General features: G+C 37.3%; 3 protein-coding genes across 6 annotated transcripts; 1 reads left to right on the top strand and 2 right to left on the bottom strand.

Moving 5' to 3' along the window:
* Nucleotides 1-47,501: 47,501 nt before the first annotated feature.
* LOC117325961 (KN motif and ankyrin repeat domain-containing protein 1-like) lies at nt 47,502-102,009 on the top strand. The gene is given in 14 exon segments (XM_033882497.1): nt 47,502-47,773; nt 51,625-51,746; nt 76,834-77,437; nt 86,779-87,767; nt 87,769-89,611; nt 89,614-90,073; nt 90,380-90,568; nt 90,983-91,070; nt 91,525-91,674; nt 91,987-92,199; nt 93,219-93,419; nt 96,179-96,283; nt 98,089-98,138; nt 98,498-102,009. Coding segments are annotated over 12 exon segments (4,854 nt in total). The 5' UTR covers nt 47,502-47,773; nt 51,625-51,746; nt 76,834-76,890; the 3' UTR covers nt 98,517-102,009.
* Nucleotides 102,010-103,652: 1,643 nt separating this feature from the next.
* Nucleotides 103,653-110,470, bottom strand: LOC117325960. Of its 2 annotated transcripts, none has more exons than XM_033882496.1 (5): nt 110,223-110,470; nt 105,603-105,637; nt 105,124-105,198; nt 104,633-104,825; nt 103,653-104,225 (listed from the first exon to the last, which is right to left on the bottom strand). In XM_033882496.1, the coding sequence occupies exons 1-5, from the start codon at nt 110,287-110,289 to the stop codon at nt 103,717-103,719; spliced, it is 879 nt and encodes a 292-aa protein (XP_033738387.1). In that variant the 5' UTR covers nt 110,290-110,470; the 3' UTR covers nt 103,653-103,716. The 2 variants fall into 2 exon arrangements, with proteins under 2 accessions (XP_033738387.1, XP_033738386.1); XM_033882495.1 differs by lacking the exon at nt 110,223-110,470 and adding an exon at nt 106,806-106,978.
* A 3,661-nt stretch (nt 110,471-114,131) lies between these two features.
* LOC117325958 (sodium-dependent glucose transporter 1A-like) lies at nt 114,132-120,524 on the bottom strand. 3 transcript variants are annotated; one of them, XM_033882494.1, is made up of 4 exons: nt 119,635-120,524; nt 118,526-118,754; nt 117,830-118,135; nt 114,132-116,226 (listed from the first exon to the last, which is right to left on the bottom strand). In XM_033882494.1, exons 3-4 carry the CDS (start codon nt 118,029-118,031, stop codon nt 115,190-115,192), a joined length of 1,239 nt encoding a protein of 412 aa, XP_033738385.1. In that variant the 5' UTR covers nt 118,032-118,135; nt 118,526-118,754; nt 119,635-120,524; the 3' UTR covers nt 114,132-115,189. The 3 variants fall into 3 exon arrangements, with proteins under 3 accessions (XP_033738385.1, XP_033738383.1, XP_033738384.1); XM_033882492.1 differs by having other exon boundaries at nt 117,830-118,115; nt 119,635-120,512; XM_033882493.1 differs by lacking the exon at nt 119,635-120,524 and having other exon boundaries at nt 117,830-118,115; nt 118,526-119,598.
* Nucleotides 120,525-144,179: the final 23,655 nt, after the last annotated feature.

The raw sequence follows: 144,179 nt of genomic DNA, 5'->3' as shown, positions 1-144,179 counted from the left end.
CAACAGGGTCTGACAGGCATTAATGGGGGACACTTATTGGAACAACAGGGTCTGACAGGCATTAATGGGGGATACTTATTGGAACAACAGGGTCTGACAGGCAATAATGGGGGACACTTATTGGAACAACAGGGTCTGACAGGCATTAATGGGGGACACCTAAGGGAACAACATGGCCTGAGAGGCAGTAATGGGGGACACTTATTGGAACAACAGTGTCTGACAGGCATTAATGGGGGACGCTTATTGGAACAACAGGGTCTGACAGGCATTAATAGGGGGACACTTAAGGGAACAACAGGGTCTGACAGGCATTAATGGGGGACACTTAAAAGGGAACAACAGGGTCTGACAGGCATTAATGGGGGACACTTATTGGAACAACAGGGTCTGACAGGCATTAATGGGGGACACTTACTGGAACAACAGGGTCTGACAGGCATTAATGGAGGACACTTAAAAGGGAACAACAGGGTCTGACAGGCATTAATGGGGGACACTTATTGGAACAACAGGGTCTGACAGGCATTAATGGAGGACACTTAAAAGGGAACAACAGGGTCTGACAGGCATTAATGGGGGACACTTATTGGAACAACAGGGTCTGACAGGCATAAATGGGGGACACTTATTGGAACAACAGGGTCTGACAGGCATTAATGGAGGACACTTAAAAGGGAACAACAGGGTCTGACAGGCATTAATGGTGGACACTTATTGGAACAACAGGGTCTGACAGGCATTAATGGGGGACACATATTGGAACAACAGGGTCTGACAGGCATTAATGAGGGACACTTATTGGAACAACAGGGTCTGACAGGTATTAATGGGAGACACTTATTGGAACAACAGGGTCTGACAGGCAATAATGGGGGACACTTATTGGAACAACAGGGTCTGACAGGCATTAATGGGGGACACTTATTGGAACAACAGGGTCTGACAGGCATTAATAGGGGGACACTTAAGGGAACAACAGGGTCTGACAGACATTAATGGGGGACACTTAAAAGGGAACAACAGAGTCTGACAGGCATTAATGGGGGACACTTATTGGAACAACAGGGTCTGACAGGCATTAATGGGGGACACTTACTGGAACAACAGGGTCTGACAGGTATTAATGGAGGACACTTAAAAGGGAACAACAGGGTCTGACAGGCATTAATGGGGGACACTTATTGGAACAACAGGGTCTGACAGGCATTAATGGGGGACACTTATTGGAACAACAGGGTCTGACAGGCATTAATGGAGGACACTTAAAGGGAACAACAGGGTCTGACAGGCATTAATGGGGGACACTTATTGGAACAACAGGGTCTGACAGGCATTAATGGAGGACACTTAAAAGGGAACAACAGGGTCTGACAGGCATTAATGGTGGACACTTATTGGAACAACAGGGTCTGACAGGCATTAATGGGGGACACTTATTGGAACAACAGGGTCTGACAGGCATTAATGAGGGACACTTATTGAAACAACAGGGTCTGACAGGTATTAATGGGGGACACTTATTGGAACAACAGGGTCTGACAGGCATTAAAGGGGGACACTTATTGGAACAACAGGGTCTGACAGGCATTAATGGGGGACACTTATTGGAACAACAGGGTCTGACAGGCATTAATGGGGGACACTTATTGGAACAACAGGGTCTGACAGGTATTAATGGGGGACACGTATTGGAACAACAGGGTCTGACAGGCATTAATGGGGGACACTTATTGGAACAACAGGGTCTGACAGGCATTAATGAGGGACACTTATTGGAACAACAGGGTCTGACAGGCATTAATGGGGGACACTTAAGGGAACAACATGGTCTGACAGGCATTAATGGGGGACACTTATTGGAACAACAGGGTCTGACAGGCATTAATGGGGGATACTTATTGGAACAACAGGGTCTGACAGGCATTAATGGGGGACACTTATTGGAACAACAGGGTCTGAGAGGCATTAATGGGGGACACTTATTGGAACAACAGGGTCTGAGAGGCATTAATGTGGGACACTTACTGGAACAACAGGGTCTGACAGGCATTAATGGGGGACACTTATTGGAACAACAGGGTCTGACAGGCATTAATGGGGGACACTTATTGGAACAACAGGGTCTGACAGGCATTAATGGGGGGCACTTAAGGGAACAACAGGGTCTGACAGGCATTAATGGGGGACACTTAAGGGAACAACAGGGTCTGACAGGCATTAATGGGGGACACTTATTGGAACAACAGGGTCTGACAGGCATTAATGGGGGACACTTAAGGGAACAACATGGTCTGACAGGCATTAATGGGGGACACTTATTGGAACCACAGGGTCTGACAGGCATTAATGGGGGATACTTATTGGAACAACAGGGTCTGACAGGCATTAATGGAGGACACTTAAAAGGGAACAACAGGGTCTGACAGGCATTAATGGGGGAATTATTGGAACAACAGGGTCTGACAGGCATTAATGGGGGACACTTATTGGAACAACAGGGTCTGACAGGCATTAATGGGGGACACTTATTGGAACAACAGGGTCTGACAGGTATTAATGGGGGACACGTATTGGAACAACAGGGTCTGACAGGCATTAATGGGGGACACTTAAGGGAACAACAGGGTCTGACAGGCATTAATGAGGGACACTTATTGGAACAACAGGGTCTGACAGGCATTAATGGGGGACACTTAAGGGAACAACATGGTCTGACAGGCATTAATGGGGGACACTTATTGGAACAACAGGGTCTGACAGGCATTAATGGGGGATACTTATTGGAACAACAGGGTCTGACAGGCATTAATGGGGGACACTTATTGGAACAACAGGGTCTGACAGGCATTAATGGGGGACACTTATTGGAACAACAGGGTCTGAGAGGCATTAATGTGGGACACTTACTGGAACAACAGGGTCTGACAGGCATTAATGGGGGACACTTATTGGAACAACAGGGTCTGACAGGCATTAATGGGGGACACTTATTGGAACAACAGGGTCTGACAGGCATTAATGGGGGGCACTTAAGGGAACAACAGGGTCTGACAGGCATTAATGGGGGACACTTAAGGGAACAACAGGGTCTGACAGGCATTAATGGGGGACACTTATTGGAACAACAGGGTCTGACAGGCATTAATGGGGGACACTTAAGGGAACAACATGGTCTGACAGGCATTAATGGGGGACACTTATTGGAACCACAGGGTCTGACAGGCATTAATGGGGGATACTTATTGGAACAACAGGGTCTGACAGGCATTAATGGAGGACACTTAAAAGGGAACAACAGGGTCTGACAGGCATTAATGGGGGAATTATTGGAACAACAGGGTCTGACAGGCATTAATGGGGGACACTTATTGGAACAACAGGGTCTGACAGGCATTAATGGGGGACACTTATTGGAACAACAGGGTCTGACAGGCATTAATGGGGGACACTTATTGGAACAACAGGGTCTGACAGCCATTAATGGGGGACACTTATTGGAACAACAGGGTCTGAGAGGCATTAATGGGGGACACTTATTGGAACAACAGGGTCTGAGAGGCATTAATGTGGGACACTTACTGGAACAACAGGGTCTGACAGGCATTAATGGGGGACACTTATTGGAACAACAGGGTCTGACAGGCATTAATGGGGGACACTTATTGGAACAACAGGGTCTGACAGGCATTAATGGGGGGCACTTAAGGGAACAACAGGGTCTGACAGAGGCTTGGACTTTTGGGATAACAAGGGACAGTATGGAACATTGAGGTTAACAGGAGGCAGCATGGTCAGTATGGGTCTTTGGGGATAACATGGGACAGTATGGGACTATATGAGTTAACAGGATATAAGGGGATAACGAGACATAGGGAATAACATGATTAGCATGGGCCATCAAAGGATAACAGGGGACAGGATCAGACATCGTGGATACCAGGGGACATCATGGGACATAAGGGGATACCAGGGGACAGCATGGGACATTAGAGGATACCAATGGACAGCATGGGACTTAAGAGGATACCAGGGGACAGCATGGGACATTAGAGGATACCAGGGGACAGCAGGGGACATTAGAGGATACCAGGGGACAGCAGGGGACATTCGTAGATGATACCAGGGGACATCATGGGACATTAGAGGTTATTAGGGGACAGCATGGGACATTAGAGGATACTATGGACAGCAGGGGACATTAGAGGATACCAGGGGACAGCAGGGGACATTAGAGGATACTATGGACAGCATTGGACATAAAATGATACCAGGGGACAGCATGGGACATTAGAGGATACCAGGGGACAGCAGGGGACATTAGAGGATACTATGGACAGCATGGGACATAAGAGGATACTATGGACAGCGTGGGACATAAAAGGATACCAGGGGACAGCATTGGACATTAGAGGATACCAGGGGACACCATAAGACATTAGAGGATAATAGGGGACAGCATGGGACATTAGAGGATACCAGGGGACAGCATGGGACATTAGAGGATACCAGGGGACAGCATGGGACATTAGAGGATACCAGGGGACAGCATGGGACATTAGAGGATACCAGGGGACAGCATGGGACATAAGAGGACAACAGGGGACATAAGATGATAACAGGGGACATCATGAGACATTAGAGGATAACAGGGGACAGCTTGGGACATTAGAGGATAACAGGGGACAGCATGGGACATTAGAGGATACCAGGGGACACCATAAGACATTAGAGGATAACAGGGGACAGCAAGGGACATTAGAGGATACCAGGGGACAGCATGGGACATAAGAGGATAACAGGGGACAGCATGGGACATAAGAGGATACCAGGGGACAGCATGGGACATAAGAGGATACCAGGGGACAGTATGGAAAATAAGAGAATACCAGGGGACAGCATGGGACATTAGAGGATACCAGGGGACAGCATGGGACATTAGAGGATACCAGGGGACAGCATGGGACATTAGAGGATACCAGGGGACATCATGGGACATAAGAGGATAACAGGGGACAGCATGGGACATTAGAGGATACCAGGGGACAGCAGGGGACATTAGAGGATACCAGGGGACAGCAGGGGACATTCGTAGATGATACCAGGGGACATCATGGGACATTAGAGGTTATTAGGGGACAGCATGGGACATTAGAGGATACTATGGACAGCAGGGGACATTAGAGGATACCAGGGGACAGCAGGGGACATTAGAGGATACTATGGACAGCATTGGACATAAAATGATACCAGGGGACAGCATGGGACATTAGAGGATACCAGGGGACAGCAGGGGACATTAGAGGATACTATGGACAGCATGGGACATAAGAGGATACTATGGACAGCATGGGACATAAAAGGATACCAGGGGACAGCATTGGACATTAGAGGATACCAGGGGACACCATAAGACATTAGAGGATAATAGGGGACAGCATGGGACATCAGAGGATACCAGGGGACAGCATGGGACATTAGAGGATACCAGGGGACAGCATGAGACATTAGAGGATACCAGGGGACAGCATGGGACATAAGAGGACAACAGGGGACATAAGATGATAACAGGGGACATCATGAGACATTAGAGGATAACAGGGGACAGCTTGGGACATTAGAGGATAACAGGGGACAGCATGGGACATTAGAGGATACCAGGGGACACCATAAGACATTAGAGGATAACAGGGGACAGCAAGGGACATTAGAGGATACCAGGGGACAGCATGGGACATAAGAGGATAACAGGGGACAGCATGGGACAGAGGATACCAGGGGACAGCATGGGACATTAGAGGATACCAGGGGACATCATTGGACATAAGAGGATAACAGGGGACAGCATGGGACATTAGAGGATACCAGGGGACAGCATGGGACATTAGAGGATAACAGGGGACAGCAGGGGACATAAGAGGATAACAGGGGACATCATGAGACATTAGAGGATACCAGGGGACAGCAGGGGACATTAGAGGATACCAGGGGACAGCATGGGACATTAGAGGATACCAGGGGACAGCATGAGACATTAGAGGATACCAGGGGACAGCATGGGACATTAGAGGATATCAGGGGACAGCTTGGTATATAAGGGAACAACATGGGACATTGGGGATAACATGGAACAGCTTGGAATATTTAAGGGTGACAAAATGGACAATAGGGTAGGAGAGAGACACTCGGGGACAATGGGTGAAGGGCCATCTGTCTGACAAGTGTAAGTGCCAGACATACAGGCTAGATTAGATGATTATCATATTGATCTTGGGAGATGATCCTGATGGGCTGGCATCCTCTTGTAATATCAACTAATGAAACTTTAACTTAGACATGGATAAGGGTGACTAAAATACAGGAACATATAATGGAAGGGAAAATAATGGTAGAGGTCTTGTTTTGGTGTCAGACAATGCCAGTAGCAAAACGGGTTATTGATTCAAGGTTTTGGTCATTAATTTATCATTCGCTATGGGAGTGTGAAATGAGAACATGAATCATGAATTAGATAAGCGTGTAAACAAAAAAAGTGTTTGTCATGGCTATTGGCTGTGTGTCTGCCTAAGCTAATGATGTGCTAGGACCAGCTAGCTAGCAGGAACAGGGTGTCAATTCGTGGTACAAGATGCATGCGTGCACGTTATCCTAGATCCCAGGCTGTCATCCATGTTTAATGATGTTCAAAGACAATGATGACTCCGTCAGGCTTTAGGTGGGGACGTTGGCAGCCTGATTTATACATCATCGGTACAACTGGCTAATTGACTGTATAGTGTTTTAAGGTAGGTTTGTAGCTCCTTATCTCCGATCATGGATTACGCTATTTGCAATGTTAGAGAAGCTAGGGATGCAGAAACTGGCTGCTCCCTGTGATGTTGAGTGGTCCCTTTAATAAAATGTAACCTGATAAATGACACAGTAGGTGTTCCTGAGAGATAAAGCTGTAGGATGGGTAATAAAGGGCTTGCTGGTAGCGTTTAAAATGGTAGCACGGACATTTTAATATCACCTATGAAATGTTAGGCAACATTGGTAAAATGTAGGTGTAATTCACCTACTTGTATTCCACTCATTGTAAAATAGACATTAAATTCAAACTGACACAATGCATTTATTTTGTCTTTTTTTGTCCTGCATACAAAAAATGGGGCATATTGGTTAAACCAGTTTTGATGAGACAGTTGAACTACATGTCCAAGTACAACATTTATATGGAATCGGTGGAATATCATCAAGCTTCACTAAGTAGTGAATTGCATGGGTTTTTATATCTCAATTTCTCACTAACCAAGGGATGTTGCTCTTAAAGGACTTCCACTTTTCCTCCATGATCATAATTCTATTATACTATTGCAAAAACTTTTTTCGTGTAAAGAGGGGGTGTATTTTTCATTTTCATCTCTTTCTTGTGTTATTTGACACACTGGCTGGGAGTTCATTATCCATCTGTCACTTTTTCTTTCAATCTCTACTCCTAGTAATACTACAATTAAATTATGTCTGAAGCTTAAATGCATAAAAAAAATGTGTGTAAGGATGGGGTTGGGGTCCTCATGATAAATCATTTAAAAGAACATTGCAATGCATCACTGATAAGATTCTATCTTATTCACGTGTAGATAGCAGGATGACATTTATCAGAATATATTAAAACAAACAATTGTATTTGCATACTGCTGTATTTGTTGCTATGCAAATTATGGAGTTAATGTTTCCACATGGAATGTTTGTTATGATAATTGCACTGTAAATCCATAATGCAATTGACCCCTCGTTTGTGACTTTATACCAAACTATTTCAATTTCTGACCATGTATCGCCAAGTTCCGTATGTGTATCAACCTTGTATTGTATGGTGGCAGTGTAGTCCTGTAGTTTATGACTTCGAAGGTTTATATCAGGATTTTCTCCATGTATTATCAGATACTTACACTTTCTTTATTTGTTGAACCTCAAAGTTTTATTGACAGTTGAAAAAACCTTGCAGCAAATCCCTGCAGATATCCGCTGGGGAGGTTCAACAAATAACATTGATGTAAATATCTGATAATAAATGTTGGAAATCATGATATGAACCTTCAAGGTCTTATACAATTTGACCAGGTGGCAGTAATAGTACTGCAGTGTCAGGCTGTTGACCTTAAACAAAACAAACCATACCAGGCATAACTGTTTACATGTATTGGATGTACACCGAATGAAGTCTAGATTTCTCCAGTTTCATGTTTTGAAATCAATGTATATATTGTTAGGTTGATGTTATGTTTACACATATGTTGGTTTTGTATTTACAAATATCTTAAAATCTCAAGTATATTGTATTTCATTTGCATAAATATTTTTGCTAGTAAATAAGTAGTCTTTATGGAATGGAATGCTCTAATGGTATCTTGAGTCTATGTATAATATACGTAAGGTTGCATTTCATAGGCAGAGAAGAAAAAAGAGATCAACATTGACTTCATTACTTTAAACTCATGCAAAGGAATATTTGTTTAGTGAAGACGTCCTGTGGAAATTCTGTATATATTACATAGAACAGTGCACAGGTACACTTATATCACTGTTAATTCTCCGGCTGCAGTTAAGTGTGACTAGTGTCTACAAGTGTCGGTACAGGTAAACATCGGTCGGGCGGTAGTGAAGGTGCCAAGAAATCAACATCATCACTCGTAGGTGGCTGATCTGCCAGAAAATCTTATTACCGGTGTCATATAAGATAAGTATCCCCCATAGGATTTGTATCCGGATACTAAAACTGGCCATAGGATTTGTATCCCCCCCATAGGAAAAGTATCCCCCCTATTCATACGAAACCTTATCTGTATACGGGTGTTCAATACAATGAATTTATATACTAGAAAGTATTAATGAACTCTTTTTTTGATAATTGGAGGATTAAAGGAGTTTTTAAGATATTGGGAGAATGGACTGCAGGGGTGTATGTTTTATATACAGACTTATCTATTTAATCATGACATGTCAATTTAAGTGACAGCAAATATGATATAAACAATTTGCAGTGGTTCCCTGTTCACTTTTATATATGTGTTCATCTCTGCATAACTGGTGACTCTTAACCTAGGTGTATATAATGGTTGTCATCAAAGACAATTAGGGAGGGGGTGGTGAGCAGTCATGCATGGGGTCAGGGTGTGATGTACACACAATCAGCAGGAAGGCCATGGACTTGACAGGTGTGAATTTATTGTGGATGATGTGTGTTATGACAAGCATTTTTTTTTTTTAAGTCTTAAACTTATAAATATTAGGATTTGGTTTGGTTTAAAGAAAATAGCTCATAGAGATTTAGGTTTTTTTTTTTTATTTAAACATTTATTACTATTATTATATTGTCCATATTTCTTTAGTATTAATTATTATTATATATAATCTATAATTATAAGTTATTACCTAGTACTGTATGATATAAATGAATATTTAATAATGGCTTTGATTTATAAAAGGTATATATATATATACATACCATTTTTTCCAATTTCCAGAAAGACATGGATTTTTACATTAACAATTAAAAAAAAATTAAGTTTTTGCTGGTTCGTTTCAATATGGTTTTCTCCATTCACAACTTGACAAGATAAATTGGATGCATACAATATTAACAAAACAAATATAATCTATCTTTTAACATCCTTTCTTTAACATAAATATGCTGATTTCTATAGCCATAGCATTTGTATCCCCTCATTTCTTAATTAATTAAGTTAATTTCTATAACAGTAGGATTTGTAGCTCCCCTACTTTATGTCATTTAATCTGATTTCTATAGCCATAGGAATTGTATCCCCCCTACTTTATGTCATTTAATCTGATTTCTATAGCCATAGGATTTGTATCCCCCCTACTTAATGTCATTTAATCTGATTTCTATAGCCATAGGAATTGTACCCCCCTACTTTATGTCATTAAAGCTGATTTCTATAGCCATAGGATTTGTATCTCCCCTACTTTATGTCATTTAATCTGTTTTCTATAGTCGTAGGAATTGTATCCCCCCCTAATTTATGTCATATTAGTTGATTTCTATACCATAGGATTTGTATCCCCCCTACTTTATGTCATTTTATCTGATTTCTATAGCCGTAGGAATTGTATCCCCCAACTTTATGTCATTAAGGCTTATTTCTATAGCCATAGGATTTGTATCCCCCCTACTTTATATCATATACCAGGGTAAGTTGATTTGTATAGCCATAGGAATTGTATCCCCCCAACTAATGTCATTTCAGTATGATTTCTATAGCCATAGGATTTGTATCCCCCCCCCTACTTTATGTCATATTAGTTGATTTCTATAGCCGTAGGAATTGTATCCCCCCTACTTTATGTCATTTAGGCTGATTTCTATAGCCGTAGGAATTGTATCCCCCCCCCCCCCCCTACTTTATGTCATTTAATCTGATTTCTATAGCCATAGGATTTGTATCCCCCCCAACTTTATGTCATTGAGGCTTATTTCTATAGCCATAGGATTTGTATCTCCCAACTTTATGTCATATACCAGGGTAAGTTGATTTCTATAGCCATAGGAATTGTATCCCCCCTACTTTATGTCAATAAGGCTTATTTCTATAGCCATAGGAATTGTATCCCCCCTACTTTATGTCATTAAGGCTTATTTCTATAGCCATAGGATTTGTATCTCCCATGTCATATACCAGGGTAAGTTGATTTCTATAGCCATAGGAATTGTATCCCCCCCAACTTATGTCATTTCAGTATGATTTCTATAGCCATAGCATTTGTATCCCCTCATTTGTTAATTAATTAAGTTAATTTCTATAACAGTAGGATTTGTAGCTCCCCTACTTTATGTCATTAAAGCTGATTTCTATAGCCATAGGATTTGTATCCCCCCCTACTTTATGTCAGTTAAGCTTATTTCTATAGCCGTAGGATTTGTATCCCCCCCTACTTTATGTCAGTTAAGCTTATTTCTATAGCCATAGGATTTGTATCCCCCCCTACTTTATGTCAGTTAAGCTTATTTCTATAGCCATAGGATTTGTATCCCCCCCTACTTTATGTCAGTTAAGCTTATTTCTATAGCCATAGGATTTGTATCCCCCTACTTTATGTCATTAAGGCTTATTTCTATAGCCATAGGATTTGTATCTCCCATGTCATATACCAGGGTAAGTTGATTTCTATAGCCATAAGAATTGTATCCCCCCAACTAATGTCATTTCAGTATGATTTCTATAGCCATAGGATTTGTATCCCCCCTACTTTATGTCATTTAATCTGTTTTCTATAGCCGTAGGAATTGTATCCCCCCTACTTTGTCATTTAGGCTGATTTCTATAGCCATAGGATTTGTATCCCCCCTACTTTATGTCATTAAGGCTTATTTCTATAGCCGTAGGAATTGTATCTCCCAACTTTATGTCATATACCAGGGTAAGTTGATTTCTATAGCCATAGGAATTGTATCCCCCCTACTTTATGTCATTTAATCTGATTTCTATAGCCATAGGATTTGTATCCCCCTCTACTTTATGTCATATTAGTTGATTTCTATAGCCGTAGGATTTGTATCCCCCTACATTATGGCATTTAAGCTGATTTCTATAGTCGTAGGAATTGTATCCCCCCAACTTAAGTATGTCATTAAAATTATGGTTCTTATTGGAAAACCTGTTTATAGTGACCGGTTGCCATAGCAACCATAATTTTGAGAAAAAGAAAGAGGCATGCACATCTACACATGGTCTATACGGGGTATACTCATATTCTATCGAAGTAACAAGATAGGTACAAACATGGTCTAACAGTAACTGGTGGGCATACTCATGTTCTATCAAAGTAACAAGATAGGTACAAACATGGTCTAACAGTAACGGGTGGGCATACTCATGTTCTATCAAAGTAACAAGATAGGTACAAACATGGTCTAACAGTAACGGGTGGGCATACTCATATTCTATCGAAGTAACAAGATAGGTACAAACATGGTCTAACAGTAACTGGTGGGCATACTCATGTTCTATCAAAGTAACAAGATAGGTACAAACATGGTCTAACAGTAACGGGTGGGCATACTCATGTTCTATCAAAGTAACAAGATAGGTACAAACATGGTCTAACAGTAACGGGTGGGCATACTCATGTTCTATCAAAGTAACAAGATAGGTACAAACATGGTCTAACAGTAACGGGTGGGCATACTCATGTTCTATCAAAGTAACAAGATAGGTACAAACATGGTCTAACAGTAACGGGTGGGCATACTCATGTTCTATCAAAGTAACAAGATAGGTACAAACATGGTCTAACAGTAACGGGTGGGCATACTCATGTTCTATCAAAGTAACAAGATAGGTACAAACATGGTCTAACAGTAACGGTTGGGCATACTCATGTTCTATCAAAGTAACAAGATAGGTACAAACAAGGTCTAACAGTAACGGGTGGGTAAACTCATATTCTATCGAAGTAACAAGATAGCTAGTTTACATGTTTTGATAGTATTAGTATAACAAAAGGCAATATAGATAATATTATAGATAAAGATAACAAAATGTTATTTTTTGCACAACAAAAGATGTGACCCTTACATGGTTTCAGTATAGAATTATACATGGAATATTGGCAATATGAGTACTGTAAATCACTTACATTTTGCGTGGGATTTATTTTCCTGTTAATTCGCGAGGAGAGTCAAACGCAAATTCAAATCCCTCACGAATATTTATATAAGAATGACAATAATAAGTGGTGTCCATTTTGAATCTATCGTAATCTTTATTTGGTGAACAGACATCGCCATTAAAGTATATATCTAGAGTGTATTTTTATATCACAAAACACCAACATTTCACACACAAAAAACCCGCTGAACACTAATATTGTAGTTGAACTCGGACTTATTAACAATACCTTCTAGACGACGATTTAGTTAATTTAAGCGCAGAAGGTCTGATCCCGAAGATCCTGGATAATCACCCGGAAGACGTCGTACTTGCTTACATACATGTATTTTGTACTTCACATCACTTGATTCTACATGTTTGTTCACTGTTTCTGTAATTGGGACTGGCAAATTATCTTTGGTTACTATTTTTAGCTCACCTGGCCCGAAGTGCCAGTGAGCTTATGGCATGGTGCGTCGTCTGTCCGTCAACTTTTCCTTTAAATCGCTACTAGTCCTAAACTACTCGGTGGATTTTGATCCATATTTGGTCTGAAGCATCTTTGGGTGAAGGGGAACCAATTTTGTATAAACTGTGGGTCTGGCCTCCCAGGGGCCTAAGGGGCGGGGCCCAATAGGGGAAATATAGCAAATTCTTTGAAATCCTTCTTCTTCTGTAGGAATAAAGGGATTTGATCCATATTTGGTCTGAAACATCCTTGGGTGAAGGGGAACCAATTTTGTATAAACGGTTGGTCTGGCCCCCCAGGGGCCCAATAGGGGAAATAGAGATTAGTCTTTAAATTGCTACTAGTCATAAAGTTTTTAATGGATTTTTACCAGATTCTGTCAGGAACATCCTTGTGGGAAGGGGAACAGAGTTTGTATCAATTTTTACTATGAACCCCCAGGGGCCTGAGGGGCGGGGCAAATAGGGAAAATAGGGTTAATCCTTTAAATCGCTACTAGTCATAAAGTTATAAATGAATTTGAACCAAATTTGGTCAGGAACATCCTTGGAAGAAGGGAAACAGAATTTGAACTAGAACTGTCGCCAGAATGGCTGATTAATACCCCCGCAATCTGCACAAGTCAATGGTGAATTGGAACTGTTAATTAGAGGCTTATTAAGATAACCCAGTAATATAGTGACCAGTTGCCATAGCAACCATAATTAAAAAAAAAAAAAAAAAGTGGCATGCACATCTACACAATTCATGGTCCTCTATATTTGTGTGAAGTTTCATTGAAATTGGCCATTTAGTTTAGGAGGAGTTGTCCGGACACACTTAAAGTTATGGTTCTTATCAGAAAACCTGTTTATAGTGACCAGTTGCCATAGCAACCGTAATTTTGAGAAAAATAAAGTGGCATGCACATCTATACATGGTCCTCTATATTTGTGTGAAGTTTCAATGAAATCGGCCCATCGGTTTAGGAGGAGTTGTCCAGACAAAATGCGTCTACAGACAACGGACGGACGGACATAAAGTTTGGGGGATACAAATCCTATGGCTATAGAAATCAGATTAAATGACATAAAGTAGTGGGGATACAAATCCTATGGCTATAGAAATCAGCCTACATGACATCAAGTAGGGGGATACAATTCCTACGGCTATAGAAATCAGATTAAATGACATAAAGTAGGGGGGATACAATTCCTACGGCTATAGAAATCAGCCTAAATGACATAAATGTGGGGGGATACAAATCCTATGGCTATAGAAATCAGCTTAAATGCCATAAAGTAGGGGAGATACAAATCCTACGGCTATAGAAATCAGCTTAAATGCCATAAAGTAGGGGGGATACAAATCCTACGGCTATAGAAATCAGCTTAACTGACATAAAGTAGGGGGGATACAAATCCTACGGCTATAGAAATCAGATTAAATGACATAATTGGGGATACAAATCCTATGGCTACAGAAATCAGCCTAAATGACATAAATGTGGGGGGATACAAATTCTATGTCTATAGAAATCAGCTTAAATGCCATAAAGTAGGGGGGATACAAATCCTACGGTATAGAAATCAACTAATATGACATAAAGTAGGGGGGGGGGATACAATTCCTACGGCTATAGAAATCAGATTAAATGACATAAAGTAGGGGGGATACAAATCCTATGGCTACAGAAATCAGCCTAAACGACATAAATGTGGGGGGATACAAATCCTACGGCTATAGAAATCAACTTAACTGACATAAAGTAGGGGGGATACAAATCCTACGGCTATAGAAATCAGCATAAATGACATCAAGTAGGGAGATACAATTCCTACAGCTATAGAAATCAGATTAAATGACATAAAGTAGGGGGGATACAATTCCTACAGCTATAGAAATCAGCCTAAATGACATAAATGTGGGGGGATACAAATCCTATGGCTATAGAAATCAGCTTAAATGCCATAAAGTAGGGGGGATACAAATCCTACGGCTATAGAAATCAGCTTAAATGCCATAAAGTAGGGGGGGATACAAATCCTATGGCTACAGAAATCAGCCTAAATGACATAAATGTGGGGGGATACAAATCCTACGGCTATAGAAATCAGCTTAAATGACATAAAGTAGGGGGGATACAAATCCTACGGCTATAGAAATCAGCTTAACTGACATAAAGTAGGGGGGATACAAATCCTGCGGCTATAGAAATCAGATTAAATGACATAAAGTAGGGGGGATACAAGTCCTACGGCTATAGAAAACAGATTAAATGACATAAAGTAGGGGGGATACAAATCCTACGGCTATAGAAATCAGCCTAAATGACATAAAGTTGGGGTGATACAAATCCTACGGCTATAGAAATCAGCCTAAATGACATAAAGTTGGGGTGATACAAATTCTAATAAAATATTGATTAGGTTGAATATTAACTGTATGTATTCAGACACACTTATTCATTCACATATATGTTGATAAAATCTTTGTTCTAACTGATGATTGTCTGATTGAAAACAATAAACTATTCCATTTGAAGAAGACAGAAATCAGCTGTTAATGCAATTTTTGATGATTTCTGTTCCTATCACCGACTTTTCATATATTTTTTTCTAGATAAATTCAACAGTCAGCACAATGAAACAAATAAAGTGTGCAATGTATGTTTAACTTTGATTCATTATTACATATATGATGAAATTGTTGAATACGATCCTAACGAACGAAGTAATACTTAAAGAAAAAGAAAAACTTGATAACATATATGTGTTATCACTATTTCATATTGCATCTATATGCAATTCTTCAGACTTTGAACATTTTTAACAATTTTGGATAGAACATATATTTGTGTCATTTGAAAATGTCCTAAATACATAATAACAAGTCAATTCTTTAATTCACTAGAAATGAAACTCAAAATTTAAAGTAATGATCACTTGAGTGATTTAAAAGCACACATCTTTATACAGCACATAGATCGTGATTTATTTCCTCTTTTCAGTGGGACCCAGAAGAAAATCTGTGATTTGGTTGATGAATTCAAATTCATGTTGGTTGTTTCAGATTCTTTTTAAGAATGACTTAATGATATATTCTTTTACCCCACTCCAACATCTACATAGGTGAACAGGTGATAGGTAATAATGATTAAAACAACACTCTGTCCACTATGACAGATATTCCCTGGGGCCATCTAACAGGTTTACCTTTCCCCAGGTGACACGTACAGGGCAGACTTTATATTCAGTATAAGTTTCAATTATTACTGCTTCAGTGACTATATCAGGGTTGATCAACAATTCAAATGATTTTTAACAGTTTTGAAATAATTCATCAATTTTATTGAATAGTGAAAGAGAAAAAAAAAATGAAATTATATGATAATACTTTATTGTCCAACCTTTTAAAGCAGTTTAACGGTAAAAAAAAACATTTCCAAAATTCTTACATTGTTACCTTATGATAAATTTTAGGGGGGGATACAATTCCTATGGGGGGGATACTTATCCTATGGCCATTTATTGTATCCGGATACTTATCCTATGGCCAAATATTGTACCCGGATACTAATCCTATGGCCTGTTTTGGTATCCGGGTACTTATCCTATGGGGGATACAAATCCCACATGACACCGGAGCTAAAGCCGAGTTAGAGCATCAAGGCTGTAGTAAAAGTTGATATAATTATAGTGTTAAAGAGGAGGTAAAGATTATCAGTTTTGTCACCTTTATCATGTGACTGAGACAAGTGGAGTGTAATATAGAGGAGATGAGGCTATAGGGTTAATATAAACCCAACCAAACCCTAACCTCTCATACAACCTCAGCATTTCAGCACTTCCTGTTGAATTAAATTTTATCTTTGTTATAGAAATATGGTGTAGAACCCTATCATACATCAAAACTATTACTTTAACAGTAGCAACTGACATGTCTTTAAAACTACATGTATCAAATCTCGTAAGTAGAGGATAAGAGATTTTAATTACTTCTATGTACCGTTATTTAAAACAATGAGAAGCCCCTGAGAGCAGACTTATTCCATGCTATTCCCTTCGATTCTGTGCCTTGATATTAGACTGGCCACTAGCCCCTAAGTTTTTTGTAAGAATTGCTCCGCTAAACTCTAATACTGGGTTATCTCCCCTAGTTTGAAACTAGAATCGGTCATATCCTGGAGATCAAAATCATAAACCTCAATTTAATTCATAATTTTAATATTCCAGAGATAGGTGGCCAGTCTACCTTGATATATGCATGAGGAGTATGTGCATACCTGTCAAGGATCAAATGTTGATAAACTCCTAGAGATCTCCAGTTTGAGGACTTTCCTCAAACTGGAGATTGCGCGCGGCAACATTTTTACTAAACATATTGCATTCATCAAAAAAAAAAACCACCACAAATTAATAGATTAATAGTATTGAATCTGATAACAAGTGAATAAGTTAATATAACTTGTACTGAATAGTGAATGAAACTACTGAACAGTAAATGAAAGTAGGATCAAAATCTCAGGAGTCAGTGACTCTCAGCGGTAAAATCCTGAGAGTCAAAATATAAAATGCACATAAACAAGACTGTCAACGTGTGATGGTGGTCGTACTCTACTTCCTGCTTACATTTTAGCAGTATATTATAGTCTTTAAAATTAAATATTTATTTTACAACAATTGTGAAACAATTTCTACCAGCTCTTATTAATCACTCTTGTTGGCCTGGATGGAAGTGCATAAGGTGTCTTCCTGTGGGAGGAGACCAGAGTACCAGGAGAAACCCATGGTGTTGGGCAAGTGATCCCTAACCTAATCGGGGAATCAAACCCAGGCTACCTAGGTGAAAGGCAAGTGTGATTAATCACTGTGTCACACGACTACCCATATTATAGTCATACATTTATATAACTTCTATTTTGTATGTACTAATTCTTCATTCTATTAATCTGTTGTAAATTTTAAAAAAATATTACAAATGAAATTCAGTACCAGTGAATTAGAATAGAATCTTTTACACTATACAAAGACATGTCATTTCAGGATTAAAAAACAAAGCTTCAGTTCAAAAGTTGACGATAACAACTTTCCACCAACAACTCCTGTATTTCAGGAACCTTCCCAATTTATATGGAAAGTTTTTTTTTTTTTTAATAACATTAACAAAAACCCTACTCTCTTTAATCAATTTAAAAAATGAACACAGTCGCCTCAATTTGAAACAGATACTGATGTCAGACTGACAAATACTGACATTTGTTGAGCCACTCCTACTAACATTACTGTTTATGGCATTTATGGCCTTATATTGCCGCTATCTATCTGATGGTCCACTGTCATCACTCTGGCATTATAAACTGATATTTTGTGTAATAAGACCAGTAAGAGCTGTTATATTACCATATTTGTAGCAGTCATCAGTAGTTTTGATGATTGCTTTTAAATTGTGACACATTTTATCCAGAAACATTGAGCTATATTATTTTGGTCTCTGGGATATGTCTGATTCTATGTTTCAAACTAAGGGGAGGTAATCTAGTATGATTCTAAGTTTCAAACTAAAGGGAGCTAACCTAGCCTGAGAATTCAGCTAGACAATTCTTTACAAAAAGGCTCACCTTTTAGTCCTAATTTTAAATAACTTCCCAATAAAATTGCAATCAGTCCACCAGAGAGAGCATCTTAAAAAATCTTCTATACGATTTCATGTTGTCAAAAAGGATTATGATATACCCGGGTATTTTATTCAGAGGTATGACGTTTTGAACACTTGCATTCTTCCCTATGGAAATTCCAAGAAATTGGCAAGTATGGATACCAGAGTGTGCACATTGTTGCTAAGAATGTTAACTGTATACACATGTACAATCAACTTGGCGAGGGGATTAACAATCCTAGATAGTAGTGAAATACAAGGATGTTTTAATCAGAAAAATATCCACGGTATCGTGTTAATTGTTGCTTGTGAAGAGAATAGTTCTTGCTTCAGAAGTCTCTCTAGGACTGGAGACTGTAGTTGTTTTCCAGTTAACTTTAATCATTGGTAGAGCAATGGAATGTGAGAATAAAACTTTGATAGCAATAACTGGTAAAAGTTGTCAGAGTAATTACTTGTTTTGCTGAGAGAATTACATTTCCTGTTATTACTCCATATTCGTTGTCACACCATCAATCCTGTTTTCTCTGACATCAGTGACTGCTGTTTTAATTGAAATTGTACTTCATTTGTTACTTGTTGAAGGTCACAGTGTACTGTTTCCATTTAGTTGTAGAATATTTTTTTAAAACAATTTACAACATTTCAAGGTAATGTTTAAACACCTCAATGGAAATCATAAAATATGAACAAAAAGCTATTGGCTGTGAATTCAATCCCTAAGTTCTGTCACAAAAACATTCCATATTGTAATTTGATTTCTAAGCACTCCACTGGATTTTTATTTTGTACATTATGAAAAAGGATAATAGTTCCTATGTAATGAAATGGCTTTCCAGAAGCATTGATTTCCTGAGAGTCCCACCATTTATGGTTGGCTTCAGTAGATAACCCAATTCTGGTGATCGTACTGGAAGGACGCTGATTTAATTTACGAAGACCCACAGATGTGTGTAGGTTTTGAACTGCCATGTTCTGACTTGTAATGGCGAAATATAATTAAGTTATATCGCGGTGGCCTGTTGTGGACAATCACAGTGTTGGTCTGTAAAAAGATGACAGCTTTGCTATCTGTATTTCTGAATTTTGATTGGTTTGGGTATTACTGGTACAAATCATTGTGATTTTCTCACTATATATAATTCTATCCAAATTCATGTTGCAAGTGTTAGGGTAGTCAGGTGCATCTGACAATATGATAACACACTTGCCTTTCACCAGGACAAGTCTCCGATGGACGTAAAAAGATAGTAGTGTCACCTAGTTCCCGACCACATGGGTTTTCTCCGGGTACTCTGGTTTCCTCCCACAGCAAGACCTGTTATTCCTTTCTGTCCAGGCATGCAACATAAATGGTTTAATGTAAGTTGATATAACTTGTTTTGCAATTGTAAAATAAATAAATTTCATATTTTACAAGTTTTAATTCATATATTATATTTCTATTTCCCTAAAGTTTTGGGAAGTGGGGGCTGGCTTTACCAATATCTCTTGTTACTGGTATATGTGTCACACTCCTTATTTCTCTTTCATTTTTTCAACCTCTTCTGTATAAATTTAGGGATTTTGATCAAATTTTCTCAGCATCATTCTTTGGTTAAGGCAGTCGAATATTGTACATTATTTGTCCCCATGGAGACCGCAAGCTGAGTTTGCTTTGAAACTTTTTTAGAATCAGAAAACTAAATATAAGCTTGAGGAAAGTTTGAAATTTCTTGCATGGTACTGAGAGGCGGCTCCAAAAATGATTATAATACAGTGTAAATATATATATGTATACATAATTTCCATGACTATGACAAAATACATATGAGTATTTTGTCATGGTCATGGAAAAATCCAGGTGAGTCATGCAGGCCTGTTAGGCCTCTTGTGATTAATCAGAACACACCGACCTGAAATGACTTTATATCATTAAACTTCTGAAACTCTTAATATTATGTCTTGAATTGAGCTGATATTATCTCTGAAATATGATATGCGGTCATAATAACATATTCAGAATCCTCTTTTGAAAATGAATAGATATCAAATTAATAAATGTTGTATACAGCTATCCAGCTAGCACTCCTATAGACTAGGTCAATGATCCATAGATCAAATTGATGCTTGTCTTTGTTATAAATCCTGATGATTTTCATGTGCTTTGAAAAAAGCATCTTCCAGGTACATGTATACTATTACTTAGAAGGTAAAGGGGTCAAATGTCAAATCATGATGCTTACCTGGGTAAGTTGTTCTTCATACAGTAAATTGCACTATTGCTTGTAAATAAGTGATAGTGCAATTTTCACCTGGGGCTGAGGATGAGATGTGTCATGATCAGTGAAAATATCTCATTTTGTAATGATGTACTATTGCTTATGCTTGAGATTTTTGTTTTATTCCGAGACAAATAATATTCTGATCTCGGACAACACAAGTCTTATACACTTTGTGTACCCTTTTATTTCATATATTCAGCAGTGGCATTTATTTGGCTTGAATATTCATGAGGTCTATAGAACTTGGTTTCCAATTTGTAAATGTTTGTATATGTAAACTCTATAATAAGACTACTGTATCCATATGTTTTATCCAACACAAGGCAAAGATGGTTTCTCAGTGGAGGCATAAACAGACATAGTAATCCATACACTTCTCGGTCAGGGCACCAGAGTATTGGTGTGTGGAGGATTCTTGCTGGTACAACCCTGATGGCAGTCTGAAGAGTTCCATAATAGCTTTGAATGATAAAGTTTGTTCTGGAGAAGAGAACACCTCTCCATAACTGGCTATAGGTTTGTGAGAGTGGAATGGGCGGTGTTTGTTGTACTTTGTTTGGATCTGTTTGTTCGGCCAATAGATACAGGCAGTTTAAACCATCTCTGTATTTGGTCAGTGTTGACCGTTAGCTTGTCCTGTGGTGTCCAGTGTCCACTGCCTGGCTATGTACTTAACAAGACTGACCCTAGGAGCTGTGTTTATTATGGGGCTTAACCTACTATAGTAAGTCTGTTACATCAAGACGAAAGCTCTGATAGGCTCTAAAGACAGCCCTATTCATTGTATGTTGACTTAATGTTTAACCTCCTTTACTAATACCAACTGGATAATTCCCACAGTAATCCTCATACCTTTGTGTCGGAGAGGCGTTTGTTGACAAAATGCTCTGATACTCATCCTGTTGTTTAATTCTTATAAATATTTTTATAACCTTAGGAGAAATGTTATCAGATAAAGGTTCGTGAATAATGAAGTGGCCGTTAAATTGAGGTAACTGATGAGGCAGGCCTACAGGTATTCAGTAGATATACAGGTAGGGGCGTACAGGTGATGTTTTGCTGGTGAGTCTGGTGGATCTAGGTAGCTGTCACATACCAGGCATGTTTCCTCAAGTACACTAGTGATACTGGGCAGCCCGCCAGTCTGTGTGTGAATCGCTGGCTGGACACTCATCCTTCCTCTCCTCATCTTTCCTCACTTGGCCACACCTGTACATTAGGACCACTGGTCACACCTGTACATTAGGACCACTGGCCACACCTGTGTATTAGGACCAAACACCTTTGCTGTGATTACCTGGGATTGTTATTGTCTTGCGGAAACCATTTCAGTTCTTTCCTGTAAGTTTATATCTTATGTTTTTGCATGCTAGTTTTAGCAGGAAATGTAAGTAATACATAAAGATTCATTAGCGATATGTAGAGAGGAAGATGACATCATTGACAACACATTATTATATAATGGGTTATATATCACTTGCTATATAACGAAGGGAGAATTCACTATGTTTGTCATATCTGTCGGTTTTTCCATACCACATCTTAGATTTTGTTTTTAGCTAACATTATCAAACTATATATGGGCTTTATTTTGAGGAATACTGCTCATATATATAATATAAAATGCAAGTGACTGTGACTAATTGTCTCGCCGACTAACTGATTGACTGTCTGACGGACTAACTGATTGACTGTCTGACGGACTAACTGATTGACTGTCTGACGGACTAACTGATTGACTGTCTGACTGACTAACTGATTGACTGTCTGACGGACTAACTGATTGACGGTCTGAACGACTAACTGATTGACTGTCTGACTGACTAACTGATTGACTGTCTGACTGACTGACTGTCTGACCGACTAACTGACTGACTGTCTGACCGACTAACTGATTGACTGTCTGATGGACTAACTGATTGACTGTCTGATGGACTAACTGATTGACTGTCTGACTGACTAACTGATTGACTGTCTGACTGACTAACTGATTGACTGTCTGACGGACTAACTGATTGACTGTCTGAACGACTAACTGATTGACTGTCTGACTGACTAACTGATTGACTGTCTGACCGACTAACTGATTGACTGTCTGAACGACTAACTGATTGACTGTCTGACTGACTAACTGATTGACAGTCTGACTGACTAACTGATTGACTGTCTGACGGACTAACTGATTGACTGTCTGAACGACTAACTGATTGACTGTCTGACCGACTAACTGATTGACTGTCTGACCGACTAACTGATTGACTGTCTGAATGATTAACTGACTGACTGTATGACTGACTAACTGATTGACTGTCTGACCGACTAACTGATTGACTGTCTGACGGACTAACTGATTGACTGTCTGACCGACTAACTGATTGACTGTCTGACCGACTAACTGATTGACTGTCTGACGGACTAAATGATTGACTGTCTGACTGACTTAACTGATTGACTGTCTGACCGACTAACTAATTGACTGTCTGAACGACTAACTGATTGACTGTCTGACCAACTAACTGATTGACTGTCTGACTGACTAACTGATTGACTGTCTGACTGACTAACTGATTGACTGTCTGAATGACTAACTGATTGACTGTCTGAACGACTGATTGACTGTCTGACCGACTAACTGATTGACTGTCTGACTGACTAACTGATTGACTGACTAACTGATTGACTGTCTGACCGACTAACTGATTGACTGTCTGACGGACTAACTGATTGACTGTCTGACCGACTGACTCCGACTTACTGACTGTCTGACAACTAAGTGACTAACTGACTCCGACTGACTGACTGTCTGACCGACTAACTGATTGACTGTCTAACTGACTAACTGATTGACTGTCTGAACAACTAACTGATTGACTGTCTGACCGTCTAACTGACTCCGACTTACTGACTGTCTGACGACTAAGTGACTAACTGACTCTGATTGATTGACTGACCGACTAATTGACTCAGACTGACTTTCTGATTGTCTGACTGACTAACTGACTACAATTGGCTAACTGACTAACAACTAACTCCGACTGACTAACTTACTGTCTGACCGACTAACAAACTCTGACTGACTGACTGATTGTCTGACCGACTAACTGACTACGACTGGCAGATTGACTGACTAACTGACTAATGACTAACTCCGACTGACTAACTTACTGTCTGACCGACTAACTGACTGACTGACTGACTAACTTACTGTCTGACCGACTAACTGACTCTGACTGACTGACTGATTGTCTGACCGACTAACTGACTACAACTGGCTGACTTGCTCTCTTACTAACTAACTAAAATGCTGAAATGGTATTGTCAGGAAATTTTCATAAGAATATTACTAGGGTAGTTGGTTTTGACAGTTGAGTGATGTTATCTCATTGTTGCATTCCATATAGGTATAATCTTTATATATGTCATTTGACAGTATTGATACAGTATAGGTGTGGTCTGTTATATCTAGACTATAATATCAGATAAGATAGGAATCGATAACCTTACATACCACCCTGATGTTGTAAGGTTACGTTTCGTATCATATATTTTGTGAAGCGAGCCAAGGCTACCCGAGTGCAACACTGTTACACAAAATGGTAGCTTAGTATTTAGTAGATGTGATATTAATATGTCATTTTAATCTGATGTTTTTAAGTTTTGAAGGCTGTAATTTCCATAAAAATGGCCATTTTTATTAATCCCTGCCCACCATTATCAAATGATGGAGTATTCAATTCAACCTCCATTCATGGTTTGTAGTATACCCGTATACAATCCCTGTCATTGCTATTTTTTGAGAAGTACAGGAAGGATCTTTCTCAAACTTCACATGAAGTTTCCCCTTGGTTACTATAGTTATGCGCATTATATTTTGAGTCTGATCCAGCGAATAAAATGACCGACAGGCAGCCGTTTTGAATTTTGCATTTTGTTATCGTTATTTCTTTGGAAGTACCGCAAGAATATTTCTGAAACTTATTACAGTATGAATGATCCCAATTGGGTGGTGGAAAACAAATTGGTCAATCCTGTGCCAGGTTTTGTGTAGCTTCTTGTAAAGTTACAGATTTTTATATCCTTTGCATCATTACACTGAATTCTGACTTTGGTGTTGTGGTCAGTTGTTGCTGTATAAGACTGGTATCAGATCTGACTTTGGTGTTGTGGTCAGTTGTTGCTGTATAAGACTGGTATCAGATCTGACTTTGGTGTTGTGGTCAGTTGTTGCTGTATTAGACTGGTATCAGATCTGACTTTGGTGTTGTGGTCAGTTGTTACTGTGTTAGACTGGTATCAGTTCTGACTTTGATGTTGTGGTCAGTTGTTGCTGTATTAGACTGGTATCAGACCTGACTTTGGTGTTGTGGTCAGTTGTTGCTGTATAAGACTGGTATTAGACCTGACTTTGGTGTTGTGGTCAGTTGTTGCTGTAAAAGACTGGTATCAGGTCCGGCATTGGTGTTGTGGTCAGTTGTTGCTGTGTTAGACAGGTATCAGATCTGACTTTGGTGTTGTGGTCAGTTGTTACTGTGTTAGACTGGTATCAGGTCTGACTTTGGGGCTGTGGTCAGTTGTTGCTGTATAAGACTGGTATCAGATCTGACTTTGGTGCTGTGGTCAGTTTTTGCTGTGTTAGACTGGTATCAGGTCTGACTTTGGGGCTGTGGTCAGTTGTTGCTGCTGTATAAGACTGGTATCAGGTCCGGCATTGGTGCTGTGGTCAGTTTTTGCTGTGTTAGACTGGTATCAGATCTGACTTTGGTGTTGTGGCCAGTTGTTGCTGTATAAGACTGGTATCATATCTGACTAATTGGTGTTCTGACTTTGGTGTTGTGGTCAGTTGTTACTGTATAAGACTGGTATCAGATCTGACTTTGGTGTTGTGGTCAGTTGTTGCTGTGTTAGACTGGTATCAGATCTGACTTTGGTGTTGTGGTCAGTTGTTGCTGTATAAGACTGGTATCAGATCTGACTTTGGTGTTGTGGTCAGTTGTTGCTATGTTAGACTGGTATTAGATCTGACTTTGGTGTTGTGGTCAGTTGTTGCTGTGTTAGACTGGTATCAGACCTGACTTTGGTGTTGTGGTCAGTTGTTAGCTCACCTGCCCGAAGGGCAAGTGAGCTTATGCCGTGGCGCGGCGTCCGGCCGTCGTCCGGCCGTCCGGCCGTCCGTCCGTCCGTCCGTCCGGCGTCAACTTTCCATTCAAGCAACTTATTCTCAATAACCAAAAGGCCCAGAGACCTAATATTGGGCCTGTAGCATGCTGGGGTGAAGGGCTACCAAGTTTGTTCAAATGAATAACGTTGACCTTCATTCAAGGTCACAGGGGTCAAAAAGGCTAAAATCTTTAAACAACTTCTTCTCAATAACCAAGAGTCCCAGGGAGTTGATATTGGGTCTGTAGCATGCTGGGGTAAAGGGCTACCAAGTTTGTTCAAATGAATGACCTTGACTTTCATTCAAGGTCACAGGGGTCAAATATGCTAAAAAAAAATTAGACGACTTCTTCTAAATAGCCAAAAGACCCAGGGAGTTGATATTGGGTCTGTAGCATGCTGGGGTGAAGGGCTACCAAGTTTGTTCAAATGAATGACCTTGACTTTCATTCAAGGTCACAGGAGTCAAAAAGGCTAAAATATTTAAACGACTTCTTCTCAATAACCAAGAGTCCCAGGGAGTTGATATTGGGTCTGTAGCATGCTGGGGTAAAGGGCTACCAAGGTTGTTCAAATGAATGACCTTGACCTTCATTCAAGGTCACAGGGGTCAAAAAGGCTAAAATCTTTAAACAACTTCTTCTCAATAACCAAGAGTCCCAGGGAGTTGATATTGGGTCTGTAGCATGCTGGGGTAAAGGGCTACCAAGTTTGTTCAAATGAATGACCTTGACCTTCATTCAAGGTCACAGGGGTCAAAAAGGCTAAAATCTTCAAACGACTTCTTCTCAATAACCAACAGTCCCAGGGAGTTGATATTGGGTCTGTAGCATGCTGGGATGAAGGGCTACCTAGTTTGTTCAAATGAATGGCCTTGACGTTCATTCAAGGTCAAAGGGGCCAAAAAGGCTAAAATCTTTAAACGACTTCTTCTCGATAACCAACAGTCCCAGAGACCTAATATTTGGCCTGTAGCATTCTGGGATGAAGGGCTACCAAGTTTGTTCAAATGAATGACCTTGACTTTCATTCAAGGTCACAGGGGTCAAAAGGCTAAAATCTTTAAACGACTTCTTCTCAATAACCAAGAGTCCCAGGGAGTTGATATTGGGTCTGTAGCATGCTGCGGTAAAGGGCTACCAAGTTTGTTCAAATGAATGACCTTGACTCACATTCAAGGTCACGTCGATCAAGTATGCTTAAATCTTTAAATGACTTTTAGTGAAAAGCCAAAGTGCAGAGAGACATTATATTGGTCCTGTAGCATGCTTTCAAATAACTGCAGGATCCATATATGAAAAGATTACTGCATTGCAGGTGAGCGATTTGGGCCCATTGGGCCCTTGTTGCTGTATAAGACTGGTATCAGACCTGACTTTGGTGTTGTGGTCAGTTGTTGTTGCTGTATAAGACTGGTATCAGGTCCGACATTGGTGTTGTGGTCAGTTGTTGCTGTATAAGACTGGTATCAGACCTGACTTGTTGTGGTCAGTTGTTTCTGTAAAAGACTGGTATCATATCTGATTTTAGTGTTGTGGTCAGTTGTTACTGTATAAGACTGATATTAGATCTGACTTTGGTGTTGTGGTCAGTTGTTGCTGTGTTAGACAGGTATCAGATCTGACTTTGGTGTTGTGGTCAGTTGTTGCTGTATAAGACTGGTATCGGATCTGACTTTGGTGTTGTGGTCAGTTGTTGCTGTGTTAGACTAGTATCAGATCTGACTTTGGTGTTGTGGTCAGTTGTTTCTGTATTAGACTGGTATCAGATCTGACTTTAGGGTTGTGGTCAGTTGTTGCTGTATAAGACTGACTGGATAGTTAATCTGAAGTTGCTATTGATCAGGTCAACAGGGTAAATGACCGTTTAATGGGGGTGGCCTGATTATTTATGTAACATATAGCAAGCAGGATGATAATGGCAAAAGTCAATTATTGTCAGTATAAGCAGATTGTCGAGGATTTACTGGTCAGTGTGTAGTAGCTGTCCAGTTATTGGTGGACAGATGGTCTGGGATCAGTTGTTATCTCAGTATGATATGGCACAGAATGGCAGGAGGTTTATAAATTGTAAATTTGTTAATCAGCTGGAAAACAGTTTTCATAAAAACAGGTCTACGTGGCCAATGCTTTGTATTTATCATACAAAAACAAGTTGAAACATTTCATATATTTGTCTTTGATCCAACACTCTCTTCGCAGATAAAGAAAGGCATAATGGACTTAATTAATCATTTCAATTGGACATTTTAACTTGTGATCAGAGTTGTGTACAGAATGATGACTGTGTACTTATAGTACTTACATTACATTTCATTGTTAAGTTAAATGTATGAATATCAATTAAAAGTAAGTTGAAATTTCCTATTTTGCTATATCATTCATTTAACGTCCTTTCCCTGACCTGTCGAGGGAGTATTGGCTCAGGGTTAACATGTTGTCAAACCTATCAGTGAGTGTATATTTACCGTCATCAGTTACTTAACGAAGGGTAGAACATGTTGAGATATGAGTTCAGCTATAGGGTATTTTTGTGTTGTGTACAGCTGGGCAGAATTTAATACTTTTATTAAATAGGCAAAATTGCATATTACATACTACAAAATTAATAAGTTGCTACCAAATATGTGTGTACATTTAATACTTTAACATTTAGTACATGTAATTTTGCTGCCGTCTTCCCCCTTACCCCAAACACATAGAAATATTGTACATTGTATATTGGTGTGGAAATTGATGTAAGAAAATATACTGGTTTTACATGAACACTTGTTATTGTATTTAGAAGTATTGTATTACCAAGGTAGATGGAGAATGTTAATTTAGAAATCGGTGAAGTTTCCCTGTCCAAGCCGCAGGTGATGGTAGTATACTTGTGGTGTCATGTTTCCATCCGACATCAACATCTGTAGTCCTATTTCTGAATAAAGTTGCAATTTGTGTTCTGGTTTTGATATATTCTGGAGTAGATATGTAGGCTGTTATTTCACTCGATCTTGTTAGGGGCCGTTACAGCTCGGTGTCATTGGCCTCACTGATAGTATCTTTATACCTGTGTATAACGATAGGAATCTAGTGTAGGAGACAGATCTTGGAGATAAAGATTCACCACAACAAGGGTCATTCTGGTGCTTTGAAACAACGAGTCTCATTGTAGCCTTTTAAAAGTCATCAAGAATTTTATAAAAAAAAATATTTAAAAAAATCGTAAACAAAAACATTTTCAATTTAAAATAATAAGAGCATCTATATGTGTTGCGATACCTGATTAAATGTTGTTTCGACATGATTTGTTCTGCTAATGACCGTTCAACTGTAACACGCAGCTGTATTGTTAGGTTTGATCCCGATTAAGTGTAGGAGAGATCTGATAACCTCGGCGGCCGTTATATGCACTATCAGCTGCACTCTATTAACTTTGTAACCAAGCTTGTAATCAAGCCCTCAGATAATTTTAAACAAGACAGACACGTTACTTCAGGATGCAAAAAGGGATTGTGGTTAATTGAATATGAGTATAAGATTGATCAGCACCACAGCCTGGTTATTAAATACTCCCTAATGATGTAATCTCATAGAAACTGCTTGATAAGTTTCCATATAAAGCTATTGATGAATTTGTAATGAAATGTATGGAGTTTGTATATGATTAATACATATATCAATGTCTTCTTCATAAATGACCCTGCATGAACTCTTCTGTAACATGGCTGACCTTGAAGGCTGTAGTATTTGACCTTGACCCTGTGTTGTCTGCCTGGCAGTGATAATAATGGTACATTAAACTTCAGCCCTGTACTTTGTGAAAGAAATATACTGGCGCTTGTCTCTTGAATATAATCATAACTAAAATTGAGCTGTATCATTTTGGTCTCCTTTGAGGATATGTCTGATTCTGGAGGCTCTAAATTTCAAACTAGGGAGAGATAAGCTAGTGTACGAATTTTACGAATCTTTTGGGACTGATACCCATTTAGTTGTCTCATAGATGTGAAGCTGTACAATACCATTGTGAGATTACCTAAGTACTGAAGGATGGATTAGGGAGCCTGAACTCCTTAGAACTTCAAGATAGTTCACTGAGGTCAAAGGGTCATTAAGGTCATTATAAGGTCACTGGGTTAAATGTATACAGCTGCCAATATAGGAATAGTGTATAATTTTGTACCGAAGGAAGGCGTTAAATTCTCAACATATCAAAAGTGGCATTAGATTTAATTGACAGATACAATTCATCTCAATACCATCATATGGCATATCTTGGTAATTTAAGGAAGCTGTTTTATGTATAGGTTCATGGTGGTCTGCTAAAGGAGCAAATGGAACTGGAACATTCATACCAGAGTATGGTATTAGCTAGCCTTGGATGTATACATGTAGAATGAGGAGAGAGGTGTGATTTGTCTGTGATATTGTAAAATTAAGACCTGATCAGGACTTGAACTGAACAGCACTCTGCGGAGAGCCAGTCCACATCAGTTATCAGAAACTGCAGTCTTTTCCTCTTCCTGAAGGTTGCATGTGGAAGTATGTTTACGTGTAACAGAGCAGTCTATAAACATTATCCTGGATAAACTGCATACTGCTCATACTTATATATATATACTTACTATATATGTGCACTTGTTGCTATGCAAACTGACTGGTTTCCTGGTGTTGCCTCACATTACTGAACTGTTGTTAACTGTCTACAAAGGACAAGTACTGGAATCTGAGGTCCCGACTGATGTTATACACCTAGTTGTTTGATAGAAAATGAAAATTTGGGTGTTTACCTGTAGTCCCAGAGATCAAAGTAGGAAAAGATGATGAGTGTGCAGGTAAGTACAGGTGTAGTGTATATATATCTTAATTAGGTACTGCTAGGGGCCACTTACCTGAGAAATTAGTGTGGGAGATTGTAAATGTGTAGACCAGTCAGGGGCCCTCTGGATGTTCTTTGAATCATGGAATGTGCTTAGATAGTAAAAGGACTATTCTGTATTGCTTGTTCCATGTCTGATTTTGATATCTCAAAATGATACAGACTTGTACAAATCTACTAATGGATGATGATTATAGTACGTAAGGAAGGAATTGTTACTCAGTTGTACTTTAATAAAGGGAAATAACTGTAACACAAATCACAGGATAATAAGGTAGCATATCTCCTTAATATCTCCTTGTCAATGTTACACCATTGAATTGTCAATATGATTTCCTTGAATTGACAATATGATATCCTTGAATTGTCAATATGATATCCTTGAATTGTCAATATGATTCCATTGAATTGTCAATATGATATCCTTGAATTGTCAATATGATGCCATTGAATTGTCAATATGATGCCATTGAATTGTCAATATGATGCCATTGAATTGTCAATATGATTCCATTGAATTGTCAATATGATGCCATTGAATTGTCAATATGATGCCATTGACTTGTCAATATGATTCCAGTGAATTGTCAATATGATTCCAGTGAATTGTCAATATGATACCATTGAATTGTCAATATGATACCATTGAATTGTCAATATGATTCCATTGAATTGTCAATATGATACCATTGAATTGTCAATATGATGCCATTGAATTGACAATATGATATCCTTGAATTGTCAATATGATGCCATTGAATTGTCAATATGATGCCATTGAATTGTCAATATGATTCCATTGAATTGTCAATATGACATCCTTGAATTGTCAATATGATGCCATTGAATTGTCAATATGATACCATTGAATTGTCAATATGATGCCATTGAATTGTCAAAATGATGCCATTGAATTATCAATGTTACACCATTGAATTGTCAATATGATATCCTTGAATTGTCAATATGATACCATTGAATTGTCAATATGATGCCATTGAATTGTCAAAATGATGCCATTGAATTGTCAATGTTACACCATTGAATTGTCAATATGATATCCTTGAATTGTCAATATGATGCCATTGAATTATCAATATGATGCCATTGAATTGTCAATATGATGCCATTGACTTGTCAATATGATGCCATTGCATTACCAACATGTCATTACGTTGTCAATATGAATGTTGCTGTGATATTCTGCAATTGTTGTAAATGGAGGACTTTGAGTATCTATAAACTTTGATTGCTACATATATAGATTCAACACTTTAAATAGTTATAAGTCTACAAGGTACAGATGAGGCTTCGGTACACACTTTTACTGGTGTAAAGATGGCAGTACTGGCCTTCCATCTCGTTCTCCCCCGTCGCATCGTCATTACGTAATAAATGTTACCGCAGCATTAAAGCATTTATTGTCAATAAAAATAATGGAGAACTGGGGATTGAACATTTATTGGTTCTGGAATTAAAATGTTGCTTGTGAATTATAAGATCCTGGATTACGTAACTTACTCTTTCTCCTTATTACTGGTGGGAACACAAAGGAAAGATTAAAATAGCCAATTTAGAATTGATACAATATTCAGTGTGATAGGTTCAACATGAGTCACAATAATGTCATTCATGTGGAATAAATGGACTTGTTGCTCCCTGGCAGTTACATAATAGACCAAATAACAAAATATCTTTTTTAGGTTTGCTGTTAAAGTTTAATGCTGACCCCAGAGGATTTTATTTCCATGTTGAGATAAGCAATTGTAGAAGCCATATTATTGATTTGGGGACACACCATAGAAAACTCTTCTAAGATACATACCCAATTTATTCAGAGTTTGGCCTAACATGAGTTTTTATCATCGACCGATAAATCATTGTGATGGATTTTTTTTTGTGAAAATCAATTATTTGCCTGTATTAATGTAGAGATATCTGACATTAATACAATATTATGTAATTTATGTAATATATAGAAGGCATAGCTATGGCAGACATCTTTATAAATACAGTGTAACTTTGATTTAAAAAAAAATTAAGTTTCCTGTTTCAGAATTTGTCTAGTGAATAACAAAATTATAACTGTTGATATTAAGTAGAAGATGTAAAAGAGAACATTTTTACTATCAAAACTGGGGGTTATTCTCAACGCCCATAAAAGCCTAACATTTGTGTAGTGGTAGGCTACCTAAGGTTGGTCGTAAGTCACTTGAATCTGTCGGTGATCTAGTTATAGAGGTAAAGACTATCCTGTTTTGACAAGCTCCTCTCTTTTTACACCCCCGTACTAAATCACAAACCCACGCCACATTGCTACTGTATGCATAGATCTGACTGCATTCTTCTGCCTAATTAATCATTGCACAACATTATACCACAAAATAATACCACAAAATATATCTTGTGTCTAGGGTGAATGTTTTGAGTACCAAGTACCATATTTCTGGGTATACTATTGTGATAAGGCCACTGCAGGTTGACCAGATTACGTCTCCAAATGTATCACTTTAAAAAACACCAAAATTAAGGAATGTGATGGAGCCGTAGATATAAACTGTACACTTAAATAGGCACATTTCCATCAAAGAAAGTACTTTCAACTTATATTACATTACGATTGATATTGATAGGTCAATGTTCCCACCCATTTTATACATGTTGAATATTGCAGGTATTTGATTAATTTGCAAACTAGGTACAATATACAAAGATGACCAATTTTACCCCTTACAATATATCCATAGCTTAAAATGATATTCATAGGTTGATATTACTTACTGTCCCTTACCCCCTGCTCCTTGCCCCCTGCCCCCTGCTCCTTGCCCCCTGCCCCTCTGCCCCTGCCCTTTCCAGTGATTATTTGATAAGTGAAATTATGATTATTTAGTCACCTACTACCCCCTGCCCCTTGCCCCCTGCCCCCTGCCCCCTACCCCTTACCGCTCTGCCTCTGCCCTTTCAAGTGATTATTTGATAAATAAAATGTCCCCATCAAGCAATGATTATTTAGTCAATGCCTAGAGCCTCCTCAAATCTAATGGTAATATGAGGTCAAATCTACTCGTCTCTTTGGAATGTTGTGAGATAACACAACTTGGTGACAAACACTGTTTACCTGACTTTGTTGTGTGTGTGCTGCTCCCTTTCATAGATACTTCATCCATCACCATCAAATATGTATTGCAAAGATAAAATTTGCATCATCATAATACAGTTTTTAGCTCACCTGCCCGAAGGGCAAGTGAGCTTATGCCGTGGCGCGGCGTCCGTCGTCCGTCCGTCGTCCGTCCGGCCGTCCGGCCGTCCGGCCGTCCGGCCGTCCGTCCGGCGTCAACTTTCCATTCAAGCAACTTCTTCTCAATAACCAAAAGGCCTAGAGACCTAATATTGGGCCTGTAGCATGCTGGGGTGAAGGGCTACCAAGTTTGTTCAAATGAATGACCTTGACCTTCATTCAAGGTCACAGGAGTCAAAAAGGCTAAAATCTTCAAACGACTTCTTCTCAACAACCAACAGTCCCAGGGAGTTGATATTGGGTCTGTAGCATGCTGGGGTAAAGGGCTACCAAGTTTGTTCAAATGAATGACCTTGACTTTCATTCAAGGTCACGGGAGTCAAAAAGGCTAAAAAAAAATTAGACGACTTCTTCTAAATAGCCAAAAGACCCAGGGACTTGATATTGGGTCTGTAGCATGCTGGGGTGAAGGGCTACCAAGTTTGTTCAAATGAATGACCTTGACCTTCATTCAAGGTCACAGGAGTCAAAAAGGCTAAAATCTTTAAACGACTTCTTCTCAATAACCAAGAGTCCCAGGGACTTGATATTGGGTCTGTAGCATGCTGGGGTGAAGGGCTACCAAGTTTGTTCAAATGAATGACCTTGACTTTCATTCAAGGTCACAGGAGTCAAAAAGGCTAAAATCTTTAAACGACTTCTTCTCAATAACCAAGAGTCCCAGGGAGTTGATATTGGGTCTGTAGCATGCTCGGGTGAAGGGCTACCAAGTTTGTTCAAATGAATGACCTTGACTTTCATTCAAGGTCACAGGGGTCAAAAAGGCTAAAATCTTTAAACGACTTCTTCTCAATAACCAAGAGTCCCAGGGAGTTGATATTGGGTCTGTAGCATGCTGGGGTGAAGGGCTACCAAGTTTGTTCAAATGAATGACCTTGACCGTCATTCAAGGTCACAGGAGTCAAAAAGGCTAAAATCTTTGAACGACTTCTTCTCAATAACCAAGAGTCCCAGAGGCCTAATATTTGGCCTGTAGCATGCTGGGGTGAAGGGCTCCCAAGTTTGTTCAAATGAATGACCTTGACTTTCATTCAAGGTCACAGGAGTCAAAAAGGCTAAAATCTTTAAACGACTTCTTCTCAATAACCAAGAGTCTCAGGGAGTTGATATTGGGTCTGTAGCATGCTGCGGTAAAGGGCTACCAATTTTGTTCAAATGAATGACCTTGACCTTCATTCAAGGTCACAGGGGTCAAAAAGGCTAAAATCTTTGAACAACTTCTTCTCAATAACCAAGAGTCCCAGGGAGTTGATATTGGGTCTGTAGCATGCTGGGGTGAAGGGCTACCAAGTTTGTTCAAATGAATGACCTTGACTTTCATTCAAGGTCACAGGAGTCAAAAAGGCTAAAATCTTTAAACGACTTCTTCTCAATAACCAAGAGTCCCAGAGACCTAATATTTGGCCTGTAGCATGCTGGGATGAAGGGCTACCAAGTTTGTTCAAATGAATGACCTTGACCTTCATTCAAGGTCACAGGGGTCAAAAAGGCTAAAATCTTCAAACGACTTCTTCTCAATAACCAACAGTCCCAGGGAGTTGATATTGGGTCTGTAGCATGCTGGGATGAAGGGCTACCTAGTTTGTTCAAATGAATGGCCTTGACTTTCATTCAAGGTCACAGGGGCCAAAAAGGCTAAAATCTTTAAACGACTTCTTCTCGATAACCAACTGTCCCAGAGACCTAATATTTGGCCTGTAGCATGCTGGGGTAAAGAGCTACCAAGTTTGTTCAAATGAATGACCTTGACTTTCATTCAAGGTCACAGGAGTCAAAAAGGCTAAAATCTTTAAACAACTTCTTCTCAATAACCAAGAGTCCCAGAGAGTTGATATTGGGTCTGTAGCATGCTGGGGTAAAGGGCTACCAAGTTTGTTCAAATGAATGACCTTGACCTTCATTCAAGGTCACAGGGGTCAAAAAGGCTAAAATCTTTAAACAACTTCTTCTCAATTACCAAGAGTCCCAGGGAGTTGATATTGGCTCTGTAGCATGCTGGGGTGAAGGGCTACCAAGTTTGTTCAAATGAATGACCTTGACCTTCATTCAAGGTCACGTCGATCAAGTATGCTTAAATCTTTAAATGACTTTTAGTGAAAAGCCAAAGTGCAGAGAGACATTATATTGGTCCTGTAGCATGCTTTCAAATAACTGCAGGATCCATATATGAAAAGATCACTGCATTGCAGGTGAGCGATTTGGGCCCATTGGGCCCTTGTTTTTATTTACTTTACGCTCTAGAATTTCTGGAGCGAGAGGACTGTAGGCTTTCTCTCGGTCAGCTATATCCCAAGTATCTGATAACAACTTCAAAAGGGGTTTGTCGGAAGACATAACAGTAGGATCGTATAACTAAATTAAAATCAGGCTTGCTTTCCTGATTGAAGGTAAAGGAATTTTGATATTTGACCTTCACATTTCAAGGTCAAAATTAAAGCTTTGCATTGTTAACAGTACTTAGCTGAGAGAGATGAATCTCTTGTTTACCTGGTCTTAATTCACTATCATTCTTGTGTTAAAATTGCTTCACTTGACCAGATAAGGAAATATGTGTATTTATTAAACAAAAAGAATTGTTAATACCAATAATTGTCAGTTGTAAATAAGAAGTAAGACTGCAATCCTGTGGTTTTGGGGATTGCTGTCTGATGTAATATGTAATACATTATTGTGATGTGACAACTAGAACAGGATTGGTGCCAGAGACCAGGATTGTTCGTGCCCTCCCCCTCACCTGTCATAACTCCTGAGCCACTGGAGGTGTTTGTGGCCCCCACAACTATGCTTGGTATATTTTGTGCAGTCACACATCAAAGGGTATTATTGTCTTTAACATTTTGTCTCCAAATTAGGTGTTTATACATTATGTTTACTGGTTGTCATTAATTCAGAAGTATTTATAAATTGGTGAAAATTTTTAGACTTTTTTTCTGTAAGTGTAAAAATTCAAACTACCAGCATAATTTTTAGCTTTGTTGAACCTGCCCGAAAGGAAAGTAAGCTTATTCGGTGGTGCATCGGGTGTTGTCCATCTGTCTGCCTGCGTTTGTTCGTCCATCAGTCTAGCGCATCAAACACAACTTTTTCTCAGTTATCAAAGGCTTAGGCTCATGATATAGGAGCCTGTAGCATGCTGGGGTGAAGAGCTACAAAACATTGTCCAAATTAATGACCCTGGCTTACTTTATATGTGCTAATCTAAAGTCTATAAATGACTTCGTCTCAGTAACAGCAACCAGAGGGGCCCAGAGACCTGATATTGGGCCTATAGCATGCTCCAACGATGAAAGCAAGGCTTCAAAATTTATTTATAAATGTTTGAAGAAAGTGGTAATCCGCTTAGCATCCACATAAATAACCTAGATCAACTTCAAAGTTGTATTGGAAGCAAGTTAGAAATACAGGCCCATTGAGCCTCTTGTTTGTTGGGCGGTCAGGTCGAGTGATGCAGTGGGTGTTTCGCATACTTGTCCTTCACCAAGGATACCAGAGTTTAATTTCTGATGAGACATGAAAAGGTCTGTTGTCCTGTATGTTGATTTTATCTCCACTCCAGTTCCTCCCATGTTTATACCTCCAGCTTATAAATTATAAATCCATCTGGACCAACAGGGGATTAATTAATTACTTACTTAATTAATTACTCAAGGGAATAATCTACTCATATTCAGCTTGTTTCATAATTGTTAGGTAACAGAGTTTGTATTTTTCAAGAGAAAATATACTCTGTTGTACGTAATATTGGCGGGGGATTTAATTTTCGCTGTATTCACTGTCATTAAATAATAGCACAAAAATAAATACCTAGCAAATGTATTAAATAATTATATCAAAGTTTTAACTGCAGAATATCAACAAAACTTGGTTGTGAAAAAATTAATACCAGCGAACTTGACCCAACTCACACAACCTCGAAATCTTTAGTCCCCATTAATTACTATACAGTATATACTGGGTATTGCTAAACCAATACATGTCCCCTACTAGCACCCACTAGAAATACTGACAGTGCGATCCACCTTGACCCAAATTCCCTGAAACTCAAGATATTATGGTCCTTTATCATTGTGTTAAGTTTGATCAAAATCCCTCAAGGAATGAAATTGCTAGAGTGCTGAATAACTTTGGTGTAACATACATAAGCATATGCATGCTGGATAGTGGGGAAGTTTCTGCCATTGTTATCTTGTGAGAATTTAAATAAATTAGGTTGAAACTGTTATAAACATTGGGGATTAATTACAGACCATTGCAGTCTGAAGATTGTCTGTTCTTATATTCCAATAATCATAAAAAAAAGGTTACAACTTTTGACAGCAGACTATTTCCATATTTAATCATCTTAGAATTAACCTTCAGATAAGAACGGTCTTATCTTTAAAAACAATACCGAAATATATATAAAAAAATTTGCTCACCGAAACAATGGCTACCAGGTAATATTTCCATAAAACAGCCCTGAAATATGATCCAAATGTTACGTATTTTATGATAAAAATGGTAATGTTGTTACGAAGAATCTCTCTGTCTTAAGTCAGGGATTAACTTGACATCTTTAACTCTCATTATCATTAGAGTACCAGACAGAATAGTTTTATGATAAACCGTGTGGCACAGGTATAAGACAATCTCCATACCTAGAGCCTGGGAATCAGTGGCATAGTTACCCCCTGGTTATCAGCGGGCAATGTGTTCTCAGGGTAATCCACTCAGTAAAAAACAGCAGATCAAACTATCTGGTAAGGTAAGTATCAAGTGGAAGTAGGAGATAAGGTGATTGAGGGGGGAGGGGGGGGGGGGGGGTTAAATACTTGGTAGGCAGCCATTGCTGGAGCTGGAACAGTAAAGATGCAGGTCAGTCAAATGCTTAATGAATTTATTAATTAGAATTTCACTATGGCACATCAGATACCCCCTAGTATATTATTTAACTGACTTTCATCACATCATTATTCATAGATTGAATTTTAATGCATGTTAAAATAGAAAAAATATGAAATTTTTAGCCAGTGAAAAGGATTCAGCATATTCATGTAACCAGTATCCAACGTAACTTTAATTGATTTACAACAATTGCCAAACAAGTTTAACAACTTGTTAAATATCAAATTATCGCTATGGTTGGCCCAGATTGACAAGGGGCCTTATCATTCAGAGGAAGCCAGGGTACCCAGATAAAGCCTGTGGTCAGACAGGTCACCCCATACTTTTTCGTGTCATGGGGAATAAAACCCTAGTTGAGATGTGACGCCCGACGTATAATCATTATATTATAGACTCTATTGTGTGAATACATCATTTTGGTCGATATAGCCAATACCTGATGTAAGTGGTGTACTGTCCTATAGTGTGACTGTCCTGATGTAAGTGGTGTACTGTCCTATAGTGTGACTGTCCTGATGTAAGTGGTGTACTGTCCTATAGTGTGACTGTCCTGATGTAAGTGGTGTACTGTCCTATAGTGTGACTGTCCTGATGTAAGTGGTGTACTGTCCTATAGTGTGACTGTCCTGATGTTAGTGTTGTACTGTCCTATAGTGTGACTGTCCTGATGTAAGTGGTGTACTGTCCTATAGTGTGACTGTCCTGATGTTAGTGTTGTAATGTCCTATAGTGTGACTGTCCTGATGTAAGTGGTGTACTGTCCTATAGTGTGACTGTCCTGATGTAAGTGGTGTACTGTCCTATAGTGTGACTGTCCTGATGTAAGTGGTGTACTATCCTATAGTGTGACTGTCCTGATGTAAGTGGTGTACTGTCCTATAGTGTGACTGTCCTGATGTAAGTGTTGTACTGTCCTATAGTGTGACTGTCCTGATGTAAGTGTTGTACTGTCCTATAGTGTGACTGTCCTGATGTAAGTGGTGTACTGTCCTATAGTGTGACTGTCCTGATGTACGTGGTGTACTGTCCTATAGTGTGACTGTCCTGATGTAAGTGGTGTACTGTCCTATAGTGTGACTGTCCTGATGTAAGTGTTGTACTGTCCTATAGTGTGACTGTCCTGATGTAAGTGTTGTACTGTCCTATAGTGTGACTGTCCTGATGTAAGTGGTGTACTGTCCTATAGTGTGACTGTCCTGATGTAAGTGGTGTACTGTCCTATAGTGTGACTGTCCTGATGTAAGTGGTGTACTGTCCTATAGTGTGACTGTCCTGATGTAAGTGTTGTACTGTCCTATAGTGTGACTGTCCTGATGTAAGTGGTGTACTGTCCTATAGTGTGACTGTCCTGATGTAAGTGTTGTACTGTCCTATAGTGTGACTGTCCTGATGTAAGTGGTGTACTGTCCTATAGTGTGACTGTCCTGATGTTAGTGTTGTAATGTCCTATAGTGTGACTGTCCTGATGTAAGTGGTGTACTGTCCTATAGTGTGACTGTCCTGATGTAAGTGGTGTACTGTCCTATAGTGTGACTGTCCTGATGTAAGTGGTGTACTGTCCTATAGTGTGACTGTCCTGATGTAAGTGTTGTACTGTCCTATAGTGTGACTGTCCTGATGTAAGTGGTGTACTGTCCTATAGTGTGACTGTCCTGATGTAAGTGTTGTACTGTCCTATAGTGTGACTGTCCTGATGTAAGTGGTGTACTGTCCTATAGTGTGACTGTCCTGATGTAAGTGGTGTACTGTCCTATAGTGTGACTGTCCTGATGTAAGTGGTGTACTGTCCTATAGTGTGACTGTCCTATAGTGTGACTGTCCTGATGTAAGTGGTGTACTGTCCTATAGTGTGACTGTCCTGATGTAAGTGGTGTACTGTCCTATAGTGTGACTGTCCTATAGTGTGACTGTCCTATAGTGTGACTGTCCTGATGTAAGTGGTGTACTGTCCTATAGTGTGACTGTCCTGATGTAAGTGGTATACTGTCCTATAGTGTGACTGTCCTGATGTAAGTGGTGTACTGTCCTATAGTGTGACTGTCCTATAGTGTGACTGTCCTATAGTGTGACTGTCCTGATGTAAGTGGTGTACTGTCCTATAGTGTGACTGTCCTATAGTGTGACTGTCCTGATGTAAGTGGTGTACTGTCCTATAGTGTGACTGTCCTGATGTAAGTGTTTTACTGTCCTATAGTGTGACTGTCCTGATGTAAGTGGTGTACTGTCCTATAGTGTGACTGTCCTGATGTAAGTGGTGTACTGTCCTATAGTGTGACTGTCCTGATGTAAGTGGTGTACTGTCCTATAGTGTGACTGTCCTGATGTAAGTGGTGTACTGTCCTATAGTGTGACTGTCCTGATGTAAGTGGTGTACTGTCCTATAGTGTGACTGTCCTGATGTAAGTGTTGTACTGTCCTATAGTGTGACTGTCCTGATGTAAGTGGTGTACTGTCCTATAGTGTGACTGTCCTGATGTAAGTGGTGTACTGTCCTATAGTGCGACTGTCCTGATGTAAGTGGTGTACTGTCCTATAGTGTGACTGTCCTGATGTAAGTGGTGTACTGTCCTATAGTGTGACTGTCCTGATGTAAGTGGTGTACTGTCCTATAGTGTGACTGTCCTGATGTAAGTGGTGTACTGTCCTATAGTGTGACTGTCCTGATGTAAGTGTTGTACTGTCCTATAGTGTGACTGTCCTGATTGATGTAGACCTGTAGATCTAGAGGCTAGGGTGTGTTATACAGGTGGAAGGTGATCTTACCTGGTATAACAAATGGTCCATCAGATGTCGAGGTGACATGAGGAATCTGTTGCTGTACATACTTCATACATTCTTTACATCCTTGAAAGACAAGGACATGTTTAACTCCCTATAATAGTTTTATGGTAGAATTCAAATCCTGATAATCTCAAAACTACAGGTTCACTGAAATGTTTCCTTTGTTAGACCAAGGCTTCACAAATGATCTGAGTAGCAGTGTCAGAGGTACATTTGCTCCATGAAAAATGAATACATTTAAAATTTTAAGTAGTTAGTTAATGCTTAAAATGATTTAGACAACTACAAGTTTGCAAAATAACAGGGCCTTAATGGTGCAGATAGTTGAATTTAATTTGAGATTTCTATCCATCAATCATTTGACATGATTAGCCACCATTTTGTTCTGCTACTACTGCTGCTGCTGGTATCACTGTCAATGCACTTGTTTTAATTGTACTGGAATTCACCAAAATATTTCTTGTTGTCATGGTAACAAATTATTTACTAGATCAAACAACATGCTGAGCCAATTAAGATGAGACAAATAAATGATCACTGTCACTTATTTGTCCATCAACACTAAGGCTAACTCTTTTGTTCTTGATAAAAAATAGATGAATAAATTCAGACAAAATCTGATTCATATCCAAATAACTTCATGGGAAATTATCTGCCTAGAAATAAATTGATAGTTATATGAACAGATTTATATTATATAAAAAATTCCAACAGCTCAATTTGTCTAATACACATTGTTATTCAGATGTAGTGTGCAGATAATCATTATGGTGTGGCGATGGTTGTGATGGATCGGAGTGTTAGCTGACAGATTGGGTATATATTTAATGGGTTAAATCTTTCTCTCCATTATACAGAGGCAAAATACAAAACCTGTGGTCATTCTGTTGATTAATATGTATTTCTAAATATTTGAAATTCTGCGGAAAAATTAATTTAATTCATTGCCATCAAATTCTGTTTTGCATTAAGATCTGTAAAATATCTTTCTTCCTTCTGAACATATGGTTTCTGAAAAGAGCAACAACTCCTGTAATTGTTCTCGGTCATGACATATGATTTATGTGTTTTAATTGTTTACAAAGTATATAAAAAGCAGTCTCAGACCTTGACTGGCCCCCTGTCTTTAGAATATTAAAGTTATAGATGAAATTGAGCTTTATAAGTTTTTTCTCTAGCATATGACCGATTCTATTAGTTTCAAGCTAGGGGAGATAATCTAATATTTAGCTGAGTAATTTTTTAGAAAGAAACTGTTAGCTTGTCTAGTTCTGACCCAATATGTGTAGATATGTTTTTGTAGCATCCTAAGCAGTCTAACAAGAGTTTTTTTTTCATCCCAACAATTTACTGTGTGTTAAATTAGGTCAGGTAAGTTATCCATTAAGTGGGAAGCATTTTTATGCCCCTAACACATTAGTGGAAGGAGAATTAAGTAGGAGTATTGGTCCATCGTCCAGAGGACATCACGCTAGAATTGTATTCAATGTCATTCTGCTTCCCAGATACTGCCTGTGCTTAGTCCCAAATAGTGACACTATAAAACTAAACATCCCTCCCCTGGGGACTATTAAACTAAACATCCCTCCCCTGGGGACTATTAAACTAAACATCCCTCCCCTGGGGAACTGTACCATCATGTTACATGTAAGGTGATGTGACCTGGATTTTCCTCTCTACTGACTTTACTTTGAGACTTTATAGCTGTTTCCATTAAAGCATACTGTAATTATTATCTGCTACTATAAGACTTTCCTTGTCATATTGTACACACTTGCTTGCTTATAAATGTTGTTGATTTTATGTTATATATCTAATGATCAATTATTATGTTATTTATCGATCTGAATGTGTCTAAGAAGAGAATGTCCTGTCATAATTGTACTAAAAATAAATTTCTGTCTATACAGGTAACCAATCTACAACAACAGGATATATAGAAAAGTGTACCAGGTACTAATGATGATTACACATATATTCTAAAAATGTGTTTTTGTTTTAATTATTAAGTTATCTGATGATTAAGAAATATTGGCACATGTTTATTGTTGCAATAAATTGCAAATAGCAATTAACTTTTAAATAATATAAAACAGTTTCTTTTCATTTTGATACCCTTCAAAATTCCATCAGGTCAGTAAAGCAATAAACCCATGCCCAGTAATAAGCCCACCAATCCCTGGTAATATTATAAGCTCTCTGATTCCTGGTAATAAGCCCATCCATGCCTGGTTATAAGCCCACCTATTCCTGGTAATATGCCATCTATGCCTGATAATAAGCCCTCCAATTACGGGTAATAAGCACATCCATGCCTTAGGGAATAAGCCCATCAATATCTGGTAATAAGCCCACCTATTCCTGGTAATAAGCCCATCCATGTCTGGTAATAAGCCGTCCCATATCTGGTAATAAGTTCCCCCATGCCTAGTAATAAGCCCACCCATACCTGGTAATAAGCCCACCCATGCCTGGTAATAAGGCCATCAATACCTGGTAATAAGCCCATCAATGCCTAGTAGTAAGTCAACCCATATCTAAATCAGTAAAAATACTATTTTACAGTCCTACACTGAGCCTACTCCTTATTTCAGTTAAAAGTTCATGTATTGGTCTCTGGACTTATTACAGGATAAGTACGGTAATGATTTATAACATTTAAAATCAGGATAAGTACGGTAATGATTTATAACATTTAAAATCAGGAAAATATATTCTTTAGTGGATGAATTGTAAGTATATATGTAACTTGTTTTGTCCTATATAATACCGTCAATGTTACCTGATACAAGTCCATAAAGAAGACCAGCTTTACTATTGCTACGTAGATATATACGCTGTCATCATCTGAAACCGATATCCATTCACAGTCACTTGTTAAGGGATGATAAAACCGATGAATTTATGACAGTGATGTCCGTGACCAGACATATTAGCTGGTATATAAGAATATGTATTCTAGATGTGTTTTATTGTTGGTGGTTATTTTGTTTATGTCATGGTGAATTTGAGTCTTTTAAATAATGTAAAATGTACATAACACCCTTCCAATTTTTTTTCTTCTTAAAGAATTAATGAACAATAAATGTCACAAGTGGATTTAATTCTTCCCAAATTTAATAGTTTGAAGCCTATATGACAAACTTTGTTTTCCTGTATTTTGTTAATCACATAACATCTAAGATATATCCTCACAAAACCATCATCCATGTCCATTTATTCAATTGAGGTGGCTGTATAATGTGTGCCTGGTAATGAAAAAATGTATGAAAGTTTCTTTCACCTTGAGTATTATGCAATAACTTCTTTTTGTATAAGGTAAATGGGTTGGTAATCATTTTTGGTACAATTGTGAGAGTGAAAACAAAGCAATACAAGGTATTTTTTTTATTAATTTATTCAACTTGAGAGTCATTTCCCAGAAAACTTAGCATATATTTTTTCACCTGGATATTGAAGATCCTTTGATATTAAGGAATTGATTTAAACAGTATTGTGATCACTATGATATTTTCCTAACTGAAATGACAAGGGCCCATGTGAAGAAATGTGGACAAATATCACTAAATGTAATTTTCAATACTTAATGTTTGTACTTTTCCAAGTTGTTGTATATGAGAGATATGAACTATAACTTCAAGGTAATGGTCTGATATCAGGATCCTCACAAACTAGTCCACACAGGGATAAGTTGTCATTCACCTTCCCGCTATATGTTAGAACACCCTCCGACTCTCTGTAAAGTAAAAGTACATACCATGACATGAATATTTCATTAATGTTATCTAAACTGTTGATATACAAAATTATCACAAAAGGCGAGATGTATTTTGGCTGTTTAAATATTATCTTGCCCATGCCTTCCCAGCGGTCATATGCATATATCTGTCACAGTCCATAGATTCAGGTCAGGCTGATTTGACCAGCTTAATATAGTATTTATGATAATATTTTACTGTAGGTGAGAATGATATACCTGACATAATGGGTTTCTGTATTGTTGTCTATTTATAAGTGTACTATGGTACTGTCAGTTAACTATTATGACAGGTTTTAATTATATGTATGATTACATGCAGTCCTAGCTTCATGCTGGAGGGAATCTCCCTTTAGCTTGATCAGGATCCCTCAGGGAAGCTGGGGGTCACAGGTTTGATTCAAGCACACAATGCACTGGCATGTTACACTTTCCTAAACTTTATTGCAAAAAAAATTTCAAAAAAAATTTTCATGAAAAATAATTTCTTTGATGAGAATGTGCATATTTTAGTATTTTCCTAATAGCATATTTTGAATATGTGCATGGTTTATATTGAGGGCTCATTCATATCACTGATCCATGATGGTTTTGAATTGGATACATTAGGCAATGTTGACTTCGTATCATGGTCAACATACATTGCATATCTAGCTATATTACTGTATTGAAGATAGTTATCAACTTCAACTGCTTCTTGTAATCTATCCTATGTACAAGCCAGTTTCTCTAGATGTATTTGGATGAAAGACCATAGGCATTCGTTCACTTGGCAAGACACCATGCAAAATTGTTTGCTGATATTTTAGGATGAAAATGCTGGAGTTAAAAATCAGTGTTTTTTGAAGTTATTTAGGCTCTATTTATAATTTTGGTTGCAGATAAAGAATGAAAATGATGTAAAAAGATCAAAATATAAAATAAAAGTTGAAAGACAGTTTAGAATAACTTTTCCTGATCCAAAAGGAAAGTTGAATCCAAACTTTGTGGAGAAGTTGAGTATAATATCTGTCTTCTTGGTAAACCAGTTTGTTCTAGACGGACTTTAAACCTGGATTACTAGGCCCACAGAACATCTTAACCGAGAAAAAAACGGAGATAAAAGAGTTTATGTAATATGAATAGGTCTTTAAATTTCTGCTATATCATTTTATGTAGGCTAAAATATATTGAAATATGATCGCATGTGTTATTGAGAAACTTTAGGATTCAAAGATTCAGTTGAAGTATATTTATAGTCTAGACATCTAATGTTTGAATGATGTCACGTTGAAGAGTCACCTAGGAAAATAAAAAGTTCGACTTCAAGTTTATTTAGCACTATTGATTTCCTGTGAAAGTAATCCCTATACACAGGATGGCAATTTTGTCCAGCTAACTTGAGATAAGTCCACACGATATTTGAAGCAGTATCAAGTTTGGCCCTGTTTGTAGGAGTCATGCTTTGAAGAAACGAGATTCGAGGGAGACATAAAAAGTGATAGGTACTTAGCATATGAATGGATGCGTCATGGCTGAGTTAGCCTCCACACCGATCTTCTCAATAGTTTCTACACTTAACTTAAATCTCTGGTAACATCCTATTATATACCTGCGATTCTCCTAGTTTCATGTTTGCCCTCGGGTCTTTGTTAACCATATGGTCACCTCAGTGGTAATTACCTGCACTTGCGCTGGACGGACAGGTAAGATATATGATCTGGTGTGGAGGTGGTGTATTTAGGATCTAAATTGTTCATTTCCTGGTCATTTGAGTGGTCAGTCTCGGACCAAACAGTGCCTTTCTTTGCACAGGTGTGATGAAGGATTGTTGGAGTGAAGTTTGGAGATATATATTTACCTGTGTGATGTTCAGTGAGGTGGAACATACGTAATATATTTATATATATACTGGAGACGTGTGTATATGTGCATTACTAGTTATACACTATGACAGTGTGTTGTATTCTATAAAGGACCACATTGGAGGTTTTCTTGGGATATTAACTAATTAGGACCTCAATACAGGTAAGGTCAGCAGGTGACACAACCTTAAAATAGTCGAGATTAAACTTACCACGGTCACAGGCATAGTTCATTGATACTATACAAATGTGAATGGGTGAGTAAAATGTCTGTTTATACATAACGTCCGTCTCCTGAGAACACACCCAAGGGAATATTATATTACCTGTGGATTTGCTCTATAACTATATGAAATGTTTTGATCAATGGATTTTGATTTTGTACGAATTGTGGCTTATTTTGGACCATGTATGATATATATGGGACTCATGATTCCTAAACCATACTTAGGATACGTGAACAACAACAAAGGTAGGATTACCTGGTGTAACTACCTGTATATATATAATGGTATACTAGTGTACTGGTTATAGTGATAATGGGGTACTGATCAAGTGTTTATGGGCCTGTAATACTGAAGCTCGGTGATATGTTTATAATGCATGAAGGCCTGGGTAGATCTGGTGTATCATTAGTATGATTGTAATGACCATGGGAACTTATGTCCTGCCAGGGGGGTGGGAACAGATTAAAAGAGCTACCAGGGGCTGGGATTTACCAGTGAAATACCGAAAATTATTCATTCTACAAAAGTGATAGTAAAAAATATCATTTTTTCCGATTTGACCAATCAAAGCAGTATCTGCTTACAAACGACGTTGGGAGAACTTTAAAGCTGCCCCTGTAGATTTTGCTATAAAATGTAATAAACAGAATATCCAACAGTACGTATCTTCAGTAATATACCAAATATATTTCACTGGTGTGGCTGATATTTTTGTATTTTTCACTTGTGCTATATACTTGTGAAAAGCCCCGCTGAAGACACTGTTAGATATACTCTATATATTGTACAAGGGCCTTTGAATGAAATCTTAATATTCCACCAGGGTCTGGGATTGGAATCTTGTCCTACAATGGGCTCATAGCCTGATATAGAATCATTGGGAGGGGTGGGGATTGGGAGGGGGTGGGGGCTGTATAGTGGTTAAACAGACTCTTCCCCTTGTCCTTCAAGGATTTGAACAGAATCATGTATTGCAAGGAGCTATACAGAATGAAATGTCCTACCAACATGAGAGGATGGGAATTCCTGTCCAAGGTTTGGAAGGAACCTTGTTTCCGTTGTAACTGGGTGTGACCTTTAACCTTCTGAGGGTATATGTACTACCAGGAGTGGAGAAGGTGAACTAATGGAATCTGTAGTATTAACCTTCCTCCATGTCTGGCTATGGGTCGGGATTAACAGATTTTAGCATTTCTGAAGCAGTTGAGCTTCACAGGAAATCAAGATTTTATGTAATAGTAGAGGAAGCAAGCTATTTTAAAGGGCTTGAAAGAGTATTATTGTGACCGGATCATGTCTCTAACACAGGGTACCCTTCCTTTGTCCGCTGATAATACTCCATAGCTTTAATTCTTGCAAGGTCATTCCGTGAGATTTTCCACCTGGCTGCAGCTCATTGACCGTTCTGTGTTACACTCCCTGTAGAGGGTTGGGTTGTCCACATTGGGTCTATGCTTCGCCACATGTACCTCTAGCACCTACCTAACTCAGTGTAGAATGTTAGCAGCCAAGAAAACAAACATGTTTTCTGATTACTTCATTTCCTTGGATTTTTTATACCCTTAATAATACCTGTTGTCTAGCCCATCGAGGACTGATGAGATCTCGTTTGTGATCTATCTACACATACCTGTGTATTTTTTCAACCTCACCTATTTGTTATTTTGTGTGTGTCAAAAATAGGAAATAGGACATATTTTTGGCCCAGCTTTTTTTGTGCGTGATTTTCTAACTCACTGGATTTGAATGACTGTTAGGATATTTTTGTTACAATTTCAGAGAAGGTAGGTCCATTTTTAACTTGTGTATTGTTTACCTTATAAATACACTACAATCTTTTGTATTGGAACACTGGTATTAAAGGAAACACTGGTGTATTTGTCACATATTTTAAAATAGTTGTGGCAAGGTCGTTCCAGCTGATGTTCTACTTGGCTGCTTCTGGGTAGAAGGTCCATCCAAGGTTAAACAACACAACTTTGTATTAATTGGCCAAACATACACTGTACATGTATATAAAACTGGCTGGCACTGGGGAACCTGTTCAGATGTGTTTGTGGTAGTGTTAACCCTGGTGGTCCAGCGGGGAAAGATAAAAAAATAAACTATGCTAATATATCTGTATCCCTGTAAATGATACTCATGCATGTTATATGTGTACCTGTAAGCAGAAAGTCGGATATTATGCTCAGAACAGGTTATACCCTCATCAGGTATATACAGGTGCTCAGGGTGTTGTACAGGTGTGCTGTGGGTTATTACTTATTTATATACATTCACCACCTCACCTGTCCTCAGGTGAGTAACATATAGCCAGGGGAACAGGTGAAATAATTGAATTAATAGTGTAAGTTGGACTGAAGTTAATGGCAGATGTACATTTTATCTTGTCTGGGTCTGATTTATAGTACTGGCCTGAGGTAAACACAAACATCCAGACCACAAATTATTGATCAATTTGATTGGAGATTAAACACTCACCCAGATCTCTATCAATAGGTCTCAGTTATATTGGATACAAGGGATCGAGAGTTCTATATTGATGTCAGAAATCTTTTATATTTAAGATAACTTTAATTCCTGAAAAAAATGAGTATCAATATTTTGGTGAGATATTGTGGGTTGCTCTCCATATATGGGCTGTAATCAGCCAGCTTGCCTGTTTATTTAACACTGTTTGTTTACCTTTAATGATGGAATCTATATGTGTGGTATATAATACACAGTGCCGTCCACATATATAACGAATCGTGTCAGAGTTGGAAATCAGGCCAAGCACTAAATGTTTTATCTCCCTTGTCATCAATATCGGGTTTCCTTGGCTTACATTGTCTCCTTGTGTAGGATTTAATACTAAGGTATTGTCGTAAGGTAAGCAATATACTCGCCTTATATTATACGGGTAGTCGTTTGTAAACAGTCGCCTTACTTTGGTGTTTGATACAGGGTTCCAGATTTGTCTAAAAGACATCACAGGAGACTTCATACAGGATTGTGAATTCAATTTTAAATCTCATAAATTTGATGCTCAAAGTGAAATTGACATAATATAAACAGTTTTTATATATTTTTATCAGAAATGACAAACCTTATCACCTGTGTTTATATGAAGGGTCACCTTAAATGTGGGATCCTCAGATATCAGTAACATTTACCTGCCTGACCGTAATCAAGCTAAATTCTTCAAAATGCTTCTAATGTCAACTTAATGCCATCCTCCTAGATATCAGTAACATTACCTGCCCGACCGTAATCAAGGTGAATTCTTCAAAACACTTCTAATGTCACCTTGATGCAATCCTCCTAGATATCTGTAACACTACCTGAACAACTATAATCAGACAGTGCACTTCAAAATTTGTCCAACTCTTTGTTCAGATAACTTGAAACAAAGCCGTGTTGTTTTCGGATTTTATTGTGTAATGTAAATATCATTTTGATGGAAAACAGAAGGTAACTGCAGACTCTGCCTAAAGTTTGGAGACAATAAGGCAAGTTTTCGTATTACAACAATACACCACCAACTGGTGTTTGTTTGGGGGATATGTACAGATAAAACTGTTTATCTGGGAATTTTACAGAAAACATGGACATGGGAATGAAAACGAACCACTTATATTCTACCAGAAGGTGTACACCCTCACAGAACCTGATGACACGGCCATGTGATAAGGGGTTACAATTCTCTATGTGTGTTGGTGTCCGATTACTGATTCTATAGCCATCTGTCACATGCATGCAGTATAAACATATGTATACACACTGCACTATGCCTCTGTCTTTCCAGGACATATGTATAGGAGGCCGGACCACTCCACGGACCTCTCCACGGAATAGCTAGGTGGCAGGAGGTGTACAGTGGTTCTGCTGCAGTGTTTTCATCCACCAGGGAAGAATCCCCAACTCTGAGTAAGTTTTCTCTACATAATAATAACAATGACTATTATACAGGTTCAAACCTAGTAACGTTAATATCTTTCCTTTGGGGAAATATGACATAGACTGTCTATATATGTATGTAGCGTTTTCCTTGATCCACACAGCTATATACATATATACATAACTGTTCAATGTGCTTTATATTTAATTGTCTCCAGTGACTGTCCCCTGAATCACAATGCTGTAGGTACAGGTTTGTCTGTATAGTAAACTAAAAAAAGAAAATCTTTATAGGATCATTATTTTGCTGTATAGATTTTCTTTTCAATTTATTTATATCCGAATTTGATGTAATCATAAAGCATAATAAGAAAATGATTACAATATGGTTTAATTAAATAAAATTTATATTTTGAACTGAAATAATTGGTGGATTGGGAACCATGGGAGTGAATTTAGTACAATATGCGTCTTTCATGCATACACTGCTGTACTATATGGCACTAAGTCCTTACCCAATACTGCAGTATTTCCAGACAATTAAGTTTTTGGTCATTTGGCATTCCTTGAGATTGGTATATACTCTTCCTGGTATGCTAGGATAATCATTACTGACCAGTGTTGTCAGCTCGGAGACTTTCAGGCACTCAGACTTGATAAGTTAATTATCTACTGCGCTGTAAGGTATATACTTTATATAATGAGGTGCATTGTGTACCCTATAGATTGCGGTGAGATAGAGATTGTAATATCCCTGGTTACCAACATATTGTCTGTAACCATGGAGAAACAAAAAAGTTAAAAAAAAAAATATAATGGTAGTTAGTCTTGGAGTGATATAGTTGAATGATATGATGACTAACAATCAGAGGCAGATGGAAGTGTATCTGTCTACTGAGGGGGAGGGGGTAGTGAGGGATTACTGAGGGGTTGGGAGGGGGTAGTGAGGGATTACTGAGGGGTCGGGAGGGACTAGTGAGGGAGTACTGAGGGGTCCGGAGGGGCTAGTGAGGGAGTACTGAGGGGTCGGCAGGGACTAGTGAGAGAGTACTGAGGGGTCGGCAGGGACTAGTGAGAGAGTACTGAGGGGTCGGCAGGGGCTAGTGAGGGAGTACTGAGGGGTCAGGAGGGGCTAGTGAGGGAGTACTGAGGGGTCAGGAGGGGCCAGTGAGGGAGTACTGAGGGGTCGGGAGGGGCTAGTGAGGGAGTACTGAGGGGTCAGGAGGGGCTAGTGAGGGAGTACTGAGGGGGTTGGGAGGGGCTAGTGAGGAGTACTGAGGGGGTTGGGAGGGGCTAGTGAGGGAGTACTGAGGGGTCGGGAGGGGCTAGTGAGGGAGTACTGAGGGGTCGGGGCAGTGAGGGAGACTGAGGTCGAGGCTAGTGAGGAGTACTGAGGGGTCGGAGGGCTAGTGAGGGAGTACTGAGGGGTCGGAGGGGCTAGTGAGAGAGTACTGAGGGGTCGGCAGGGACTAGTGAGGGAGTACTGAGGGGTCGGCAGGGGCTAGTGAGGGAGTACTGAGGGGTCGGGAGGGACTAGTGAGAGAGTACTGAGGGGTCGGCAGGGACTAGTGAGGGAGTACTGAGGGGTCGGCAGGGGCTAGTGAGGGAGTACTGAGGGGTCGGCAGGGACTAGTGAGAGAGTACTGAGGGGTCGGCAGGGGGCTAGTGAGGGAGTACTGAGGGGTCGGCAGGGGCTAGTGAGGGAGTACTGAGGGGTCGGCAGGGACTAGTGAGGGATTACTGAGGGGTCGGGAGGGGCTAGTGAGGGAGTACTGAGGGGTCGGCAGGGGCTAGTGAGAGAGTACTGAGGGGTCGGCAGGGACTAGTGAGAGAGTACTGAGGGGTCGGCAGGGACTAGTGAGAGAGTACTGAGGGGTCGGCAGGGGCTAGTGAGGGAGTACTGAGGGGTCGGCAGGGACTAGTGAGGGATTACTGAGGGGTCGGGAGGGGCTAGTGAGGGAGTACTGAGGGGTCGGCAGGGACTAGTGAGAGAGTACTGAGGGGTCGACAGGGACTAGTGAGAGAGTACTGAGGGGTCGGCAGGGACTAGTGAGGGAGTACTGAGGGGTCCGGAGGGGCTAGCGAGGGAGTACTGAGGGGTCGGCAGGGACTAGTGAGAGAGTACTGAGGGGTCGGCAGGGGCTAGTGAGGGAGTACTGAGGGGTCGGCAGGGACTAGTGAGGGAGTACTGAGGGGTCGGGAGGGGCTAGTGAGGGAGTACTGAGGGGTCCGGAGGGGCTAGTGAGAGAGTACTGAGGGGTCCGGAGGGGCTAGTGAGGGAGTACTGAGGGGTCGGCAGGGACTAGTGAGGGATTACTGAGGGGTCCGGAGGGGCTAGTGAGGGAGTACTGAGGGGTCCGGAGGGGCTAGTGAGGGAGTACTGAGGGGTCGGCAGGGGCTAGTGAGAGAGTACTGAGGGGTCGGCAGGGACTAGTGAGAGAGTACTAAGGGGTCCGGAGGGGCTAGTGAGGGAGTACTGAGGGGTCCGGAGGGGCTAGTGAGGGAGTACTGAGGGGTCGGCAGGGACTAGTGAGAGAGTACTGAGGGGTCGGCAGGGGCTAGCGAGGGAGTACTGAGGGTCAGGAGGATTGGTAGTGGGTATGCAGGGAGTAAGGATTGGGAGTGGGAAGGGAGTACTGAGGGGTTGGGAGGGGGTAGGGAGGAGGTAGAGGGGGTGGGGGGCTAGTGAGGGAGTACTGAGGAGTTAGGAGGGGTTGGGAAGGTTGGGAGGGGGTATGGAGGGAGTAATGAGAATTGGGAGGGGGTATGGAGGGAATACTAAGGGGTTGGGAGGGGGTAGGGAGGGAGTGGTTGGGAGGGGGTTACAAAAGAGAGGGGGGGAGGGAGGTGTTGGGAAGGAGTAGGGAGGGTGACAGTTATATGGGTTGAAAGTACAAGTCCAGGAGACAGATATGGCATCTGATTATCAAGCATATACTCTTTCATGGTTGTACAAGCAATTTACATTGCAAACCTTCCAAGAAATGCAATAAAAATAGTATTCATATTGTGTTTCATTTACATTTGGTGTATCTGTACATGCAAGCTTGCATATTTCTTACACTCGGCTATGTAGGATGTTTTTATTTCCACCAGTAGCCTGTTTTACTGCGCCATACACAAAATAGTTGAAACTGTCAAAAGTTTTAGAAATAATGTCAGTTATAATTTCTGAAAGTTCTTTTGAAGAAACATGTAAAGTCACATTTATCTGTGCAAGTATGTTTTACGAGTATTTCATGAGAACTAATTAGGGGGTCATCCTATCATATCAGTCAATGATTGTTTGAAATGTCACAGAGATAAAAGAGGAATTTTGTATGTAAATATCAGTGTAGTTAGTATCATATGTACAGAAATACCGAGTTAGCTTCACTTAACATCTGCAGACTGCTGTAAATGTCTTTCTGGTGTAAATGACTTTTGATAAAAAAAAAAAAAAACAAGCAAAAGTGAAAAAAAGTTAAATGACATATCTTTTGCAGTAATGTAACATTTTAAAATTGAAACCTAAAAATTTTGTGCAAGATCTAAATTATCATACCTGCAAAACAAGTCCTCTTTGTTGGGGACAGTTACCGTACTTATATATTACAAACCATTTTTATTGAGGACAGTTACCATACCTATATTACAAGCCATCTTTGTTGAAGACTGTGAGTTACCGTACTTATATTACAAGCCATCTTTGTTGGGGACAGTTACCGTACCTATATTACAAGCCATCTTTGTTGGGGACAGTTACCGTACCTATATTACAAGCCATCTTTGTTGGGGACAGTTACCGTACCTATATTACAAGCCATCTTTGTGGGGGACAGTTACTGTACTTATATTACAAGCCATCTTTGTTGAGGACAGTTACCGTACCTATATTACAAGCCATCTTTGTTGGGGACAGTTACCGTACCTATATTACAAGCCATCTTTGTTGGGGACAGTTACCGTACCTATATTACAAGCCATCATTGTTGGGGACAGTTACCGTACCTATATTACAAGCCATCTTTGTGGGGGACAGTTACTGTACTTATATTACAAGCCATCTTTGTTGAGGACAGTTACCGTACCTATATTACAAGCCATCTTTGTTAAGGACAGTTACCGTACTAATATTACAAGCCATCTTTGTTGGGGACAGTTACCGTACCTATATTACAAGCCATCTTTGTTGGGGACAGTTACCGTACCTATGTTACAAGCCATCTTTGTTGAGGACAGTTACCGTACCTATATTACAAGCCATCTTTGTTGAGGACAGTTACCGTACCTATATTACAACCCATCTTTGTTGAGGACAGTTACCGTACCTATATTACAAGCCATCTTTGTTGAAGACAGTTACCGTACCTATATTACAAGCCATCTTTGTTGGGGACAGTTACCGTACGTATATTACAACCCATCTTTGTTGAGGACAGTTACCGTACCTATATTACAAGCCATCTTTGTTGAGGACAGTTACCATACCTATATTACAAGCCATCTTTGTTGGGGACAGTTACCGTACTTATATTACAAGCCATCTTTGTTGGGGACAGTTACCGTACCTATGTTACAAGCCATCTTTGTTGGGGACAGTTACCGTACTTATATTACAAGCCATCTTTGTTGGGGACAGTTACCGTACTTATATTACAAGCCATCTTTGTTGGGGACAGTTACCGTACCTATGTTACAAGCCATCTTTGTTGAGGACAGTTACCATACCTATATTACAAGCCATCTTTTTTAAGGACGGTTACTGTAACCTGCATGTATAATGATGCACTGCAGAGTCCAGCTGCCATGCAACAGTAAAATGCAGATCTGTGCAGCGTCACAGTAATCTGATGTGACATTTCTTCTATCTGCCAGATCCTCTACACTTTTGTCTGGGAAAGTTTGATTCTGCTTCCTGTATCGGTGAATCAGTAGTTTTTATAACACGTGTAGATACATATGTCAATGGGTTTACTGAAATGTTGAATTTCAATGCCTGTTAAAAGTTCAAAAACAGATTAAAAACAGGGACCAAACATGTGTTTGGTATAATGTTGTTTACACTATTAATCTTTCTCATTGAAGATGTTACTTTCACTACAACTTGTGTTTTTTTACCACTTTACAAAATGTCGAGTGCCTCAGACAACACATGTAATAGCTCAGTTGGTTAAAGCGTTGGCCTACGTAATCTCAGGTGAAGATTCGAAGTGTGTGGTTCGATGCTATCTACCTATGGCAGTTTGCGTTTCTTGGTAAGCTGAGAAACAGACTGACCTATGCTGACCTGATTGTGTCCATGGCCATTAAGACATGTACTTTACCGTAGTTGCTCTGAATGGCATGCAACGGGACTGCCATATGAGTGAGGTAGCCACCAGCTACTACAAGGAGATCCCATCTCAAAATGACTGTGGCTGCACAGTTCATGGGATGATAAATCAAACAAACAAACTTTTCAAAATTATAATAAATGAGATCGAGACATTATGTTGTTTCATATTTTCATGCTATCAAGATCCAGAAGCATTTACCATAGAACACATTAAAACAAACATTTGTCTCAATTCAAATATGAATATCACAAAATGTGCCACATTCTCTATGGTATCTGGCAGTGTGCTTTTGGCCCCTGTTTGGTCAAGGATTAGCAGCCTGGCTATAACACAGATAAAGTTGTCCTTATGAGAGATGGCACCTGTCCTTATCAAGCCACAGCACACCCTCGCCTCCATGGAGGATCATTACTAAGCCTGCATGTACTGATCTCTTCTCACTCTATTCCAATTTACTGCTGCATTTGCAAACATTGTCAGGGAATTGTAGACAGCAGCTAATTTCCTACAGAGCCAATGTATCACCCCTCATAAACAGCTTGAAGTTTTTAAAGTGTTCGCCAACAAATATAAGTATCAAGTACAACTTGAAAATAGAATACATTTAGTATGATACAGGTTTTTATCTTATCTACTTGTCAATCTTTACTATTTCTTAACGAGACTATGATATTTTCACTCTGTTTCTGTTGAACTCTGTTTACCACGTTTCCATATATTGAAATTTAATTTGTATAGAACATAGACAGCATTAACCGTTACTCCCCTGAACTTTGTCATTTAGGTCAGTATAGTTTTAATCATGCACATTCTATCTGAGGATCGTCTCAGTTTTAAAATGTTGACAGACAGGATTTGGCAAATTCTAGAGATATAGTGATTGCTGTTCACCTTTACCTGTGTACTGTATTATGAAAAAATGTATTATGATACAAAACTGTACTGGGCTGAGCACTCACTCTCGATCAGGTGGCCAGGAATCTGAAATGGTTAGAGCATCTGTCTAGAGTTTGGAGTGCTGGATTCGAGTCCCAGTCTGGTCATTGCATTTTTCCTCTCATGTTACATTTATATGAAACAGGAAAGAAAAAATGAAATGATTTATGGGACTTGAACCCATGATTTCTTAAATCTAGACAGACGTTCTAAGCACTTGAGCTACCTGGGCACAAGCACACAGCCCAGTCTAATTCTGCTTCATATAGCGTAGCCTGGTATTGACTCAATCTTCATCAATGGTCTTATTGGAACTTAACTCATTCACCCACCTCTCGACAGTTAATTGTTCCATGTATAATGTCTGCTGATGTTCCAATATAATTGTGTGGTGATACATTATTGGTTTATTTGTCAGCTTGTATAATCTCGATTGGTTACATTCATTAATAATGGAAGTAAAAGTACAATAATAAACGTTAGATTATCAGAGCGCTCATCGTAAACAAACAGATTTCTAAATCAGCTACCAGGAAGATTACTACCTGATTTCTAATGAAATCGCAGATTTATTATTGTTTACAAAGTCTTCTGCAGGCTCAAGGAGATATTTTATAGATTTTCTATTTTATTTACTGTAAATATGAATAAAAAGCACCATCTGTGGACATTAGGGAAATCAACACATTTTCAAAACTTTGTCCTATTATATTCTTTTATTGAAATGTATATTTCATACGTAATTTAGAATTATTGAGGCTTATCAAGCAGTAGTAAGTCAGAGCAGATAAATCTATTTGAAGATTGTTGTTACCACTTGGCTGCAGATATGTTACAAATCAAAAAGGGCATATTAAATTGGAATTAATTTGTTATGGGTCCTTAGTGGGTGTAGGCTTAATTTGGCAGGGATCAGGTATGTACAAATTGTAAAAGATTAACAACTGTTAAATGCCTTTTCATAATTTGAGTGTTGACATGTTTGGCACTAGTTTGTACAGCAGTGTGTGTGACTGCTGTTCGTGATAGTAGAACTCAGTATGATATGTTAGCTGACATAAGCCAGTCTTGTCAAAATACCTGTACACACAATATGACATTCAATACAGAAGACTGTAAATCCATGTCAGTGATTTGGAGTGTTACATTATGACGAGATATGGTTATGATACCCCCTATTGCTTGCATGAAGACTGAAACACTTAAATGTCTTTCAAGTTTTGTCGTCCATGAAAATATTTGACTGACAACAGTCACAATTGTACTTTGAAGTTGCTTGTCATTAATGTGACATCTCTAACTTGGCTCAGTTTGTCGTTGTGACATCTCTAACTTAGCTCAGTTTGTCGTTGTAACATCTCTAACTTGGTGGAGTTTGTCGTCAAGTGAAACACAGTCCTAGTGTAGGTCAGTTTAGGCCATGAAATCTGACTCCAACCCTCAGGGTGGCTTGTCTCAATTTACACATTGATAAGTAAGCAAACTTAGAGTGAGTGGTGGACATGGTCAGCCGACTGGTCAAGCTAATCAGTAGCTCCCAGTTACTCAGAATTTCAATTTATCAACAGATACGACACATGTCTATACATTTATAAACTATAATTATGTTTAAGCTGTAAGTATTATATAAGATTTCTTATTTTCCCAAAATAAATAGTTTTGGATCATGTGCCCTGTGTTAAGTGTGTCAGAGTGTGTGGGAGTAGAGACATTCTACCAGGGAGTGTATAAGCACCGTGGAAGGGTGTAGGAGTAAGAGATCTACATTAATGTACAGAGTCTCACCTGTCTGGCACGTTTTGTCATTACAGGTATGTCTACTGCTTCAGGTGCTCTCCTGCAGGTAAACACAATTTTACTAGGTGGAGTATAAGATATGATTTGAGTACATATACAGATTTAGTGAAAGCTGTCTTCATATGCATGACCTTGTAGATATTTCAAGGACACAAAACCTAACAAACTGTGTTCATGGAAAGGTCACCATGTCATTGTTACATATTCTTATTGAATAGCTGTCTGTTATTAATCTCGACTTCTAGACAGTCACAGAAATTATACAGGATGTATTTGATGCACAGCTGGACTTAAAATAAATGATGTAATGGTACATATGCTTGTAAAAGTGGAGAATATGTGTATCTTTACAAGCTGAGGCTAGTGGGAATTTCCCTTTAGTCTATATAGTGGTAGGATGTCCTCTCAGACAGCCAGAGGATGCTAGTTCGAGGCCCGTCAGAGGCAGGATATTTTTCAGTACTCCTTTCTGTTGCATATTTGATACCCAGCTAAATACATGTACCCACAGAAGGTATTATAGGGTCTTAAGGGTCTAGGACTTCGTTGAAGGAAGGAGGATGGTAGCATAACTGGACAGGGCTGAACGACAGTAGCCAGGTAGCTCAAATGGTGTAGTGTCTGTCTATAGTTCAGAGGTCAGGGGTTCGAGTTTCTGTCTGCTTGTTGCACTTTCTTAGCATGTTGTCAGTCACCTGAATTGTCACTAAATCCTAAAATATTACATCCTAGCGTCTTTTACTAAATTTAAGATCTAAAGATATCTTAGCATGAGGTCTGATGATATCAATTCTTCAGAAATAAAATATGAATAGCCACCAACTTATAAGAACAGACAGTAATGAATGTGTTTTTGCTGTGTAAGAGATGTCTATAGTTTCGTGTATTTGCTGAGTAATAGGTGACTGGTTCTCTTCATTCATAAGTATTTATTCAGCTATTAATGTTATAAGTGGGTTATAGGTCATGGGGCACAGATCAAAGGCTATTAAAATGTATCTACCAGGCATAGGCTATGTCAATATGTTTACACCATTACGCTCTTGTTAAATATTTGGGGACTTAGCTGGTACCTTGTGTGTTGAGAGGTATTGAGGTCAAGATGGCCATAACTGTTGAAATCCCTGCAAGCTTTTTTTGGGGTGGCTGAATACTCGGCCAGTTTGTGTGTGGCCCTCAGACATTTGTGTTAGTACATTGTAAGGTAGATGTAGTATTGGAGTATCAGACTGGCTGTGTTACTGTGATATTCCACCTTTTATAGTGTCAGCTGTTATTCTAGTTTTATTCCTCTTTGTATCAACGAATGAAAACTTCTTGTGTTGTGACACAGGACTTACAGTGGATTTAATCTGAGATTTATTTATGATCGGGCAGGGTAGAGTAACAGAAAGCTCACACACAAGTCTTTGTTGTCAAGTCTCATAGCGTCTACAGGAATACATTATGCTCTAAATTTCAACAAAATATATACTATTAGTTAATATTACAGACATGTAAATCAGTGTTGAGTCGGCTCCTTCCCTTAATTAATCACAGGTGATACAGTATTGTATATGTTATTACGGTGGTGCCAGGCCCTTCACCAATGCCCTTATAAAGCTATAGCCGCAGTGGCAGAGTGGTTAAAGTGTCCGACACGATGGCCGAGTGGTTAAGGTGTACAGACACTTTATCACTAGCCCTCCACCTCTGGGTTGTGAGTTCGAAACCTACGTGGGGCAGTTGTCAGGTGCTGACTAGCTGTAGGCTGGTGGTTTTTCTCCGGGTACTCCGGCTTTCCTCCACCTCCAAAACCTGGCACGTCCTTAAATGACCCTGGCTGTTAATAGTACGTTAAACAAAACAAACCAAATTATAAAGCTATATAGGTTAAAGATGAAATACAATGTGCTAACTCATCATCAAATACTAAGAGAATATCAATTGGAAGGCCCAAATTAGTGAAATAAAGGATTTTTTGTACATAGACGAGTGAAAGGCAGCGACACAAAAGAAGTTTCGGACAATTACTTTGGGTAATGATTAGATGGTTATTCTCACTAAGAACCGCTATAAAGCAAGGATAGAAAAATCTAGATTTAGTGGGAGATCCATAAAAAAGTACAAGGAGAACCAGACCAAGTGTTCCAGAAGGTTAAGCTTCATCGATGACACCTGCCAGTCAAATCTACCATGTCAAAGTGACAACTACTGTAAAATTCTAATAATGTTCATTTTTTAAACACGTAGCTACTAGATATTATATACGATGTATGCATAATTTGTTATGTCACATTTTAACTAAATATTTAAGCCTCTGTGTTGTTATGTACATTCTGAGAAATTATGCAGTGCCCAACTTTTATGACCTGGGCGTGTCCTTTAGATTACCTTGTGACAGTCCTAGTATTACAGATGCATGTTGATGTGCACCTTCCGTGCTGTCTTTTACGACACGCTGCATGGTTTTACACCTTTTTGATCAGCCACGCTCCATGATCACCGACACCTAGGTAAAACTGATGCATGTTTTGGTGAATCGTTCTATGATCTTTAACACTGGGAAAAATTCTACTTGCCACAAAAAATTGTTTATTATTCTGGCCATGCATGTTATAAAGTAAATTATGTGCATATGAAAGTCGCATTCCATGTCATCAGCGGGGCATGAAAGTTAGTTATGGGTGATATGTGAACGTACAGAGGATTTAGTAATCTTTGCACTGTTTCATGTTCAAAATTAATTACATAAATCACTTAATGATATCTCAATAACAATAGTTTCCATGGATATTTAATTGCACTTTTATAATTGTAAATTAGATCTGATTATAAGGAACAATATGTGAACATTAAGATTATAATTGTGTTGCTGACGGTGATTTTTCTTACTGCTATATAACAGGGGCATGTACCAATTCTTTTTTAATTTTATCGCTAATTGAGGAAATATTATCAATAAATCTCATTCTATGTGTAATTTAGCTTTGATCAAGATAAATTAGTAGCATTTTAACACCTGCTTGTGAGACATTACATGAACCACATTCGTATCAACATTTCTTAAATTCATACCAATTGATGTAGAGGGACACTTAAACAATTTCCGACTGGGAAAATATGAACATGAATTGGGAAAATACAACAAAATTTCACTAGGTCACTGGCTGATATAAGGAACTTTTTATACCGCAAGTAGGCCCCAGTTTCATCAATATGTAACCTATATACAGTGTATCCCTTAACTTAAGGAAATTCTTCTGTAACCAATGGATCCACACAGGCACTACAGATTAACATTCTCGGAAGATTTATTAATATCATATTAAAGTTTTTGGATCGCATATCATACCTGTGTCTCTGAACAGCAGTGTTGTATATTATTACCAGTATATTCTATCTGGGGCTCTGATTGGTCAGAACCTCAGAGATCTTGAATTTTGATTTTTTTTTTCTCCTTGGTATGCCGATATGTGCATTATGAAAATTCTCTTCACTACCCGGTATGTATGAAACTGAAGACTTTCACTATGGAATAATTTCTGAATTTTTTAAGTATTTGAATAACAGATATTTACCAGATGAGCTTTGTGAATGTACAACATGTACTTGTAAAAGAAATTTACACGAATTTGGCGTTGTGTATAGTTGTACCTGAGCCTGGGATGTCGGTCAACCCTAAATATGCTTTATAATGATTGACGATCTATACCTGATTGGAATTCCCCCCACACCAAACATGGTGGTCTACTTTATAACTTGTAAGCATGTCTGCTCTAAGTAAGATTATAAGGTAAGTGTGTATCACAGACACAGGAGTTGTACCTGTCATCTCCCTGTCTTATAGGTTTGACTCTTATTACAGTGTCCTAACCCAAATGTGAGCTGTGAGTCTTCAACATGTAAACTTGATTTATGATATCTGGGTCAGTGAAAACTTACGCATACAAAATTGTAGATATACTTTACCTTTCATTTAATGCTAAATGATAAACATTCTGTACAGTAATTTTACGAAGTTGTAATCTTTAGATTTATGTAGAACAGTTCTGTATCTATGAGAGATCAGTTGCTTGAGTGCCAGGTACTGACTGTAGGCCGGTGGTTTTTCTCTGGGTACTCCGGCTTTCCTCCACCTCATAAACCTGGCACGTCCTTAAATGACCCAGGCTGTTAATAGGACATTAAACAAAACAAACAAACAGACAAACTTGAGTGCTAAGTATCAGGACTAAGGTGCATAACTATAATTCATTTTACAATCATGACTCAAAATTTCAATTTATGCTATGATGGTTCAAACTGACAAAACATATGAAGCCAAACAGAATAGAAAGTCCTGTTTTAATATGCTTCAGTGTTGCACGAGGTTAATTTGCCTGACCTCCAGACTAGATTGCTTTAATAAACTGGCTTGTTTTATTGATATCATATCTCGGTCAATGGGATTGGTGTGTACAAAATACTGGTGTAATTTACTTTAACATATGGTAGAGCTAATTAATATTCTGCGTATATTAACGTATGGTAGAGCTAGTTTTAAAATATTCTACATATATTAACATCTTTGTAGATCTCGAGCTAATTAATATTCTGCTTATAGAACTTTACATTGATCAGTTATATGGATCTGTATTTATATTTATGTAAGTATAGATTGATCATTATAACATTCAGGATTGACTTCTAGGGTACTAATTTTAATCATAGACATTCGTTATTAAATATATCTACATGTAGTAGACATCAAGGGCATTACCATAGAATACAGAAGGATACACTCTCTTGTCCACTCAGGGCATCACATGGGGAATGTCTCATCAAATTGTCCACACAGGGCATCACATTGGGGGTCTCATAAAAATTGTCCACTCAGGGCATCACATTGGGGGTCTCATAAAAATTGTCCACTCAGGGCATCACATGGGAGATGTCTCATCAAATTATCCACTCAGGGCATCACAAGGGGTAGGTCTCAGCAAATTGTCCACTCAGGGCATCACATTGGGGGTCTCATAAAATTGTCCACTCAGGGCATCACATGGTGATGTCTCATAAAATTGTCCACTCAGGGCATCACATTGGCGGTCTCATCAATTTGTCCACTCAGGGCATCACATGGGGAATGTCTCGTAAAATTGTCCACTCAGGGTATCACATGGGAGATGTCTTATAATATTTTTCCACAGAGCATGCTTTGCATGGGGAAAGTATGTCTCATAGTTTTTCACCTCCTATTACCAATATTTTTTAACTGTATTTAATTACCTCTTGGGTCAGGTTATTTGTCCTACTATATACAGAGTTGTGGCCCTTTGTTAATTGTTCAGGGTGGCTGGCTAATTATGAATTTCTGAAAGTATTTCGTCTTTTTCTATACAGTTGTCCTCAATAGATAATCTATATTTATTGTAATTAAAAGATAAGGTTTATATTCTACCCAACACAAAATTATTCATGTTTTTGGATTCAAGTTACAAAGTTATCTCCCTTTAATATATGTACAATAATTGTATACCGGGTATGCTTTTTTGTATCATGAAATAATATTGATAATTATTGAGATATTTACAGTTATCTATATGAAACTCCTTAGAAAGGAGGTATTGTCAGAATAATGGGATATATTAATTAATTATATCCTTAAGTCAAAGACAGAAATATCAGATTTTATATAGCTGTCAATTCTAAATTTGACGTTTTGATTTTCAGAACTTAAAGAAGATATTGACATGTAAACTGTAGGTCCCTGCTATGGAGTATGTACCAGCCGTACATTACTGGACGTTATTGTCAGACATGTTTATAGCTAGTGGACAAAACTCTGTTGCCATTCGGTCTGTAAAAACTAAATAGAAATTGATTGGATTCTAGTCCCTGGGGGTCAAGAGATCACCGTAGTAGATAGATATATATCTCAGAATACATACACAATGTACATATACTTACATGGGTTAGTAGAAGGTGATATGTTGCTACATGTAGGTATAACACACCAGCTGACTAGAGAGCCAGCTAGAGTATTATAGTGAAAGTTGGAAACGTACCAGATCCCTGCGGAGCTATATAAGAAGTAAACATAGTGTTATACTGTGTTCTAATTGGGATTAAATAATGATTACCCAGTCGATAAACAAGTCAAGTTAAAACAGGGAAATTTGGAAAGGAGACAAACTACAGTATACCGGTGAAGAATTATTCAGGCATCCAGTTGTGAGAATGGTGCTAATTGGTTAGGCTTAAATCTGAAAGTGCTTAGTTAGCAAAATATACAGTCCGTACCTATAGCATTAAAAAGGCAGTGCTAATTATGTCAAAGTGCTAAATGATATGTTTACCTGCTCTGTGCTTGGTCTCCATTTTGTGACAGCTTGCGATGATTAGGAAACTGGAGGTGCTATACCTTGTGCGTGTAATAAATTGTAATCTTTGTAGAGATGTAAAGGTTTTGGCAGTTTAATGATATTCGGATTGCTGGACCAAGTTTTCCTCAGATAGTGTTCTGACCTGACACCAGTACTTGTCAGATTCCTACAGAAATGGAAACATTTATTCTGTAATGTGTGATCAGATAAGAACTATCGGTATATTTACAATGATATAATGCTCTGCTTATCACCTCCATTCACACACCGGTTATATTCGGATTACCCAGGTAATTTGTAACATTGATTCTGTGACGAAACCTGGATATCATATACCTCAGACCAACATGGAATAATGGATCATTTAAGGGAGGGAATCCAGGAAAATGGATTTATGGAGGTAACTAAATATAGAAAATATGACAAAATAATATATAGATGTGTCTAAATTATCATATGTGCAGATGTACCTATGATTTGGTGGTTTGACAAATACTGGACTTATATTCCTATATGGCCAAAGTCTCCATGTCTTGACTTGTAGTGGGGCCGCGGTGACCGAGTGGTTAAGGTGTCCCGACACTTTATCACTTGCCCTCCACCTCTGGGTTGCGAGTTCGAAAACCCATGTGGGGCAGTTGCCAGGTAATGACCATAGGCCGATGGTTTTTCTCCAGGTACTCCGGCTTTCCTCCACCTCCAAAACCTGGCACGTTTTAAATGACCCTGGCTGTTAATAGGACGTTAAACAAAATAAACCAAATCTTAACTTGTATCCAGGCTGTCTATTTCTAAGTGATGTAATTGGATTTATTTTTATTCTACATGTTTATGTTTGAAATTCTTTTGTGGTCCCTACACAAGGTTTCCCATTTCAAGGTTTGACTTCATATATCTCAGATATATGAACAATGGTAACTGGTCCTGTCTTCCTTGTGAGATGTAATTGTCGGCATTAATAGATGTCATGTACACCTTAGCCAGGAGTGAATGATAGGTGTGCATTGAATATATAAATTAAATGTATAATTTATGTTTAATTTGAACAGGAAAAAAAAACTTTTATACTGAAGGCGGTGAAAGATATCTGTATATATAAAACTATGCAGAAAAAATAGGTTGATTTGGAAAGCTAAAAAGTATGTAATGATTATTTTGTTTCTGATATATGCAGTTCTTAAAACCCATTGCAGATGTAATCTAGGCTAAATACAAGTATCTTCGTAATTAGTAAGATATTTTGCTGTACATGCAGTCTCAATGTCTTGAGTATTTATCATATATCTCTCAGGAGACGTGTGTGAATATTTCGGTAAAGGAGAAGTAACTATCTGTTGTCTGTGATACATTATACAAGTACTAAATCTCAGAGGAGGTAATATACTTATTGTGACCGACTTTTAGAAGATTTACTGCTCAAAAATTCAAGTGGAAAGTGGAGTGTATGAACAACTTAAATGATTAAATCAAGTTTATTGAGGGATATGATCTAGAATAACTTTTATTTGAAATTACTGAATTCATCCTCAAATAAGCCCATCCTCAAATAAGCCCCCTCCCCTAGGTAGAAGTTAAGTATTAAACATGGGGGGGGGGGGGGGGGGGGGGGGGGGGGGGGGGGGGGGGTTATTTCTTAACTTCTTTTAACTTAGTATTTTAAAATTGATGATTTAAATAAAATGAAGAAGGGGACTTATTTATTTATGGATACACTAGTGTATACACCAATGGAAACTTTGGTCCTATAAATATCGGTCAGATTGTTCTGTTTATATCTTTATCTTATAACATTTATATGTCAAGATCATCTGTCAAAAAATCTCTGCAATATTACTCAATTGGACATAACACATGTTTATTAGTTTGCTGGGTTTTCACCTCTTGAACAGCCAGGGTCAATTTGAGGCAGGGCCGCCTTGTAGTAGCTAGTGGCTACCTCACTGAACAACATGATGGGATAACCATCTAAATCTATCCAGACAGTTTATGGTAACATGTCTTGCTCAAGGAAGCCACCACAGCCGGATAGGAAGGTCTACTATCTCATTTTCCTGAGAAACATAAGTGACATTGACTCTTAACTGGTGAGGTTGTTGTTGCCCCCTTGTTCTGCCAGATATACTTTGTACCTATCTTAGTTAGTTTACTGATTTACCACCTACAGGACGCCTTCCAATGCTGGCTGTACCTTTCACTGGAACATGTACTATTATAAAAGGAATGGGTCAATGTGGCTCGTTATATCTGGAGCATGCTTCTTTGGCTCGGGAGATACCTATAGAGCCAGAGATTATCACACCACTGACTGGGGTTTGATTCTTGTCTGGGCACTCTGCAAGAAATGTATCTTTCCCTATTTCTTTCACAATATCATATTCTACACCAAATAACTTCATTGAGGTTATTTTGTGTCTCATTAGTTTGAAATTTGGTTTCATCAATCATATTGATCAGCCATTTAAGGTTTCTGTTACCTAGTTAACTTTCTCTTTACATACTGCTTTAGTAAGAGTTTAATCACAGCCTAGGCTTACAACTCACTGTTTATTTATAAATAACTGTCTTCACTACAATGCCACATTGTGTTGTGGTGTCACAGTGGACTCACCTTTCCTGCAGAGTGATCAATGGACTCGTCAGTGACACACAGGTACTTCATATACCTGGCAAGTACAAAACCCACTGGGACAGACTCTCACTTATCAGGGAACTGGACCCTACATTGTTCATCACTCGACCTGGATTTCTTCATTATTCTATAATGTAGGACAGTCCGACCTTCAGTTATCAGGAACTAGACCCTACATTGTTCATCACTTGACCTGGATTTCTACAGAAACTTATACAACTCTGTAATACTAAGGAACTGGATCCTATTTGTGACTCCTTACTTCAGAAACTGGATACTATGTATTCAACATTGTCGGACAGTGTACATGTGACCTTTATCCATCAAGTATGGAATACTGGAACTTGTTTTAGAAATATTGCACAGTGTTAACTTGTAAAACACTAAAGGGCCTGCTCCCATCACTTTGAAATATGTGTATATCTTTTGTTTCACATAAAGAAACTGGACACTGTGTTTGGATAGCCTAGCTTTTATACAAGGTTAGTGTGATGTCGTGCATTAAAACCTTGAATTGATCTGAGATAATCAGTGCCTGGTGAATTTATCAGTGATAAACAGAGAACCTCAGTCAAAAAAGACCCCTCCCACTGTTGCATCAGGGCTGACACGCCCCTTCTAGCTCAAAGGAAGAAGGGCGGCTTTGTCCAGAGGTAGGCGCTGTGGAGGGGTGCTACAATACCCCCTTATACAGGCCTAGTCAGGCTGATACACAACTTTACTTAACTAGATTTTGGAATTTGTCACCATTGATGATTGAGAATTAATATCTTTTGTTAAGACAATGGTATAATAATGTGTACTTTTCTTGTGTACACATGTATTGTCTTAATTATTAAGTATGCAGATTTCTATAAATCATATTTTAAAAAGGGCTGGATTGATCGTGATACTCACATTTCTTACGAATAATTTTAGTGAAAATATTAATATAACGTAAACAATACTTGAACTTTTCATTAAAGCCACTAAGTAGTTATAAACAACCATGATTAGATGATAAATTGTCCCAAATTTGAGATGTTGCGACATCCCTTCTTAAAATTTTCTTTTGGGTATCCAGAATTGACTGATTTAAATCTGTAGTAGTATACCTATGAAGACCCCAGTACATCCCCATTAGTGTGATATACGGTGTCCCCTGACAGCGACCTCTGACAGTGACCTGTAACCTTTGACCCAGGTCCGGGAGGCTGGGCGAGACCACTAGATGTCTTAGTAGCCCTGTCATATATTAGGGTGAGTACCTGTGTGTTACCTGTCACCAGAGCTCCCATCAAAGGACCAGTGATGTATACGTTAGCCACAGGTAGGCCAGTTTCACCTTCACCTCCATTCCATTGGTCCTATATTGTCAATGATGACCTTTAGTTCAAGGTCAGAACATTCTTGTAGGATCATTTAAGAAAACATATAAGAATTTGTGATCAGCCTGAGAATTGTAAACTATATTTTAGTTTTTATGAAATATTTGAATCTACCTTTAAAAATGTAGCTTTCATGTCAATGTTATAGATGTGTCATTACATTGGCCTCAGCTTTTGTAGGTATGTACAATTGCCTTTGTATGCACAATTACTACAATTAAATGGTGATAGGTATACATGTATATAAGGTAGCTTTACCCTGGAGCCAGGGTGGTAATAAGGCCACCAAAGTCAAGCTGTTTGTAGTATACAGAACATCGAACATATACATGTACAGGCAATAGGTATACATATATAAAAAAAAATCAATTATGTGGAGATGAAAAGTCAATAGTCAGGACTGTAGATAAAAGTAATACCTATTGATTGGATCAGTACTGTATTCCTTGTCAGGTAAAACAGGATAGATATCACCAGGTAGATAGGTTAACGATGGCCTTTCTCCTGGCTAGGCAGATCTGCAGTGTGATGATAGTTAGCGTGAGTATGCACTACAGACGAACATTTAAATGTTATTGTTGTGTCATCTTTATATACAAATATTTATCAGTAGATATTATAAAATCAAAATCAATTTGTCTATATTGGTATTGACCTTTTGGCATTCCATCTACCTGTACCAAGGTGACATTTCCCATAATGACAGTAGGTATGTCGTTATGGGTACATAATTAATATGGATGCATAATTAATATGGGTACATAATTAATAAGGGTGCAATTACTACTAGGTGTGGAGTGGAAGTCATCAGGTATAACAATGCTCATGTGACAGGTAAATGGTCACAGGTTCATTATCAATTAGGGACTAATTATGACTGAATAAGGTGTAGGAATCGTCAAGTGTACCTGTACAGGTACGTCGTTAAAGGTGTAGTATATATGATTAAACTGATTAGGGAGTACTTACCACTGAGTGACTGGGGATTACAGGGATAACACTGTTAGGGAACTGTCCAAGCCAAGCTTTACAACTCTATATAAATGTTACCTCTGACGTACATAAATGCTTATGTTGTTTATAAATGTGTGCGACTGGAAAATTCATTTCGGTGTTGTATACATCTGTGATTGCGATTCTATACATTCCCTATAACACGTTCATGTTTATTGGGGATAAAGCCACCGATTACACAATGATACAGTATTGGTATGTAGGGAAGATTTGTGAAGACTTGTACAGATAAAAAATCAGAAGAGTTTGCCTTCTGTTGGTTTATGGGATGTAAAACAAGGAGGATGTTTTCAGTGAAGTTTGTCGTGACCTTTCTGACACCATGTAATGTTGGGGTAAGTGTTATCTGATAGGACGACTTCATTGGTAATTATGTTTGATAACTTGGACAAATTGTTATCAGAAGATGGAAGTTTATAGACTTGCACTGTGCTGAACTTGATGATATTGGTAAACAGATATACAGTCTTTGATGTAGAGCTGGGGAAATCTTGACTTTGAAGATTACACAATTTGTGTTTGTATTTATTTGCGATAGATAGAATACAATGGGATGTTGACATGCAGGGGTGTCTAGTGCTGCATATCCTTTATGAGCAGGTTTACAGCAGTTTTACACAGGTTCTTGTAGACAATAAGCATCTTTGATGATTTTGTTTTACATAGGTTGTCTATTCTGAAAGAGGTCTTACATAGGCGGGTGTCCTCTTTAACAGGTGCTTTTGACAGAGATTTATTTAAAAAAAGTTAAGTCTTTATAAAACAAGTATTATTGTTTATTTCACCCTGTGGAATGACAGAATGAAGATTATCACTAATTCACAGAGAAATATACAATTAGTTGGACAAATAACAATAACCTTAAAGTCAGCAAAATACACAGGTACATGTATGTCAAATTGTTAAAGAGATGATATTTTTCTTTTTGCAAAACCACTAAAGGGACATCATTTCATAATGAAGTGAAGAAAAAATTAGCCAGATAAAAAAATAACAGGTATTACTGTATTTCTTCACAAAATAATGAAATATATATCTACCCCCATATGTTTTATGTGTCTTTTTGGCAAAAGACTTTGTAGACAGGTATTGTCTTTTGAAAGGTCCTGTTGGAATAGATAAGGTTTTGACCAGCTGGTTCCTGAGGATTAGTATATTCTGTGGTCAGTATATGATATATAAACCTTCTGTACAATGGTCAGGTGTCCGAGTGTATGACCATACTGACCGTTCGTACCCAGGTAAGTCCAGTCATAACTTATCACCACCGACCTTATCCGAACTCATTGTTGATGTGGATTTATGATCCGATGTTTTGTGCGAGTTCTTATGAATGATTATCGTTCCCATATAGTTTGTATATTAAGGTAGATTACAGGTGAACCGGGCCATTCATGCCTTAATACCTGAGTATGATGTAGACTTAGTGTACACAGGTTTAACCCATTTATAGTATATATACTATACTAGTATCTGTAGTAAAATCCAATCATGACAACATGTACAATAGATATTTTACTGGAAATGTTTTTTATCAATTTACATAATTGTGCTAAAAACCATTTCAGAAAAATATTTTAGCACAGTTATGAAAAGTGATAAAATGATTGTATTTCTAACATGTCACTTGTTTGTCAACCATTTAGGCAATGTTTATTATTTTTAAAAGAAATTGAAAAATACAAAAACATTTTAACTCTGGTTAGAATGTGATGGAAGACAGGGTAGGTTGTATGTGATGGATGACAGGGTGGAACGTTGTGCATAGAAAATCAAATAAATGTATTTAAAAATGTTTGAAGATCATATTTTTAGGTGATATTGCTTAGCTGTTAATCTTCTGTAGTTCTTAAACCTGCTCCTAAGCCATGAACACCCACACACTTCATACTTGATCTGGCAGCTTTTCACTTTAAACAGCACAGTAAATATTTCAATGAGTTGTGTAAAAAAACAAAAAAACTTTTCAGAATGAAAACAAATTTCTTCTTTCCTGAGGCAGTTGACAGCCGAAGGAAAATAGCTGGTGTATACTTATATATAGTAGGTATCATTAGATATGTTCACCCTGATGAGATAGAAACCTTGTGCCATAATTAGACCCCTGTAGATAAGAATTAGAGCAGGTGTCATCTGGAATGTATTCTTACTTAGATATACAACACCTGGATGATCAGTTCCATATTCACTGAAACAGGGTCTGATAGTCCATCAAACAGGGCCTGACAATCCATCAAACAGCTGGCCTGACAATCCAACAAACAGGGCCTGACAATCCATCAAACAGCTGGCCTGACAATCCATCAAACAGCTGGCCTGACAATCCAACAAACAGGGCCTGACAATCCAACAAACAGGGCCTGACAATCCATCAAATAGGGCCTGACAATCCAACAAACAGGGCCTGACAATCCATCAAACAGCTGGCCTGACAATCCATCAAACAGCTGGCCTGACAATCCATCAAACAGCTGGCCTGACAATCCAACAAACAGGGCCTGACAATCCATCAAAAAGGGGCCTGACAATCCAACAAACAGGGCCTGACAATCCATCAAACAGCTGGCCTGACAATCAATCACACAAGGCCTGACAATCCATCATACAGCTGGCCTGACAATCCATCAAACAGCTGGCCTGACAATCCATCATACAGCTGGCCTGACAATCCATCAAATAGGGCCTGACAATCCATCATACAGCTGGCCTGACAATCCATCAAACACATGGCCTGACAATCCATCAAACAGCTGGCCTGACAATCCATCAAACAGCTGGCCTGACAATCCATCAAACAGCTGGCCTGACAATCCATCACACAAGGCCTGACAATCCATCATACAGCTGGCCTGACAATCCACCAAACAGCTGGCCTGACAATCCATCACACAAGGCCTGACAATCCATCATACAGCTGGCCTGACAATCCATCAAATAGGGCCTGACAATCCAACAAACAGGGCCTGACAATCCAACAAACAGGGCCTGACAATCCATCAAACAGCTGGCCTGACAATCCATCAAACAGCTGGCATGACAATCCATCAAACAGGGCCTGACAATCCATCAAACAGCTGGCCTGACAATCCACTTTCAGGGGTAGAGGTCCTGTAGTGATCCACCAAACAGGGTCTTACCACCTCCACTAACTGGTATAGAACCTGGAGTTCCATCATTCTCTGATACAGGACCTGACAATCCACTGAGGCCTGTAGTGATCCATTGTCAGAAAGGTCAGCAGGCCTTAGAGTCAACTCTCTGGTACAGAGCCTGTATATATCCACCAAACAGGGCTTAACAATCCGCTTTATGAGGTACAGAGGCCTGTAGGGATCCACCAAGCAGGCCTGATAATCCACTGTTAGAGACATGTAGGGTTTCCAAAAAAAACAGGACCCTTCACATAGGCATTCCATATCTGAGGTACAGGCCATGGAATTCTTTCCTAGATTCAGGGCCTTGGGGGATAGCATCGCTTGATGATTCCCTCACTGAGTACAGGCCCTGAAAGGTCTCTTAGGGATTCCCTGTCTGAGGTACAGGCCTTGGAATTTTGTCCCATGTTCAAGACTGGCCTTGAAAACACTCTCAGATACAGGACCAATAGGAGATTCCAATGCGGTGATGGCCTTCAAATTCTTTTCAAGATACAGGACCAATGAGGGGTTCCCTATGGTGCTGGCTTTGGAATTCTTTCCCAGGTACGGGACCTGAATAGGGCATTCCCCGAGATGCTTACCTTAAAATTCTTCAAATGGGGAATTCACTGAGGTACTGGTTTTAGGCATTCTATTCTAGGTATAAGACCAAGAAGGTACAAGCTGCCCCTGCATTAGGTAGTCTCTCCAATATACAAGGCCTACAGAGCCAGGGGAGGGGGATTCCCTGTCTGAGGTACTTTAGGGCGTGATGATTTGATACAGTTTTGATAATACAAGTTTGTGCAGACCTGTATCTAATACCTGCAGAAGAGTAATTAACCTGTTTCTATTGCGGTCCTGTGATGTGGGCTAGCTAGGGCACCTATCAGAACTAGGCACTGCTGACTTCTCTGTGATGAAGTCTGATTGATTCCTTTGTACAGAAACCTTAAAAAACATATGGTTGTGTACACCTGTTTTACATCAGAGACTTAACACCCCGAGAGTGGTGTACTTCAGAACACAGAATTACCAGCATTTCCTGTTATAGCCTGGTGGTAATTAGTGATACATATGTAGGTACTACCCAACATTACACTGTAATTGTTTTAACTAACTTCATATAGACAGGAGAAAGTACGTAGTGAGCTAATCCTAGTGGAACATGAAACGCAACAGGTATGCATTCCGCTGTGTGTGTTAATTCACATTTATCGTGTAAAAAGTCTTAATTTACCATGTATTTAAAATATTTGCCCATTGTCTGTGATTTTTTTAAAAATAAATATGTAGAAATGTAATACAGAGTATTTTTTGAAAAAGATCAAAGACTGTGTTATAATAACTTAAAATAATTTTGATTGAAATAAAGTTACAATTCTCTTTATTGTTATTCAAAATAATCTAATTGAAACAATTTCCAATTAAATTTCCAATTAAATTTTAATGCCAAACTAATATGAATTTCTAAAGATTTGGTATATATGTAAGGCAAGATACTTTAGGCCTTTCCTTTAACACCGTTAAAAGAATTAAGTATGATTGAGATGTAATGAGAAATTGTCAGGTAGAGGGGGATAGGGGGGGATACCTGTTGATGGGGGAGGGGGGATACCCGTTGATGGGGGGAGGGGGGATACATGTTGATTGGGTGGGTGGGGTGGGGTGGGTACCTGTTGATGGGGGGGGGGGGGGGGGGGGGTACACGTTGATGGGGGGGACCTGTTGATAAACTTATGTCACTCTTTTATACACCTGTACACATCTAGGTTTGTTATTAACATCGTTAACAGGTATATCCATCATAGCTGAAGTAGCTAGATTATGCCTTTTAACAAAAGCTTTGTAATAGTATCACCTGCTGTTGCTGCAGCATATGTCAAACTGATGATTTTGATTTTAATATCGAGGATCTCGAGCCACCAGGCATTCTATTCACACCACAGGTATCTAATGTATTTGTGACCGAAATATAGCCGATATGTACTCTTAATCCGGGAGAGAAATCACCGCAGGGATTACTAGAAATCTATAATACTGGTGTACAGAAATATAAACTCATCAATAATATTGGTCAGATGGTCAGATTTTATATTTGTCCAGCTGTGATGTTTCCATATGGACGCTCAAATCAGGCTGTGGCTTGCATCAGTCTCCATTTATTTTCATCCCAATTATGTGAGGGGGGGGGGGGGGGGGGGGGGATTCTATAGAATCTATTGATTATGATAGAGGCAATATTATAATATAATAGTGCAAATTCCTGTAAAAGTTGTTAGATAACTCAGGGAAGTTATTGTGACAAAAAAAGCTGAGGGCTATATACCTTTATCACAGCCGCTTTACTCAATTGATTATTTGATGTGTTCACTAGAGGATAAAAGGACCAACCCAGCAAACATGTGTTACAGCTTCCTCGTGGGTCGGAGGACCATACCTATCTTATGTGTATATATTGTATTCCTTTCCCTGTTTGTCCTTTTCTCTAGTGTATTGAATTGATTCCTACAGAACTGTGTTTATAGCTGTTTATTGTACAGTTAATGCAAAGGTGTTTTTATCGTTTCAGACTCCACTATGAAACTATCCTAGGAGCCTGTCACCCCACAATACTGCCATGACAACCATGGAGCGGACAGACAGAATGCTTTACATATCGGAGTCTCCAGCAGATAGGAGTTTTGACAGCAAGATGACCAGTTACAACCAGCAGTCTACAATAACTGAAGTCCATGTCATCGGGTCGGACACAAACAATGTCCCTGTTAATCGAGTGTGGGGCCCTCCAACAGAAACGGCAACGGCAGAGATACGCCATGTCAACGTGAACATGGATGCCAATCATAACGTAAAACCTTCTGAGTTCCTGCAGAGGACTAATCATTCGTCTTTGTCTTCAACTTCGTCCCTGCCACCTCAAACTTCGATGAAATCATACTCCTCTGTGTCGTCCTCAGCCTCACTCCCACATACGACCACTCAGCTTCGGCGGAATCAGTCGGAAAGTGCAGCGGCAGAAATGCGTCCCGAAGTGGGGAGAGAACGTGCCACTGCACAAATGCGAGGGGCAGGAATGGAAAATATGACGGCTCAGATGTGGGGGACAGAGAGCATGCATGCTGAATACAGAGACACAGGGCATGCTACAGTCAGCACAGAGGTCAAACATAGAGGTGGGTAATCACCATGGTTACACAGTTTACTGTTGCCACAGAGGTCAAACATAGATGTGAGTTGTCATCATGGTTACACAGTTTACTGTTGCCACAGAGGTCACACATAGAGGTGGGTAATCACCATGGTTACACAGTTTACTTTTGCCACAGAGGTCAAACATAGATGTGAGTTGTCACTAAGGTTAGCAAGTGATTGTTAATGTTGCCACAGTTAGCACAGATGTCAAACATAGAAGTGAGTTGTCATCATGGTTAAATAGTTACAGTTGTCATAGTTGGCACAGAGGTCAACATGGATGTGAGTTGTCACCAAGGTTACACGATGGGTAGTTACTGCAGTGACAGTCGGTACAGAGATCAAACATAGAAGTGAGTTGTCACCATGGTTACACAGTAGTAGCTTCTGCTGTGACAGTCACCATGATTACACGTTGGTAGTTACTGCTGTGACAGTCACCATGGTTACACGTTGGTAGTTACTGCTGTGACAGTCAGGGGTCAAACATAGAAGTGAGTTGTCACCATGGTTACACGTTGGTAGTTACTGCTGTGACAGTCACCATGGTTACACGTTGGTAGTTACTGCTGTGACAGTCGGTACAGGGGTCAAACATAGAAGTGAGTTGTCACCATGGTTACACGATGGTAGTTACTGCTGTGACAGTCACCATGGTTACACGTTGGTAGTTACTGCTGTGACAGTCGGTACAGGGGTCAAACATAGAAGTGAGTTGTCACCATGGTTACACGTTGGTAGTTACCGCTGTGACAGTCACCATGGTTACACGATGGTAGTTACTGCTGTGACAGTCACCATGGTTACACGTTGGTAGTTACCGCTGTGACAGTCACCATGGTTACACGTTGGTAGTTACTGCTGTGACAGTCACCAAGGTTACACGTTGGTAGTTACTGCTGTGACAGTCGGTACAGGGGTCAAACATAGAGGTGAGTTGTCACCATGGTTAAAGGTACAGTAACAGTTGTCATAGTTGGTACAGAGGTCAAACATAGAGGTGACCTGTCACTAGGGTTACACGATGGTAGTTACTGCTGTCATATACAGTGTCATGTCATAGATTTAAACAAGTGTTTAGTGAAAACACTAGTGCTGTCAATTTCACATGATAGGTGATATTCCACTTGGAAAATGTCAAAGGTCAAACTGTTATCTCGGTGAATCCCATACAGTGTCACTTTGAATGGAAAGAAGTCAAAAAGATTCTTCATTGCCACTTGACTCTATTTTATGGTATTCAGCTATAGATGCCACATTCTTCAGCAGAGTGATAATGTCTGTGATGGGATTCATCCATTCAATAGCAGCCAACATATAGACCTATAACTTGCTGGACTTGAAGGCCGATGCATTTGTGATATTACATTCTCTAACCCCCAAAGTATTCTAGTTATGGAGTTCTCTTATTCTGTTAGAATTTTCGAGCTGTACTAGTTTGCCTGCTGGTGTAGTTGTTGTGAAATCAATCTTTGAAATATTTTTCAAGGCAACAAATTTGATATATTAATTGCTGCTGAGGAAATAAAAAAAATTACTTTATTTGAAAAATTGAAAAAAAAAAAGAAAAAAATCAAGACTGTTTGAAAGTATAATCATAACAACCAAGTTAAAATACCATTTACATGTGTGTATGTTGAGTAAAGGGTTTTTTCTTAAGTATGGTAATATTGTCAGAAAACTAGTTCTCTTTGATTATAAGACTGGTACCTCGGGGTGAAGCACACCAAGTAATTATCTGAAAATTACTAGCTAGACAGAAGGTTTGTCGGTATGATTTCATCAGGTCATCCTATCAATTGGCCTACTTGTTAAAAAATGGAGTAGTGTATATCTGATATTTCATAACATTTGAAGAGAAATAGCAAATATCAAAATTGAATTTTGGAAGCTTGAATTGTCAATGCAATGTTTAAATATATAGCATTGAATATGGTCTTCAATACCAAAATCAATTTTATGGCCTTTTTACCTGGAGTCCTTAAAAAATGCTACTTCATTCTTGATTTGTAAGACTATGTCCCGATATTTCATTACTGCAGATCAGCTACACTAAACATCAATTTATCATTTAAATCGATTACAATGACTCATGCTAGCTAAATACTCTAATTTCAATTCCAGAACTTCTTATTTTTAAAAAGATATTGAAAAATACCTAGTATGTAGGAGGCTTGGTCACAGTTAACTGGCTGCTATCAACACACTATTGTAAGGTATAAAATGTCACTTCATCTTAGTATGATTTTTTTTGTGTAAGAATAAAATGGCAAAACTTCAAAATTTGTAACTTACCTTGAATGAAATTAATATACACCTGTCATCTTTGTTCTTAAATGTGTAAAAGAAAGCATTTACAATGTTGTTAGATATATGTTGGAGTAATGAGACAAATTTTATTAATATTTTCTCGTTATTTTACACCTGATATTCCATGACCTCATTATACTTTTAATGGATTAAAATTGTTCCTGAAAGTCACTTGGAATGATACTTTAGTCAATGTAGCATTATATCCTCCCTGCTTCCCCTTCGGTATCACTGTGAACTGGTCATCCTATTGCTTGGTCTCATCCATTAGAGACATTTAGGAGTGGAACGTCTGAAGTGTTGGTTTCTCATTATAAGTGGTTCTGCAGTAATAGATCATGGACAAAATTTTGTTTAACCTATTCAGCCCTCTGTATCCACCAAGGTCTGCTGTTGACAGTTTTCTATTACAATGAACTCAAGATTCATTGACAGATACAGCCAGTAAAAGGCGTTTATGTACTTGTATTTGGTATCGAACCTGGCGTGATGTTTCTGAGAATGCACATCAGCAATAGCCATCTGACATCCTCACTTTTTTGGTCCATCAAACATTCAAGAGTTAGCGTGATGTTTGTTTTTTTTTCTGAGCAGTTTTATTTGCAATCTAGTGTTAGTTCTATATGGAGAATGGAATTGGTGGGGATCACAAGCAGAAAATGGTGTGAAGTGGTAAAATTTTCCTTCTTTAATCTGCATAATGGATATGAAAACGACTCCAACCACAAGACTGCTCATTCTGTTACAAGACTGTTCATTCAGTTACGAGGTCTAGATGCTAGCTGATGTCAACACAACTACAGAGCTGGTCTTTGTAAGTGATCTGTTTATTTCGTGAAGTGTGTGTGTTAATTTTGTTTCTTGTGTTAGTCTGCTACAAAAGTGTTTTCTTCAATAACTTGATATCTTTGAAAGTTGTGTACATTTTCGTGACATTGAAATGAGGTTATGTGTCAAAAGTGAAATTGTATGATGTATTGGAATCATCGTATAGTGGGCAAAAGTTTAGTGGCCAGGTCATCGGAAATTACTGATTGATAGTGTATACTATAAGATCTGTCTAGCTTATGTCTTTACAAGTGTTCACATATTGAATTGGAGGTATCCAGTGAGTTAGGTGAAAGATATATGTGTGAATGTTAAGTTGACTACATCATATGAAGAGTTTCTGTATTCTGCTATCAAGTTGAGGCAAAAATCCATGGTAGCTGTCCAGGATATGACCAGTTTTTGTATGCGGTTAGTTGACTAGAGCATGAGGAGTTTCTATATTTGGTTATTGAGTTGAGGCAAAAATCCATGTAGCTGTCCTGTTGACAGGATATGACCAGTTTCTGTACCCAGTTATTGAGTTAGACAGGAGACATGGGTAGATGTGTAGCTGACAGGATATGACCAGTTTCTGTACCCAGTTATTGAGTTAGACAGGAGACATGGGTAGATATGTAGCTGACAGGATATGACCAGTTTCTGTACCCAGTTATTGAGTTAGACAGGAGACGTGGGTAGATGTGTAGCTGACAGGATATGACCAGTTTCTGTACCCAGTTATTGAGTTAGATAGGAGACATGGGTAGATATGTAGCTGACAGGATATGACCAGTTTCTGTACCCAGTTATTGAGTTCGACAGGAGACATGGGTAGATGTGTAGCTGACAGGATATGACCAGTTTCTGTACCCAGTTATTGAGTTAGACAAGAGACATGGGTAGATGTGTAGCTGACAGGATATGACCAGTTTCTGTACCCAGTTATTGAGTTAGACAGGAGACATGGGTAGATGTGTAGTTGACAGGATATGACCAGTTTCTGTACCCAGTTATTGAGTTAGACAGGAGACGTGGGTAGATGTGTAGTTGACAGGATATGACCAGTTTCTGTACCCAGTTATTGAGTTCGACAGGAGACATGGGTAGATGTGTAGCTGACAGGATATGAGAAGTTAGTTCATATCTTGACTTTAAAATCAAACACTGTATATCATGTCTGTAGCCTGCAGTCAGACTCATGATGATGTTAATATTTGTGGCCTGTGATTGGTTGCTGCATATCAAATGATTTGTCTGTACCTAATTATGGGTCATTGTTCAATGATGGAAAGCATTTATATGGAAAATATCCTCTGGAGAGTCATGATTTCAAATACCAAATATACCTTGAAAGCAGCCTTCTCAAAATGGTCAATCTAATCATTGAACATTTATTAGTATTTATTTCTTGAAATATATAAATAGACTTCTCTTATGAAAACAAACGGATGCGGCCATCGTGATTGGTGGGATATTGTGAAGTGTGATGGAATGATAGAGAGTGCTGTGCCTATTGATTGTCCCAAAGAATGGTGAGATTTCTGTTTTCTCCGTTCATTGATTTCTAGCGAACATGCTCGGGATATTCTGTAGCTTTTGATGTATAAAATAACTTCAATCATTAGTTGAAGTGAATCTGCGCCTACTTTGAGGGGGTCTATTCCTAGACCGGGTTAAGACCTGCAGTCTGAAAAGTATAGATGTGTCGACAAACTTTCATCAACACAGACCAGGGACATAAAATCTCCTTGGCCATGTGGAGAACCACACTTTATTAGTTATTATAAATGAAATTATAATCTCATTTTTTAGAAGAACCAGCGGGTGCTGACAAACCACACATGATATCCTGAAGTTTACTTGGAGGAAATGTTTTCAAAATTTTGTGTAAAAATCTATATTCTGTCAAGGAAATTGCAGACATTTTGAAACCTTATTGGAAATGGAATTTACCGGATTACCATAGAAAACAATATGCAACAGCACTCTGCTGGAGTGGGCTATTTCAATATTTCGATTTATTCAGTCCTACTAAAGTTTGAATTGGGATTTATTTGTCTTGTCATTGAGTGTTGTTGTAGTGTAAGTTGAAATTTCCCTGAAGGTGCAGATATAATTAGTTCGTATTGTCCTGTGATTGATGGACTCGTTACTTGGTAATTACTGTTGGTTTGTACTTAATACCAAAGTTGGTTGGTAATTACTGTTGGTTTGTACTTAATACCAAAGTTGGTTGGTAATTACTGTTGGTTTGTAGTAAATACCAAAGTTGGAAGGTAATTACTGTTGGTTTATACTAAATACCAAAGTTGGTTGGTAATGACTGTTGATTTGTAGTAAATACCAAAGTTGGTTGGTAATTACTGTTGGTTTGTAGTAAATACCAAAGTTGGTTGGTAATTACTGTTGGTTTGTAGTAAATACCAATGTTGGTTGGTAATAACTGTTGGTTTGTAGTAAATACCAAAGTTGGTTGGTAATTACTGTTGGTTTGTAGTAAATACCAAAGTTGGTTGGTAATTACTGTTGGTTTGTAGTAAATACCAAAGTTGGTTGGTAATTACTGTTGGTTTGTACTTAATACCAAAGTTGGTTGGTAATAACTGTTGATTTGTAGTAAATACCAAATTTGGTTGGTAATTACTGTTGGTTTGTAGTAAATACCAAAGTTGGTTGGTAATTACTGTTGGTTTGTAGTAAATACCAAAGTTGGTTGGTAATTACTGTTGGTTTGTACTTAATACCAAAGTTGGTTGGTAATTACTGATGGTTTGTACTAAATACCAAAGTTGGTTGGTAATTACTGTTGGTTTGTAGTAAATACCAAAGTTGGTAGGTAATTACTGTTGGTTTGTACTAAATACCAAAGTTGGTTGGTAATGACTGTTGATTTGTAGTAAATACCAAAGTTGGTTGGTAATTACTGTTGGTTTGTAGTAAATACCAAAGTTGGTAGGTAATTACTGTTGGTTTGTAGTAAATACCAAAGTTGGTTGGAGAACTGAGTGATTTCATTGATGCTACCGCGGTATCTGTTTTGGTAACTTTTTCATTTATTGATGCGTTCAGGTTTTTGCATGAAATTGAAGGATGTTTGTTGATACTAAAGTGGGATTTTGCTTCAATTGTTTAACTGTATATTGGTATTAACTAATGAACTGTTCGATGTCATTGGTTGGTGTTGCAAGGTATTGGTTTGTGAGTTGTACTGTAGTTTATGGTATTGGTTTGTGAGTTGTACTGTAGTTTATGGTATTGGTTTATGAGTTGTACTGTAGTTAATGGTATTGGTTTGTGAGTTGTACTGTAGTTTATGGTATTGGTTTGTGAGTTTGTACTGTAGTTTATGGTTTGTGAGTTGTACTGTAGTTAATGGTATTGGTTTGTGAGTTGTACTGTAGTTTATGGTATTGGTTTGTGAGTTTGTACTGTAGTTTTTGGTTTGTGAGTTGTACTGTAGTTTATGGTATTGGTTTGTTAGTTGTACTGTAGTTTATGGTATTGGTTTGTGAGTTGTACTGCAGTTTATGGTATTGGTTTGTGAGTTGTACTGTAGTTTATGGTATTGGTTTCTGAGTTTGTACTGTAGTTTATGGTATTGGTTTGTGAGTTTGTACTGTAGTTTATGGTATTGGTTTGTGAGTTGTGCTGTAGTTTATGGTATTGGTTTGTGAGTTGTACTGTGGTTAGTGGTATTGGTTTGTGAGTTTGTACTGTAGTTTATGGCATTGGTTTGTGAGTTGTACTGTAGTTTATGGTATTGGTTTGTGAGTTGTACTGTGGTTTATGGTATTGGTTTGTGAGTTGTACTGTGGTTAGTGGTATTGGTTTGTGAGTTGTACTGTAGTTTATGGTATTGGTTTGTGAGTTGTACTGTAGTTTATGGTATTGGTTTGCTAGTTGTACTGTAGTTTATGGTTTGTGAGTTGTACTGCAGTTTATGGTATTGGTTTGTGAGTTGTACTGTGGTTTATGGTATTGGTTTGTGAGTTGTACTGTGGTTAGTGGTATTGGTTTGTGAGTTGTACTGTAGTTTATGGTATTGGTTTGTGAGTTGTACTGTAGTTTATGGTATTGGTTTGTGAGTTGTACTGTGGTTAGTGGTATTGGTTTGTGAGTTGTACTGCAGTTTATGGTATTGGTTTGTGAGTTGTACTGTAGTTTATGGTATTGGTTTCTGAGTTTGTACTGTAGTTTATGGTATTGGTTTGTGAGTTTGTACTGTAGTTTATGGTATTGGTTTGTGAGTTGTACTGTAGTTTATGGTATTGGTTTGTGAGTTGTACTGTGGTTAGTGGTATTGGTTTGTGAGTTTGTACTGTAGTTTATGGCATTGGTTTGTGAGTTGTACTGTAGTTTATGGTATTGGTTTGTGAGTTGTACTGTGGTTTATGGTATTGGTTTGTGAGTTGTACTGTGGTTAGTGGTATTGGTTTGTGAGTTGTACTGTAGTTTATGGTATTGGTTTGTGAGTTGTACTGTAGTTTATGGTATTGGTTTGTGAGTTGTACTGTAGTTTATGGTATTCATTTTTTTGGGTAAATACCGATATTGCTTGATTGTGTTGTTGTTTTTATTTGGTGATTTTCATTGAGTTTTATTGAGTCTTATTTGTTTACATGCTATTGGTTGTAAAAAAAAAATTCACTGTTTGTTAAATTATTGACTTATTTATCCTGGTTCCGTACATAGTGGTTGACCACTGGTGGAATGTTTTAACAGTTTTCCGGGTCTTACTGGTACATTGCCTCGTTATTTTGACCAGCCTGTATTGATCAGAAAGGGAATAGCTAGGATAATTCCAAATAATCAAATTTTGTCCGTGTACCCATTGGGAAGGCCTTTATTTACTGCCTGCAAGCTGACAGGTTTGTGTACAAGTTAGTGTTACCAAGTTCGATTCAACTAGCCTCCGAGGAAACAGAGATAGTTTATAGCTGTTTTATGTGGTGAATGACGGGCAAGCTTTATTGGGACTAAGTGATGCAATGCTGTCTAAAATGGAAACAGATATCCTCTTCTAATACTCCATAGAGCTATACCGTAGTGTTTAAATTGGCTCAACCATTGTAATGATGGTATTATGAATAAAAGTGCTTAAATGGATGCAGACACTTTTCAATAATACAAAAGTGCAGCTTTTCGTCGCCGACATAATAATACAAATGTTAAAAAAAAAAAAAAAAAAACAGTTTAAACATAGATTGATAAGTACCAGCACTGCATTGCAGCATTCGGTACTCTTTGTAACGGTTATAAATATTATGAGACTATAGCTAAAAGTTTTCATTGTGATTGAAGGTTTTAAGGCCGTAACTGAGGCAGCATTTACCCTCATCCTATCGATAGCCTATAGTTACTCCATGTTTTTGTTTTCACACACTGAACCAGAGCTGTAGAAATCCATGTGGAATATGTTTTTAATTGTGCTACTGACTGTCTGTAGAAGGGATACCTGATGTTAAGTTAAAACTGCTAACGTTGGAAAGCACTGGTTTTCATTTACTTGGAATGTTCGTTGGTGGAGAATTTCGAAGCCGCACTAGATATTAGAGATGATTCTACAACACAAGAGAGAAAGTCAATCACTGGTTAGCATGTACTAGTGTCAAACAGGATATCTAGGTGTGGAACAATTTTCACTTTTATGTGGATTGGAGTGTTAATTGAAACCGTGATTTAAGTGTTTCTACTGTGAACGGAGATTTAGGTATTCAAACTTCTCTGTACGAATTTTCTTATTTCGAAGATTGATTATATTCATTTTTTATATATTCACCTTCAAAGGAGAGTTTTTATGGACCGTTAATAGCCTTGTGTGTTGTTAAAGGTTCGGTAAGTATTAAGAGGTACCATGTACTTTACCTTTTACATTGTAAATGTGTGGAGATGGTTTGAACAGTACATGATGTTGATGGGTGAGTCTTCTGTAGGTTATTTTGTGTAAAATTCATTACTGATAAAGTGAGATTGTAAAATGTTATTAGGCACATCCATCGTGTACATAGAGACTTTAGGAAACCAAAGTTAGTCAAAACAGACTGAGGCATACATATGATTTTGTTAGGAAAAAATATTCCAGCAAAGAAAAAATATTTTATATAAGAGTGAAAAGATAATGATTCACTGCATCATCTCAAATATGAAATATTTTCTTTGAATTGCAATATATCAATTAATGTCTTTTTTTCATCTTTTTTAGAAAATGGCCAGAAGAAAGTGACCATTTCAGAAAACGGTCAGTGCACATGTTGTCCCTATGGTTACCATATAGACCTGGACTTTGTCAACTACTGTGACAGTTTGAATGATCCTGCCTATTTGAAAAAGCTAAAAAGATTACAACGAGAAAAGCGTAAACTTCGTAAATCTATGGAAGTCTATCTCCAACAGCAGGAGAATCCTGACAGTCAACAAACCGAGACGGTGGAAAAGATAAGCCTTGTGCCTCTCAACCAACAAAGTGCACCGGCCAATCAGGTACTGGACGAAATAGACTCCTCTGTAGATGCCACATTGGCATCAATCAACACTATGATGTATACATCTGCTCATGGTCGACTCATGAGCTCAGAGAGTGAGGGTACATCTAGCTCCTCAAGCCCACAAAATACAGAAAAGTTCAACACATTTCCACGTAATCGAGGCAGAAACATGCAGGAAGAAATAAACCAATTTAATACATCTTTTGAAATGCAAAGAGGAAGAACTGATTCCCAGAGTTCATTATCTTCTATTTCGACAATTGCCAGTGAAAGAAATTTTCCAACGCAAAGTGTATCGACATATAACCACACAGGAGCCAACAACAGCTACGGCCAAAGTACTGTCACTACAGAAACGAGCTACTCCCGCTTCACACACATCACATCGGAACAGTTGGCAGCTACCATGGCAACACATTTACCAACCCCAGAGGATGGTGCTGCTTCCTCTCAGTCTACAACAACAAGCATAAGTAAGTCCTCACTACACGAGGTGCGTGAAGTGATGGCCATGAGTCTACAGAGAATGAGGGAACTTGAGGAACAACTGAAGGCCATCCCAGTCTTACAAGTACGTATCTCAGTCCTCAAGGAGGAGAAGCGCCTCCTCATGTTGCAGCAGAAAGCTCGCGAGTCAAAGATGAACATGCGCTCAATTGGTGTAGGAGGCTGTCCTGTGGAGGAGGTAATTAAACCCTGTTGCGTCGCCAACGGTAAAGACGCCACCCCCAGTGATGCCGAAGCCCAGACTAAAATCTAAGGCTGTTGGGGACAACAATGTAATGGTGCCATATCTTGTTCAGCCTGAGTTACCGCCAAGCTACACAGTCAGGGATAATGAAACCTTTATACAGGAAACGTATGTGTTGGAGAGAGAACGGGGCAACACAGCACTCTACTCGCCCTTCTCCAGAGCACCGAAACCTCTCACCCGGACTATAGGCATTGGTGATGCAAATGTGCTTGATGATGGTTTGAAGATACATGAAAAAGAACTAAGAACTGTGATTATAGGCGAAGCAAAGTCTGTAGGGAAGCGCCACGTTGGTGTAGATTGTCGTGTGTCGACAAGAGATGTTGGAGTGTCTATTGCAATTGATGAGGAGAAGCCTTCGACACGTACGGTTGGTGTGAATGTTGATACAGGCTCCTTACTCACCTCGCTAAGCTTTAAGGCTGATGAGATGAGGAGTGCACTGAGGGAAGTACTACACAAAAATGTGCGGAGTATTGGTGTCAATTGTGACTATAGGGCTCAGACAATGGAAAGAGGGGTACAGTTTTCTGAATATTCACTACGAACTGTAGGCGTTGGTGACTATGATGTGGATATAGAATTACGTGCTCCTGTACCTACAAGAACAGTTGGAGTTGAGGCTCAACCTCATGTCATAAACAAAGCTGTAAACACTGACTATGGTTGGAAGCTTGATGCAAGCACCAACACAATGAAACATTACCAGGAAAGTAGGTCAACCATGACAGACCGGGCGAGACTGGGTAGTGCAGCGACCATGACAGAAGCTGACAAAATGTACTCTGGTGGCACACAAACAGATGTAATGATGTTCATGAGGATGGATCAACTGAAAAACGCGGGATGTAATACAAAACGAAAAACCACTTACAGTGACAGCGTCCAAACGGATCTGAGTGAAGTTGTGTCGGAGGATTATGAGCTGGAGGTAGTTTCGAAAAGCAGGCGGCCAATTAAAGCTAATTCATGGACAAATACAGATGCTGAGCCTCGGAAATATAGCACATCCATGAATACAGAGGAACCCAGAAAATATAGTAAATCTATTAACACTGACGCAGTGAGAACTAGAGACATGGGATGCAGTGATGATAAAGTAGATTCATTTGTGTGTTCATTTAACGATGAGGAACGAATGGAGGAGACAACAGAAGAGATTGTTACCTGGACAACAGAACAGGAGGTCCAGAGTGACTGGACAGGTCAAACCAGGGGTCAAACCATTGAACGTCACTGGGATGCATCCCTGGACGATAGCAAGATGAAGACGTCTAAAGAGACTGTCGAGGTACCTGAATCTTCACTAGTTGTTGTGTCACAAAAGGCTACTAACTTGATGGCAGCTACCCCGAAGTACAAGGACGAAATGTCATCAGAGACATGGGAGGATGAGCGGAATATTCGTGAGCGAGTCACACAGGTGAGCTCAGACCAACAGAGCTGGAAAGAGGTTGATCGCAGTCAAGAAGTAGTGGAGAAAAAGATCACTAGCCAAGGCGGCGACACCTACACTGTTACCACCATCACACGCAAGACTCTAGGTGAACCAGATGGAGAGATGACCATGCAGGGTGGTAAAGCCAATGTCAAAAGTATCAAAAGTGGAGGCAACATTGAGGTTACAAAGATCACATCTTCTGGCAGTAGCAGTGGTGGTGGCAGTGGCAGTGGCAGTGGCAGTGGGATGGTGGATTATCTGGAGGTCTACGAACAGTTACCACAGTTACACAAAGCACAGGTGGGTCAGGAGGTGGCAGACAAGTGGTGGAAGAAAAGTCAATGGCTGCTTCTAATCTGAAGGCTGAGCTTGATCTACTAGGAAGATCAGGTGGGTCCTCATCAATGATGATGCAAGGGGGGTCCGGAGGATCGATAGGATCATCAGTAATGATATCCTCCTCCAGTAGTGGTGTGTCTGGAATGACCTCCAGTAGTGGTCAGTCTGGTTCAGATCTCAGTCTGAGTGGTCAGTCTTCGACTAGCACCAGCAGCGACACAAATGAGGAAGAGGAGGTAACCGAGTCTCTAGAGATCAGGACGTACCGGACCTCTGAGTTTTCACCAGGGGGTATGAGCTACTATGAGCAATATATCAGTTCTGGGGACGGTGGAGACGGTGGTGTCACCATTATCAATTCACACGCTGTTGATTCCACTGATGGCAACAACAAGTCTTTGAAATCATGTATGAAGAAAAGCAGGTCGGATACACAAATAAAGAGGGGTATTACTTTCGCTGAAAATGTGGTTGGCGGGTAAGTTGACTTTTCTTTTTGTAGTATCAGAGTGTCAGTTCAGTGTTGTTCAGAATTAATATTTTAAGTTGTCATCATAAAAAAATAATTTGGTTGTAATTATTTTAACTTTGCACTTTAACAGTTGACTATTGCTTAGAGTTGTATTGCATGCAAATTATTTTTGGTTGTGTGGGCTTATTAAATTTTGGCTTAAAGAACTTGCTGGATTCTTTCTAAGTGGTAAATGACTGGGCAATAGGGACTAGGTATTGTTATATGTAATATGTTGACCTGATTTCGCTATTCAAATTTCTGACCGTCCAGTTATACATCTAGTAGTGCTGGTGATGACAGTTCGGAGGATGGGGAATCTGACAGCGAGTCCACAACAAGCTATGAGGAGGGATCGTATGACGGGCGAGAGGGAAGCATTGTGTACCAGTGTAAAGATGATGAGGCTATAGCACAGGGCATTCCTGGGGCCAAGATGTTTGACCAGAACATTCGGGAAACGTATGTAGTACCTAGTCAATGTTACACTGTCCAAAATCTGACAAAACATAGCTTTTGTTTAGTGGCATTTGCGTCACAAACAGTTGTCATTGTGAAATTATTTTAAAATGTTATTCATTTTGCTTTTTGGATGAGTACTACTGAAAGAGAATGATTATTTGCTTTTTTAAAGTGACATTGCTCAAGTTTTTAATTCAAATTAGATTGATTTTGATGAACAATATGAAAGGAAGCTTTATGTTGTCAACATTGTTTGAGGATTTTGAAAGAATTTATAAACTTAATCTGGTCATATTTGAAATCTTTTGGTAAATTTATTTCATTGTTAATTGAGATATGTTAAATCATAAGCTATTACCCAGGTATAAATTGTGTTTTTAGGGCTTGTGATAACAGACATTGTCTTCCCTGTAGGTTTGAGATGAGTAAAGAAATGCTGACATCCTCCTCTGTACTGGCCAAGTACTTGGAGGACTCAACAGAGGTCCAGACCAAGGAACTGGTGAGTCCCCTTGTCATCTAGTGTATCACTGCCAACTGGTACAACGTCTCCGTAACGTGTTCAGGTCAATCTTTTAAAAAATTGGCAAAAGTTTATACCACTGTAGTGAATGGTAGTGACTAATAAATTCAAAGACCCACGCCCCGTTACATCAAATGTTAAAATTAATCTTTGTTTTAATTATAAATGTTATCTAAGATATGAGAGAACTAGAAAAAAATACAATACAAATGTATATTGTTTGGATACCTGTCTTAAGGCATGGCTCCTCTTCTCTTGATTAATTTAGCCGATACTTTAAGAGGGCCCTGTATACCACAAGGTATCCTCCTGAGACCATGTACATAAACCATAACACATTTAAAAAATTGGCATAATGTTGGTTCTTGGAGAATTTTCTAACTGGAGTTATTTTCGTCAAATGTTTTGTAATCTAATTTGTTGTTTATGTCAGAATGCTAGCCTCAGTGTGATTCAGAAAGAATGGTTTGGCATCTCTAGCCAGAAGTTGTCGGAGCCCCATCAGGTAGAGGACTACCTGTCCAGCTTCAACGAGATTTCTCGGCGTCTTCTCGAGTATATTGTCAACATGCAGGACTCTAATGTGAGTAGTACACAGCATACTGCTACAGTTTTAACATGTTGGCTTCCGTCGTTCATGAAACATTGAGGTTACCTTAGATTAGTTGTTTTTGTTGACTTTGGACCTGAAGACAAGAAAGTGGATGGAACTTCATTTCCCTCTATGATCCTGGAGAATTCTGTTACAGATGTTGGTACAGTCAACTGGTACTGGCCCCGGGATTCTATATAAACACACCAATTCAATTATTAGGTCATAAAGACAGATATTTGGTTATTATAGATTGTATTAACTTATCTATTGTCTCTTGACTGAGGATTGTCTATCTTTCAGGGAAACACTGCCATACACTATGCCGTGTCGCATTGTAATTTCGAGATAGTGAACCTGCTGTTGGATACAGGGAAAGTGGACCTAGACAAACAGAACAAAGCTGGCTACACACCCACCATGCTGGCTACGCTGGCCTACCCCCAAACCGAGCGTCAGCAGGAAGTTGTCCATCGACTCTTCACCATGGGCAACATCAATGCCCGTGCTTCCAAGGTGTGTACTGATCACAGCTAGCCACTAGCTGGGGATAGTCGTGACTAATGTATGGGATATATCTTTACTACTGCTGTCACAGAAGGACAAAGACATTCTGTAGCTTCCTTCGATGGAGTTTAATTGTAAACAAAATTTAGTGTATATTCATAGGAGGAAATTTTTCAAATGATCAAACAGATCACAAAGATAATGTTATGATAATGTGCTGATTTACGTACAATGAGTTCTGTCCTGTTGAATACAGGTTTTCCAGCCAAAAGTCTAAAGTGACAGTACAGGAAATAAAGATTACAGGGCAGTCCCTACCATGCTGACTAAATATTATTGTAATAATCTAATAAGTGATTATAGTTTGTAGGAAGTTATGCTTTAAAACATTCCTGTCTATATGATTGTATGTTATGTGTCCTGTTGTTTTTAGATTTTGATGTTTTATTTGACCTGGTATCATACATTATTTCTCTACCTTCTGAAGTCACAATCAGGTGGTCAGACCAGCCATTCCACAGGGAGTTCTTCCTCTGGAAGCCGTTATACAGGAACTCATTCCTTAGGAAACCATTCCTCTGGAAGCCAGTCATCTGGCAGTTCCAGCTCCCTCTCCTCCACAGGAAGTCGGTCGCCCGAGATGAACCGGAGGTCATCGTATCGCAGTTACTACAGATTTTGATTTACAGGCACAAGGTAGTACCCAGGGCTATTATGTCCTCTGTACCCAGGAATGACGAGCATGCCTCCATTTTATACCAGCACGATGTCATAGCACCCAGGTGCATGATGTTTGCACATCAATGATATCAATGTTGTACCATGTGTTACCATGACTACGTATGATAAATTCACTTCAACTATCAGCCATATACCTGGTATGATAATTTGAAGAAGATAAATGACTGGAACAAGTTTCTGAGAAAAAAGCAGACAAGTCACAACTTAGGTGAAGTAGTTATGGTAACATATACAACACCGGTATATGGGTGACACAATATTTAGCATGGTCCATTCTCTTGATACAGGATGGACAGACAGCCCTCATGTTAGCGGTGAGCCAAGGCCGTACCGAGATGGTCAAGCTGCTTCTACAAAACGGGGCAAATGTAAACGCCCAGGACAATGAAGGGTCGACTGCCATGATGGTTGGATGTGAGCATGGGTATACGGAGATTGTCAAGTTACTGATGGCGCAGGCTGATTATGACCCCTCTTTGGCAGACAACGTAAGGATTCCTTCCTGTCTCTCTCCTTCTCCGCACATAAACACTCGTGTTAATATTGTACCGTACCTGTATAAACATGAGAGTATTAAGTACACCTGTACCATATCTTGCTTCGTGTTCCTATCTTCCTTACTGTTTGTCGTTTGCAGGTTGTTGTATTTGCTTTACGTGGAGTATGTAGAAATACTTGATGTTTAAAAATCACCACTATTCAGGATTACGTTCTGGAATAATCCATAAAATGGAATTTGAAGCTTTTAAGTCTTAACAATTTTTCGTTTTCATGTTAAGATTTGTTGTATATTTCGTGAAAGCTTTAAATTTCTGCTTAATAACTTTTCGTTTTCATGTTAAAATTTGCTGTAAATATATTTCATGAAAGCTTTAAATTTTCACTTTTGTTTTCATGGTAACCTGAGATTTAAAAACTTGCTATGTTATTCATGAAAGCTTGAAGTTAAAAAAAAAACAAAAAAAATACGAATATACTTTGGTATCACATTCATATTTTTATGAATTTGAAGAATTTGCCCATTGAATGAATTATAGGGTAGCAATTCACAGGTGAGATAATATATAATATGACAGATCAGTTTTCACAAGGGTCTGTCGCAAATTATGTGGTATTTCATAGTGGCTTAATCAATATTAAATTATAATACTATACATGCAGTAGTGGCTGTAGGAATATATATCTATCACCAAGCCTTATGCAGACTAACTTGTGGATCAAAGCATTGTCTTGCTTGGTAAAATCAGATTCTGCTGTGTATTTGGCTTAATATGATTTTTTTTTTTTTTTTTTCTTTTTTTGTTGATATTTCAATCATTAAAATGTCAGATGAAGACTATGTAAAATGACCTTAATTTAACAAAAAAAAGTTAGCTTGATAATGTCAAAATAAGGGTTGTGGAAGTAGAAAGATTTTATCTCAAAATCGCTGGGACTAGAAATAGCAATTGGTTGGTTTACTGTGATATAGGAGAGCGGGTTGGTTGGTACTACAGAGTAGGAAAGTTATTTGGAAGGGGAAGATATGTTCTTTGGAATAAAGAGTAGGGGAAATAAGCTTAAGTTTTCAATAAAATACAGGGTATGAGATAGATCTGTTCAAACAAATAAGTCAGGGTTATTTTCTGAAGGCATGTGCATCATGAGAAGATTTTGTAACGAAATTATGATTGTTTTAACACCCCAAGATATTCAGTGTTAATTTTTTATTTTGTTGTATTTTGTGTTTTGTTGTTGTCACAGTCATATGCAAGTATCAACAATGTCTTGGGAATCCAATGTATCAGATTTGGTGCTAAACTTAAGGGTTTTATATTGATATGTTAAGTATCATAATCATTATATATAATTCAATTTTATATGAAATATATATTTGAAAGTCCCATTATATTATTTTTATATTCAATATTTTATGTGAAAAATGGCATTATATATGGTATTGATATAGTCCATTGTTTCCCTGTGTAACGTTACACTGGAAGTTTTATCAGTGTATAAGATTATAGATAAGTTATATATTTTAATATTCTTGATATAGGATCTCATTCCTTACAAACCTTTGGTTTTAAGGTGGCTTTAAATATTACTGGAATTCCGACATAGTAGTAACAGTGTCCCATATCTAACAGATTTATAGTTTACAATTAATATTTTGTTAGTTAACTTTTTGCTTATTATTGATTTATATTTTTAGCAATACCATATTTGGTGCTTGCAATTATTTTTTTATTTTCTTTTTGAAATTGTTATGTATTTTTCCCAGGCTTAATTGAGCTACAATAATTGTAATAATCATATTCATGTTCCATTAACTCTATGGTGCTAGAGGGAAAATGATGCTATAGTAATATTTGAGCATTTGTTTTTCTTTAAAACTGAATTGCCCCGAGCTGCCTGGTCACATCTCGGCCATTGTAACGGTACACGTGTGAGTACCAACACATTAACCCTCAGTGCTAGAGCGTTACCATGGTTACTCTCCCTAGCTCCGACCAGTGGATAGTCCCTGGTTTTCCAGCTTCCTGTATCCAAGAATTCCTTATCAATCCCATTTTGTTAATGCTTGCATTAATGCTGATGTATCTTCTGTGCTTCCTGTTTATTTTGACTGTAGACATTTAACTGTACAGTATATAGTACCTGTAAACTCATTAATGTTGTTTCTCATGCTTGGGGTTGTATCTTCACACTTTCATGCAGTGATTATTTTACTCAAACAAAAGATAAATGTAAGGATTTTTTAAATCAAAATGAAAAGATTTAATTCTGTATTAATCCTCCTGCAGAATTTTCAGTCAAAATGCATTTTTCACAGCATGAAAGTGAATTTATATATCTACACGTGAGTCGGTGTATCTTATCACCATCAGTAGTACACAGTGTTAAACTAATACAACATAAACTGGTCACTCCTGTCATTGCCAGATATCTAAAATGATATTTGTTTTGTTGGTTATAAATAATCTACAACATCTAATAAAGGGAGATAACCTCTGCAAAACAAGTTGGATGGACACTATGCTAGCTATGATATACAAAATGAAGATAAGAAAATTGTTTGGTTTTTTTAAAGAGAAAACTATAAAATCAAAGGGAAGTAACTCTATAGGCCCCCCCAGTGTTGTTACCAGTTTTACATTGTGTACTGTTGTATATTATATTCTATTGTATTTTTGTGCATGTCGATGTTGTACTGATGATTTTATTTCACCTTTCCCTTTGACCGTGGTGGTGCATGTTTGTGTAGGATGGGAGTACCCCCCTGTCGATATCCATGGAGGCAGGCCACAAAGACATAGGAGTCCTATTATATGCACAACTTAACTTTAAACGACAGGCACAGGCTTCTCCAGTAAGTTCTTTTCACAGCTCACAAGTTTGCTGTTACTCGACAATGCAGTTTTTAGATTGTTTTAGAGTTTGAATCCATTATCAAGATTTTATTACACTTTATTGCATGTGGTTTTCCTTTGAATGCAGTATAAATCGAATCTCGATTCCCTATTATAATATGCATGATACAGTTCCCATATCAAATCATTGCTGGCTATTTTTGACTTTCTTGGCCTTATTTTATGCGTGATCTATGTAAGCACCAGACACTTTTCCAAGTACACAGCTTATGTAGACTTTGTGTAAAACTCATGATCAGAGCGGGGAAATAGTTGTATAATTTTCTATTTTTAAAGTATCGCTGTGATGAAAAGATTTTTAATTTGTTAAACATTGATATGTTTATTTTCTATTTCCCCATTCATAGAATTACTCTAATATGCTAAGTCTACTTGTTGTACTGTAGACATCTCGCTTTAAATTTCCATTCATTGCTCTTGAATTGTGTTGTTTCTGTATATTGTAGTATTTAGACCTATCAATATAGGCGGGGTCTGATCTGGCCCCGCCCAGAAGTGCGCTGATTGACAGGTAGTCTATACTGGACATAACTAACCTATATCTATACTGAATGGCATAACAACATTTACTCCTACAAAATATACCTGGTAAAGTTTCATACAGCTAAAAGTATGTGATTTCACAAAAACTTTAATTGTCCGATTCCAGTAAATGTTTTAGAAGCCTGAAATTTAATTGGATCAGTGCACTTTGCAGTTTATTTTACTATCAGTTCTTCGATATTAGAATTTGTACAATACAGTCCAGGTTTTGTCAATATGAGATAATTACACGTGTGTAATTAATATACAAGAGATTGAACCAACACGTTTGTGCTAATAATAAGCCTTTCACTTGCTGCAAATGTAATGCTTGTTTTGCATCAACTTTTTTCACAGTACTTTTGTATTTAACCAGATTTTAATTAATGTTCTTTAATTGAATGATCATATATATTTGGTGTGATTTGAATTTCAAAGGAAATGGATTTGAAAAAAAAATTAACAGACTTTTTATTTGAAATAATTTCAATTCTATCTACAGAGTTATCTGACATATATACAGAATAACAACATTCACGAAAATTAATCTGTTTTGATCAGTAATTCAGGACATTTATACATTGTAATCCAGCATGCACACATACTATTTCTGCCTACAGAAACGTAAACCTCAGTTCTGGCCTTAACAAGACTTTAGTATAATCTGCATTGCAAATTGTAAGCTTGCTACTCCTAGAGGATTGTATCATATATATAAACCAAAAGATTGTAGACAGCTTTTAGATCAATAATTCGACATGTACAACCAGAAGATCATCTTCTTTATAAGTCAAATGCAGTTGATGACGTCGCCATGTGCTTGCGTACAGATGAACCCAGTCAGTTGGTCATAGACAGGATCTCTCTATTCCTGTGGCTTTTGCCAGTCTACAGCGCTCGCCTGCAACTCTGATTGGCTCATAGTCTACCTTAAAAACTCTGAATGAAACTATTTTGTAGTGTTCAAAATACAATGCATATATGCTTATGTTCAGATTTTGACAGAATTTTATTTTAATAGAAAAAAATAAGAATATGCGTATCAAATCAAGTTTTGATACTTAACCTTGTGTTTCTGCTTTAGAAATCAAAACTGTGTCTAGTTTTTGCAAAGATGTTCAGGATAATTATTTTAGACTACATTGTATTCTCTTTAAATTCAGTGTGAAATTTGTAAGAGTGTATTCAATTTGTCGTAATTGTGTTCTCCCATTCATTGCAGGGTCTGACCAGGAGCAGAAAAACTTCTCATAATACTTCTCCACTAGCCAGGTGAGATATGTCCCCATGTAACTGGATCAGTAATTATCATTGAGATGTATTATCCTATGTCTCATCATGCTTTTGTAGATTAACAATACAGTACATTATATGATTCAAAGCTGAACTATAATACAATAACAATTTTATTTTGATGGAAGCTACAAATTCAGATATCTCACAAATTACAAGTACTGTTTAGGCACAATAAAAAACTAAGATACTGTTTCCTTTTTATGAAATCAAATTTTCAAGATTGGAGGTATATGTTGTTGAAAAAAATGTCAGGATTGATTTTTTGTTTAATAAATACATGTATAAGTGATATACAACATTTGTTGAATACTGACACTGGTGTTTCTTTGTTACAGTCCATCTTCTGTTCGGTAGCACACGAGACAGTGTATATAGTATAATATACTTCAAATGGACATACTGACTAACATCTGTGATGTGATGCATGCTGCAGTTACCTCCCCTTGTCACCAAGGCCATATCCCTTCTCTACAGATGGAGATTTTCGGTGACCATGGAGATTGCCATGCATTATGCAAATGAGGATATATGATGTGTCATTAAGTTCTCCAAACAGAGGATGTTAAGAGTAATTTGTAAACTTTTTAATATGCACACGTCATTTTTCTAAATCCTTATAATACCAAGGTTTTGTGACAGAACCTCTGAGGACTGTACTATGTTGTTCAGCTGTGATCTGGACATCTTCAGCTTTAATGAGAGGGATAACTGTGATCTGGACATATAGCATTGCGGACTGTGCTGTGATGTTTGGCTAAAATGAAGGGAGATAACTGTTTTGTGATCTGGACATCTTCAGCTTTAACAAGGGGGATAACTCTTGACATATAAAATTGTGGACTGTGCTGTGATGTTCATCTTTAATTAAGGGGGATAACTCTGTTGTGATCTGGACATCTTCAGCTTTAACAAGGGGGGTAATTCTGGACATATCACATTGTGGACTCATGTGCTGTGAGGTTCAGCTTTAATGAAGGGGGATAACCCTATGGTCATCGTGATCTGGAAATTCAGTTTTAATGAGGTGGGGATAACTCCGCTGTGATCAGGATATCTAACATATGAGTTCTTATGTATGACGGGACCTTCTGTTTAAGGTGTATTTGTACAAAATATTTCCTGATCTGTTGCAATGGTGAAATGCGAAACTTGATGATCTGGATCACCAAAATGTTTCTCCTATATATGATTAACAATATAAAACATAAAACATTGATAGATGGAGATTCGTTGATGTGGAATAGACTGGTGATATTTTACCAATATAAAATGATATTGTCACAATAAAAAGGTGCTATTTTTCTATATATGGTGGACCCCTGGCTATGTACAGTTGTTAATAAACTTATAATATAGTGTCCAGGTTTGCATTTACATTGTGTATATATACATGTAGTGACAATTATCTATGGCTATAGAGGAAAATAAATGGCCATCTTCTGTAAGAATATATTATTTTTAAACAATATGCAGAAAATCTGTTCTTGTACCATATTTATGTATTAAATGTGCTGTGATTGTGTTGTGAATATGTCAAAAGTTCAGATAGATTCCATCTTAAACTGGATCATTCCCATTAGTGTTGAGGAGAATTGAGCTAGCCCCGTTTTCCTTCCACTTTTAACAGTAGTTGATTAGACAAATCTAGTTTGTAAAAACAATAAGTTTGCCGATTCTTTTTCTTTCAGTTATCAATAAATGCAAATTTTGTTCTAGATTAGTTTTGGAAAGTAAATTTGATGTTTATTATATTGCAATGTAATACTTGTTTTTAATTTGACAAAGATTTACAAAGTTTTCTTGTTTATTCATTCCTACCTCTACAGTTACTATGTATACTGTACTGATCCAGATAATACTCGAATTAGATACCCCTTAATATGTGTGTCACTCAATCTGGAACGCAAATTATTGTTGAAAGTAATAGTATGCAATTTCAAATTCAAAAGATCTGTTTAGTTAAAAACACACCATGCAACCTTGCATCTTTGTAAATATACTGTCAACATTCCAGCATATTGGTCTCCACATTCTTTACACTAATGCTTCAGACTTGTTAGACAACTACTGTAGTCTACATAACTGGTTTGATGCTGTTGGTATAGGAATGAGAGCCTGATATGATTACCTGTATGGTATAAAGGTTCACCATTTTGAGTGAAAGCCAAGGTACAGTTAGGGGTGGTCTGAACTCCTTTGGATGGCAGATACCTTTGTAATGGGATACAGGTGGAAACTGTCTGAATTGCTAGGGTTGGCCAATACCTCTGAATGAACTTCGGGGTTCAGTGGGGATGGTCTGAACAGCTAGGTTTGGCCAATACCTCTGAATGAACTTCGGGGTTCAGTGGGGATGGTCTGAACAGCTAGGGGTGGCCATTACCTCTGAATGAACTGTAGGGTTCAGTGGGGATGGTCTGAACAGCTAGGGTTGGCCAATACCTCTGAATGAACTGTAGGGTTCAGTGGGGATGGTCTGAACAGCTAGGGTTGGCCATTACCTCTGAATGAGTGGGGGATATCCAGTTATTTTATGTGAATTTTTTTTATGTCTGGTTTGTTGTTTGCATGTTTTATTTTTCATAATATGAGAAAAAGGTGAATATAATGAAATACACACAAGGCAGAATACACCTGATCTCTTGATCCTTATCATGTATCTATCGCTATTCATCTGTTTATTAATTTCTTATCAAGACTGCAGATTTGAAATTACAGACAAACCATTGAACAAAATTTCAACAAACGCTGTTTTAATCATTTCATATATCAAGTTTTTGTTTTATATTATTATTTCTTGCCTGCATTTTAAGTGCTTTTTAAAATAAAGAGTTTGCTTATACTTCATATGTAATTATAAAAGTTATCATTCGAGTACCCCGCAATTCTGACTGCTTGTAAGCATATACTCCGACTGGGAGGAGCTAAAAAGGTGATGTAATATAGACAACACTACTGAACAGCTTAATCTGATAAAAGTAAAATGGATCAGATCAGAGTCTAAATTGTAAACAAAACTGGACATAAATTTGGAGATGGAGTAATAGATGGTCCCATGTTCTAATCCTGCTTTTGATGAATATTTTAGCTAAAGCTACAAAATTAAAGGACCTATAACTAAAATGGTTATTTCAGTTTAGAAACATTTGAGATGTTACCTTTGATTCTGTAACATAAACATCCTGGTATAAAGGTATTATAAGTACAAAAAAATCATATATCCCTGAAAGTTCAACATAGTGAAGCGCATTTTATAAAATAACTTTGCAGTATGTAAACAATGTATATCTGTGATACGCATATTTATAATATCTAAATGTATATTTAAGCAAACTAGCAGACCAGTCTTCTTCAAAAACTTCCTAGATAGCAAAAAACCCACAATAAACAATTAGTGTTTTAAATGAAGGAAAATTTTGTACTTGTAAATTCAGTATTGATCTATATGATTAATGAAATAAGGTTTGGAATTTGTACAATGCTGTTTTAAGAAGGCGAAGGAAAAGACAAGAATTATTTTTTGCAAAATATTATTAAGCACTTCAGTTTTAAATTTAATATAAGCAAGTTAGACTCCTTTATAATTAAATTAAATTACCAAGGTATGAGACTTTTATTTTCAAATTGTCTTTCAATTCATAGATTCTTTTAAGTTACTTTGAAATATTGTCAAGTCTGTTGTCATTCTGTTGTTGGAGTCATTTTAAGTTTTATGTGGGAGGTTAATGTGTTATGAACCTCGTATTTCGGGTCGTTCTTGCGTCATTGGATGTAATTGAGCAGAACTTTTGTAAGAAATTGATTACATATCATGGTGAAATAAATCTGGGCGACTGTGAGCTGTTAATTAGACTTTGTGTTGTTTTCTTTGGACTAGTTGGCATGTCCCTGTGTCATCAACCAATTATGATGTGATACTTAATTTAAAAAGGATTTGGAAATACCTAAAGAACTGGTAACAGTAATAGCCATTAAGACATTAATTGTGCAAAAATGTTTCGTCCATCATCTGGTAAAATAGTTATGAACCGAAAGAAACTACCTAGAAAGGTAAAATACAGTATTTAGGTCACCTCAGATGAAGTCTCAAATGACCTATTGCGATCGCCTTTTGTCTGGGATCGGCCGTCGTCGGCAATTTACATTTTCAACTTCTTCTCCAAAACAGCTGAACCAAATTCAATGAAATTTGGCAGAAGCTTCCATAGCCAAATGTCAACAATATTTGTGAATTATATGGTCCCCACCCCCAGGGGCCAGAGGGGCGGGGCCAAAAAAGGTCAAATTGACTCTTCTTCTCAACTTCCAGATACGGTAGAATCGAATACTCTTCACACATAGAAAGGTCTTAAGGTGCTTTACCAAATTTGTGAATTTCATGACCCTGGGATCACACGTTTGCCCCCTGGGGAGGGGGTTAATTTTACTTCAGTTTATATAGGAAAATCACATTTTAGACTGTCATTTGTTTCGTTTCTGTTGGAATTTATTCAAACTTGGTTAACATTATCAGCATGGGATGACAGTTTGATGGGTATGCATATGTTGGACCTGACTGACCCCTTGGGGTTGATGGGGGCCAAAAAGGGTCAAATTAGCTGTAATTTCAAAAATCTTCTCAAATGCAGACACAAATAAGGTAGGATCAAATACTTTTCATAGATGGAAGGGTCTTAAGGTACTTTACCAAAATTGTGAATTTGATGGCCTTGGTGTCTCATGTTTGCCCCTGAGGAGGGGCTTTAACTTACTTTAGTTTATATAGGAAAATCACATTTAAGACTATCATTTGTTTCAATTCTATTGGAATTCATTTTAACATGGTTAACATTATCAGCATGGGATAACATTTTGATGGTATGCACATGTTGGACCCAACAGACCCCAGAAGTCGATGGGCGGGGCCAAAAAGTTGCAAATTAGCTTAAATTTCAAAATATATCTTCACAACACCTAAATTAGATAGAATCAAATACTCTTTATAGATGAAAGGGTCTTAAGATGCTTTACAAAAATTGTGAATTTCATGACCCTGGGGTCTCATATGTTTGCCCATTTGGAGGAGGTACCCTTTACTGTAGTTTAATTGTATAGGGAAATCACATTTTTGACATTCATTTGTGTCATTTCTATTGGAATTAGCAGTTTTGGAAGGTAGTTTGCTGGTATGCAATTATTGGCCCCCAGGGGCTGATGGTTGGGGTCAAAAAGGGTCAAATTTACAGAAATGTTTCAAAACTCAGGTGACTGTTAAGGCCCATGGGCCTCTTGTTCTCTAATACATTGATTGTAAATATAAGTATAAAGTGCAATTTTTAAAAATTCATGTTTATAGCACAATTCAATTTAAAAATCCTTCCTGATTGATGCTACTTCATTTTAATTACATTGTATCAATCCTCAAGGACGTTTGGTATTGTCGGCTGTTAAAGCTGTACCTAGGTTTATTTTGGGTAGGTATATTAAAAAAAAAAAAAAAAACAACTTGAAAACATTGTATAATAATAAATATTTATTAAAGAAAATAAAACAATGTACAGATGTTGAAGTGAATCTAATCATTATTATCAGAGGAATCGGAGTAAGGAATGAGACTAGAGGCAGCCTTACTACCAGTCACAGTACCTATCGACTCACTATTTGTGTATGTTAGAGATTCATCCTGTGTACTATCATTTAAATGTCTCTCTGTCTGATCAAATACCTCACCCACAGGTTCTGTCGCACCATTTAAGGAATCATCTACTGCTGAAATGTCTTTGGTGATAAAAGTGAGTGGCTGATCGTTTAGAGCAGGGTTCGTTGTACCATCCATTACCACACGTGGCCCTGGCTCATACCCGTACAGGGTTTGGTAGGAGGTGTCATTGTCAAGTAATGGAGTAGAGATAGGACTGAAATCCGAGGAGCAATCAACTAAACCTGGTATTGTCTGAACAGGGGAAATAACTCTGTCCGGGGTGTTAAATGATCTATGAGAAATTCCATTTGATGAAGAGACAGGGGAGGTCACTCCAGGACTGCTGTTAGCTATACATTGCTGTTTTTTCTCAGTTTCATCATCTGTACAAAACAATAATGTAAATCTTTTCTTTAACCAAATGGCCTTCATTAAAAAAAAATTTTTACCTTATATACTACCTCACTCTCAAAATATCCACATACATTTTACTATAACAATAACACATTGACATATTCATATATATGTATCATTCATGTCAGATTTATGACTGAACATATTTCTAAGAAGACATTTCATTTATGTTGAAATGTTTCTGGATGTAACGTTTTTCACGGAAAACCAGAAAATGAATTGTGCCAGTGTGCTTAATCCTTAAGTCTGCTTGATCACTAATTTAGAGTATCCCTAGTTATAGCATTATATTTGAAACTTGAGCTTGTATACTAACGCTATACATATTCTATCTCTAGCAGTTACTCTCTGTAACAGTAATATGTACTTGTATTACCTGTGTAATGATGACCAGGAGAGTGTTGACGTTTCTTTGGGGTGTAGTGACGGTCTGTCCAGGGTATACTACCAGTACTTGGGTCAAGATGGCGTAGCTTTCTGATGAAAGCCCAGTACTGACGACGTAGGGAGTCAATCCTGCTGTTACACTCCTGGATTTTACTGTCTGGGTAACAAGGAACTTGAGATTGCTGTATGAAATATTAAGAATGGATTTTTTTATTTAAAAAAAAAACCCACAAAAAACCACTTCATGGTTACTAAATGTTAGAAAAATATGTTGGCCCCTAGTGCAAAATTGTTATCTTTCCAGTAGGTTTTTGTGTTGTGACATATTATATGTGTACCGTGTATTGATGACAATTTTCACTGTGGTTTGTGAATTTGAACACCATGGCCAGCTCAATGAAGAAAAGCAAGTGTAAATAAAATGGGATGAACACTGTTGATTTTAGAGTACTTACATTGTATGAGGGACGGCAGACCTACCTTGAGGCAGAAGTCAATATCTCGCTTGATACTTGGGATCCACTTCTTAATGTCTTCACTGGAGTTTAAGTCATCCTGACAAGGCATAGATAGAGAAAATTAATCATGGTCATGTTTGTTTTACTTTTCACTACTATAACATCCGTTACTTATCAAAATAGATATATACACATAATTCCAATTTCATACCAGGAGATATCCCTACAAAAAATGATTACTGACTGAGTTATCATGGCTGTTTTGAGCTTCTTATTTTACAACCTCGATTGGGACTTTATAATGTTACATAAAGAACAAAACTTTCCCTTGTTTGTAATTATACATCTGAAACCCACATCAACATATAAGGAAACCTGTTCTAAAATTATAAACCATTAGTGATCTGAAAGAGTCAAACCTTACTAGCTAGAATAGAATGTTATCACCATGCATCCTAATTAATTCATTATTAATGGCAATCAATGTTTTTATTCACTTACAAGCCTAGGCCTTTTGGGGTTCTTCTTTTCCTGTTCTACAACAACAAAATACATTTTATACATTTAATCAGTCACACTGTACAGCTAGAGACATATATATTGTATGAGAGCCAAGTCGCAGGAAGTTGTATCAGCTAATTATATACATTTATATATAATTTATACATTCAGAATTAAAATCCAATTACCAGATACACTCAATGACAAGATAATAAAAAGCTAGGTTTTCTCCAACATATTATGAAGTCATATTGCTCTAAAACAATCAATCAATTACACACACTAAATTGGTACGACCATAATTAGAGTATGCATGCATCTGCCTTGGATCCACACAAACAAGTACGTATATACACAAAGACCAACTAGAACAAAATCAAACACAAAGTAGTTCGCTATTTCTTCAACAATAACACTTACAGATATCCAGGCACCGCTAACAACATGTTAAAGTCATTGAACTTGTATTCTCTAGAAAACAGACGCACAATAGCTCGCTTAACATACATTGTATCTTGTACAAAATAAAATGCTCCCACAGGTCTATTCCCTCTGAACATAATTTGACTCAATCTGACATAAGACCACGAGGTTCACATAAATTCAAACAAACACATACAGACCTCTTTAAATACGCATTCTTTACACACAGCATCATAAACGGGAATATTCTACATATAACCACCCACCTAGCCGCTAGCAACACTCTCTCTTCTTTCGAAACCTGACTAAACACGTTCTCCAGCATCCATAATAAACAAATGACCATCCTCTTCTTTTAAATTGTACATGTTGACTTGCACATACATGTATAACATAACTTATACAGTATAAGAGAAAAAAAATCACCCTAAAATGTCACTATATAAAGGGTATATAAATACATTTTTGTACATGCGCCCATGAATGCTATTTTATTCACTCTAAGAGTCTATTCCATAAACGGAAACGACTCGTTGCCAATGTTTAAAAAAATGATTTTAGCAAGATATTCAGAAGATTCCGGGTTCCTATAGGCCTACACAATTTACTAGGCCTATAATTGACCACTGCCACCATGCGTCAAAACTGGAGACGCGTGAACATATAACGTGTATCTTTCGTCATGGTACTCTCCGTAGTGATCATCGATTGAACGGTTATTCCGGCAAATGTAACATAAAAACACAAAATTACTTGATGATCATTATTATGCTTGAATACCTTCTTTGTCTTGTTTTAGAAGTAATCTGTTCAGTCTGCCAAGCTGTTTCTCTTCATTCCGCGCCATCTTGGTATGTTGTTTTCGTATTTATCCTTTATGCACCTCAGCCTGTAAACTAGAACCAAATTACAGAAGAAGATGATCTAATTAACTTAAATCAAAACAATCCATTCTCAATATCCCATTCTAATTTAATCTGGGGGGGGGGGGGGGGGGGGGGGGGGGGTACATAAGATTTGGTTACGAAAATAAATATTAAGCTCACTCAGAGTTGTCGTTCCTTGCGATACAAGAGGCACACAGGGTCTGCATCTGTTTACTACATAAGACTTGTAATTTCCGCTCCTCTACGATACAATTAGTTTAAACTTTCTTTTATTCAAATATCTAAGTACATTGCATTGCATACAATACAAAATTAAAGGAAAACAGAAACAAGTGTCTAAGACACTTATATAAATCTATCACCTACAAATGTATAAATAAATAAGCAATTGAAAAATGGACAGCATAATTAAGTCAACAATGCATTTAACCTTGAAAACTATACAATTGAGAAAGTTTAAACAGGATGACAGAGAAAAATAAGATATGATGGAAGAGAGAAAACTAAGGTGGAAGAGAGGAAGGAAAGGAGTAAAGAGGGGTATTTGGGTTTTGTTTTAACTTGTACTGATCAATGACATATTATTCAATAGTTGAAAATATGTTAGTTTTTTAAAATATAGTTCTGGACTGCTTCAAAGACAATTAAGATAGATAATGTCTCGCCCCCAAAAAGTATGAGATCTAGTGTAACATCGAAAGGTAATGAGTGTAAATATCTTTTCTATCTTCGGCATATCGAGTACATTCCAAAAGGAAATGTGCAGTTGTTTCAATTAGACCACATAAACACAAAGGGGAATGAACACTATTTTTTACAAAATAAATGGTTGTTGAGGGAACTGCACTCCATACGTAATGGGGCATGATCAATTTCCTGTTTACGGCTTCTAAAATTGTAATAAATGGGTATTTTTTCATAAGTTTTCTTTAATCAAAGTGAGATTTAAGTAAAGAAACAGAAGGACTAGATCTGACATCAAATGAAAGATTGTTCCACATGTCTATGGTAGAAGGCAGGACGGAATGTTTATAAAATGTAGTTTTACATAAAATCGGAGCAATAAATGTGTGATCCGAGGTTCCTCGTTTCATACATATGTCCATCAGAGACAGTCCTAGGAATAAGGTTGGATATGTATGCAGGGGTATATTGATAGAACATTTTACGAAATTGATTATAACAAGTGAACAGAGAGATGGCGTCTTTATAACAAGTGAACAGAGAGATGACATCTTTATAACAAGTGAACAGAGAGATGGCATCTTTATAACAAGTGAACAGAGAGGTGACATCTTTATAACAAGTGAACAGAGAGATGACGTCTTTATAACAAGTGAACAGAGAGATGGCGTCTTTATGATAAGTGAACAGAGAGATGGCGTCTTTCTGACAAGTGAACAGAGAGATGGCGTCTTTATGATAAGTGAACAGAGAGATGACATCTTTATAATAAGTGAACAGAGAGATGGCGTCTTTATAATAAGTGAACAGAGAGATGGCGTCTTTATGATAAGTGAACAGAGAGATAGCGTCTTTCTGACAAGTGAACAAAGAGATGGCGTCTTTATGATAAGTGAACAGAGAGATGGCATCTTTATAATAAGTCAACAGAGAGATGGCGTCTTTATAACAAGTGAACAGAGAGATGACGTCTTTATGGCTTTGTAAACAGAGAGATGGTGCCATTATGAATATGTAAACAGAGAGATGGCATCATTATTGATATGTAAGCAGAGATATGGCGTCTTTATTGATATGTAAACAGACATGGCGTCTTTGCGGTATGTAAACAGAGAGATGGCGTCTTTGCGGTATGTAAACAGAGAGATGGCGTCTTTATGGTATGTAAACAGAGATATGGCGTCTTTACGGTATGTAAACGGAGATGGCGTCTTTACGTCTATGTAAACAGAGAGATGGCGCCATTATGCGTATGTAAATACAGAGATGGCGTTTTTATGGTAAGTAAACAGAAGGCGTCTGCGTGGGTATGTAAACAGACATATGTATGTAAACAAACACCTTTATGGATATGTAAACCGAGAGATGGCGTCTTTATAATAAGTGAACAGAGAGATTGTCTTTACGGTATGTAAACAGAAATGGCGTCTTTACGTCTATGTAAACAGAGAGATGGCGCCATTATGGGTATGTAAATATAGAGATGGCGTTTTTATGGTAAGTAAACAGAAGGCGTCTGCGTGGGTATGTAAACAGACATATGTATGTAAACAAACATCTTTAGGGATATGTAAACCGAGAGTGTCTTTACGGTATGTACAGAGAGATGACGTCTTTAGGGCTATATAAACAGAGAAATGGCGTCTTTACGGGTATGTAAACAAATATGACGCGATATGTAAACAGAGATATTGCGTCATTAAGTGTATGCAAACAAATATGGCGTCTTTATGATTTTGGATATGCGTATATACACAAAGATCTAGACCAACTAGAACAAAATCAAACACAAAGCAGTTTGTATGTTCGCTATTTCTTCAACAATTACATTTACAGATATCCAGGCACCGCTAACAACATGTTAAAGTCATTGAACTTGTATTCTCTAGAAAACAGACGCACAATAGCTCGCTTAACATACATTGTATCTTGTACAAAATAAAATGCTCCCACAGGTCTATTCCCTCTGAACATAATTTGACTCAATCTGACATAAGACCACGAGGTTCACATAAATTCAAACAAACACATACAGACCTCTTTAAATACGCATTCTTTACACACAGCATCATAAACGGGAATATTCTACATATAACCACCCACCTAGCCGCTAGCAACACTCTCTCTTCTTTCGAAACCTGACTAAACACGTTCTCCAGCATCCATAATAAACAAATGACCATCCTCTTCTTTTAAATTGTACATGTTGACTTGCACATACATGTATAATATAACATATTGTCTTATACAGTATAAGAGAAAAAAATCACCCTAAAATGTTACTATATAAAGGGTATATAAATACATTTTTGTACATGAGCCCAGGATCCGAATGTTAAACACTCCAAGAGTCTATTCCCTAAACGGAAACAACTTGTTGCCAATGTTTCAAAAAATGATTTCAGCAAGATCGTCAGAAGATTCCGAGTTCCTATACTACACTACAGTACATGTATATAATATAATCAACCACTGCCACCATGCGTCAAAACTGGAGACGCGTGAACATATAACGTGTATCTTTCGTCATGGTACTCTCCGTTGTGATTATTGATTGAACGATTATTCCAGCAAATGTAACATAAAAACATAAAATTACTTGATGATCATTATTATGCTTGAATACCTTCTTTGTCTTGTTTTAGAAGTAATCTGTTCAGTCTGCCAAGCTGTTTCTCTTCATTCCGCGCCATCTTGGTATGTTGTTTTCGTATTTTTACTTTATGCACCTCATTCTATAAACTAGAACCAGATTACAGAAGAAAATGATCGAATTAACTTAACGTTCTATGCATTCTCAATATCCCATTATTATCTGGAGGTACATAAGATTTGGTTACGAAAATACATATTAAGCTCAACCCACTCAGAGTTGTCGTTCCTTGCGATACAAGAGGCACACAAGGCCTGTATCTGTTATGAAGAGAATACTTATAATTTCCGCTCCTCTACGATACAATTAAACTATATCGTAGAGTATCTTCATCATTTTTCCAAATTATATTACATTTCTTGGCTGATGACCCTTGTTGTCTTTTTTTTCCATAAGAGGGAATTAAGATTGATTTGATATCTTAATTCGATCTGAATGATAAGTAGAAATGTCATGTAGCAGCCATGTAACACACATACGCCGGGCTGTAATAAGCAATCGTGATAGATATTTTCCCTGCAAACACAAGTATGCATTGTGAGTTCATTTGTTAACTTATTTATTAGAATATTAAATTAATTAACTTTTTAACAAGGATGTAAATATATATATATATTTATTTATTTATTTATTGAGTTTAAATGAAATTCTATTTCTTCGGACACTAAAAACTGAGATGGATGCTTTCGTAGGGTCTTTTTTCAAATAACCGAAAAGCAATAAGTCGCGGTTATCATATTAAACATTGGAAGAACTCTCTTCCTACTCCTGTATTTTTTAATCCTTATAAGATTTAAGTGTAGTCGGACTGAAACGCATCAAACCAAATATCATTATATTTGTTTTTGTTGTAGGTACCAGGTTCTCGCTGTTTTACCTACCTTCCTTTGTCATGGTTACATAGTAGTTGCTACCTCACTGAACGCCGAGCATTTGTTACAGGGATTACAGCCTGTTGGGACAGGAATGAGTAGTTTTGTAATGGCCCCTCTTTCTGTGATATCGATGGATAGATACGAGTTGAAAGGGGCCTTGTGGATTATTTCTGGGTTACATTTTAATGGTGTGGTGCTTGCAGCATTATTTCGACAGCTTGAACCGTATGACAAACCGAGCATCAAGACCACAAATGTTGGAAAGGAAACTTTGACTGAGAACCACATCTGCTGCAGTGTCATCAAAACGTTTATCAGTTCCTGTATGTCAAGTCTGGCTTTTATGTTATATTCTTTGTCGTGTTTCGGAGTGGAAATCGGTAAGTCTGGTGTGTCTTTTACCACGGTCTGTAACGCATCATATATACATACAAATGTACTCACCACGTTTCTGGGAATATTTCCATGGTTGGTTATGATGTTATGTAAAACGAAGTCTGATTTATGACATTTATCCTCTAGATTAGAGGATGCCACCGGAGACGTCTCACTGAACTTTCCTCAATATTCTATTAAAAGTCAATGCTGACGGGAGCTCTAAAATTTGGCATTCACTTAACATCAAACGATTTTTATTTTTAGACAGTTTCCGTGTATTTTATTTTTATGTTTCACATAATTTCTCAATATCAGCAAGCATGTAGATTCTCCAACATTTCCAAAACTCATTTATACGTGTACGTATATAAATAAAGAATGAATTGTTTTTCCAACGGGATTTTACATCACGTTAAATCTTCTACCTGCACTGGCGAGTGATTTACGTCTATCAGCCAATTAGGATGCTCTTCTTATATATCTATCACCGGTGTCTCTAAGACGATAATAAAGATCGTGATTGGTTAAGTAACTGACCAATCATGGACCGATTACTTGTGACTGGTGGGTGGAGCGCCCAGCATTATTGTACCATACTTCCGTTTGTTTGGAACCTTTGCAGTCTACTCCATCGTCTACGATGCCACAGCGGGGTTGTTTAATTTTTGTATTTTTCTGTTGATCATGGTAATATTTATACATGTATATCAGTTATTTCATTTCTCTGTTTGTATCACGTGGTGCATGCTTTTTGTTTCAATGTCGGTTTTGTCAACAGATGTTTGTATGTCTCTATTAAATTTTGTAGATTTACTGCCAATTTCTGATTTTCAATTTCTAACAAGTAACACCGAAGAATTTTACCATTATCACTATTTTCCATGACAGATATCGACCACTGGTGGAAAAAATAACAACACATGGATGATGAAGATCATGAGAAAATTCTATGATCGCCATTATGATCTCATTCGGAAATATTGTATTTTCATGTGCGTTATGAAGAAACAAGTGTTTGATGTTAGAATTCATTTTGAGAATTGGCCCTGCAGGCAGGGCGTAAGAATTGTGCCTGCTGCCCCCAATGCATGATCGTAAGAGGCGACTAAATTTGGGATCTTATCTTTTCTCTTCTTTCTAGGAACTTTCTTTCCCCCTGATATTTCTCCGGTCACTGTCTCACTTTGGGCCGCTGTGAGGAAGACTTTGTTTTCTGTGCCCTGACTGATACAAATCTATAAATGGGCGCTTTCTACTTTTGCTTAGTACTCAGTATTTTGGGAGTTGGAAAAAGACCAATTATTCAATATTGGTTTTTACATTTAGTTTTGTATTTTTATATAGTATATCTGTCTTCAGATTAAAACGTAACAATAAGGTTACGATAAACCTCGGTGACTAAAAGGTCCAATAGCAGTGTCTACCACCTGGAATGTCGGGAAAATTTTAACTTAAGGACATCTCACGCGCTCATTCTTGCAACGGATTGAATTTCACGAATATACTTTATTTTAAGAATTTAAGACAGCTATCGAAAAATATATGCATCATATGTGATAATTTAAATAGATACAACATTAACATTTGGATTTTATAATCATGAAGTATGCAAATGTAGGTCAAGCTACATGTAGGTAGGTGAACAGTTTTTTGTTAATAGACACTTGTATAGTACTTGAACACGATATGGTGTATAATTACGATGGTAATAAAAATTATATTTTTACAACCCGTTCTACTTCTTTAGGGCTACCATAATAACATCAGTTATAGTCTGTTTCATATATATCTTACCTGGTTCTGCTCTCCCACATTACCTGGGATATGCACTATGATATTGCCACACATTTTTGTTCAATGTTTTAACGGATATTCAGCATTCTAATGAAAACAGCCCTGTGGCACCCACAAAGATATAAATTGTATTGTAAAAGTATGCTAATGTCGTGAATGGTTATTTTGGCGTAAAAATCTTTTTAGAAGCATTTTAAGGTCTCTGGGAACTTAAAATGTCTTCTTCTTTTCTTGTTGGCTATCTGTCAAATATAGTTCGTGGTATAATGGTGAATTGTTGTGCAAGGAGGAAAATAATGAGCTGGGAATAAAACGCCGACAAAAGAGTTCAGCGTGTGTACACGTACCTGGCGAAAGCTATATGAACCCTGTTTACACTTACATGTTATCGTCCTGTTTAAATCGTTGAATGTATCAAAAAGACGAAAGTTGCAAAACATGAAAAATAATTATGATAGATAATTGTAACAAGGTGATAGTTAATGTTTGGGACTCTGATTGTATTCAATATTTTGATTTAATTATTTAGTTATACCACAGATAGATATAAATGGTATCATTATTATTTGATCTCTTGTTCGTGTAGATGTATCGGTTGAAACTCAAAAACAATATGATTTTATTTTATAACGCAGCCTGTCATGAATTCCACGTAGAGAGGTAAGGTTTTGAGACCACCCCTCCACTCAAATAATTATGTTTGTAATGTGTTATGAAATATTCTTACAATATATAGATACACCTGCTACCAGTGCAATACAATATATAGATACACCTGCTACCAGTGTAATAAGATCTGCCATATTATCAGGCACATCAGGCATATTCAAAACCTGCTACTATAGTATGAAAAGGTGTGATATATATAATTGTTTACATACTTGTATACATCATGAATATAAAATACATACAGCTGTTACCGTGGTAACGAGATTTGCTACTGGGAACAGTTATAATCAAAACATATAGAAGAGTTATATTGTCACCGGCGGGATTCTCATTTAGAGGAATTGACTTAACCTAGATTAGCCCTATATTTGTCTGCTGGAAGTCGACAAAGAAGCAGAAGACGTTTAACATTCCCGAACACCTGGTCTTATCTCTTTTTTTCAATGGCCTCAATGCAAAGCCATAGTGTACCCTTGAATGTATTGATGGTCACCATGTCAAAATTTGCTAAAAGTTTGCTATCATGAATGAAAGATTGAGTCATTTAATCTATGTCAGGAGCACTGATTAAACATTTGTCTTATTTTTACTTCTACGCACGCGTCTCTGTGACATGTATATTAAATGTATTGAAATTTTGTTTATATAATATATAGGATCAGTTGTGGCTTGAAGAGTGACACTGCATACCTAACTGGTTACCCACATAGCTTAATCCATGGTTGTATCCTTGATAGTTACTTAATAGCTGTTTTAAAGTGATATGATCTTCGATATCATACTTTTAAAATCAAAATTATGTGTCCAATTTAAAGGGAAACTACTCTCGATATGAATTAGTGAATTGAAAATATATTATATACTATTTGTTTTCAAAGTCATAATCGTACTCAAGGACATATTGACGATTGTTTCCGCAAACTCGTTATTGTCGAACCGATGATAATTACCTACCGATTTCCAACATGCAAAAATCACATTTCTAGTACAACATTCAAGGTAAAAGAATGTTTTATACATTTTTTTCATTTCACATTTATAGGTATATGAATAAATACAGACGATATTTTTAAAGAAATATCGCAGATCCTATGTGTTTAAATATTTTCACTAACTTGGTATGAACTACAGCTATTCATGGTTTGATCGTTATCTTCATTCATCAAAACATTAATCAAATATATAATAGGCACTGTTGAAATGGTTTCATCAGTATTTATTATCTCAGCTGTTCAAGTGTTTATTATTCCGATCCTTTCTCGACTTTCTTTTAAGAAATCTTGTGTACACAAACATGAATATGACGTTTATAACCGTTATACAAGAATATCCCAAGTTTAAAAAGCAAAACCAAATTGGTGAAATCTCTTCCATCATGTAACCAAATAATAAAGGACTTAATAGTGTTCCAAGGAAACCCATTAACATGATGAATGCAGTCACTTTTCCGCGAACTGAAATTAAATTCTCGTTTGTCCAACTTAACAGACTAGGCCACATTAATCCCCAAGCAATACCTATGACACACACAGATATCCATATCCCTTCATCAGCTACAAAGAATCCACTAACAGAAAGTCCAGCTTGACCCATGACGTGCAATACGGTTGAAAATGCAAGTAACTTTATAGGTTTAAGGAAATGGGATATATACGCACCAAATAACCTTCCGCCGAGCATTGCAAGAAATAGTTCTGAAGTCAGCCATGCCCCGAAAATCTTTGTCCATCGTAGATGCTGGACGCAAAAGGCAGGCAGATATCCAGTAAATACAAAGTTGACCGACATGTAAAATGTTGAAAATAGTCCAACATTAACTAACTGAATACGTTTAGCAGTTACAGATAAATTTCCTATATAATGTGATTGTTCGTGAGCCCTACCTTTTGTGTCGTGTGTAGAAGGTTTGCAACACATCACAATGAATGGAAGGGTTGATAAGAAGACCAATCCGGCTGATAAAGCATACGCAATATAAACGTTGGACGTTGGTATTTCAGTATTTGTTAGGTTCGATTGTGGATTGTGAATGGTGGATGAAATATTTCCCTTCATACTAAACATATTTGTTTTAGCGATGTTATTTGAAATGTTCCATGGGTCACTACGTTTGTCTGCGTCAATTGATCTCGGCAGTAGGAATGGAGAAGTAGCGATAGGTGAAATAAGGCCGGCTGCCCCGTCAGACACTAGGAAAATGTTTAGGTACACTCTCCCCCTAGCTGTAGCTCCCCATATTGAAACAGCAGTAGATGTCATAACTAAAAAGAAAAAAGAAAGTGCATTAACAAGTGAATAAACGTCCGTCAAAGTGTTTGAGAGAAAATATTCCAAGCGGCTGTGGAGGGAAGCCATCTGCAAACGAGACGAGGGACAGACTCGCCCATATCCATGTTCAGGTTCTTAACAAAGTGTAGCCGAATCGACTTTGTTTGGTGTAGACGAAAATAACCTTCACATTAAAGTGCAAATGTGCTTCACTGGTCATATGTTTCTGACTAAATAAATCCTGCCCGAAACTTCATGAATACAATCTAATACTGATGGCCTTTTATCATAAATCTTTACCAGTCTTACTTTACAAGAGAAAAGGCTTAGATCCAAATCTCGATGTTTAGATTGCAAGTCGACACGAGAGAATGTTTTAAAGAATAATTGCAAAAAAAACTTTTGTGAGAAACCTTTTTGATATTGGTTATGATTGTATGATATTAAGATATGGAACCTCATTACAAATTTGTTTAGTTTTCAAGATATAATAAGTATAATTGAGAGGTCATTATATCGTATGTTTATCACTGGAATGTAAATTATAGCTACCCTATAATAGATTAATGTAACCCTCATTATTACATGTGTATCTGATTAAAATTTTTCGTTTTTGAGTCACTGATGTAGGTTATTGCCCAGAGTGTATTTGTGCCGTTCACATGTTTTTTTGTGTCCACACAATTTAGTAATTTTGTGCTTTATTTTCATATAGACTGTAGTGGATAATTTTCGGTGTATACAATACATAATGTGTATCTGTTCCAGTTGTTTCGACATTCGCTGGCGTATCCTTACATTGATGTACATTTTACTCATGTGTATGATTGCACTTCTAGGCCATATTGGTGATGTTTGTTTGGGTGGTCGGGTGGCGCAGTGGTAACACACTCTCCTATGTGGGCAGGGATTCCCTGATCGGACGTGCCTATATATACTTAGTCTTCCCTTTTATTTCCGACCATCGCCCTTTTATAAAAGTTGCTTGTATCGTACTAACATCATCACTAGCATTGGAGCCTACCTTGTCATATATTGTGGTGGTGTGAAAAACTCGCAGACATTGTGTGTTCATAGCTATCTGCAATGTATTCTCAAAATAGATTTTCTACGTCATATCTTCTAATGCGTCCAAGTTTGTACATACAAATACAAAGTTTCATGTGGATTAGAGGATTCAAATTGGACAAATATGGCGGCGAAATTCATGGATAAAAGGGCATTCCTTCGTTCGGAAATCAGAAACATGCAAAATTTCTATTGATAAAATCTATGCTTTTTGTATCTTCCAGTAATGAAAGCAACGCCGACATGAACAGAAAAATTACGTTTTGATTTAAAGATTATAACTTTTACTACTTGGGGAAAATACACATTTCCTATTCAGTTTCATTTTGGAGACATAGACTTTATTCAAATGAAGGAATGCTCCTTTAAATTTTGACATATATAGCGGCAATTCATAGCTAGATAAGGCTAAATATGGCGGCGAAATTCATGGTTTTATAAGGACAAATATGGCAGCAAAATACAAGTACAAGCTTGGGAGGAGTGAAAAATATATATAATGTCATAAATATAATGAACTCTACTCACCTACACTAATAATTCCACCGCTAATACCATGAACCGCATGAACGGTTATCATGAGTTCATAAAGAACACACCATGGGATAAATGCACGTGTGAGACTGTAAATCAGCAAAGCTACAACTAGTAACAAGTATCTGTTCACTTTGGAGTAAACTGTTCCCCCAATAATGGATCCTATCGCACAACCTGTGCTATATGATGTCATAAAAGCGGATCCTTCTTCCAGATCTGAACCCGAAATGTACAGAATGTCCAAAAACGCCGGGCCATTTTGTCCTTTACACCATCCCTGATGGAAAATAAGCACGCCTATCAAATATAAATTAAATCATTTTATAAAAGTCTATTACATAAATAGATAATTCAAACTAATTGATTAATAAAGAAAACGACATCATTAGACGCTAGGAGATACGGAAAGAGGTGAAATGTCGATTTTTTTGTTACCTGTTTGGAGTTTTTTTTGTCGTCTCCAATAACCATTTCATGTCTTTAGCATACCTTACGAGTCATAGAGGAACGAAGCAGCTATATATTGCTGTTTAATTCATTTTGTGTCCTACTCTACCTCATTTATTTGGACATTTACTAATACCTTGTATAATCCTTTAAATATTTATCAAACTATTATATTTTAACTACCGGCATTCAAACAATCGTTGATGATTGGACTTTCATTAAATATCAATTAATACTTACCAACATGGAATAGGCGAAGGTAGCACAGAAGCTAAGAATGAACTTAAAACGTGTGGCCTGGTTATGTCGAAGTTCTGTTATTATAGATTCCTGGACTTGCTTATTGACCTCCTCGGGATGAATATATTCGTCTGTATCTTGCTTATCGATTTCCCGAAGTGATATTTCCTCATGCTCAGAACAATCTGCGTCCAAACTTGTTCGTCTCTCCGTCATTTTGTCCAGCTACCTTTGCGTAAATTGATCAATTTGATGTTTTTATACGACATGACATTAAAATGTTAATTGATACTTTCGTTTATGGCTAAATGATATTTGAACAGTCGATGTACAAGGAACGTTTCTCGGAATAAATGTTTCATGCTAATTATATGTGTAACACTATAAAACAGCAAATACAATGTGATATAATCTTTACATTATATAGTACATTGTTGTACTATGAACATATCATAAAAACAATGTAATATTATGTAAAAGGTAAAGGGCAATATGATACTATGCAAACGAAGTACCATATGGTAGTATACATGTATATATTTCGTACAGCACGATACAATATAAAACTTTTCATATGTTTTTTATGTACAGTGTTACAACATGTAGTAAGATAAGACTGTATATAACGTGTAGGATAGTGTCATTAACTTATCAGTAACGAATCAATAGCAAGTCAACCCAAATATTACAAGGAAAGTAAAGTTCTTTGAAAATATTTGATGTTCATTTTGGTAATAATTAATTTTCCCACAATAGAATGAATTTGTACGTACAAAATCATGAAGTAGTTAATTTCTCAATTTTTATTGAATTACACATTTATTTAAAGTTTAAATCATGGATTAAATTGCTTTGATGAAAACTTCATTGTTTCATAATAATGTATATAGTCTACAACTGCTTATAGATGTTTTGTTTGAAGTGTGATTTATCGGCAATTGCGATATCATAGTTTCTCCTCCGTGTGCTGCCCAGTGACATGTACGTAGATACATAATGAATAAGACTTACTATGACTTTACTCACTATTTCAACGTATAATTTCAAGCGTTTGTTTTGAAACTAATATAATGTAAACATTGGTCATGTTTAAAATGAAAAGAGCTTACCTTACCTCTCCAGAAACTATTAGCCTCGCTGTGACAAAGTTTACCTTTTAACACATATCGTCGGCCTATTTCAATCTACGCTATCATTTCACGGACTGTCTGTAACGGCCCCATACTCCAACTCATTACTAATACAGAACAGCAAACCACAGTAGTATTTGAAATGTCAGCGGTAATGGTGATAAAGGGGGCGTCTCAAAATCATAACTCAGTGGTAATCCTCTGCAAAATTTAAATTGTTGTATTGCAGAACGGTAGTCAATTTGTACCAAGTTTAACTTATTAGTGTCTTCTAGTTGAGTAAAAGAATAACGTTATGGAAAGTGACACCAAATGATATGGCCATAAACAATAGAGGTACCATTTCACGTAAATATCCCCCGTGGGACGGTCTATCTGAATAAAAGAATATCATCCTAATTAATTACGTTATAATGATATAACAGTGGCCGACAAAGGGGTACAAGATATCATATTAACGCTTTTAGAAGAAACCGGTGAGGGTTTCTTTGCCAAATCGATTGATGCTTTAAATAATAATTTCGAGAGCAAAGTAAATTGTAAACCATGTTTAAGAGGACGAGAATTTTGAGTGAAACAAAAACAACAAACCCAACTATGCAAATTCCTCAATGATCAAATTATCAAATGCATATAAGAAAATAGTGATATAACAACAAAATATTCAGAACTTTAACCCCTATTGTATAAACAAAGTCCATGTAAGTCCTAACAATTCATAGTGCCAAATACTGGATTCATGTCAGTCACCAATACGGATACCTATTGGCTCAAGCTTATCTAAAATATTCATAGTCAGCGTGTTTTCTTCTCGCCGAATAACTACGTGTAGAAGTACGACTATACATAGCCGAGAGAAGGCGAACTAACTATGTAAGGTCACGTTATCAAGATTATTTAAAGTTACAATCAGAGTAAACATGGTAAAATATTTTTCGTTCCCAAGATACATCAAGCTGATAGATTAATTAATATAAGCTGAGAAACAACTCTCCTAAAATGAAAACGTAGTATACATAGACAATTTATGTTGTTTCACGTGCTATTTTCTAGATGTCTGCAGTAAAATAGATCCAATGGGAAACTAACACAGACAAACTTGTATTAAAGTATTTGTTCTAAAATGTTTTAATTTCCAAACTCGAACCAACTCTAAAAAGTTACTTACTTTATGATAATCTCACATAAAAACTGAATATTTAAAGTCATGCTAAGTTGAATGGTTTCGAATTCCGTTTATTTAACGGTTTGTTAACTAAATATTGATTATTTTGTTGTTATGTTATGAATATAACTCTATTCTTTTAATAATACAATCTATGATAAAAACACAATTTTGAAGCAAATTTGAATGTGGAACAATCTCCCTAGTCCCACTTTAAAATATGCAATATCTTTTATTAAAAAGAAACGTAACATAGAACTTTAACTTAATTTTTTCCGGAATTTTTGTTTTGAACAGTACAATACATAAGATAGTGAAACCTGCATACTATAATTATGATTATGATTGAACTCCATGTATTATATTTGTATACAATGTAATATAGAAAACAATATGATGCATGCGAATGAATAATATAAGAAGATGCATGCGAGTGAATGTTTAGGGTGTAAGGAATATATATTGGTGTGAAAATTAGAGCGGTGTCGAAAGTAAAGGAGATTGAAAGTTGTGATATATTTGGTGAATATACTGAACACGTATGTTTATTGTTTACTTATGTAGGTACATTTGTATGATGTATGTATGTATGCATGTATTGTGTATGTATGTGTGATATGGGTCAATCAAGTACTATTACAAGTTGTGAGTCAGTCATGGTAAGTGTGGATTTCCACGCTAGACCATAACACGACTGGCTCACAGCTGGTGATCATGATTGAACCATCAAACTATCATGAACTGTATGTATATATGTATGTATGTATGTACATGTATGGTATGTATGTGTGGTTACATAAATTATTGTCATACAAATATTTGTCACTTTAGCGTACTGTCTGGATTCTAACTACAGCTGAGAGGTACACGTATGTACATTTGTCATCTATATTTTTTACAAGTAAACAGTAAATAAACAAAAAAGGAAAATAGAGAGATGTGTGTCGAATGAGTCTTCTCCTGCGTGAGGACACAAATGTATAATCCATGCCTGCTTTTGATCAATAAAATTATTTTGAACCTGAAAAAAAAAACAAAAAAAAACCTTTTTAATCTGTTTGATTTAATTCCTCAGAATACAAGTATTTTAATATCAGTTCCGGATCCCGCTTATAGCCTCCATATTCTATATAAATAAACAAGGTATAGCATTTATTTTATTCATTACATCTGAGCACAAAAGTGTTCAAAACAGCATATTTCAAATATTGATTATATATTGAAGGTAAAGTTGATAAAAATATTTTTTTGCTATTCACTCTCTTGATACACTCTCATGACTCTCAAATTGGCAGTTCCCTTATAATACAGTGTATCAAAATTAACTAACATCATTGTCTTCCGTCAACCCATTAGTTGTTCTGGCCTTTATTTTCCTTCTCCTAATAGACCTTGTGTACAGGAACATAATGATAACGTTGACAATGGTACCAGCAGCTTTAGCAAGACTTAGAAAGCAAAACCATAAAGGAGAGATCTCTTCCATCATGTATCCGAAAAGCAAGGGACTTGAGAGCGCCCCAAGGAATCCGGTTAACAGGAGGTATGTTGTAATTTTACCTCGAACAGGAATTACATTCTCATTTGTCCAGCTCAACAAACCTGGCCACATGAGACTCAAAGCGACACCTATGACACATACAGATATCCATATTCCAACATCGATGTTAAAAACACCACTGATGGAAAGTCCCACTAATCCAATAGCATGAAATACAGTTGAAAGTACAAGCATTTTTATTGGCTGGAAGAAGTTGGATAAATAGGCTCCGAATACTCTTCCGCCGAGCATCGCAAGAAATAGTGCAGATGTCAACAACGCTCCTGAAGTCTTTGTCCATCGTAGATGCTGAACGCAGAACGTAGCCAAATATCCACTGAACGTGAATTGCAACGACATGTACAATGTCGAAAATATTCCAATATTTACAAACTGAAGTACTTTAAAATAAAGTGGTAAATGATCTCCAATAAATTGAGACTCCTTCTTAATTAAATTGTTACTGTCGTTCTTCGGAGATTTGAAATATAAAATAACGAAAGGAATAGTTGAAACCAAAGTCAAGCCGGCTGAGATAGAAAATGCGATATAAATTTTGGATGTTGGTGTTCCAAATTGCGTTGTGTTAACGTGCACAGTGTTTTTCACGTTAGACGTGTTCATGCCGATAGTAAGATAGTCTGTTGGAAAGACCGGGTCAACGGCTTTCTCCTCTGAATGATTTGACAAAAGGTGTTTGGAAACGTCCATTGTTGTTGACAAAAAGAATGGTGAAGTAACTATTGGTGAGATTAATCCTGAAGCCGAAAACGAGGCATAAAAGATATTCAAATACACTCTGCCCCGTGTTGTAGCTCCCCATATTGAAACTGCAACCGCTGATAAAACTGAAAAAACCAGTCATAATCATTTAGGAAAACTCTAAATTCTAAATTTGAAACATAAACCACAAAAATATACCAATTAAGGAGCTAAACCTGCCTTTCAAAATATACATTTATATCAGTAAATAATCAGAAATTAAAAAAGTACAAACTATTTCCAAAACTTGATAGTGCCATTTTTTTCTGAGAAATTATTTACTAAATATCAACGCAGTTTAAAGTGTTACTATAATATGTCTAATATGGACAGAATTTATATTGTTCGTTTGGATAAGTCTAAAATAGTACTTACCCACACTCATTACTCCATTACAAATACCATGAATAGCATGTACAGTTACCATGGATTCGTAACGGAAACACCAAGGGATCAGAGCAAGCGTGATACTATTTATTGTTGAAGACACCATCAGCATTGAGTACCTGTTGATTTTTGAGTAAAGCGCTCCACAGAAAATTATGCCGAGTATATTACCAGCAAAGAACGATGTTTTGAATACAGACCCTCTTTCAAGGTCTGTACCCGAAATGTGTATTATGTCTAGAAATGCTGGTCCAGATTGGCCTCTCCTCCATCCCTGAGGAGAAAATAAATTAAATGATAACACTCACTGTCATGAAATCGTTAGGGAATATTCTTTTCAAGATGACGGTCCATCACGTTCACAGAAGATAGTAGTGCACTTTAAGCTACAAATTGTTTTATATGTAAGAACAATCTGATTTAAACAAGTACAAAGTCTAATTCAAAAGTTGTTAAAACTTATATTATAAGATTTATCGGATGCTGTTAATTCATAAATAACTATGAATCCTTTTCAAAGTTGGGCAAACTGTAACAATCGAAGCGTGATTCATCTTGCTTGAGTTTTTGCTAATATGAAATGATCAAAACAGACTGATGTTCATCTCTTTTGTCAGAAAGGCTCACTGCTGACACCCGCTTTGAAGCAATATGATTTTTACTTTCTGAGCCATATGATATTTATAAAAACGAAGGAAAACGACCTTGTTAACATTACGGATCGATCGCCCGAAATTTACAGCAAGTTCAGGCGAAAATGTTAATGGAAATTCCTTCTTCTTTCATAATTTTTTTCAGAATATTATGACTGTTTCTTCAATAAAGACATATTCTGAGTGTATACCACATATGTATATGTATGTGCAGCCGTATCGTCGAGCAAGGGTACGTAATTTCGCACAGTGACATACATTCTCATACAGGGCGATTGTTTTGCGTTTTTCCTCCAAGAGGACTGTGCTTTTTGTTTATATGGTGACTAATGTCAGACTTTCGTCGTACTTTTGCTAATTTTTAATATACCACCTCCGTGACCGATATGACCCTCTTCAGAACTTGTTACAGGTAAATGGTAATGAAATATTCTTTTTAAAATAGTCCCATTTTACAAGAATTTAATATGAAACTTAATGTATCTACCGAGTAAATCGATAAGAAATTTAATCTGAGGACGTCCCGTCACTTTCATTATATAAAGCAGACATTACGGTAGATTGACACTTTCCAATTTTGTAATAGTTTTCATTTTGAATATTATTTCAAGTATAGAATGGGGCTTAACCTGATTATAGGATGCTTTTTGTCTACAAAATGTTTGTGAAATATGAAAGAGTGCACCTTAACGATGTAAAGTATTATTTTTTTAGTTTGAAATGAATATGATAGAAACATATTTAAATACATATAGAGAGTGACTGAAACTACGTACCCTACGCTATACGTACAGGCGAATGGACGATTTTATAACTGTACTGAACAGAATTTCCATTACGTATATCATTTGGGACCAATCCGTAACCAAAATGCATCTCTTTTTGGAACCAACAGTAACGTTAACAAAATAGTCTAGGGTTGCGAGTGTATATGGCGTGTCAAACGTTGTAATATTCATTAAATGTAAATAAATGAGGAAATCATCCTGGCGCTTAAACATGCAGTCATAGTTGTCATAGTCACACCTTTGACTTACGTTTAATCGCTGCAACTTCCCTGACTGCAGTATGTGAAAGCGCCAGGACGATTTCCTCATCCAATCAAAAACGCCGTTTCATCAACCTCAGATGAGGTCACAGATGGTATCCCACAATGCAAATTATCGCACATATATCTAAATTTTATTGCACAAATATATGTTTTTATATGTACAATTATTGAATATTGCAAAGTTTGACACGCCATAAGCCATCATGTTTCGTTATAGTTGATGTCATCAGAGAGTCTTTCTGACATTTAAAAAGCGAATCATGCCTCGATACCGAGTTTTACAGCTCGCCCAAGGAATTATAGTTGTTCATGAAAGGAACAGCATCTGTTAAATATCATAACATACATGTATGTTCTAACTATTTCTGAGTTCGATTTTGTACTTGTCTCAGTCAGAGAAATAAATAAGCGATTTTGTAGCTTAAAGTGCACAACAATCTTCTGTAGTCATGATGGCCTGCCATGTTGAAAAGACCACTCCCTCTCGGGCACACGACAATGATGCTTAGTATTAGTGAAAATATATAAATTCAAACATGATCTGTAATTTTCATAAAATATGTATTTTTGTTGAACGTAGTTATCAAAGAAACAGGGATTCCATCCAACTAACTGACTTTAATATGACGTTTTGGTTTTTATTATATTACATATATAATGCGTCATATTATCACTTTCGTGATCCCAGTTTTAAAATACACAAATATAACATTCCATTTAACGTGGATTTCCTTTTCAGTTTCGCGATCGGTTAACGAAAAGCTCTGTAGAACACATAAGTTTCACATGGATCACTGTTGACAAAGATACATGCAGTATGTCTACAGTAGCATGTAAGAAAAAGTAATACAAACCAACATAGAAAAGGACAAGGCAACAGAAGCGCTTAGCAGGACATTGAAACGGGTGATTTTGTTACATCGAAGTTCAGCTAGAAATGATTTGTTCTCCTTCGCGACGACGTTTTTGGTACACTCCTCATTTATATCATCTGTGCCGATATCTCGAAGAGACGTTGTTTCTAGCTCTGATTTATCCACAGCACCTTTCTCCTCCGCCATTTTAGTTTGTTTTTCGTCCATAAATTTCCCACTAATAGTTTACTGATGTCGGATTTTGTCTGCAGACTGAATATATCCTCAACTATTATAACCACTGGTTCCGGTTCTGTAGGACACACATATATTATCTCAGTAAGGATATATCATCCGGAGACATTGTTTCATCACATGGGTACCTTGCAAAATAGTTGCATTACAGTTAGGGTAAGGGTTTTTACCTTACTTTGAACCTGGGACGTGCTAAAACGCCCTTTCACCTGATAGTATTCATTGTCTTGATATATTTGGGTCACGAAGTTTTTCCTTAGATTGGCAGAGGTGAATGCATTATGATATGTTAATGAGTTGTTTTTGCATAGGTTAGAAAGCTGTAGATAATTTCAACCTAAGCTAAAAAGCTTAGTATTCATTAGTGCATTACTATACAATCTATCAAATAAAATGATACTGAAAAACTTGAAAAAATGAATTATATGTCAACGAGCAAAATAGTATCAAAGTACTGAAGCATCACTGAACAATATATGTCATGTCTAAAAATCAGTTCTAAATTACTTTTATTATTTTACGATTATTCAAGCAAAATGATAAGCTTCCAAACGTTTAACGAGTAAACTTCTAGAGGGAGAACTTCTCGTTTAACTTACGGGCCTCTCAGCACTTCCGCAATGATCCTATCCCTCCTCTTTATTGTTTCAGACATGATGGTTAAGATTTAAACTCGTTGAATTTAGATTTTACGTTTAATATGTTTGATAAAAACTACAATTAGTTGTATTTAGACGTTACACAAACGATGATCTACGGTAGGAATTATCTAAATTAGTATACACATCTATTAACAAAATGCACAAGAAATACAGAAAGTTCTCGCCGGACATAAACATATAATCTAAAACCGTTAAATTAATCGCCATCAGCATATCATTTAGTGAAAATATTTAATTCATTTCTTAATGAAAACTTCTTATTTGATAAAGCAGATGTTTTTTCTAGAGTTTACTATCATAGGTGTCATTGTGTTCTTGATTATATTGTAGAAATGGAGTGACCTTGACTAAAACCAACACCGGACTTGGACAAGAAATCGAAGTACAAAACCACGGCCTTTACATATGTAAAGCTTCCAAGGCATACTTTTTAATCCGCCTGGTATTAGATATACATGTATGTATCTTCTCCTGTTTCTCTCGTGTTTAACTCTCCTTATAGAATCATGTTATAAAAATTCAATCTATATTGCTGAACATCTTATTTTCGTCGGCAAGTGCCATTGCGGTGGTGTTGATTCAATTTGCTGGATAGGAAAGATAGCACTTCTACCAAAATGTAACATGGTTAATTTTATTGAGTGTCGTTGTGTTGAGGACTCGTTGTTCAATTCACTGTCCATATATATGTACAATGTACTCTTCTTAGATGGAAGGGTCTTAAGGTGCTTTACTAAAGTTATGAATTTCATGACCCTGGGGTCACACGTTTACCCCTGGGGAGGGGGTAAATTTTACTATAGTTTGTAGAGGGAAATCACAGTTTTGACTTTGATTTGTTTGATTTCGATTGGAATTCATTAAATTTGGTATTATACGTTTAAAATCAAGGTCGTTTCCAAAAGTGTACACTTTTATGATTGTGTTTCGTACACTGGCGATCGTTGCAGTCTAATATTGAAACACAAAGAGAGGTCAATGTAGTTGATGTGAGGGAACATTACTATTTTAGTTATTTCACGAAAATGCGAAATGCCATTTTTGTATGTTGAAAATCGTTTGTTATTAATGAGTTAACGGTAAACAATCGTCCTTATCTCTGTAAACTCGATTAGAAGACTGCAAATAAAAACGAGTTAAGGTGTTGAATGCATTTATTTAACTTGGAAGTCGTTGCCCCGAAAACTTGATACATATTTTTCACATATCTTAGGCCCTATGACTTGAAATAATGTTTGTGATATATATTGGCAAAAGCGAGGGAAGAAAAGTTCGGACGATTCAGCGTTACGTTAGAAAAAGTCGGATAATAAATACGTTTCTCGTCAGATTGCCTGTGTCACAGAGTCTGTATGTAGATATATACGTACTTGCTACCTGTTTGTTTACTCATAGAAATGACGGGTTATCCTTGCCAATAATGAACCATAACAAAAATCAAACATGTTGAAATAATAAATTTTCAGTTGAAATCATCATATATGTCAATGGAAAGGAAAACAAATGCTCGAGATGACCCCAATCCAGCTCTAGTTCACGTCCGAGTCCGTTTCTGTGATCCATCTTCCTTTAAAGGTAATCTTAGAGCTTTTCACCAACTGGTGAAAACCTATTGTTTCTGTTATGTTTATTTTTATTCTTCTGCATATTATTTTGTGACATCAAATGCTCTAAAATGATCAAAGGTATGTCAATGACATTTGCTTACATGTCAAATGGGTAAATTCATCTATTAATAAGTAGGTCACGAATCTAATATGGCCGCCATTGCATCATACCTAAAACGTTTAAATTGCTATAAATCTTATTTAAAACCATTGAATTTAAAGCTTTTTCGTAGCAATAGTATTGTAGAGCGCATCTTCTATCAATGAATGCAAAATATTTCAAGTAAAAAATCTCGCTAGAGGTAAAAATTTATCTATTTTTTTTTTAACTTTTGTTTTTATCTTTTGAATTTGCTGAAAAATTCTTTGATGCAGTATGTTATTCCGATGATTTTGTGTTGTTATAATTTTTTCGAACTCGTAAATTCTTCGACATTGCAGTCACTGCAGCCATTTCACAATCATGGTTATACATGCACGAGTTAACTCCCCTCTTCCATCTCCTTTGTTGACACGTAATATCTCCGACGCCGGCTTTATTGGAGCTTTAAAAAGAATATTAGAATTGGATGGATGTCTTTATGATATTTAAGTCTAATTTTTATGTTGGGAAATATGAAGCCGTTAGGTCTTTTGTGTTAAGGAGATGAAAAACACGTCAAATTGTCTATGTTGATTTCTAGTTTTTTAAATATACATGGCTTCTAAATACACCAGTTGGGCCTGATTATTGATAAACCCTATGATCGGGACTAGACAACACTCGCTATTGTAATCCCTATTGTCAGTCAGAGTGTTGTTCGAGTCATTAGATGTCAATTACCTACAAATATCATAGCTAACGGTCCATGAAAAAAAAGTTCGATACATCGAAAACTTCGATTTGTGAAAATTCGAATCATACATAGGTTCGTTAGTAGCGTTATATAGTGAGAATCAACATAGCTCGAATCATCGAGGTTTGACTGTATTTGTTCATAATATTCACAAAAATATTGAGATCAGTTTTCTTTTACATTGATTTATTTTACACAGTAAAATATGCATAAAAGAACGGTTAAAACAGCCGTTCAGTATTCTCCAATGGAGTCTTATTTTACAATTTATTACGCAGAGTCCAAGGATTGATTTTTCTGGTCCTTGCTTGATTGTCTTCTTAAGTATCTTGTGTACAGAAAAATCAATATGACGTTTATTACCGTTATACAAGAATATCCTAAGTTTAAAAAGCAAAACCAAATCGGTGAAATCTCTTCCATCAAATAGCCAAACAACAAAGGGCAAGATAATGACCCAAAGCTACCCATTCACATGATGAATGCAGTCACCTTTCCACGCAACGGAATTAAGTTTTCCTTTGTCCAACTCCAAGTACTAGGACATAAAATACTCCATGCAATTCCTATGGCGCACACAGATATCCATATTCCTTCATCAGCCAGAAAGACTCCACTGACGGAAAGTCCGGCTAATCCAATGACATGTAATAAGGTTGAAAATGCAAGCAAAATCATGGGCTTAAGGAAGTGTGATAAATACGCACAGAAAACTCTTCCGCTGAGCAACGTCAGAAACAGTGCCGACATCAGCCAAGCTGCTGAAGTCTTTGTCCATTGTAAATGTTCAACACAAAAAACAGGCAAATATCTCGTAAATGCAAAAGACACCGATTCGTAGACAGTAGAAAATAACCCAATATTCAATAATTGAAGTCGTTTTACACTCAAAGGCAAATTTCCTATGAAATGAGCTTTTTCGTTAATTCTTCCTTTAATATCTAGTTTATCCTGTTTTAAATACACCCCGATAAATGGTATGGCTGATAAAAAAGCCAATGCGGCTGTGAAAGTATAAGCGATGTAAACTCGCGATTCTGGCTCTTCAATATAAGTTATGTTTGACTGTAGGATAGCATTGACAGTTGAAATAATTCCAACGTTGTGATCTGAAGGATAAGTTTCTGTTGTGACCGAGGTGTTCCAAAAGTCATTGCGCCCGACATCGCCACTGGTTTTTGGTAATAGGAAAGGAGATGTAATCATTGGTGCGATGATACCGGCTAAAGGGTCAGATGCCATGAAAATGCTGATGAACACTCTACTTCTGGATGTGGCCCCCCATATTGAAACTGCCATAGACATCAGCACTTAATAGAAAACGATTTAAACATGTTACGTTAACTGTGAATGGCATATTAAATATTTCATAAAACGATATTATACAAGTCCAAATAGATATGTTCCTGATATAAAATAGAAATCTCTCTTTGAAAATATCGGTAAAATTATTGAACGAAGTGTAAATGAAACAATGTGTTCATCTGAGATGGGAATAATGATTATTGAAGTGGTAGGTTAAACCATGCAGTGTAAAATACAATGTAGTTCGTGACTAGCTCTGTCCATTATTACCTGGAGCCGATGGAGAATAAACTGACAAATAAACGAACTTCAATCCGTTATACAATCTATGTTTAAACCATAGATGTTTTTGTCGCATTGTATTCGAATAAGAAACGAACGGTTTAATAACATATGGCAGACATTGATATCAGTCTATTCCGAAAGTTCCTTGACTGAATTACGTTATGCTAGTTTTGTCTGAACTGTGGTGTAGTTGACAAAATCGGTTTTTATAATGCTCGAGCAATGCGTGTATGTACTACATCAGTAAGTAATATGATGTAGATTTATGCAAGACTCCATTTTTACTGTAATAGTTAGGTACCAATTTTAAAGTTATAGAAACCATTCGTAAAAAGAGGAAATATTAACTTTAGTTCAATTTGTCTGAAATCCTGTGAAAATTATGGAATAATAACTTTCCAAAGCAGTTTAAAGCTTTAAATAATTCGAACATGATGTAAAACTTATAGTTTTTGCATAATCATGACACCCAAATCTAACTGTTTATCAGAAAAAAAGGAACACACTATCAGAAAGACTGGGAATTATTCTAAGCATATTTACCTGGACGAAGGCCACTTAAATCAAGTCTGATAAAAAAAAACAAAAAAAACCCAGACACTTTAATCCTCCACCCCGATAAGAATAGTTAAATTAAAATTCTTTAAAATATACTCACCAACATTATTAATTCCAGTGCAAAAACCATGTATTGCATGAACAACTATCATGAGTTCATAAAGAGCACACCATGGAATGAGTGCACGTGTTAGACTGTAAAACACCAAACCTACAACTAGTAGCATGTATCTGTTCACTTTGGAGTAAAGCATCCCGCCAGTAAGTGACCCAATTGCACGACCCGCGTTGAATGCAGCCATGAAGACAGACCCCTCCTTCAGGTCAGAGTCAGAAATGTAAAGAATATCCAGAAATGCCGGACCTGTCTGGCCTTTGTTCCATCCCTGGTCACATAACAATAGCCATATCTTTTCATCTTTTAAAATGGAAAATAAAGAAAAGGATGGCAACTCTACGATATGCAAATATATTAGATATTTGACGACTTTCTTCAATTCTCATTGGCTAAAACAGGGTCATGTGGCGGTCAGTGTTTTGAGATATTAACCTGATGTTACTAATTCTATTTGCACCAATTTAACACATAATTTATGAAGTCATTATCATTACGATGTCACAATGCCCTTATGAAATTCCTAATTAAGACAAATATGATGCAATTCCATCGTTTTGACTCTTCTGTGTCTATCTCTTAATTTGATTTGAAAGTTGCTAATATGTTTTGCGTCTGTTGTGCGATCATTTTTCATAGTTTTAATACATTGCATTATAATTGCTAAAACACAATGCAACAATAAATATTCCCGTTAAAACACTGAGTAACAAATTACATATGGACAATTGTATTATACATAATGTTTAATATTTGATTCCCAAAGAATGTCAAGCATGCATATATTTTGGATCGTGTCACTATTCATATGAATTAAACCATGTCAATTAATTGCTATACACCTCGGGTAATAAAAAGTATATCTGAGGATAACATGTAATTGATATTGAGGGTAAGTATCAATGCAAATAGAATTGCCATATTGAATATTAAATAATGTAAATGAAAAGAGACATACCAACATGGAATAGGCAAAGGTAGCACACACGCTAAGAATGAATTTAAAACGTGTGGCCTGGTTATGTCGAAGTTCTGTTATTATAGGTTCCTGGACGTGCTTATGGACCTCTTCGGGATGAATATCTTCGTCTGTATCTTGCTTATCGATTTCCCGAAGTGATATTTTCTCCTGCTCAGAACAATCTGCGTCCAAACTTATTCTTCTCTCCGTCATTTTGTTTAGCTGCTTTTGCGTAAATTGATCAATTAGATATTTTATACTACATGCCATTTAATGTTAATTGATACTAGCGTTCATGGCTAAATAGTATTTGAACAGTTTATATACAAGGAACGTTTCTCGCTAAACAGTGCATGCTTATTATATGTGTAATAGTATGTGAACATCAAATTCAAGAACATTGTCACATTAAGGTGAAGGCCAATATAATATGCAAAGGAAAGTACCATATGGTAGTATATACAATGTATATTTCGTACAGCACGATATAATGTAAAACGTTTCATATGTTTTTTTATGTACAGTGTTACAACATGTAGTAAGATAAGACTGTATAGAACGTGTAGGATAGTGTCATTAACTTATCAGTAACGAATCAATAGCAAGTCAACACAAATATTACAAGGAAAGTATAGTTCTTTGAAAATATTTGATGTTCATTTTGGTAATAATTCATTTTTCCACAATGGAATGAAACTTATTAGTGCCGTGTACGTACAAAATCATGAAGTAGTTATTTTTTCTAATTCTATTGAATTACATATTCTATTTATTGCAAAAAATTAAGAAAACTAAGGATTTAACTGCTTAAATAATAACTTCATTGTTTTATATTAATGTATATACATGTGTAGTCTACAACTACTTACAGATGTGTTGTTTGAAGTGTGATTTATCGGCTATTATTGTTTCTCCTCCATGTGCATTTATAGTTTTTAACCTCTAAATGCTAAGTACCTAAATATAAGACTTACTATGAATTTACCCACAAACTAAAAAAACTAGAAATAGAATGGAAAATGTGGTCATTGTTGAATGAAGAGAACTTACCTCACCTTTCCTGTTTGTGTCACTATCTCTAACACAGACAATTATCAGATTCGATATGAAATGGTGCAACTCATATCGTCTACCTTTTTTAATCTACGATGTCACTGCACTGTATAGATTGTCGATAAGAGTCCCATATCGTCCTCGAATTCTCCAATTTATGATTAAGACAGAATCACAGAGGCTCAATCAATCGTGGGCTTGCATACACTGCTGCTGACTAAACAGCAAAACACAGAAGTATTTTGAATGACTGATATATATATCTTAAAGAAGTCGTCTCAAAATCATAACTTAGTGCTAATCCTCTGCAACAGGTGCACATATTACACATGCAGTTTAGAACACAAAACGTTTCACGTGGATTCTTGTAGACAAAGATATATGTATACAAAAAGTAAAACAAACCAACATAGAAAATGGAAGGCAGCAGAAACGCTTAGCAGGACATTGAAACGGTGTTTTTTTTATCGAAATTCAGCTAAAAATGATTTGTTCTCCTTCGCGATGACAGTTTTGAAACAACACTCATTTATATCATCTGTGCCGAAGTCTCAAGGAGACGTTGTTTCGAGCACCTCCGCCATTTTAGTTTATTTTCTGTCCATAAATGCCCCACTTATGGTTTACAGATGACGGATTGTGTTTTCAGAGTGAATCTATCCTTATCTTTTATAACTACTGATTCCTGTTCTTTAAGACACCGCTATCTTATCTCACTAAACATATATGTTATCCGGAGACATTGCTTCAGAACACGGGTACAATGTACAATGCTTGCATTACGGTTTAAGTAAGGGTGTCTGCCTTACTTTGGACCTGTCACATTCTAAAACGCCCTTTCACCTGATAGTATTGACTATCTTGATATTTTAGGTCACGAAGTTCGCACTTAGATTGACCATGGTGAACACATTGTGTCACGTTAATGTATAATTTTAACAAAATATAGAAGACATTTTATACATTATTGCAATACTATACCATCTATCAAATAAAATAATATCTAAAAAATCAAAAATAAGCTATGTCTTGTCGAAGAAACAAATTTTACGATTACTTCAGCAGCATGTAAAATTTACAAACGTTTTAGAGTAAACGTATAGAAGGAGAAATTATCTCGTTTCTTTGTTTAAACTTATTTCTTGTTTAATAATGATGGTTAAGAGATAAACTCGTTGATTTTAGATTTTATGTTCAATATGTTTGGTAAGAACTCCAATGTACCGATACTTTTCGAACGTGTCGTTACATTAAAATTAATACATTGTATACACACATTTTGAAAAAAAAATGCACAAGAAACACAGAAAACTCTCGTCGGACGATCTAGCAACCTTAACCCAAAACAACACCAGACTTAGACAAGAAATTAAAATGCAAAAGCACGTCCTTTTACCGGTATGGAGCTTGCTATGCACATTGTTATATCCGTCCGGTATTTAATTATTGTATCTTCACCTGTTCCTCTCGTGTTAACTCTCGTTGCGGTGATGCTGATCGCTGCTAGCCACAGGGTTCATTTTGCTGGATAGAAAAGATAAAACTCTAAAAGAGTGTTGTTGTGTTTGTTTGTTTTTCGGATATAGTGTCATACTTGATTGTTTTTGCTGATTTGTGTTGTCTAGATATATATATAAATATCAATTTTAACGTTATACAGACATAAACGATTTGATATGGAATCGTATATACTTGTAAATCATATGATGAATTGTACATCCCGTGGTCCAATTCATTGTCGATATAATGTATTATACGTTTAAAATCAAGGTGCGTCTTACACTGGCTATCGTTAAAGTCTAATGTTGAAATACAGAGGGTGACAAATGTAGTTGAGGTGAAGGAACATTTATATCTTAGTTATTTGGAACAAAGATTAGTTCTCGAAATGATAACAGAAAGACCTGAAATATGTTACTCAAACATTATGAGCTACGCAGTGATAAGTGTTTCCTCATGAAATGCCGAGATGTACTTGCCAATGAGCAGTAACAAAACTCAAACATGTTAAAATAATAAATCTCAGTTGAAAACTACGTATATGTGCAAGGAAAGGATTTTTTTTTTAGATGATCCCATTCTAGCTCCAGTTCACGTCCAAGTTTATTTATGTGGCCGCTCTTGTTCCAAAGGTCTTATTAAGGCTTTTCACCAACTGGTGCAAACCTATTGTTTCTAGTACGTTTATTTTTATTCTTTTGCCTTCAATTTTGAGACAACAAAATGGCCAGAGGTATGCCAATGCTATTTTCTTACATTGTATTGCAGATGTCAAAGAAGAAAATTCATCTATCAATAAGTAGGTCAGGAATTCATTATGGCCGCCATGACGTCTAACCTAAATGTCCATCACTTTAAAACCGTTGAATTTACAGTTTTTTCGAAGCGATAACATTGTTGAATATATCTTCAATGAACTGTTACAACATATTTCTAATGAAACATCCCTTTCGAGGTGAAAGTTGGTCTATTTTTAGAATTTTGTTTTTAATCATCAAATTTGTTGAAAAATTATTTCATGCAGTATGTCATTCCGATAATTTTGATGTTCCATTTTGAATATTTCCTTTGGTCTTTGGGAAATATTGACAATACAGACGATTTACGTTTTAAACTTCATGCTTGCTTAATCTTCTGAGTTAATCTTGACCAAGTGCTGTTATTTATCGGCCGAAATCTTATATGGCCGTCATTGAGTTGAAAATTAATAGGGATGTTAAAGAGGGAGAGCCAACAAGTGTTGTTATTTTTCGGACTATATATGCGAGTTATCTCTCATTTTATAACTCTTTTGTTGACACATAAAATCTGAACAAACTTGGAAGGATACCTATAAAATGTTTACGCTAGTTTTTAATTTTGAAAATATTAAGACATTAGTTCTTTTATGTTAAGTACGTGAAAAGCCCGCCAAATTGTCTATGATAATGTCTAGTTTATAAAAACAATTGTTCATAATATTAACACAAAATATTGAGATAATTTTTCCTTCACATTGATTTATTTTACACAATAGAATATACAAAGAAGAACGATTGCCGTTCAATTGAGTCTTTAACATTCATGAATAAATTAATTTCAAAGAAATAATGTTTCCAGCAAAAAAATTAATATGATGTTAAATTGTCATATATCCGTCCGGTATTTAATTATTGTATCTTCACCTGTTCCTCTCGTGTTAACTCTCGTTGCGGTGATGCTGATCGCTGCTAGCCACAGGGTTCATTTTGCTGGATAGAAAAGATAAAACTCTAAAAGAGTGTTGTTGTGTTTGTTTGTTTTTCGGATATAGTGTCATACTTGATTGTTTTTGCTGATTTTTGCTGTCTAGATATATATAAATATTAATTTTAACGTTATACAGACATAAACGATTTGATATGGAATCGTATATACTTGTAAATTATATGATGAATTGTACATCCCGTTGTCCAATTCATTGTCTATATAATTCATCTATCAATAAGTAGGTCAGGAATTCATTATGGCCGCCATGACGTCTAACCTAAATGTCTATCACTTTAAAACCGTTGAATTTACAGTTTTTTTCGAAGCGATAACATTGTTGAATATATCTTCAATGAACTGTTACAAAATGTTTCTAATGAAACATCCCTTTTGAGGTGAAAGTTGATCTATTTTTTGAATTTTGTTTTTTCCATATCAAATTTGTTGAAAAATTATTTCATGCAGTATGTCATTTCGATAATTTTGATGTTCCATTTTGAATATTTCCTTTGGTCTTTGGGAAATATTGACAATACAGACGATTTACGTTTTAAACTTCATGCTTGCTTAATCTTCTGACTTAATCTTGACCAAGTGCTGTTATTTATCGGCCGAAAATCTTATATGGCCGTCATTGTCATATATTTACGCTTTTCAGTTGCCAGTGTCAAACAATGATTTGTTCTGCTCCTTGCTTGAATTTCTTTTTGGGCACATTATATACAGAAACATCAATATGACGTTTATAACCGTTATACAAGAATATCCCAAGAGTAAAAAGCAAAACCAAATCGGTGAAAGCTCTTCCATCATGTAACCAAATAACAAGGGACTTGATATTGTCCCAACGCTTCCCATTAACATGATGAATGCAGTAACTTTTCCGCGAATTGAAATCAAATTCTCGTTTGCCCAGCTCCAAATACTAGGCCACATTATACTCCATGCAATACCTATGGCGCATACAGATATCCACATCCCTTCATCAGCCAGAAAGACGCCACTGACGGAAAGTCCAACTAGACCCATGACGTGTAATACAGTTGAAAATGTTAGCATCTTCAATGGCTTTATGAAATGTGATACATAAGCGCACAATAATCTTCCGATGAGCAATGCCAGAAATAGTTCTGACGTCAGCCACGACCCAAAAGTCTTTGTCCATTGTAAATGTTCGACGGTAAAAGCAGTCAAATATCCAGTAAATATAAAATACGCCGAAAAGTAAAAGGTAGCAAATGACCCGACATTTACTAATTGAAGTAATTTGATACTCAGAGGTAAATTTCCGATAAAATTTGATTCTTCATTAAAACTTTCATTATTTTCCTGCTTAAGCGGTTTCAAGTACATCCCAATGAATGGTATGGCTGATAGAAAAGCCAATCCGGCTGTTATAGTATAAGCAATGTAAACCCTCGATTGTGGCATTTCGATAGCCGTTACGTTTGAATGTAAGAAAACATTTTCAGTTGACATAATTCCCACTATAAGATCTGTTGGATACGTTCCTGTTGTGACCGAGGTGTTCGAATAATCTTTGCGCCCGACACCGCCACCTGTTCTTGGTAATAGGAATGGAGATGTAATCATCGGTGCGATGAGGCCGGCTAAAGCGTCAGATGCCATGAAAATGCTGAGAAACACTCTACCTCTGGCTGTAGCTCCCCATATTGAAGCCGCCATAGACACCAGCACTAGGAAGAAATTGATTGAAAAATATGTTTCAAAAAGTACTTCATGAAACAAAATAGTTCAATTGTAATTTACATGCAATGGAATACAAATTTGCATCGATATGATTTTGGAAAAACAGCAATTTGAAAATCTTTTATATCATTGTTTGTGTCGTATTATTTAAAATCGGGCTGCCAACAATAATTTGGTGAGCCCTGACATCACAAGGATCATTTCAAAGACACAAAAGATCACAAGTTGAAGTCACTCTTTTTACAAATGTTATCTAGATAATATTCCAAAATGAATTTGATCAACTTAATGAAATCTACACCTGATAATTGATTGATTGATATCTATTCCAAGTTTATAGTATTCTACAATGGTCACTCTCATTGTGATTTCCAAATCTAAATGTTTATCAGACAACAAGACAAATAGGATACACTAAATGAGATAAACCTGTTAATTGATTGATAGATATTTATTCAACGTTATTTACGGTGAAACGTTCCTTAACATTATATACCTTTCAAGATACTCACCCACACTAAGTATTCCTCCGCAAATGCCATGTATTGTCTGAAATGCTACCATGAGTTCATAAAGAGCACACCATGGAATTACTGAACGTGTAAGACTGTAAATCAACAAAACTACAACTAGTAATAGGTATCGGTTCACTTTGGAGTAAAGTGTTCCGCCTATAATGGATCCTATTGCAGAACCTGCGCTGTATGACGTCATGAATACAGATCCCTGTTCCAGGTCAGAGCCAGCTATGTAAAGAATATCCAAAAATGCCGGACCTGTCTGGCCTTTGTTCCATCCCTGATGACATAAAAATAACCTTATCTTTTCATCTTTTAAAACCAGAAACTATGATAGTGGGAGCAACTCTACTACATCAAAAAAATCCGTACTTGTTGTAATTAGGGGGATTCGAAAAGCTAAGGAACCAATCGTCATAAAAAATTGACATGAGTGATTTCTGCATCATTATTTGCCTTGTTGCAAAAGATTACTTTGCCTTTCTATGCCTAATTTCTTAAATTCGACACTTTTCGAGAGAGAAAAAGATTATTTCAAAATATAGATGAAAAGCTGCCAAAAATGTTGACTGATTACAAGAAGAGCCTTATTTTAAATCTATTTTCGGGTGGTTTTCAATTCTTTTCATTAATACCTTGAACATCACTGATTAAACAAATATTTTATTCTAGTGCCATTTTTTGTTACATATGCCAGGTCTCATTACTATTAAACAGTTTTCATTACTTTTCAATAATGTTAATAACTTTGAAAAAATATTATTTGCGTTGCACATCAGTTGTATTTGGATACAATAGGACGAAATATCAGTATGTTTGATTTTTGTGTTCATTCATCATATCTAAGATCAAATTCATTGATGTAAATTTTAAAGCATTTAAAAATCACTACATTGTTTTTATATATATCAAATACAAATAAGTTTACCGTAATGCTGTATATTAAATGCAAAATGTCTTCAATGAAAAGAGTAAATACATACCAATATGGAATAAGCGAAGGTAGTACACACACTCAAAATGACCTTAAAACGTGTGGTCTCGTTATGCCGAAGTTCGTTTATAAAAGATTCCTGGACGTGGTCGCATACAATTTTGGAATTGATGTCTTCATCTTCGTTTCCATCGTCGATATTTGCAAGTGAAATTTCTTCGTGATCAAAACAGTTGCTTCCTTTTTCTGCCATTTCCGTTTAATTCCTGTTAACGTATATCCACACTTTGCGTAAATTATTTGAGATTTATAACGGTACGTAATGCTAATATCATGTTGTCAATGTAATGTGTAATTTAATTGCTTTCATTTCCGTGTTATTGAACCAATGCCGACATTTAATCTTTTTAATTACTAATAAGTAAGTCTACGATACAAAATGCTATTTGTCCTTACTACAATGATATGCAAGTCAAATAAATGTTTCTAAGAGAACAGTTATACCGCATATAACATTAAATATTCAAAAGTCAATAATATCAAAGGAAACAGTTTAACCTAAAAAAAAACCAGACATAATATTTAATTGATAATAGTGTTGTAATAATGTTCACAAAATGTTACTCTGTTTAACCCATTACTTACCGCTGGTAGCTGCAGTCACCGATCTTCTATAGGTGCATCGATGAAATGAGTTGCAACGGTCAGGAACACGATTTAAGTAAATGGTGCACTTTTCGATGAATAAATCGTGAAGTCGCATAATGTTAATTTGCGTAAGCATAAAAAGTCATAAATACTTTAAGATAATAAAGAAATGTTTTGAAACGGCAGTAGCTTAGTTGGGTTTTAATGAAATATAGTAAAATGTTCAAGTCGGATATCTACTTAAGGACGTTTAATGCCGACCCAAATCCGTTATGGTTTGGTGAGTTTGAGTGAGGTGCAAGAGATATGGTGGTTACGTATATAAGTCTCTAGGACCACAATTGGCTAAAACCGCAGCATTACAACGCCGGCGCATAGAGCCTGTAAATCGTCGAATGGTGTGAGCCGGGATGGCGTTTCTCTTCTCCTTAAATGCCGGCACTAGTTCGTGTGCGTTTGAGGGATGATTTTGCTGACTCTGAACTCGTCTTCCAAGGACATCCCAGATGTGCTTTATAGGGTTCATGAGGTTTCGAAGGCCAATCGAAAATTAGACATTGTTCTGTTGTAAGAACATCCTGGTCATGCGACTGGTGAGGGATGTCGCATTATCATGCTGTAAAATGGACCAAGCTCATCAAATCTGTAAAAGCGGGAAGGTGAAGGGAGCTTAAATTGCAAGCCGATTCTTAATAGTATTTAAATTGCCGTTGACAATGAATGATCTGGTTCGATTTTCGCCCAAGATCATCATTCTGCCCCCACCAATTCTGTCACGCTGGGCTACATAGCAGTTGGCAAAACGTTCATTCTATCGTCGCCATACTTGCTACCCGCAGTCATTGTTCATCAAAGAAAGTCTCGACACATCAATGCACAAAATTTTTTCTTTATATATTTTCCTCTTAGAGTTGAATATTTTTGACATACGAATAAAAAATGAAATTCATCCTCAACTTCTAAAGAATTACAGTTAATGCAATACCTTTGACAACTGGGAATATTCTTATACCTTCCTGATTCTATAGCTAGATTGTGTGCTGAAAGTCTCAATTTTGTTATCATTTTTCTCAATTGACTTGGTAATGATTTGGTGAGGTAGAATTGCAGTGTTACTTTATTAACCATATGTTTGTATAGATCACATTTACTCGACATATGTAATGAGTTAAACAATGTCTGAGAGTCCTGGTCATTAATTCTTTCTTTTATAATAGACATATAAACAATATCAGAAGGTAACTGACGTAACCATATATATCCAAATCCAAGTTCAAATAATTTGTGCTTCACATGCAAGAGCCAATTCTGTTTTGGATTCTCTTTCTCAATTTCCATGTAGAGCAAGTTGTAAGTCTCTCTTAGAATACAATTATCAGAATTCAACAATTTAAACCAAAATTTTAACATTCTATTAAGTTGCATATTCTTCAGTGGGAGTCGCCCAAGTTCGATATAAATCATAGCGTTACAGGTAGATTTTTTAACGCCCAGTAAGTTTTTACAAAATTCTAAATGTACCTTTTCAACTTCCAAAGCATTATGAGTACTCCATACTTCACAGGCATAGCAAAGAATACTGCTAATATAAGTATCAAACAAATGCAACATAGTTTTTACATTTAAGTTCAAATTATTACACTTTGAACGTAGGGCAAAAAGAGCTTTACGACCTTGTTCGGCTAAATGCTTAGACATAAAGTTAAATTTATTATTAAACTTAAGAAGAAATCCTAAATAACAGAACTGGTCTACCACTGAGATATTTATACCGTTATATGTCCATGTTTCGTTATCTTTGACTTTACCGCCCTTCCGAAAAACTACGATTTTTGTTTTATCTGTATTAACTGTCATTTTCCATTTATCTGAGTAAGACCTTAAATTATCTAAAAGGCTTTGCAATCCCTCGACTGATTCGGAAATCAGTACAAGATCATCTGCATACAACAGGAGAAAGAGACTTAGTTCTCCGAAATCGTAACTTGGGGCCACGTTCAAAGCACTATCATTTAGTTTTCTTTAGTAGTAATAATGAAATGACAATATCATATCAATAAATATATATATAAAATAAATAAAATATCTTATTTTCAAAGCAATATATTTAACTTTATATTTTACTATAATCAACCAATCGAAAATTAGACATTGTTCTGCTGTAAGAACGTCCTGGTCATGCGACTGGTGAGGGATGTCGCATTATCATGCTGTAAAATGGACCAAGCTCATCGAATCTGTAAAAACGGGAAGGTGAAGGGAGCTTAAATTGCAAGCCGATTCTTAATAATATTTGAAATGCCGTTGACAATGAATGATCTGGTTCGATTTTCGCCCAAGATCATCATGCTGCCCCCACCAATTCTGTCACGCTGGGCTACATAGCAGTTTTCAAAGCGTTCATTCTATCGTCGCCATACTTGCTACCTGCAGTCATTGTTCATCAAAGAAAGTCTCGACACATCAATGCACAAAAAATTAAATTGTTCCACTGCCCTAAGAGCCATCGTCGGTGACGCCGAGTCCAGTCGAGGCAATACGTGCGATGACATCGCCTTAAAACGGGACATGCGTAAGGCCTCCTCGGAAACATTCGGTGACGTCACAGCCCGGTACGGATGTACTGGCTGCTCACCCGTCGACCAAGAAAAGTCTTTGATGTTACGGTTGCATGAAGAAGCGACCCCGAAGATGACGCAGCTGTATTAGACGGTCTTCAGGAGGGCTGGTTACCCTTGGTCGGCCGATTCTTGGACATTTGGATGTTAAATTGGTAGCATTAAAACGTTGCTATAAATGTCATACCATCTTTTGGCGGCTACACTCAATCCAGATATTAATACAAAACACAGTATCAATTGAAAACTGTATAACCTACCACATTTGGTGTACGGCGATGTAAGGAAAATGTTTGATTAATGAATGGAGAATAGTAGTATAATAATCAAATAGTCATTCAAAACCAAAATCCATAGAACGAGGGCAAATACATTCAAAAATATATATTTACAAATGACCATTGAGAAAGTGCCAGGAGAATAGGAGAATAAAACTTCATGCTCCGGCAGAGTAAGTGTCTGCTTCACCGACGATACTCGCCATGAAAATTTAGGTCAAAACCGGGTTACGTTTCATCCTGAAATGAAAAAAGCTTAGGGGTTTTCTCCCACCTGAAAGGGCTTAGTTTCTTTAAACACAACCATGTTATAAAAACAATCTCTGGGGTCTTTTCACACACCTAGGGATTCTGGACTTTGATTCTGGGTTATATATTTGAAGTAGTTGATAACCCCATCCCATAAATATATTTTGTATCGTTCAACATCAACAAATATAGCCATTAACTTTGTCTGTTCCTGTTGCTAAAGCCTAAAATGCCTCCTGGCTATATCTGATATGCATCAGTGTTCACAGGAGAAATAACTCTTACATTACTC

This window comes from Pecten maximus, chromosome 4 (assembly GCF_902652985.1).
Source record: "Pecten maximus chromosome 4, xPecMax1.1, whole genome shotgun sequence".
Classification (NCBI taxonomy): Eukaryota; Metazoa; Mollusca; class Bivalvia; order Pectinida; family Pectinidae; genus Pecten; species Pecten maximus.
This window is presented reverse-complemented; position numbering and strand designations above follow the sequence as displayed.

What these genes read in the sequence shown, in the direction of transcription:
- LOC117325960 (XM_033882496.1), bottom strand. Translation starts at nt 110,289, where the DNA reads ATGGCGCGGAATGAAGAGAAACAGCTTGGCAGACTGAACAGATTACTT. An exon ending in TCTAAAACAAGACAAAGAAG is followed by an intron (nt 105,638 to 110,222) that starts GTATTCAAGCAT and finishes TTGTTGTTGTAG; the next exon opens with AACAGGAAAAGAAGAACCCC. An exon ending in TCCTGGTCATCATTACACAG is followed by an intron (nt 104,226 to 104,632) that starts GTAATACAAGTA and finishes TGTTTTGTACAG; the next exon opens with ATGATGAAACTGAGAAAAAA.
- LOC117325958 (XM_033882492.1), bottom strand. Translation starts at nt 118,741, where the DNA reads ATGACGGAGAGACGAACAAGTTTGGACGCAGATTGTTCTGAGCATGAG. An exon ending in CCTTCGCCTATTCCATGTTG is followed by an intron (nt 118,116 to 118,525) that starts GTAAGTATTAAT and finishes ATTTTCCATCAG; the next exon opens with GGATGGTGTAAAGGACAAAA. An exon ending in CGGTGGAATTATTAGTGTAG is followed by an intron (nt 116,227 to 117,829) that starts GTGAGTAGAGTT and finishes TTTTCTTTTTAG; the next exon opens with TTATGACATCTACTGCTGTT.